Here is a 141,414-nt window from a genome sequence, read left to right as displayed (position 1 = left end):
ATGCATGGGACACGGGTTCGAGCCCTGGTCTGGGAAGATCCCATATGCCGCGGAGCAACTGGGCCCATGAGCCACAACTACTGAGCCTGCGCGTCTGGAGCCTGTGCTCCTCAACAAGAGAGGCCGCGATAGTGAGAGGCCCGTGCACCACAATGAAGAGTGGCCCCCGCTCGCCGCAACTAGAGAAAGCCCTCGCACAGAAACGAAGACCCAACACAGCCAAAAATAAATAAATAAATAAATAAATAAATTTATTTTAAAAATAATAATAATAATACTACCTCATGGAGTCTTGAGGAGATTTTAGTTTCATTTACTCAGTTCATATATGTGCTACGCTTAACACAGTGCTTGGAACAAAATGAGCACTGGGTAAAGGATGATTGCTTGTGGTTCATCCGGTTTGGCTTGAGTTGTGCAACTCTCTTGGGTTTTGAAAGAATAGATGGACAGTTGCATGGATATATGGATGGATACATAAACGGATGGATGATGGCTAGATGGATCGTTACACAAATGGATGATTATAGCGATGCACGGATGCATGGATGGATGGATGATGTCTGCTTGTTGGATGGATGGATGGATGGATGGATAGGTGTTGGATAGATAGGTGGGGGATGGATGGATGGTTGGATGCCTGTTTGCTTATTGGATGGATGGATAGGTAGTTGGATGAGATACTGAAGTGTGTAATACATATTTTCTGTCCTCACTGAGCTCATAGTTCAGTGGAAAACAAAGACACAGAAATAGATTATTACAACAGAGAGAGGCAGAAAATCCAGCTAGGGGAGGGCAAGGGTTGGGGGAAACCAGGAGTTAGCCTGTCAGGAGAGGAGAGATAATGGGGGTAGTTTCTGCCCTTAAGATACAATCTTATTAAATAATCTGCCCCTTCAGATTCTTTTTCAAACTGAGCCAGGTATAAATAAATCTGTAAACAGGACAGTTAAAGGTGTTCTTTAAAAGGCAGTGAGCTCAAATGTATAATAACTCCCAATTCAAAACATCATTTTCTCCCGGGAACAACCTCAGAGTTAATTCCCCAAATTTGCCAGAACACACACATTTCTTTGTCCCTGCTGCTCGGCCTCACCTCCTCCCTGGGCCACCTGGGCCACCATGATAGGAAAGTAAATACACGAAGCCACCTCCACCGTGCACGCCCGCAGCTGCGTGTTACAAGGTGAAGCAGGCCCAATCATCGCAGTGAGAGGTCCGCCCAGCACCCACCCCTCCCGAACAGGCAATCAGAAACAGCGGCCAAATGTCCACAAGTCTGTGCGGTGTGTGCCTTCCTATTAGTGGTTTAGGTTTTAGGCTTAAAAGAGAAATAATTTATGGCAGGAAATTTGAAAAATACCCAACTAAGGGTCATCGAACTAGCCCCAGACTCGGTCCTGGCTGAAGCTCTGCCACTGGTCGCTGTGCAACCCGGGGGGTGGAGGGACACCTCGGGTCCCCATCTGTCAAACAAAAGGATCTGACGGGATGACTTCTAAGCTCTCAGGTCTCACGTTAGGCAACATATATTTCATTTATTTGTAGGTTAAAAATGAGAGAATATCAAGAAATTTCAAAAGATCAAATGGCCTGAGGCAAGTCGCTGCCCCTCTCTGAGCCCCTGTTTATCATCTGACAAGAGAAGGCCGTCATCCAGCCTCTCAGCGGTGCTGTGAGGTTCCAGTGTGACCGTTTCTGTGAAGGTGTTGAACCGTAAAGCTCTACACCGGTGAATAAGGAGATGGCTTTCTAGTCATTCAGAGGGAGGGAGGGAGGAAGAGGCAGAAGTCGTGGGGCATCCACGTGGAGGACCGTTGCGTCACACCAGTTCACTTGGAGGTCCACTGCCCATCTTGGAGGTCCCACTGCCCATCTTGGAGGTCCACTGCCCATCTTGGAGGTCCACTGTCCATCTTGGAGGTCCACTGCCCAGCTTGGAGGTCCACTGTCCATCTTGGAGGTCTACTGCCCATCTTGGGCATCCACTGTCCATCTCTGGGTGGGGAACCAAGGCCCAAAAAGCACAAGGACCCCTCCTGAGTCAGTGGGGGTCCAGGGACTAGAGCCAGGTCTCCGCCCGACCAGTATACTGCTCATCACAGGTCCATGCGCGGTCAGTCCTCTGGGGTCTCAGATCTCGGGGTAAGGCAAGATCAGGTTCCACATCTCTCCTCCCAGCAGCTTCCCCAGAGGCATGAACCACATGTGAGGCGGCGCAGGCAAAGACACCCACCCTGGTGGTGGTAACAACGGTGTTATATCGGCAGCTAGGGAGTGGGTGGCCGAGGGAGGTGGTGTTTTCGACCGTGATACAGGCACGCAGGCAGGCTCATGAAGGCTGCTGCTGCTACTATCTGGGCTGTGGGCAAAATGGGGAGGGGAGAGGGGCTGGGGGGCGGTCCTTAAAGCAAGTGCCAAAGGTCCAGAGCCAACCCCACGGAAACGGGTGTTAACCACTTACTGCCCTTTGCTGGCCGCCTGTGATGGGCAAGCCTCCAGAGGATGGTTAGAAGCCGTGCTGAGGGGTCAGGTACCCTGTGTTCAAGTCCAAGTTCTGCCACTCACTATCTGTGCGGCTGCAAGCAGAGATTTCATCTCTTTACTCCAGTTTCCTTCTTTGTTCGAATAGTTTAATCGTGGTATCTCCTGCAAAGGGCTATTGAGAGGATGACATGAGACAGTACAGGCAAAGGGCTGTCCCACATCTGACTCCTGAGAAACTGTCTCTAAGATGAAGATTTGGATGCAGGAGATTTGTCAGGGAAGGCTCTTGGGAAAGCAACTGTGAGGGGGTGCGGGAAGCAGGACTGGGCAGAGGGAGAAGACGACACGCTCTGCAGTTGCCGCAATCTGGAGCTCTGGGGCAGGGATCACCCTTTGAGTTCTCGCACACTGAGGCCAGGGCACCGTGCTCCGGGAACAGGTGTGACCTTGACTTGGGCTGAGGGCAGTTCCAAGGAGGCACTCAGCAGTGAGCTTTCGGCCGGCAACACTCCTGGAAACTGGGAGATGAGTATCTTGGTCCTGAAGGGGAAACCTCAACTGTGCATTGCAACATCCACTAAAAGATTTTAGGACTCAATACACATCACCCGTTAATATCATTGTCATCATCGTCAATGTCATTATGACCGCCACCACCACCATCATCATCTTGTTTAACCCTCCAAACCACCCTGGGAAGTGGATGCTATTAATATCATTTTACAAATAAGGAAACTGAGGCTCAGAGAAGTACAGTGACTTACTCAAGGATGCACAGCTTGTGCATGCAGAGCCAATATTGGGAAACCAGATTTGTCTGTGCTCATTCCAGGGCTCATGGCTCTTTACTCCAAGATGAAGTCTGTCCATCCCAATCACCCTTCCCTCCAGAGCTGGACAGATAGCCACCTACCTGCGCCATGGGCTGCCAGATCCAGCACTGAGAGACTCCGTGATGGAGCCGAAGTCCGTCTCTCCAAAGCCTTTACCCACTGAAGCGCTATATCCATGCTAAAGAAGTCTGGTTGGGGATTCTGGTGGCGCAGTGGTTACGAATCCACCTGCCAATGCAGGGGACACGGGTTCCAGCCCTGGCCAGGGAGGATCCCACATGCCGCGGAGCAACTAAGCCCGTGCGCCACAACTACTGAGCCTGCGCTCTAGAGCCTGCGAGCCACAACTACTGAAGCCCGCGTGCCTAGAGCCCGTGCTCCACAACAAGAGAAGCCACCGCAATGAGAAGCCTGCGCACTGCAATGAAGAGTAGCCCCCCCCGCTCGCCGCAACTAGAGAAAGCCCGCGCGCAGCAACGAAGACCCGATGCAGCAAAAAAAACAAATAAATAAAATTTTTTTAAAATTAAAAAAAAAAAAAAGTCTGGTTCCCTCTCACGTGTGTTTCAACCATAACTGTCCACTTCCAGGGTGAGAGAAGGGAGCCCCAGAGGGTGGGGCTTTGAAAGACCCGAGAGTCATAAATCCACCCCCATGTCTTCTCATGCGCACATGAAATGTGCTTGGCCGGATGCCTTCCTGGAGACATGCTGCTGAGAGCCCCCCACGGCCCCCAAGGCCCCAGAGTGAAATCTGAACCCATGCCTGCCCCACCCCCGCCCCCCTTCCTGTCACACCAGCCTGTTTCTATCACCCCATTTACCCTGCTTGTTCTCACCCTGTGCCTCTGCTACCCCTTCCCTCTTCCTGGTGCTCCCCTTACCCAGCTCTTCTCCTGCCTTCCTCCCATTCCCTCTTTGGGTCCCAGCTTAGATGTCAGCTTCCCCAGGAAGCCTGTGACCTCCAAAGCCCAGGTCAGGGGACTTTCCTCAGTGTCCCCAGCACCTTGTGCTTACCCTTCCCCCACTATATGGACAGCCTTGTGAGGTCGGGGACTGTGTCTTGTTAACCGCATGTAGCACAACATCGAGCATGTAGCCTGTGGTGAATAAATGGTGAATGGATGAATGAATGAATGAATGATGGAGGAAGGAGAGTCACTTGGTAAGATTTACCTAGTTCCTTAGAGACGACCCAAAAAAGGAGAGAGCCCTCGCCCCAAAGCCTCAATACTCCAGACTTGTCCTGGCCCCTCCTCCCTGCCCCATATCACTCCCCAATCTGTCATCTAGGGAACCTCCCTGGACCCAACCCAGTGAGAACCAAACTGGCTCCCAGACAGGCATGTTGCAATTGTCCTAAAATCATAGCCACTAAGGCCCTTAAGAACTTGTTGAAAACAGATTAGGAAACTGAGACCAGAGAGGGTGTTTGAGCTCCCCAAGATCACACAGCAAGCTAGTAGCCCAGCCTGACTGGCTGCTCCAGTCAACCATCCCTCCCTGGACCCCAGGAAGGCCAAGTGGCTCTTTTTCACAGTCTTATTAGACCAGCAGCCCCGTTGGCCACTCTCTCTACAGGCAGCAAGTGGAGGACACCTCGCCTCTCCCTGTCCCGGGAAGTTCTCCAGAGCCAAGAGATTCTTCCCCGCTCTCCCTTCTCCTTCCTTGCCTTGTTTCTCTGGCCGCCAAGCTCTGCAGGGGAGGGGAGTGTGGGAGGTTGGCACCAGGGAGGCTGCAGGTTGGAAATAAATTCTAATCAAACACAGAATCATTCCATCTTCTCCCTCTGCTTCGAGGGCAGCGTTTTTGCCGGGTATTACTCATGTTCCGAGAGAAATCTTTTGAGTCTTCTCAGAGCCAGAGGGGAACTTGCAGGGTTGGGAGGATAAAAATCTTTTCTTCCCCCCCCCCGCCCCGCCAGGCTAGTTCTTGCTTCTATTATCTTCTCTCTCTGCCTCTCATTAAGGCAGGACTTTGATGAGATAGATTTCAGCTGGCCCTTCTCTCCCCATCTTAAAGGCACAGGAGGCTGCGGTGCTGACAGCAGTCTGGAGCCCAAAGGCAGAGACCCGCCAAGGGGGGGGAGGATGAGATGCGGGCGGGGGCAGCCCTGCACGTTGCGGGAAGGAGAGAGGAGGGGAAACAGGGGATGGATTCTCATGGCCATTGAGGGCAGGGGCCACGAGCAATGAAGCCACTAGCGAAAAGACAGCCTTTCTCAGAGGCAAAGACGAAAGGAGCTCAGGATAATGACTGTTATTCTTGAGGACCTTAATGCCTCCCTACCCTTCATCAAAAACCCACTTCCATCCTACCTCCATCCCCAAATTAGACCCAGAATCTAACTACCTCTCTCTCTTCTCACAGCCAGCACCCCGGTTTCAGCTGTCATCATCTTTCTTTCTTTCTTTCGCAGTTTGTGTAAATATTTTCTTCTTAAATATTTCTTTTTTTATTAATTTTTATTGGAGTATAGTTGCTTTACAATGTTGTGTTAGTTTCTGCTGTACAGCAAAGTGAATCAACTATATGTATACATATAACCCCTCTTTTTGGGATTTCCTTCCCATTTAGGTCACCACAGAGCATTGAGTAGAGCTCCCCGTGCTATACAGTAGGTTCTCATTAGTTATCTATTTTATATATAGTAGTGTGCATATGCACCATCTCCTCTTTAGAGCACTGTAGTATCAGCCCCCCATCTGCCCCCCACTCCCAGTATTTCCCACCCCACCCCCCAAAGCCCCTCTTCCATCCAGCAGCATGAGTGAGCGTTCAAAAGCTGAAACCATGCCACGTTGCTGCCCTGCTTAAACCTCTTCCCACAGAGCCCAGAATCAGATCCACCATGGCCTGCAAGGCTCTGCCCACTATGGCAGCTCTCGGCTCATCTCAGACTCTCCCCTCATCTCCAGCCCCAGCTGCCCTGTCCTTCTCCCTGTCCCTGGAACGTGCCAAGCTCTCTCCCCCAGGTCTTGTCACAAATGCCACCTCCTCAGAGGGGCTTTCCCCACCCACTGGTGTAAAGAAACCCCGCCCCTGTCGTCTCTACCACATCGTCCCCCTTCATCTCTGGGCTAGCTTTGCGCTGTGTCCGTGGAACTCAGCGCGACTGAGTTGACATGACCTCTCCCAAAATTCCCTCCCCTGGATGGTGCTGGGGTGATGTGGGGAGCAAGAGACATCCTGCACGGGATTTGGAAGGCAAGAGCGAAGCGCCAGCAGCTGTATGTTTATATCACCGTCTGAAGGTCGGGGCCGGGTACACCCTTGTCGCTGATCTACAGCTCACCTTGTTGGCAAAGAGAGGCCCTTGATCCTGCGGCCCCTCTGGCTCCCCCGATCGCTGCCTTCAACTTCCCCGAGTCCTGGAACAAGTATGTGTGCAGCTCCATGGTGAAGGGGGCCACCTCATCCGGGAGGTCTCCCCGGCATCAAGGTGGGAGGTGGGGGAGACAGATGTGGGTTCCAGTCTGTCCTTGTTCTCCTTCCCGACCGCCAGCCTGGCCGACCCCCAGGCGGGACCCCAGAAGCAGAGGAGCAGCCCACACAGATGGCCCCGCATGTTCCCACTGGGCTAAGGTCTAACCCCTATTATAAAGCCTTATTCTGTACCATTAGTAACATGCTGCTGCTCTGATTTAAGCCCGATGGCTATTATCTCCATTTTATCTCATCAGCGCTGAAAGCTAGTTGAGTGATAATAGGGTCACTGTCTTTCTCACCACCCTAGAGGGGAAGAGCCTTGAAGGCTAGGATCCTGTCCACTTTCTCACAGCTGTCCTCCATTATGTGGAACAGAATCTGGCACATAACAGGTGCTTAGTAGTTACTGAGGGACAGACTAGCTGCCGTTAGCTGGCAGGACTTGGTGAATGAGACAAAGGCACCGTTGACATAAAAAGGTGACCGGCCAACACTGTGTCCACACCGAGTATATGCACAGCACTAAGGAGACCCCTCCCTCTACCTCCAACTGCATCCCAACAAAAGTTGTCCCCCACCCCAAGAGCACTCCCTCCCTCTCACTGCCCACCTCCTCCAAAGAATGGCCCAGGTGCCCCACGGCCCCGCCCCCTCTCTTATAGCTCCCAACTTCCTACGTCCTGCTTCCTGCCTCAGGGTCATAGAGGTGACCATACGCAAGGCCATTAATGCCCAGGTACCACCAGGCGCTGGATCTCCTCTGAGAGGAGATCACTATCACCAGCACTCTTTCCTCAAGCTCTCATCCCATCTCTCAGAACAGGCCTCTTTTGGCCTCCCAGTCTTTTCAAGGGACTACTCCCAGGGCTCTCTCCTCTGTCCCCTCCTCTCTTCTCCTCTTCCCCCACGCTTCTCCCTATACATCCCCCAGCACCCAGCCCAGTAACACCCACCCCCATCATCTGACCCATTGCCTCCAAGATCATAATCTCAAATCTGTAGTATCTCCCATTTGCAACGACTCTCCCGATCACCCCATTTCCAATGGTCTGCCAAAGGTCTGACATTTTGACACAGTATTCGAACCCAGAAGCATCAGGTGGGTGTGTCCAAGTGCAAATTTATGCTTTTTATTGTATTATCAAGTATCAGTCCCAAGCCACACCATTGACCCTAACCCTACTGAGTCTTGGGAACAGACCCTTAGGAAGGGGGGAGGAATGTCTAAAACCACTCATCAGATGCATCCAAGCTCAGGGCCATCCCTGTCACCCATGACACCCTATCTCATGCACAGGGCTCAGCACATGGTAGGACTTAATAGACATGCACTGAATGAACGTATAGATGGATTAGCACATGAGGGGCAAGGCCTCTCCAAGGGATCTCACTCCAAGAGGACTGTCTTTTTTGCTGATGCAAAACCCGAGGAAAGGGGACTTCCCTGGTGGCGCAGTGGTTAAGAATCCGCCTGCCTCGGGACTTCCCTGGTGGTCAGTGGTTAAGAATCTGCCTGCCAATGCAGGGTACGCGGGTTCGAGCCCTGGTCCGGGAAGATCCCACAGGCCACGGAGCAACTAAGCCCATGCACCACAACTATGAGCCTGCGCTCTAGAGCCCGCATGCCACAACTACTGAGCCCATGCACCACAGATACTGAAGCCCACGCACCAAGAGCCAGTGCTCAGCAGCAAGAGAAGCCACCGCAATAAGAAGCCCACTGCACTGCAATGAAGAGTAGCCTCCTCTCGCCGCAACTAGAGAAAGCCCACGCGCAGCAATGAAGACCCAATGCAGCCAAAAATAAAGAAAGAAATTTATTTAAAAAAAAAACAAAACCCAAGGAAAAGGAAGTTACTCAGTTTTCCTGGGTATCTCCCATGTATACAGGAGGTATACATGTTATTAAACTCTTGTTTGTTTTCCTCTGTTTTAAAAAAAAATAAGGAATGGGCTTGGACTACTTTGTGGGAGGCCAAAGTAAGAAATACAGAGATGCAGGGATGGATGACATGAATCCCCCAGGGAGAGAGTAAGGGAGGGCACCCAGCAGTGGTGACTGAGGCCCTGGGGATACTGAGTGGGTGAAATCTTCACCCTCAGCTTGTAAAACTTCCTGCAAGGCCTCGTGTAATTAGACCCAGGGGAGGATGACAAGATACCAACCAGCCTTAGTCCACTCTGGTGATACCGCCCCCCTGGACACCACGTCACAGCCAGCCCAGGACGCAGCCCCCGAGATCCTGGTCCACTCGGAATGCTCCCTGCATGTCCAGCCCCTCTGCAGGGGGACACGTGCACGGCACTAAAAGCTCCTGGGTGACTCTCACACTAAGAGGTGCTTGACGGTTTGCAACACCCGATCGTCCAGGTAGGTATTACTGTCTCCATTTAACAGATAAGGAAACTGAGGCTCAGAGATATCAAATGACTTACCCAAGAGCTAGCAAGAGGTTTTATGAGATTTGAACTCAGGTCTGTCTGACTAGGACCTCCTCCTCCTTACTCCAACATGCTATTTTTTGAAGAAAGCTGAAATCTAAACCCAGTCGAAATTCACAATAAAGGCCCACATGAGATGTTCAATCATGGAGTCAATGCTCACATTCAGTGCTCAAAATACATGATAATTACACACAGTTGGTGCTGAAAAATGCACAATGTTCACCATAGGTGTTTCATAGTGCACAGCAAACGCACATACTAGATCACGATGGTGATGACAAATGGTTCCAGGGAGGGTGTCGCTGGAACATGGTAACACCCATTGGCCCATTTACACAAGCTTAGCAACCTAATTAGTTGTCATCCAGCAAGATTCAGGGCTCTGGGGACAGGTGCATTTGACAGGTAGTGGGTAGGGATAGAGGAGTCAGGGGAGAGTGGAGAACAGGGCCAGGAAAGGCAGCAGAGTAGGTAATAGGGGCCAGGGGGTGGGGCAAGGGTCAGGGTGCCAGGGAGGAGGAGGCATGCCAGGGACCATGCCGAGGTTTACAGGTCACCTTTGCCAATGATTCCACCACTGGTCAGAGGAATCCCAGTGGTGATGGCAACTGCAACAATGGTGCCCAACACACAGTCTCCCCCCGAGGCTCCAGTTGGGTGTCAGAATTCTCCTCTCTGCACTCACAGAACCTTGAACTTGCCCTGTCACCTCAGGGTCTGGTCATCTCTCTGCCTCCCAGACCACAAGCAGATTTAAAACCCTGACGCTAGGATCTAATTATTCATCCACCATTAGATAGCTTCACAATGGATGCATGGATGGTTGGATGGTTGGATGGTTGGATGGATAGCTAGATGGACATATGGACGGTTGGATAGATGCATATTGGATAGATGGATGGATGGATGAATGAAAAATAGGGGGATGGGGATGTGAGAGCTGGCAAGATGTTGCAATGATGGTTATCATGGTCACATAAACCCTTATCCCAAGAAGGCTCAGGAGAAAAATTAAATCAAGGTCTAGCATAGACCCTCTAGGTCAGGGACCACCATCCCAAAAGCCTAGAACTCATGCAATTCTTAGTAGAAGAAACTAAAAGGACCTATGTGCCTTTACTCCTTAAAGGTGAAGACCATCCTTATGCACCCCTCTCCCCACCAGGACACATGACAGTGCCTAGGATAGAGTCACGCACATCAGCCAGACCTAACAAAATTCCAATTGAATTTGATGAGGAGTAATTATTATTTTTTTTTAATAAATTTATTTATTTTATTTTTGGCCGCGTTGGGTCTTCATTGCTGCACGTGGGCTTTCTCTAGTTGCGGCGAGCAGGGGCTACTCTTCGCTGCGATGCGCGGGCTTCTTATTGCGGTGGTTTCTCTTGTTGTGGAGCATGGGCTCTAGGTGCACGGGCTTCAGTAGTTGTGGCTTGTGGGCTCAGTAGTTGTGGCTCACGGGCTCTAGAGCACAGACTCAGTAGTTGTGGTACACGGGCGTAGTTGCTCCGCGGCATGTGGGATCTTCCCGGACCAGGGCTCGAACCCGTGTCCCCTGCATTGGTAGGCTGATTCTTAACCACTGCGCCACCTGGGAAGCCCCAAGAGGAGTAATTATTGAACACCTACTGTGTGCTCAGCAGAGTCATTTGCTGACCAGCTGGCCGTCCTCCCCCTGGCAGGCTGCCGGCCTGGCTAGCCAACTGACAGAGCCGGGATCAGCTTACACAGCAGTTGGCGTTTCCTTCACTGTGAATGCCCTTGTCTCGCTGGATAGAGGGAGAGTGTGATGATGACAGGGGTGGTCAGAATGATTTAATTTCGTCTCTGATGCACCCTGCCCGGGGAATTCTCATTGTCATCAGGTGGTGACAGCTTATGGTTATGGGTATTTAAAGAGCTCAGCTCTTTGTTTCAATGGGCATCATATAAAATTATTAAACAAGCAGATGAGAGACAAAAGGGTCAGCCTAATCTGTTTGGGGAAAGATTACCTGGGAGCTGCTGACCCAAGCAGAAGAAAAATGTTGACATGTGTGTGTTCTCAGGGCACCCCAAGTGTTAGTTATGGAGGTGACTCCCTGTGGTCCCCCCTCCCGAGTCCAAAAGGAAAGTATTACTGAGTCTGTCTCCCCACTATTGTGGTTTGGGGGAAAATAGCTTATCCTCTCATGATAATAAAAGTAATACATCCCCACTGTAAATATTTAGAGAATACATTTTAGGGAATATTTAGGGAAGTGGAAAAAAAGAAAGTAAAAATCATCCAGTAACCTCATCCCTGCAAAAAACACCATTGACCTTTTCTTCCATCTTTTTATGTTTTCTTGTATATATTTTCCATAGCTGAGATGATAATAATAATTAATAAGAATAACTAAATCTTCACAGGGAACTCTATTCAATACTCTGTTTTGGCCTATACGGGAAAAGAATCTAAAAAAAAAAAAAAAAAGAGTGGATATATGTATATGTAAAACTGATTCACTTTGCTGTACACCTGAAACTAACACAACATTGTAAATCAACTATACTCCAATAAAAATTTAAAAGGAGACTAACAAAATCTTAACACAATATATGCTAGGCATTGTTTTAAGTGCTTTACATCTATTAACTCATTTAATCCTCCCAACAGCTCTACCAGGTTGGACTATTATTATGCCTATTTTACAGATGAGGAAACTGAGGCACAGAGAGGTTAGGTTGCCTGAGTTTGCAGGACTAAGGGGCAGAGCTGGAATTCAAAGCATTCCTCAACACTGTTCTCCTACCATAGGTCCAATTTATGTTCTCCTTTTTGCCTTGAGCATTATGACATACGTGCTTTCCCATGTCAAGGCACGAACCACAGAAATATTATTTTTAATAGTTGCTAAATATTCCAAGTTGATGGACTCCAGTTTACTTAGTCATTCCCGTATTTTGGATACCTTTTTCCCGAATTTTCAGGGCTCTATACCATCCCCAGCACAGTGGTGAACGAACCTTTGCAAAAGAAAGCCACTGCCTCCTACTCTCTCCCTTCCAGAGAATAAGTTTACACCCACCCAGCCCATCACCACCACACAAAGCTGGCCCCAGCTCCTCACCAGGACTTGAAAGCAACAACTTCTAGCCCCCAACTCTCCACCCCCTCCCCTGAGGCGGAAAGCTTGGAATCAGAACTCTGAGCCAAATATATTACACCCTGGACCAAATATATTACATTTCCACACTTGCCTTGGGCAAGACAGTGTGGGCAGCGCACCTGTCCCACCAGCCACCTGTGTAACACACCTAATCTCTTCCAGCCTCGCTTTCCTCCTTGTAAACCGGAAATTCCGGGGCGAACCCTGCCTACCGCAAATGACAAGTTCTCTGTGAAGATCAGATGACATAATTGCCATAAAAAGGCTTTTGAAACTGAAAAAGAGCTCTACATATGCAAGAGATTGTTATTATTACAACATTAATTCGACAATGTTCCCTGAGGAGCTGCTACGTGCCAGGAATTTGTGTGAAGCCCTGGGGATATGGAGACCAACCAGACAGCCCCAGTGCCACCCAAGAGGGAAACACAGTCCGATGGCGGAGGACTGACCAGCTGTGACACTCAGAGGGGTGAGTGCTTGGACAGACAGAAAGCATCAGGGCTGCAGGAGCCTAAGTCAGGGAACTAATTCAGGTGGAAGGGCCTCAGGGAAGGCTTCCTGGAAGAGGTAACAACTCAGCTGAAACCTGGAGGATGAGTAGGATTTGGCAAGACGAAAAGGGGTGGGAGGCTGAGAGAACAGCATATGCAAAAGTGCGGAGACATAAAAAGTATGACATTCTGGAAAGAACAGCGTGGCCAGGGAGTAGCGGGTTTATGGAGAAGTGGAAGGACAGGAGGGTTGCAGGGTAGACCACACCCCCGTCTGCTCTTTTAACAGCCATTGATCCATTAACTGTTTAGGGAATGAGGAGGGGGCTGCACAACCCACTCCCAGAAAGCAGCATCACCCACTTTACAGCCTAAGGGCAGCACAGAATCAGGGGACGGGACCCAGGGAGACGGTTGGGAGGGGCCGTTCTTCATCGAGCAGTACAGGGCAGTGTTTAGAGGCCTCCTCCCAAGACTCTTGCCCACCCTTGGCCCCCGCTTCCTCGACTACTGGCTCCACTCCACCCCCCAGGGCTACCCCAAAGCTCAAACTTGATGGATCCCCAGGAAGTTCAGAGAAAGAACCTACTAGGCGCTGGGTATTCACTGTTATCGCCTTTACATCTTTCCAGCAATCCTCTGAGACCTGGATTCATGGTCCCATTTCACAGATGAAGGTCAGAAAAGTAAAGTAATAAACCCGAGGCCCCTTGTGGAATGAATGTGTGTTTAGGCTTCAAGTTGATATAGGCATCAGAGAGGCGGAGCTTAAAGCCTCTCCGCTGTCGCCTCTGGACAAGTAAGTTAGCACTTCTCTACACCTGTCCGCGGGTGAGGATAGTGCGGCTACCTCTGCGGGCTGCTCTGAGGCCTGGCTGAGATGTGCACCTTGAGCAAGGAGCCTGCAGACGGCACAGCCACTCGGAGATTATCTAGCACCATGTCTGACTCTCCCAGAGCCCTGCAGGTACTCACCCTCCTGAGGTCGGAACTAGGGTCAGATTAAACTGGAAATCTCTCCACGTTCACCAGGAGAGCAGACAAATCCAATCCCAGGCACTAGACACATTCTCATGCAGACCGAGCTCCAGGTTTGGTCAAAGTCCAAGATGCCAGTCCTTTCTGGCTCAGCTGGGACTCTAGGGAGACCCCGATGCTCTTGCCCTCTGGGTGTCTCAGAAATGCCCCACACAAGCTCCCTTCCTGGCAGCGGAAGAGCCAGGCTCCAGTGGAAGAGCCAGCCACCAGTGGCCCAGAGAAGAAGCTTCCCAGCGGCTTTCTTGAGGCCTCGGCCGGAAGGCAAGGGAGTAAAGATCCTGCTGTGTTTCTCCAAACAAGACCCTCAACCTTTCTGTGCCCCAGTTTCTTCACAATTGCAGGAGGTTCGTGAAGCGTTTATGTATTTCCTGCTCAACATTTATTTAGACTCTGTTCTAGATCTTGGAGAGATAGCAGAAAACAAGACAGACATTGTCCTCAGAATGTCCTTCCATCCTCTGGTGCCTCTGTTTCCCCAGCTGTTCAATGGAGGTTATAATAGTGCCTACCTCGTGGAGGTGTTGCGAGGATTAAATAAATGAATATCTGTAAAGAGCTTAGTACAGGGCCTGGCACTTAAGAAGTGGCCCTGGAAAAGTTTATTGTTAGTAGTAGTATTACTCATCACTGGGTTATAAGGATTGAATGATGTTATTATGGTATTGTTATATCTGTAATGTGCTTAGGGTGTGACCAGCACACAGTACGCATAAGATGACAGCTATTACCTCAAACGTTACCCAATATACTCAGCCCATTTTAGGGAGGAGGAAACTGAAGCATGAGAAGATAAGTGTCCTGCACAAAATCTTACTTTGGTTCGTCGTAAAGGCTCTTAAACACGTTCTAAACCAGGATTTCTCAACTTCGGCACGTTTGGGGCTGGATAAATCTGGCACCATAAGATGTTTAGCAGCGTCCCTTTCCCCTACCGACGAGATGCCACTAGCTCTACCCTCCTCCCCATGTTGTCACCACCACAAAGGTCTCCAGACGTTGCCAAATGTCCCCTGGAGGGCAAAATTGCTCCCCTACCCCGTGAGAAGCACTGCTCTAAACAGACCCTTGAGCTCGCATTTCAAGAACCCCCAGGATGTGACCCAAAGCCCCCTCGTCCTCCAACCCTGGCACCAACACGAATGCCCTGTTCCAACCACCCTCCCCGAGGACCTGCCCTTTCTCAAGCAAACCCCAAACCTGCCAGCCTCCGTCCCTCTGCTCCTGGTCTTCCCCACACCAAGAGCTCCCAACCCCACCCCGACCCCCATCCAAGGCCCAACCGAAGTCCCACCTGCTCACTGAAGGGTCTCTCACCGCCCCAGAACTCGCTGTTTTGTGCCCAGCCCTCCAACTCCTCCCACATAAGTAGTCATGAACGTGTCTGTCCTTGCCTGCTATCTGTCCCCTACCCCCACCCGACTCCAGACAGAAGCAGCTGGAGGGCAGGGGCTGTGCCTGACTCATCTGTGTGTCCCCAGAACCCCAGCACAGGGCCAGGCACACGGGGCTGGCTCATTGCTCCGTGCATAGGGCACGTCACAGATGTGACTGGCGCGCAAGACTGGCCCTCAGGCTGAGGAGGCACCACGGCATCCCGCTTAGGAGTGGGTAAGAGTTAAGAGCTGTTTCCACTTCTGGCTCCTTCCTGATTGTGGACAGGTTATTCAAATCCTATAGGCCTCAGCTTCTTCATATGTGAAATGGGTATAATATATGGTGTTCCTGATTGGCAGGATTGCTGGGAGAATTAAACAAATACTCCTGACCCAATCCAGTGTTCCCTCTGGTTCACAGACAAGGACGTCCAGGTGAGGCCTTGCGAAGGTGGGAAGCTCCTGCCCCAAGTTCCCCTGAGGCCTGACAGTCGAGCTCCTTGGATCGGGAGGAAGAGGGGCTGCTGCAAACCAGGATGTGAAAAAGCCGCGGGGGCAGGGAGGGCGGAGGCAGGCGGGCGGCTGCCCGACACAGTAAATAATTCACGCAGATGAACTGGAGATAAGTGCGGCTTCGTGGGGGATTGAGTTCAGGTCGGAGGAGGCTCAGACGGCTGCAGGGGGCTTGTGGCCTCCCCTGCCTGAGAGGGGAGAATTACTGTGGCTCCGTCTGCCAGGAAAACGCGGCCCCAAGTGCTAGCTCGGGCCACTCCCTGCCAGTGGGGGAGCTCCCCGGAACTGCCCCTCGGGGCAACCAGCCTCGGCTGGCCGCCTCCGCCCAGCCGTCCCCATGGCAACCGCCTGGCCTGGTCCAGGGTTCACCGCCAACCGGATCCTCAGCCTCCCCTCCCCCACGGGAGGATGGCCGGTTTAGGCTCAGAACCCTGAGCTCTCGGGGCTGCCAGAAGCGGTAGAAAGTCATGTTGCCCGACCCTCTCCTTATGCTGGCGCAGTTGAAACCAGGAACTCTTGGGATCATTCCCCCTGGGGTCAGTCCCAGCTCCATGACTTTCTAGCTGTGCCACCTTAGGCAGGTGACTTCACTGCTCTGTGCCTCGGTTTCTCTTATCTGGAAAATGGGAACAATAATAACAGTAACTACCTCCTAGTTACTGTGAAAATTAGTTGTGAAAGTTAAGTGAATAAAATGCAAAGAGTGTAGAACAGTTACTGGCCTCCAGCGAGCACCTTGTAAATATTACTTTTCAAATTGGGAAAAGGAACCCCAGAGGGGCAAAATACCTGCGCACAGCGACCGTCCCACAGTGTGTTACTGGCACATTGGGGATTGGAAAGCAGCCACCAGTCTTTTCCAAGACACCCTCTGTGGATGCTGGCAGCATGCTGTTGGGGTTCCCCAAGTGTTTCCTAAGCTTCCTGTGGGTCCACCCCTGCCTTCTCAACCTCTTGAAGCTTCACTGTCATCAAATGGTCTTTGACCTGGCAGTGAGGCCTCTGAAGGCCAGAGGAGGCCTTACTTTCCCCAGCCCTGTCTCCCCAGTGCCAAACATAATACCCGGCCCACCCCCATGCAGGGCTGTTGAATCCTTGAATGAATAGGGATTTAATTAGTTAATTTCCTCTACCCAAACAGCCTCGCAGCCCACCCTCTTTAAGCCCTTAACCACTGGCCCTCTATCTTACTAGACATCCCTTTCCCTGACAACTTTGTGTCATCACTGCCTGACCCCACCTGCCCAGCCCCCATCGCTACTCTGTTAGGATTTCCCATGGCCCATTTCCCAGGTCCTCCTCCTCCCTCCAGCCTGGCCTCCCCAACCTCCTTTCCCCTCTAGTGACCCTTTGTCCTCAAGCAGCTGTTTCTGGGTCAAGGACCTTCCTCCGAGTGGGTGTGTGCTGCCCGGGGTTAAGGGTGAACCTTCCAGTGTGAAGGGTAACAAGATCAACCAAGTCCTCATCTCAGAGGGGGTGGGTGGGATGGGGATGGGGGCCCAGGGCCGGCAAGGTGGGGCTGTCTTTCTGGGACTCTTGGTTTCTTTGGAGAAGCGAGCGGGGCCCGTGGACACAGGCTCTCCATCCCCCCGGGGCCACCCCACAAGCTCCAGCCCAGCTGCCAGGTTTCCCTGGATACAGCCCGGTCGCGGAGGATTTATTTTTGCATATGGTTTGGGAGAATCTCTGTTTCTGGAATAATGACAACCTTTTTTTTCCCCTCCTCCTTTCCTCCAATAGGCAGATTTTATAAACCAGAGCAGCTGCCTGAAGGTTTCCAAGAGCAAATTCTGCACAGTTTCTAATCAGGGTGACAGTTCCCCCTCCACAGGAAGTTGCTTTTATTAATTTTGTTTAATCTTTTTTTTTTTTTTGTAAGGCTCCATCTATCGGTCATCAGGCAGCACCCTGTGCCTTGTGGGCATTTTTGTTTTTCCCTGGTTTGCCTCGAACTCATGATTACATCTAAACCACCGTGGGCTTACCCAACAGAGGGGCAAAGTTGACTGGCTGAAAAGTGGGTCACCCACATCGCCTGGGCAGAAAAATCCCAATAATTTATGGAGATACTCCCACCTCAAGGAAGGGGAATATATCTTCCCACCCCTTAAGTGGGCTGTAATGAGTTCCTTCCAAGGAGGACAGTATGGAAACCAGAAGGAAACGAATAACTTTGCCCTGGAGAAACCTGACAAATGCTACCTCAACCAAGTGATCAAGGTCAACATCAACAGTGATCAGTCATGTTGATAGTGAGTACTCTTGATAGGATGTCATGAGAATGGCACTTTATTTACCTCCATGGTCTTCCTCCCAAACCCATAACCCCAGCTGAAGCATGAGAAAAACATCAGACAAACCCCAGTTGAGGGATAGCCTGCAAAATACCTGACCAGGACTCCATCAAAAACAGGAAAAATCTGAGAAATGATCACAGCAAAGAGGAGCTTAAGGAGACAGGATGACTAAATGTAATCTGGGGCTTCACTTGTGGCGCAGTGGTTAAGAATCCGCCTGCCAATGCAGGGGACATGGGTTCAAGCCCTGGTCCGGGAAGATCCCATCTGCCGCGGAGCAACTACACCCGTGCGCCACAACTACTGAGCCTGCGTGCCACAACTACTAGAGCCCGTGCTCCGCAAGCTCGCCGCAACTAGAGAAAGCCCGCGTGCAGCAACGAAGACCCAGGGTAGCCAAAAATAAATAAATTAAATAAATAAATTTTAAAAATAAATAAATAAATGTAACGTGGTATCCTGGATGGAATCCTAGAACAGAAAAAGGACATTAGGTATAAACTAAAGAAACCCGAAGGAACCGGTGGAGTTTAGTTAATAGTACTGTACCTGTGTTGTTTCCTTAGTTATGAAAAGCATATTGTGGAAATGTCAGATGTGAACAATAGGAGAAACTGGGTCAGGGGTACATGGCAACTCTGTAATACCTTCACAACCTCTCTGTAAATCTAAAACTATTCTAAAGTAAAAGTTTATATTTTTTAAAAGAGGGTCATGTGTTTGGGTTTCAGGCAGTCCCCAAGACCCAGTTTTCTTTGGTTCCCTCTTTTTGCCAGCATGAAGGATCTGAGCTGCTGACTTTGGGGATCTCCAAGCTCCTAGCTCCCAACCTCATTGCCATGGCAACTATCATTTTCAAGCTCAAGGAGAACTCCCATTTCTTCATCATTGGATATTCAGTTAGCCTAGCACAGGACCTGGCCCAAAGTGGGTGCTAAGTTGATATTTGTCACATGAATGAAAATCATGGAGGACCTGTTGACAGAGGGGATCCAAGCAGAAAGCCAAGCTTTTTTCCTTCCCAGGGCAAGAAGTCAGGATTTGTTAGTCTCCATCCAGAGAAGGAAGGCTTGTGGCAGTCTGGTTGGAAGGGGATAGGAGACTCCTCTCAACTGCCTTCGGAGAGCAAGCACACAGGTTTACTTAGGATTGTACTGATTGGGGTGCTTTGGGGAACTGATGGGGATAATGAGACGTGAGCTGATTCCTCTACCCCACCCCACCCCCGCGGGGATGCCTTCACTGCTCCTCTGTTCCCTCAGGGTGTCAGCTCTGGGCTGCCAAAAACCATCTGCAAAGAAGCTTCACACACCTCGAACTGTTTGCTAGGTCTTGAAAGTCCATTGCTTGGCACACAGTAGGCACTTCATGTATGATGACTGACATTTATAACGCACCAGGCCCTGCACTTGGGAGGAGTGGGAGCTCCTATTTAATCCTTTGTGCCATTGGCATTGTCACCATCCCCATTTTCCAGAAGAAGAAACAGAGGCCCAAAGAGCTTGAGAAACTGGCCCCAAGTCCAAACTAGAAAGTATATGAGAGGTTTCAAATCCAAGTCACCGAAGTCCCAAACTCACGCCCTCTATATGCTCAGTAGCCACCCTAAAATCTACCCCCTCTGCTGGGCCCTGAGGGCCGAGAACCAGCTGCCTGCTGTCTGCACAGGCCTCCCGTGCTGACTCCTTCACCTGTGGCCTCCAGACAGCAGTAATTTACAAGTCACTTTCTTTCAAAACTTAATTTGCCAATTTCCCCCTTAGAGGTGCTTTTTGATATTCCTTCAGGCGGTCAGCCTGGACAGGCCAAGGAAGCAGAATCCAGGGAGATGGATGCTTATTACAAGCATTCGATTAATGAAGTTTGAATAATGCAGCCCTGGATGCTCGATTGATGCCTTGAGGCTTCGAGACACCCTCCCCCAGATCGGACTTTGAGTGGCCTTTTCCATATTTACTGCTACCTAACCAGATACTTCAAACGTATCCTGTACTTGGTATAATTTGATATCTGCCCAGTCCCCAAAGTGCCTTCTCAACAAATGTTTACCCCGATGTTCGAGTATATTTAAAAGATTTATATTCTTCTGTTGCTGATCGGAATCCGTGGGAAAGGCAGATTCTGCCTTCCCAGACAGAGAATCCTGCCTTGGCTGATGGGGTGGCTTCCAGCAGGAACCTTTTAATACATCACTTATTAAAATGGACCCGAGCCTTACCAAGAACTCCCGTGCTCCCCCCTTCCCAGCAGAGGGCAGCTCCAGGTCTTAGATGACCACATCCAAGTGGTCAGCTAAGATGTTCTGCCTCCCTCTGACCCCTGATGCAGTTGTCTGTTGGCAGAATAGCGGGAGAGCCCAGGCTGAGAACAATAAACCAACAAAAGGATATTTAAGGCTGAAGGACAATGGCTGCAGCTGGGACTGAGCCTGGGTCTGGGGTCAGGTGACTCTGCATCCCCATCCTGGAGCCCGGACTCTGGGTTCAAGTGTGCTTCACGACTTACCAGCTGAGTGACCTCATACAAGTTACCTAATGCCTCCGAGCCCTGGTTTCTCCTGTATCATCAGGACACAGGTAACATCTGCTTCCTAGAGCTGTTTCGAGCCCGGCCTACAGTAAGAGCTCAGTGAGTATGGATGTTGTGCCCGTCCTTTTAGCCCCTCTGGGGTGTCGATTTCCTGTGGGTTTCCAGGGTTGTTGGGCCGATTATGTGAGGCTTGGAAGGGAAAGCGCTTTGTAATTGCACAGCGCTTTGATCAGGTAAGTGGTAGTTACTCCTGGGTGCGGACAGACACCTGCCTTCTGAAAGAATCTTTTCATTTGGCTCCTACTCCTCTTGGCGAATTGGTGTTGCACAGAGGGTGGGCCCGGCCCCTAGCTCTGCCAGGCGCCCCCTCAACCTTCATGCGGTCAGAGCACAGGGGAAAGCTGGGCTCCGTGGTACCTAAAGGCCAATCGGCTCCGAGCACTGGGACTCTCTGGGGTCAGCCGGGAGGAGAGCCAGGTTTGGGAACAGGGTCACACGCCTGGGAAAATCAAGCTGGCCCCCACCCCACCCCCATCATCCTGCAGGCACCGCCAGCTCCAGCTTGCCTGCCATTCCTGATGATGACTGATAGGGACTCCACTGGGTCCCCCTGAGGTTCTGGGCCTCCACCCCTGAGAAGGGGGTTGAGACATCACCCCCTTCCCCACAGGCCCTCTGGAGCCCCCCTTCCTCCTCCCCACCCAGGCCTGTCTTACCTGATGTCTGAGTCACACTCAGGCTCCTGTCACTGTGAGCTGTGTTGTGACTCCCCGACTGACAGTTTTACAACAAACACAGTAAAAGCTCCCGGCACCGGGACTCCTGGATGCCAAGCAGCCCAGGAGAAAAAAAACTCTCCCGGCCTTTCTTCAGCCAAAATCCTTCTCCCAACCCCTCCTCCCCCAGGGGCCTGCTCCACGGTCATTAACTGTCCTGAGCCCAACAAGGGGCTGAGAATTTTTTTTCATAACAAGACTATTTAAGCGGTGATTGGAGGAGGGCTGCTGAGTTGGGGAAGCCTGAGACAAATCAAATCGGGCTGTGGGCCCCAGAGGACCAGGCTCATCCCTCCAGGAAGGACCTGTGAACTCCGGAAGGCAAAGGTGCAGGGCAAAGAGCATAGGTCCTCCTCAGCCCTGCCCTTGAGGACGGGTGGCCCATGATGAAGGATTACCTGGGCATCTGATGCTGAGTGCTACTATGTGCTGGGAGCTGTGTGAATCTTCCCTACAACCTTCGAGGTAGGAGCTGCATTAACCCCACTTCACAGATTTGGAAACTGAGGCCTGAAGAAGTGAAGGGACTTGCTCAAATCCATAGAGCTAAGAAGTGAAGGAGCTGGGATTTGAATCCAAGCCTGCCAGCCTCCAAACTTTGCCCTTCACGAGGCTGACTCCCTGCCAACCAGCAAACCAGCCCTCCTTCTCCCCACACCCCACCAGGGATGGCAGAAACCCCACGGAAGCAGGGAGAGCCCAACGCAAATTCAAACTGGACGCACTTGCCCTCCAGGGATGGCCTTGCCACTCCAGCTTCTTTCCGATCACCTGAGCCCAACCCACGGTGGCCTCCACACCACCTTTTTGCCTCACAGACCAAAGCTACCGTTCCCGCCTTCCCGTCTGCAACCAGCAGACAAAAAGCAAGCTCCCCGGAACCAAGGCCGAGAAAAGAGAGGAGTGAGACACAGGAACAGTTCTTTTATTGTACATTGAAGAAATAGCCCTGTGTGCTGGTTAAAGGTGCAACATACAGAATATCGAATTAAGAAAAGAGGCAACAGGGTAGGGAAAGGAAGAAACCTCTTGAGGTCCAAAGTTGCAAACAAAAACTGGTAAAAGATTCCTCACGCAAGAGGCATTTTTGCAAATACCATGCAAAACAGGCAGCTGGTGTGCCCTAAGAGAACCCCTATAAATAACAGAAAAAGACACTCCAAGCATTCCTTTACGTGGACTCAGAGCACAGGGAAAAGAAAAGAAACCAAAATGCCTTTTGGCATTTCAAGATATTTGGCACTCTTGTGATTACATTTTTTTACAGTCCGTTAAAGAGAATAAACTGACACAATATTAGAGAAAAAAAAGGCTGCTCACACAACAGACTGCAGGGAGGGGTTAGAAAAAGCTCAAGCATTTTTTTTTCTTTGTTTTTTGTGTGGTTTTTTTTTTTTCCTGACATATAAAATGTGTTCATTTGCATTAACTTGGGCAAATAGCTCGCAGCAACAAAGAAACACAAGCTTTACAATTCATTTTAAAATAAAGCGACGATTTTTTTCTATGTATGATTCCTTAGAAAAGTTCCCGTCTTGTTTTAAACACATTCTTGATAACTTCAAAAGATGACCAAAATAGAATGCAATATCTATAGAGATCATTTTCTGATTTTCTTTGTACATCCAAGGATAACATAAAAAAATAAAACTGGACAGCATTTCACATCCAAGTGCACAGAATCATTTTTGCAAGATTAAATAATGTAAACATTGGGAACAGCCAAATCAGCGAAGAATGCCAACACCTCAAAACACCCGGTGTTGCTGCTTCATTATTTAAGTGGTTCAAAATCCAGATCTATAATTGCGCAATATTCACTGTATATAAAAAGAAATGGATATTAATTTTGACAAATAGCTGCAACTGAGACTTCTCTTTTTATTTCTTTATGTGTATATCTATATAGTGATTTTTTTTTAATTTTTTAAAAATTTTTTTAAATTTTTATCTTTGCAAAGGAGCCCAGAGCCTTCTCCTTCTCACGCCTCATCTGTCTCCCGGCCTGACACGAGATACAGGTTGTTGATTTCATCGTGGGTAGCAAGCTAGTAATAAATTTCAAAGTGCTTTCTCTTTTCATGCTTTTTGCCAATAACTGATATCGCCGTTCTCATTCTTATTCTCTCCCTTAACTCATTGTCTTTAGGGGAGTTAGACACCAGGAGGTGCCTTGTCTGTCATATTTTTCAGCACGTCATCAATCCTATCATCTTCAATAACAACTGCAAAAAAAAGGGGAGAAAAGGAGAGGTGAGCGCTCTTGGGCCTAGCCAGGGGTCCCTAAGTTTCGCTTTACGCCCGGGTCGGAGGGGCGGGTAGACTGAGGAAAGGAGAGGGAAGGGGTCTCCACGCGTGCTAACACAGCCCCCATCCTCTTCTGCTCAGCCGGGGGTCCCTCTGCTGCTTTCCTCTGAACCACTCCCCCACCCCCAGGCCGCGTCCCAGCATGGTCCTGAGAAGAGGAAGCCAAGAGGGCACAAACCCCGCAGCCCTGGCGGCAGCCTGGGCGCGCACCGGCCTGGTCCTCACCCCGCCCCCCACCCACCCTGGAAGAAGCATTTATTTAGAAAAAAGGCTCCTGGGCGGGAGAGGGAGGGGAGGAGGAGCCACGGGCTCCGGGTCTGGGATCCTCCCGGGTGCCCCGAGCGCAGCGCCGGTAGCCGAGGCGGGGTGCTGAGGTGCGCAGAGCGAGGAGGGACGCCAGGGGCCGGTTGCATAGCGCGCAGCCCGTCGGGGATTCTGGTCTCGCCTGGGCCGGGAGCCCCCCGTCCGCGCTGCCAGCGGGCTGACTTGGCCTCTCCGCACTCGCCGCTACAGAGGTCGGAGCCTCCCTTCGCTGCCCGCCGGTGGCTCGCCCGCCTCTCCGCATCTGCCTCTCTGTGTCCTTCGCCTCTCTCACTATCTCTACCTAGCCTCGCCTTCCTCGGTCCCTCCATCAGTCTCCCGGCGCGACGGTCACCTGTCGAGGTCTCTAGGCCTCCCTCTGTGTCCGGGGTGTCGGTCGCCCTCATTGTTTCAGCTGCTTCTCTGTCCTCCCCAGACTTGCGTCCCTGGCTCGCTGTCTTTCCGGCTCTGACTCTCTCTCTCCTTAGCTTTGTCTCGGTCTCTGCCCATCTCGGCCTCCCCGCTACTTCCCCCCTCCGCCTTCCTGCCTATCTCTGCGTCTCAGTCTCTCACGGCAGCTATCGGTCTTTCTCATTGTCCCCGCGCCTCTGGAGCTCCTCTTAGAGCCCCTGCGCGTCCCAATCTCTCCGGGGCTTTTCCAGCTCCTGCGCCGAGCGCCCAGGCTCGGCAAACCCCCTCCCCCTGCCAAGGAACAATGAAAAGCCGGTGTGATCCGAAAGCCCCTCGCCTTCCCCGCCGGAACCGGCTCTGCCCCCCCGCAGTTCCCCACGCCGTTCCCTGGGGAGCCCTAGGACACCCCCCCCCCCGGCTTGTAGATCGAGTGCAGCTGCTACTACACTGCGCAAAAGGGGCGGGGGCAGGGTATAAATCAAAAATCAAACTTTGGGGACCGGGGTATAACCTTTCAGCTCCTGCTGCAGCGAGATGCAGCCACGCCCCCTGGGTGACCCCAACGAGGATCTGGCTGAGGGGGAGGGGTTCCCGAGGCCAGCCGGAGCTGAACCCGCAGTGCGGGATCCCCCCCCCCTCCAATTCTGCGCGATGAGATGTTAGTGGGTCGGAACGGGCTCCCGGGTGCGGGAAAACCCCGCAAACCTCCGCCAGGCCTGGGTGCCCGGGATATGGGTGTCGGGGGAGGCGGCCGCGAACTCACCCCGCTTGCTCCGGCCGATCTGGCCCAGCTTGGGCGGCCGCTTGTTCTGCCCGGCACCGAAGAAGTTGTTGGTGTCCTGCAGGCGGCAAGAGAAGATCTGGCCCACGTCGCCGCCGTCGCCGTAGGGGCTCAGCTTCTCGTCGCCGTAGGGCAGCACCTCCGACATGGTCGCGTCCGGGGGCTCCGCGGCGGCACCTCCTCCGCCCGCGTCCCCGCCCGCGGCGGACAGGGTCAGCGGCGCTGGGGCCGGGGACGGCCGGCCGGGGACGGCCCGCGGGCTGCGGCGGCGCTGGCGCCGGCGAGAGGCCGGAGGGCGCCGCTGGGGCAGGAGCGCGCAGCCGGCCCGAGCGACCCCGCGAGCGCCCGAGGCTGCGCTGCGCTGCGCTCCGGCTCGGCGGCGCGCGAGTGGCTGCTGCTCCGGCAGAGGCGAGAAGGACTCACATCCTCGGCGCGCTCGGGCGCTGGACTGGGGCCGGGCCGGGCGGGGCCGTGAGCCGGGGGAGGAGGCTGTGCCAGCGAGCCCCGAGGGCGCGGGGCCGAGGAGGGCGCACCCCGGGAAGCCGGGCGGTTCGGTCCTGCGGCGAGTGCGGGCGGCGGCGGCGCTGGTTCGGGGAGGCTGACTGGGGAGCTGCGAGCGGCTGGGCTGCGAGGGGTGGAGGAGGAGGGGAGCGAGGGTGGAGGGAGGGCACGGGTGGGGGGGGGGAGAGAAGCCCGGAGGGAGGGAGGGGGAAGAGAGAAACCGAGAGGGAAACGGGGAGAGAAGCAGAGACACAGAGAGAATGAGAGACAGGGGAATCGACCGAAAGAGAGAGAGGAAGGCAAGAGGGAGGAGAAGAAAGGGCGGAGGGAACGACTAGATCAGGGTCGGAGAGGCAGAGGGGAGAGAGAGAAAGAGGGTCGGAGAGGGAAGGAGGAGAGTCAGAGGGAGGAGAAGGAGGCCGGGACCGAGAGCCAGCCCGCGGGCGAGCTGCGAGCGAGAAATGCCGGCCGCGGCGCGGAGGCGAGGCCCGGGGGGGGAGGGCAGGAGGAGGGCGGGGCGGAGGGGACCCGGGCCGCGGGGACAGATCCCTGGAAGCCGAGCGACGTCATGGGGCAGCGCAGGCCGGCCCGGGCCGCGGCTAGCTTCCTGCCCCCGCCCCCAGCACCCGCGTCCCGCCCGCGCTGAGGGGCCCCCCCCGTGAGCCCCGCCCCGGCCCGGCGGCCTCCGGGCGCCTCCTCCTCCCGCACCCCCTCCCGCGGGGTGTTTACCGGGTCCCGAGCCGGTGCGCGGCGGCTCCGCGCGGGACCTGCCGCCGGCTCTGCCTCCCGCGGGGAGCTGGGGGGGAGTGGGGATTCCGGGAGTGGGAAGGGGGACCTACGACGCACACGCGGGGAAGGACAGATGGATGCAGGTTTCCCCGGAGGCCAGATGCTGGGGTAGAGGTCGGAGGGCACCCGGCGACCTTCGGACACGGTCTCCCCCGCCGGCGCCAACCGGGGAACCCCTTGCCCCCATCACACTTGCGCCCCACTCTAGACTCTCAGGGCCCGGCCCCTTGGGCCTCACACTCTCCCTCTCCCACTCGGTTCGCCCTGGAAGGCCCTGCTCCCAGCCAGGGCTCTCGACTCGGGCTACCGCGGGGCCTCGGGGTGGAGGCGGATGGGGGGAGGGGAGAGGCAGCCCAGCCTCCCCGAAGAGCGGGGAGCGCCTTCTTACGCCGGGCTCGCCAGGGATGCCCGGCTCTTGGCGTCCACTGCCTCTGCCGGGGACGTCCCGGGCCTGCAGCTCTCTGCCCTCGGGGACCTCCCTTCCAGCAACTGCCACGAGGCCTGGGGAGAGACTGAGGCTTCTGAGCCGAGGAGAGGGCTCTGGATCGCGGGAGGGAGCCTGGGGCAGCCCCAGGGTCCTGGGAGGCGCGTCTGCCGAGCAGATGGTAACTCCGAAGGGGCAAGGTGCGCGAGGAGGGCTCGTTATCCTCGCCCAGAGCCGACAGCACCTGCTCTCCCCCTGGAGACCGCCTTCACGCGGCAGGACCAGTCTGACCGCAGAAAGAGGCAGCCATCCCAAGGTCATGCAGTTTGCTGAAGGCAGGGCAAGGAAACACATCTTGGTCCCCTGGTGAGTCTCAACTGGCTCCACCAGCTGCCCTGCAAGGGGTCCCACCAATAGCGAAAGAGCATCCTCAGGTTCACTCGCACCATAAATGTAGGACTCTGGGTGAGTGGTGGGCTGGAGGGAAGTGGAGGAGGTGTTTTTTAGTGACAAAACATCTGGTAGAGAGGCTGCCTAAGAGGAGCCAGCCCAGCCCCTCCCCCAAACTGTGTAAAGGGGATCCCTGGCCTCCAGAGGCCAGGCACCTTGGGGAGAGGGGAGGAAGGGGCTGAGAAACCGGGATGCAGATGGACTAGGCATGACCTTTGGATTCAGGCCTGGGTTTGAATCTCAGCCTTGTCATTTGGTAGCTGTGTGACTTTGGGCAAGTCACATCCCCTCTCTGAACTTCCATGATCTCAGCTGTAAAATGGGGCATGTGGCTAGCTAGCATCAGGCTCTCGGGGCCTGGCTGAGCATGGAGGTACACTAAACATTTGCGAAATGACATAATGAGGAAGAAAGAACAGTAGCACTTCATTCATTCCCATTTCAGAGCCGTCAGAGTTGGGAGGATCCTTAAGGAGGACCCAGTCCAACCTCCTTCATTTAGAAATGGGGAAACTGAAGCCCAGAGAGGGTCAGGGGCTTCCTCCAAATCCCACAGCTTGTCAGTGGCAGTAGCAGCAGGTCTCCGGCCTCCTTTGCTCCACTCCACAAGCAGCCTGTCTCCATTCATTAAGGTTTTATAGAGTGTTTGCTTCGAGGTTAACACCAGGCCAAGTGCTGGAAGAGAAAACAAAAGCATAACAAGCAGGATGATAGTTACAAGAAGCTCTTACATTTGTATCAGTCTTTCTGTTCCTCCCCACCACACCCCAAAGCATCTTCACATCCATTATTGACCTTGCTTCTCAAAATAAACACCTTTTGAGGTAGAAAGAGGAGACAATGCATCCCTGTTTAACCCTTAGCGGAAAGGGTATGTGACTTGCCGAGGTCACAGGCTAGTGATGGAACCAGGAGAAGCCACTTTTCCCAGCTGTGATTCCAGGCCCCTATAGGGGACACCCAGCAGTGGTGACAGCGTGCAGGGCTGAGACCACCCCACTCATCTCACACTCCTCTGGCTCCTTCTTTACTGCTGAGTAACAAAGCAGTGTTCACGCTGAGTAGCTACCACAGTCCTGCTGTACTGAAGGTCTGCAGAAAGGCACAGAGAGGGCTGACGAATCCCTGCACACACAGCAAGTGAGAGCAAAAAGAGAAGCTGGGTTTTACACCCCATCTGTTTGTATGTTTACCTTTCCTTGTTCCAAATAAGGTTAAAGGTGGCAGCACCACACCTTCCTAACTCAATACCCACCCCCTTACCCACACATTCCTCTCAGGCACATGGCACTTTACTGTTAGAGAGGCATTTCCATGACTGTTCCCTTCCTAGAGGCTCCCTTTAGCCTCCAGAAGTGGCAGGACTGGGACAGTCAGACCCATTTTACAGACAAGGTTCCTGAAGGTTAAGTGATGCCTCCAAGGGCACACAGAAGCTCTGCAGGGGAAAGTGTGAGTCAGTATGGTATTCCTTCCATCTCTACTGCTCCCAACTGTCTCCATTTCAGAGGCCTCACTCAGTCCTCCATTTGTTCATCCTTCAGTGGGCCATTGCTTTATTCTGGAGCCCTAGACCTGGATGCACACAGGTACCCTGGGGCTCCATCCCTGCCTTACCCCACAAGCCAAGAGGGTGGCTGTGAGCCAGATGCCCAGGGCTGTGTTGAAGATGCCAGGTCCAGATGGAGGAACGGACCAAGTAAGGCAGGAGTGGAGACCACTTTCCCCACGACCCATCAAGGAAACCTGGCAGTACACAGTCTAGTGAAGTAGGCCGGGGTGAAGGGGGTGGCCTTCACTGGGACAGCCAAGATCAAATTCCTACTCTGTCATTTCCTAACTCTGTGGTTATTTCGCCTCATCGTGCCTCAGTTTCCTCATCTGTCAAATGGGGGTAATAATGATCTCTACTCGGTGGTTTGTTCTGGGGAAGGAGATTATACATGTATCGTATGCCTGGCACACAGTAAGTCCTCAGTAAACGTAGTTATTATTATTACCTATTGACTTTCTTTGTGACCTTGAATAAGCTGATTCTCTCCTCTAAGCCTCTGACTCTACATCACAAAATGGGAAACTTGGAGAAAAATCACATTTTTTTCAGCTGCAAAATCAACCAGGTCTCTCAAATCTAAAGTAGATAAAACCTGCTTGAGGCAAAGGTGGGGGGTTTCTCCTTCAAACCTCACCTGAAATCTCCTTTACCAAACCCTGGGGCTCTGCAGAATTGAGAACCACAGGACAGGACCATCTCTGTGAGCCCTTTCAGCACAGATGTTCCAGGGTTAAAAATACATATTTGCAAGGCCCTGCTGTGCCCTGAGCCCTGCACTCATGTCGATGGGATAGAAAAAGGGAAAGTCAGCCCCAGATGGGCCTCCGCATAAAACAGATGCTCCGCATGCATTTGCTCCCCTTATTCCCTTCCCCTCTCTCCTACCCAGATAGGGAAACTGAGTCACGGGCCATGGCATCAGAGAGTAATGGTGAGACTTAGAGAAGATGGTGGTGTCTCAGCCCTGGGTGCAGGGCATCTGCTGGCAGCTCAGGCCCAGTAACCCATGGGGCGGAGCGTTGGGAATGCTGAGCCTGGCCAGGACTGGCTCAGACCCTCGATGGCCCAGCAGCGGAGGCCAGGATGCGGTGCTGTGTCAACGGCCACCTGGTCACCTCCAGAGAGTCTAAGTGGCCTCCAGAAAGGAACTACCACTCTGAGTCAGGCCAGATAAAAACCCACATCACCCCCACGCCTCTCACCTCGGGGACTGGAACCTGGGTGCAGCCCATTCCCCACCCACCTTGAAAGGCAGGGCCTCTGCAGCCCACCTCCGCACCACACCTGCGCGCGCGCGCACACACACGGGCACAAACACACACAGTGAGAGAAAAGCATGTTAGCCGACTGGGGGTGGCTCAGACCTAGAATCAAGAAACAACCCAAGAATAGTTCACTCACCTTCCCTACATTCAGCAAACAGTTGTGCAGGACTTTTGTGGCAGGCAGAGCCCTTCCCCCCAAAAGTTTGCTTTGTTTATTTAATTACCAAGACCCTTTCTTCAAATAAAATCTTACAAGGAACCTCCAGAGATACAAAGTAGATAAAGGGCAAGCTGCTGGGGAGATAGGGGCTCAGGACACCCCCCTTTGGGCCCCTCATGCTCCCCGGAGGGTCTCCAAAGAATGCCCAGAGTTCTAGAAGCCTCCGCATGAAACCAGCCCTAGAGTTCATCTAGCCCCACCTCCTCCCATCACAGGTGGGGAAAGGGGTGCCCATGGGGTGGGCTGCAGCCAGGTCTCCTGCTCAGGGTCTCACACCCCTGCTTCTCACTGTAGCTCGGGGCTGTATCTGGAGGGAAGCTCCAGCCACACACACAATCAGTCACAAAATAAAAGGGCTTTTTTCAACGATGTAGTCTGCTGGGTTCCTTTAAAATAAAGAGATCAGAGGGTAATTTTTTAAAAGATTTTATTATACCAATAACCCACAAAGTGAGAGTCCCATGAGCTCTTTAGGAAAACTTCAGAAATAGTGAGGACACCTGGGGGGCACTGAGGAACTTAATCTCACCAGGACGTGAGAGGGGGTCACCGGTGTCCCGACTGCACTCTCCTCCCCCCACCCCAGTCACTGCACACCCTCACACAGAGGACAGCGGTGGGGTGTGGTCCTAGGACCTCTGAGAGACCAGCCCAGAACAAGCAGGTGGGAGGTGCTGGGGCTCCACGTCACCCTGGGAAACAGTTGCCTCACTCAGGCCCAGGCCGGGAGGAGAGGAGAGCCGAGAGGCGGGGCACCATGGCCGTGTCGGCACAACCCCGGCGGGGCAGGGGTGCAGACAAGGGCAGGTACCATGCTAGCCTCATGGACAAATGGTGGAGGCTCAGGAGGCTGGGGACCGTGGTCTGGCTGCAGAGCCTGGGCTCTGGATGCCAGGTTTCTCCCACCCAGGCCCCCGAGAGGCCTGAAGTCCCCTGACTGAAGAGCCCCTGACCTCACCAGAAAATGAGCTAAGCAAATCGTGACCGCTCATGGGGACTAAGGAGGAGCTAGTCCATCAAGCTCAGAAAAGGTAGCCCTCTGACTGCCACTCTCCCACCCAATTTCTATGAAGAGCTTCCCACGCCCTGGGAATACATATCCACACTTGATAACCACAGAAGGTGGCTGTGATTGTCATCTCTCTCTAGGTCATCCTTAGGGGCTCTGAGGCCAGAGAAGTTGAGTGACGAACCCAAAGCAGCACAGCCCAGGAGAGGCAGCAGGTCTGACTCCAGGCCGAGCTCTCAACTGTTGGGTGACACCACTTCCCTGAGGACACCTGGGAGTCGGGTGACCAGGGACAAGCCTCTTCTAGTCTCTGCACCTCCACCTACCCACAAACTGAGGAGGTGTACATCACTGCCCAAGCCTCTTGCAGGCTGAGGACCTCTCTGGGAATCTAATGAAAGAGATGGATTCTCTTTCCCAGATACAGAAAATTGTGTGTATGCAATTTCCAGGGGATCTCTGAACCCCAAAGTCCCTTCAGATAAAGAACGCAGGACTGGATCCCATACATGACACTCCCCACCAGTATCCTGTGACAACAGAAGAGATTTTTACACCTTAAACCCAGGGGCCCTCACCCTGACTCTCCCTCAAACCTGGGGTCAGACCTGTGTGGGCTCACCCCTGGACAGAACGACGTGGCCATTGACCTCTGAGCTCAGGTTCCCAGCGAGGGGACTGGGCATGCTCTGGACCCTTGGGTTCCCACACGATGTTATTCAAGCACGTCCCCACCCCACGGATGCAATATCATTTGATATCCGTGATAACCTGTAAGGTTGGCAGAGCAGAGAGGGGTATTTTCCCACTGCGTGGTGGGGAGAAGTCAACCCCAAACGAGAAAGATGAGCTGCCCAATTGGAAACAGAGCCAGGACCGAAACCCCAGGTCTCCCAAGAACCAGCTCAGAGCTCTGTCCACTGGACCTGGTGACAGCAAGTGAGATGAGGGTAAATCAGAAGTTCAATCCCAGCTCCACCCCTTCTTACCTGTGTGACCTCCAGGCAGTCACTTCACTGTCTGAGCCAGAATTCCTCTCAGCTGTAAAGTGGGGGTAACCAGATCAGCCTCAAGGGGAGATTGGGAGGATCAGATGAGATGCTGATTGGGTCACTAGGATAACAGGAAGGGACAGCTTCATGCAGTGAGTCCCACTGCCCAAAGCCCTCCAGGGCCTGCAGGGGTGGAGAGAAGGGCTTTCTCTTCCTAGAAGAGGAACTTCCTGTGTAGTAGGAAGGGTAGAAGCTGGAAGAGCGGCCACTGCATGGGCACAGAGGCCCTCCGCACCCTGCCCTGCCAGAACCTGGGCTGAGCAGGGGATCCGGAAGAGGAGAGACCCGTCTGGGAGGGGAGGAGCCAGGTGCAGGTGAGAAAGATGGGAGGAGAGACAGACTCACAGACAGAATCCAACAGAAGGAGAGAAGCTAAAAAAGCCTCAGAGAGGAAGACAGATCCACACGCGGAGGAAGAAACTTTCGCACACTCAAAGACAAGAGGCAAGCAGCGGCAGATGAGAGGCAGAACTGCCAAGTAAAGCAGTTCCCGGTTCTCTTTCCTTGCAGAGAAGGGGACAGAGAAACTTGACACATAGGAGGGAGGGCGGAAGGCAAAGACAGGGCAGAGGAGAGGACAGCAAGGGAAGCAGGCCAGGCTGGGAGAAGCAGGATTTCTCCACTAAGAGAAAGCTTCTGGGGAGAAAATCAAAATCTATGCCATTCAATTTTTTTAAACCTCCTTTACCAGTGTGAAGTCATCTGGGTATTTTAAGAACATGTGATGCATTATGCATGTCTCATTTTTTGTTGAAAGAAATCATGGTTAGTATATTTAAAGATGTGAATGCCTGGAAAATTATAGGGAGAGAAATGCGGGATTTTTTTCCCCTGAGTTTTCTGGGTTTCTCGGAATTTTCACATCTGCACCTGGCTTCCTGGTGTGTTGGTTAGAGACAGGAAGGAACTAGAGAGAACATTCCTGCTTCTCCCCTTCCCAGCCTGTGCGCGGGACCTGGGATCAGCAGCTCAGGGTCCTTCTCAGGCTCTTCTCTCAGGCCTGTGCCCCATGCCTCAGGAGAGAGAAAATTGCACCGGCTCTCGGAAGCGCCACCTCAGTTTCTCCCGCAAGGCCTCCAGCGGCCTCAACCATAGGAGCACAGCGCCACCTGGAGGTCATGGTAGAGATTGCAGCATTAGAGGGCTCCCATCACAAGCCCTGGGGTGGGGAAGGGCAGGAAGAAATGCAGACTATGAGCCAACTTACTGCAAGCATGAATGAAGCCCCATCCTATGAAGCACCTTAAACACCAGGGAAGACCATGAGGGGGTGGGAGGGATGAAGTTATGGCAATTTGGACATTAATATTAGTATGACTTCATATGTGCCCCGCTCTCCCCGGCCTAGAGACCCTTCAGGTTCAAGACACAAGGTGCTGGTGCACTAGGTACTTAATAAGTGCTTGTTGAGTTCAGCTGTGGTCCTCCAGGGTCATAGCCCAATCCCAGAGGAATCTGGATTTGAGGCACCTAATGTGAGGCAGTGGCTCTGGCAGGGACACAGGGTAAAGGTCAAGAGCTGAGGGCCCTCCCCCGGGCCTGGGCAGCCCCTCTGACCAGTGCCAGTGTCCCTGGCTTGGCCTCACGTGCCCCATTCTCGGGGAAGGGAAATGCCAGGTCCCTCGGCTGGCATCTGAAAAACAATAAGGCAGCAGCTGCAAGAGAAATGACTAATGAGCACTCCGGGGAGCGATTCAGGACATCGTACATGGAAACTTAGCTCATTCAAAATTGATAAGTTAACACTATCTAATTAGAGAGAAAATGTGCTGATCTCCCTGGCTTTCTGGGAACGTGGGTCTGCGTCTGCGGCAGGCAGCTCGCCTGAAGAGGGTCTTCATCTCAGGGCTTCGAAACTGCCCTCCCTCCATACTCATCCACTCGCTGTGTCACAGACATGCAAAATGGCAGAGCTGAGTGGAGCCTTGGGGAGCGTCTAATCCAATCTGCTCCTTTTACAGACAGAACTGAAGCCCAGAGTGGTTACATCACTCCATTAAGTTCACACAGCAACAGAGCCAGGACCTGAGAGAAAGGCAGCCTCTGGGCTCCCAGTCCAGACCATTTACCACCACGCAATGATGTTGTCCTGACTTGCCTGTGTGGAGCCCTCAAAGCTCTGGGCAGGTCATTGGACATGATGTTTCTCTTACACAATCCATCTTGGATCCAGGCCCTCAGAGAGGCCCTTCCCTTGTTCCTTACAACCAGGCCATGACCCTCATCTCTGGTCCAAAAAACAACTCCCACAGGCAGCCTCCCAGGATTGCTGGCCCCACATCCACTATCTCATTCGCTGGTTTTCTCATTCATTCCATGTACTTTCAGTGGTTAAGAGCTCGGGCTCTGGAGTCAGACTGCCTGGACTTAAATCCTGTCTTTCTTGGGTGCTTGAGCAACTTGACCTCTCTGGGCCTTGACTTCTTTTTCTTTAAAGTAAGAATAATACAAACACATAGCTCACAGTGAGGATTAAATGACATTGATCACGTCCAGTCTTCCGCCGGTACCTAGCAAAGAGCAAGCCCAAATGTTAGCTCTAAGGACTATAGAGTGATGACCTAAAAAAATTGTGCTGGAGCAGAAATAAGATACAGTTGCTGCCCAAGACATGGGTTCAGAGCAGGAATAGGACTGGATTATGTAATCTCAGGGGAGGGGCACCTAACCCCGCCTGGCTGGGGAAAGTCAGGGAAGGGTTTTCTGGAGAGGACACCTAAAGCTGAGTTTTGAAGGGTGAGGAGATGTTAGCAAGGTGAAGAAAGGACCAGAATGCCAGGGGCAGGACTCGGCAATAGCAAAGGCTAGGAGGCAGGAGCAGCGACGTGTTTAAGGAAGCTCATCGGCTCGGTGTGGCTGGAGCCACAAGTGTGAGAGAGACGGATATGGAGAGGCTTGGAGAGGTGGCCAAGGGCTGGGTCACATGCCTTCATATGCCTTGGAGGAACCAGGGCTGGACCCTGAGGGGACAGGGAGCCTGGGGAAGGACTTCAAGCAGAAGAGGGACGTGGTCAGATTGGTGTTTTAAATAGATCATTCTAGGATCTGTGGGGTAGGTGTTCTCTGTTTGGCTCCCCTTCGGCAGTGATACCCTGCCCTTGGTTGCTTTATTTTGAATGGTCAGGGAATCTGCTCTAACCAGGCTAATCTCAAAGGCCATCCCAGCTGCGATATTCTGTGAACCACAAACACTCCAACAGTCGAGTCACCCATCTGTCCCAAAGGGACTGCATCACATTTGTTTCTGCATCCCCAGGCACAGAATACACATTTAGAAAATGTCTCTGAGATGAATAAATGCCCAGCAAGGATACCAAACCTGACAGCCTCTTCCTCTGAGCATTCGCGAGGCCCTGCGGGACCATCTGCATCAGATCTGTCCACACCCAGCCTAGGACCAGGGTTGCAAAGGGTGTCAGAGATTGGCCTAGTTTGTCATGTTGTTTGCTTTTTGAATTTTCCATCACCATTCTGAATGAATTAGGATTCCAAAGACCTGCCTTCTGGCTCCTGCTCCACCAGGATAAGCCTCAACCTGCGGTCTATAAAACCAGGGGATGTGACTGGTGATTGTCAAGGTGCTGACTGGCTTCGAAAACGCTGTGTGTCTATAATACTCAGTTGTCACTTGAACAATTTCCCCTCTTAGCCTCTCAGCTTCGATGTGACTAAAGGCAAAGGGCTTTATAGTCAGACCCTGATAGCCTTGAGCAAATCACATAAGCTGTGAAAAGGGGTAATATAGGGCTTCCCCGGTGGCGCAGTGGTTGAGAATCTGCCTGCCGATGCAGGGGACACGGGTTCGAGCCCTGGTCTGGGAAGATCCCACATGCCGCGGAGCAGCTAGGCCCGTGAGCCACAATTACTGAGCCTGCGCGTCTGGAGCCTGTGCTCCACAACAAGAGAGGCCGCGATAGTGAGAGGCCCGTGCACCGCGATGAAGGGTGGCCCCCGCTTGCCGCAACTAGAGAAAGCCCTCGCACAGAAACGAAGACCCAGCACAGCCATAAATAAATAAATCCCATTTTTTTAAAAAAAGGGGTAATATAGCCTCCCCTGCTAGTTCGCCCTAAATCTTAGAAATATACCTGATACCTGGAGAGTCTAACATCGCCAGGCTCACGACTATGCGTGGCTGTAGGCAAAATGTGACCCTGCTGGACCTCGCTGTTCTCACTTGTAAAATGGGGGGAACAATACCCACTTTGCAGGACTGCAAGCATTCATGCTTATCAAGTGCCTCGCACAGAATTTCAAAACACCAGGAGCAATTACTCAAGACAATCCCTGCCTAATGCTGTCTGCCTAGGATTAGAGGCTGAGCATAAGGGTTGAGTCAAAATTCACAACAATCCCACGGTCAGTTCCTTGTCTCCAAATCACCACCAACCCCCAGCCTCAGTCCCACGGATCGGTTTAAGCCCCTTCAACCCTGCTGGTGATGAGGCTCTTTAAATGGAAGGTGGGAACTGGCACGGGCGATGGAGAGCATGGGGCAGTCTCAGCCCAGCCAGGCTAGGACCGAGCGTGGACCTCAGATCCAGAATCCGGGTACGTGTGTGTTCGTGTTCCCAACCAGCTGCCACTTCCTGAGGCAGAGACGGTGCTGCTCCTGTGTCTCCCACGACGGGTAACTCAACTCCACTTGGAGGAACACTCCACACAGAATTAGTCTGCCCAGGATTTGAGTCAGACCGGGGTAAGGGCAGGCTGCCTTTGCTGCTTTTCCATCACTTGATCAGATCTACTCATGGAATCTAATGCCAAGGGCTGAACTCTGACAGATTAGCACATAAGCCCCCCGCGTCCCCACACACAGGCAGCTCATTCATCCTCTAAAACCTGGACCCTCTTTCAAAGTGTCTGCTGAAAGGACACAGGAAAACGGCAGGTGCTTTGAGATGCTCAGGGGTCAGCCCCATCAGTCCCCCCTCTCACCCTGCCCGCTCCCTGACACCTATGTGTAAAGCCAGGGTCTTACCGCCTCCCTGGACAGGACTCACCATGGGCAGGTGGGTTCTCACGTCCGCCTCCTCCTCCTCCAGTGTGGCCTCATCCACTGACGTAGGGCACCAGCACCTTGTGGGGCATTCCCGTGAGCACTGAGGGACCCGTCAGCCCACCGCTGGTGAGCAGGAGGGTCAGGGGTCTGAAGCAGCCTGGAGTTTAAATGTGGACCCCACCCCCACCCTTACTAGCTGTGTGTCCTTGACCTAGTGAACATCCCCCCTCGGGGCCTGCTTCCTCATCTGTAGGATGAGATGCCGTGAGAGCCTGCAGGGTCTTGTGAGGATCGACTTACTACGAAAGTAAAGTCTGAAAGAGCATCCGGTACCTATGTTAGTGTCCTCCCTGCTGTCCCCAACACCCCCGGTCCCATTCTCCCAACAGGTGAAATCCCACTGCCTGTGTTCAGGATGTCAGCACAGATGTCTTCAAAGACGACTCAGCGAGGCCAGGCATGACCTGCAGGCATGTCTCCGGGGTGGCCCTCTCTCAGGCTGACCGGAGACCCCCCAGCACCCCCCGCGCTTCAGAATCACCAAGCTGCACCACCTTGCAGCCAAGGAAGGACACACAGAGGCCTCCAGGTCCCCAGCTCATTCCGCCAAAACAGGATTCAATCCCATCCCGGGGCAGCTTCAGCCTAGCCGCTGAACTCTCGTTCAAAGCAAGACGCTGACACGTGGCTATAATGTCTTTTATTTGTGCCGTCCATGCTGGACGCGCAGAGAACCGGCGCCAGGCCCCTGAGAGCGCCCCCATCTCCCCCGCACAAAGGAGGATCGGGCATGGATATTCAAAGCCAGGGAAGGGGGAGAGGAAAGTGCCATGCACGTGCCCCTGGACGCTCAGAGGTGCTGAGAGAGGCTCCCCCACTTCTCCACACTCACCAACTCAAGCGGGACAGCTGAGGGGTGAGGACTGTGAGAAGCACGGTGTGATTACACCCACGGCACGTGAACTTTTCAGTGGTGGGCAGGGGGGCCTGGAGAGGCTCTGCGCTCAGGACGCTGGCTGCTACTTTTCCGCGGTGCCAGCCTTGGAGAGAAGCTGAGAAAGCCCGAGGCTGGGGCAACAGTGTCCTTACTGCTTCCTTTGGGAAAACCAGAGCCAGCCCTTAGCCCTCTCGGGCCTCGGGAGTTCCAAGTCAGGGCGGATGCGTGCTCTGGTGGCCCTCTCGTTAGGTCCATGGTGGCCCCAGGAGGGCTGCAGCTAAGCGGCCCCATCCTCACTGCCACGGGGATCACTGAATGGGCACCGTTCCAAGTGCCCCCCCCCCGCGAATGACCTCTCTCCATTCTGACCGGAGTCCTGCCCTGTTAGGCAGAGGGCAGATGCAGGACTTCACTTCCCTTTGTCCTGACACATGTGTGCACACAGGTAGGAGGCCAGCAGGTGAGGGAAAGGGACTCGAGTGACGCGTCCAGCCTGACAACTTTTTTCCGGGCTGTAAGCAAGGGGGAGGAGGACTGCGGCAGTCTCTTCAGAAGCAGCTCCGCAAGGCAACTTTGCCTCCCCTCTGGCCGAGTCATTCAAGGCTCAAGTCCGCAGGAACCGACACCTCACCAGAAAGGACGAGAAGACACCAGAACAGAAAAGCTGGAGGCCACTGACTTTGGCACTTGAGCAGTGAGCTGTCCTCAGCCACGCGCGCTCGGGGCTCCAGGGAAGGGACGCGGCGCACAGCGCCCGCCCCAGGGTGGCGCTGTGGGGCTGTGCTCAGTGCCGGAAAAGGTCCCCTGCACGTTGGAAAGGCCGCCCTCTGCTGCTGGGGCTGTGAGATGACAGCCGCCCACCACTGCTCTGCTAAAGGCCTCGAGATAAACAGCCCTGAAGCGGGGCGGGGGTCTCACCGTGGGGCCTCGAGACCATTAGCTGTTGTACAAGGGAATCACCCGGGTGATCGCCTGCCTGCAGATGGGGCACCTCTTGGGCTCCGGCAAGGCGCGGTAGCACTCGGCGCAGGAACACACGTGCCCGCACTCCAGGAAGACGCAAGACCGGAAGCTGCTCAGGCACACGACGCAGGCGTTCTTCAGACTCTCCCGGTCCTCGGGGTTGGCTCGGCTCAGCAGCTGGGCCTCGTGCTCCTGGAACTCCTCCTCCATCTGCTGGAGGCGCAGTCGCTCTCGCCGCTGCACATACTGCTTCCGGAGGATGAAGAAGAGGGTAGCGCACGTGGCAAAGCCGAACACCAGCGTCAGGACCTTCCAGAGCCTGACGCTGGACTCCTGCCTCTGCAGCAGGCTGTCGAAGTCCTGGCTGCTCAGGTAGTACTGCATGCCCTGCTTGGGGGGCTGCAGGCGGATGGAGTTGCTGTCCAGGACCAGCTCGCCCACCCCCGTGAGGGTGGCCCCCACCTTCAGCATCTCCTCGGTCTCCTGGACGCCCTTGGGCCGCTCCCCGCTGATGTAGTGGCCGATGACGTCCGTGAAGGACTGGACGGAGGGGTGGAACTTCTCGTACACCGTCTCCAGGCCCAGCTCCAGCGAGTCCAGGGGCTTCAGGACCCGCACGGCCACATCCACGCCATCCTCGTGGGGCACCAGATCAAAGGGCACCACGTTGGTCCTCTGGTGAATGATCTTGGAACAGTCGTTCCTACAAGAGAACTCAAGATAAAACAAAGGATGGCAGATACCTCGCACCCAGGCAGGGGTGGAGAGCGCCTCAATGCCAGGAGGACAGTCTGAAGTCTGAAGCGAGTGGAAGGGTACAACAGAAATCACAGTTGTTCAGAGCCTCAGAAGAGGGAAGCTCAGTTTTTTAGGTCCTCAGGCGATCTCAGTGGGCAACAAATATTGTCACAGATCACCTCTACTGTTTATTTCCCTTTGCCCCTGCAAGACAGACTGATTTTTTTTATCTTAAATAAATGCCTCAGAAAAATGAAAAATAGAACTACCATACGACCCAGCAATCCCACTTCTAAAAGAACGAAAATCAGGATCTAGAAGAGGTATCTGTGCTCCCGTGTTCACTGCAAGGTTATTCACAACAGCCAAGAAACAGAAACAACCTAAATGTCTATCGACAAATGAATAAAGAAAATGTGGTATATACGTAACAAGGGAATACTATTCAGCCTTTATTAAAAAAAAAAAAAAAAAAAAGGAAATCCTGCCGCATGCGACAACACGCGTGAACCTGGAGGACATTAAGCAAAGCGAACTGAGGCAGACGGACAGAAGGACAGGTACTGCAGCACGATTCCATTTACATGAGGTATCTGAAGTAGCCAAACTCATAGAAACAGTAAAACAGTGGTTGCCAGGGGCTGAGGGAGAAAGAACATGGGGAGTTGCTGTTCACCGGGTATGAAGTTTCACTTCTACAAGACGAGTAAGTTCAAAGTCTCCTGTACAGCCTTGCGCCTGGAGTTAACAGGACTGTACTGTTGTACTTAAAATTTAGTTAAGAGGGGAGATCTCAGGTTAAGTGTTCTTACCACAATAAAAATTAAAATAAAATAGAAATCCAAAACAAAACCCTCCTAGGATCAGTTGGAAAAATGGAACTCCATGTAATAGCATGAAATTATCTTAACAGGTACTGAAATCATGAATCCATGCCATAAATCAGTGTTTCTCAAACCTCAGTGTGCACATCCACAGACTCCAGGTCCCCTATCCTGGAAATTCCGGCTCAGCAGGTCTGGAACGGAGCCCAGGAGTCTGCATTTGGACAGGATGCCTAGGTGACGGCAGTGGAAGAGGCGCTCAGACCGCGCACAAGACTATCAGCAGCGCTGCGAGGCCGGTCTCCGCCCTGTCTCGGGAAAAGCTTGAAGACGTGCAAACAGGGCCGGGGCACCGACATCTGAACCGACCGCCCGTGCGGCCTGGGCCCGTGGAGCAAGGCTACGCACCAGAGGTGAGTTGTCCGGTTCCACACCATCTTGTGCTCCTGAAGCGTCAGCCGCTGGATCACCCCCTTGCAATTTTCTACAAACTGGCTGTTAAGCGTTTCTTTAACAGACCGAACGGCTCCTGAACGGAAACAAATTATTTTATTTCTGAAGAACTGTTCCGCCCTTTCCTTTAAAGTAATTTAAATTTTGTTTTTAGTTTGAGTGAGTTTAATTAATCAACATGATGAAAACATTATCACCGTAAGTTATGCTTTGGGGCGCTCTGCTAAGCAGTTTACACGGATCACATCATTTCAGTTTTACAGCAACCCTGTAACATATATTTTAGAGATGGAGCAATGGCGGTTTGAAAAGGCTGCATAATTTCGCCAAGATCACACAGCAGTAACACAGGTCTTTCTGACCCCAAAGTCCAAGGTCTGAACCACTGCCCCAAGGCTACAAAAGGCCCTCAATGTCAGCCAAGAAGATCTTTACCAAACTTTTAGAAGAGGGAGTTATTTTTCACTTTACCAATAAATAAACATACCTTCGATAACAGCATAAGGCACACATTTTCCTGGAGCTTCTGAAAGAATACTCTTTAAGTCTTCACCCAAGTGGATTCTTTTAGCTCCCTAAATGGAAACAACAGATTGAATTGACTGCTGAATACTGATATGCTCAAACAAGTGAAAAGAGAAAAAAAGACTATTTACGTTTTTCACGTTGAGAGACTAAGGACATCAGGCAGGAAGGAGACTACGGAGAATCCGATTCTGAAGCTGTGTCCCAGAACTTTTACCATATAAACAGGCTTGGGGCAGCGCCTCATCTCTGCCATCTGCAGAATGGGGGTGCCACTTACAATCTTCCTCCAGTTAACCAAACATTCACTCCTTTTCATTTTAACTTTTTAAGACAAAAATATAAAAGATACTAATCAATTTGTATACCACAGATCTGAATGCAATTTGATCTCTTCCTGACAGCACAGCACCATGCAGCCAAAGGGCTTATGCGTAAACGCGCCTCAAGTAGTGACCAATACATGGCAGGGGCTCGGGCCATGGTAGGTATTATCATTACCGGGCCCTTGTCAGTTCATGCTCTGCATGAGACATTATAATAAAGGGCTGCCTTTGCATTACAGGGCAAGGCTTCGGGAACTGGTGCCAAACACTATTCTTCTACTTTTCAGTTTGCCTCTCTTCCCTCTCGTAATCAGGCGAGCACAGTTACCTCTGCTGCTACCCTCCTCTCACAATCCCCAGTTCTCCATCCCTTCCAATTCAGTTTCCAACCTGCCGTGCTTGGGAACCAACCAAGCCTGGTACTGCTGCATCAAAAGTAAGACAAAATTAATAAAACCTCTGAACATTTCCTGAGCCAGGCACTGTGCTGGGCGCTAGGGATTCAGGGATGAACGAAGGACAGTTCCTGCTTTCAGGTATTTCCATCAACAAATCTTAAGGACGCCAGATGAGTAACCTCTATAAGGTCACTCTAAGTTTAAGCTGCTGCTACACAGTAAAAAACAGGAGCAAGGTCAATAAAAATTTATTAACCATGTACACTGGGAAGATAATAAAAACAATGGCAATAACAACAACTAACCCTCAGTTTATTCACTCCTTTATTATCTGTCTCTCCCTCCACTGGACTATTGAACTTAGGAGGGCTAGGACCTCATTGGTCTTGTTCACTGCTGTCCCCCTAGTGCCGAGAGAGCGCCTGACACATAGCAGGCACTAAATACATATTTGATGAATAAATTAGCGAATAAATAAGCACTTAGATATACTACATTCCAGGCACTCTGCTAAGCACTTTAAATGCATAACCCCATTTAATGCTCATACCATCCCTATACGGCAGACATTATTATCCCCAATTACAGATAAGGAAACTGAGGCTCAGAGAAGTGAAGTAATTTGCCCAAAGTCACACAGCTAGTAAAGTATCCACCATAGGATAGTTGGTTACATTTTTTTAAAAAGCAAGGGAGGGGGAATTCAGTCAGAAAGACCTGGGATTGAATCAAGCGTCAATGCATCTACTGTGACTTTGGGCAACTTAATTTATCTGAGTCTCAGTTTCAAAACCTGTAAAAGGTGGGGGAAACAATCTCACAGGATTTTCATGTGGATTAAATGAAACTTAAGTGTGAAAGAATCCAGACCAAGGGCTGGCACATAGTAGGCATGTGATAAATATGCATTCCCATCACTATGAGAGATGCAAAAGGATAAGACACAAGCCCTACTCTGGAAGTTTTATAATCTGATCAAGAAAATAGAACCTAAAATATGAGGAGTCCCAACTGTTTTTCCAAGCAGGGGCTATTTCTTTCATCCTCATTTAGGAACTAATCAGCAAAGCTTTTAAGGTCACCCAAAGATGGGTCACTGCTTCAGAGGATCCCACCTCCCGCCAACTTGATGCCAATGTGATTTCTGATCCGGAGTCAGAAAGTAAAGTATCAGTTACAATCACAGCCACTTCAGGAGTAACTTATTTAATTAAGCAAACAAGAAGGCAGCTGGAATCTCACCAGGATGTCATTCACACCACAAATTCAATTCCTTGGTAACTAGGTGCATTCCAGGCAGATTCCAAAACTCCCTTCATGGCAGGGATCTCACACATTTGTTTCTAAGCTCTTAACGTAAACAATCTGATGATAATGAAGTTAGGTTTAGGAATCCGTCTTTCAAATAAATGTCAAATTAAGCCCTAACTGTTGTATTATGAAATTGCAGCCAAAACAAATCCACAAATATTTACTGAGCATCTACTCTTTGTTAAGCATTGGGTTAGAACCTAGAAAGAAAGAAGGGTAAATAAGATCCTGTCTCTGACCTAACGAGGTCCATCTCTCATGAGCTGCTCACACATTCACAACTGAGCAATGTGGTCAACAAGAAAAAAATCCTATACTTGGAATCAAAAGACCTAAATTTAAGTTCCAACTTAAACTGACTAGCTGTATAGACCTTTCCTGGGAGTCTTGATTTCTTTTTTTTTTTTAATTAATTAATTAATTTATTTATTTATTTATGGCTGTGTTGGGTCTTCCTTTCTGTGCAAGGGCTTTCTCTAGTGGCGGCAAGTGGGGGCCACTCTTCATCACGGTGCGCGGGCCTCTCACTATCGCAGCCTCTCCTGTTGCAGAGCACAGGCTCCAGACGCGCAGGCTCAGCAATTGTGGCTCACAGGCCTAGTTGCTCCGCGGCATGTGGGATCTTCCCAGACCAGGGCTCGAACCCTTGTCCCCTGCATTGGCAGGCAGATTCTCAACCACTGCGCCACCAGGGAAGCCCAAGTCTTGATTTCTTGATCTGCAATCCGGAGGCGTCATTTTAACTACCCCAAGAAATTATTGTGAAGAAAAACTAAAACCAAGATGGAAACGTGCTGTGTAAGTTGTAAAGTGCAGCTCAGGAAACTGAGTGACATTTTCTAAAGGGCTATTAATATAAAAAGGAAGTCTTTTAGAAGCAAGGAGCTGAGTGGTTATGTAGCGGGTAAATCTAGGGCTTCTGTATTTGCGGTTCCCTCTCTCTGAATTACTCTTCCCCAGGCACCTGCACTGCCCCCCTCAAGTCTTCCTGGGCTCTGCTCAAATGTCACCCTATTTAAATGTCACTCTATTTAAATGTCACCCTTTGTCCAGCACTCCATTTCCTCTCTTCCTTGCATTACTCTGTAGTATTTAACCCCATGTGTCACACCATCTGATTGACTTGTTTACTGTCTGGTTGGACTAGAATGGAATCTCCATGAGGTCAGGGACTTCGGTCTGTTCCACCCACGCGATACCCTCAGTGCCTGGAGCACAGCAGGTGTTCAATAAATATTTGTCGAATAAAATAATTAAGTCAAGATTCATTCTGAGTAATGAGAGGGACTTAGGAGAAAGGGGGCAGTAAAGCAGTTATCACGAGACCGGAATTCTGTTCCTCGTTCCTCCGTCTACCGGCCGGGCGACACCCTCCCAGAGCCTGTTTCCTTCTCTTGGATCTTTTCCGAGGGTGGAACGGCCCACGGCGAATCGGGGGCTCACCATTACCCCGGGCAGGATGACCGGCTGAGGTCAGGCGGGCGCTAGCACTGACCTTGAGCTCTCGGGCGACCTGGGCCTTCTGCCGGTACAAGGAGTACAGGACAGCGGTGACGACAGAGCTGGTGCCCAAGAGGATGAACTGGCCCAGCGAGGGCCGCCCTCCGCTCTCCATGGCTGCGCCGAGCCCTGGACGCGGACTGGGACGCCGCCGAGATCAGGCCCCACGACGCGCGACCCCTGCCTTCCGCCTCGCGCCACCTCCCTCCACCCGGAATCGCACCCCCAGCACTGTCCCTCCCGGAAACGCGCAACCGATCGCCCAGCGATGACGCAAGACCTGGAACTGGAAGTGGGGCAGGGCAGAGCAGACCGGAAGGCTGTGTTGCCAGGGTGATCGTCGGGCGTCAGCTGCTTCTGCTGGGGCCGGGTCTCCCATCTCGTACGTGGGGAACGGTTTTGCGAAGCTGAGCGATCGCTTGTCGCTCCATGACCCTTTCGACACTCGGTGCATCGGCCACAACTGTATCGCCCGCGTCGCCACGGTCTCAGTCCTTCTGGTTTCCTGGGGTTATCGCGTTGTTTGACGGGTCGTTTGATGACTCCGCCATTGGATTGGGAGGAAAGAAGAGAATGTCTAGTAAGCACTTGTGAGTATTACACATTTCAGCTTCACGGCAAACCTTGAGTCTTGGCTTTTATTCTTCCTTTTTACAGGTGACAAAATTGAGGCCAGAGAGGTTAGGGGTGTGCTCCAAGTCACACTGCTAATGAGTGCTGGAGAGGAATTTACCAGACAACAGAACTTATTACCTCCAAGAAGGCAGGTTATATCACCAAGGTATTGACAACTCCTTAATCTGCCGTCAAAACATATAACAACGTATTTTATTAACTAATAATTACAGCTACAGGGACTTCCCTGGCGATCCAGTGGTTAAGACGCCTCGCTTCCATTGCAAGGGGCGCGGGTTCAATCTCTGGTCCCGCATGCCGCGCCGCAGCGCAGCCAAAAAATAGGGAGAGAGGGAGGCAGCTCTTGAGTGCCTATTATGCGTCAGGCACTGTGACAAAAAGTTTTACGAACCTCATACCACTTAATCCTCACAGCACAGCTATAGAGCAGATTTCAAACTGTTTTCTGATCTCCTTCATAAAATGATCAAGAGATACCCCAAAATTTTATCCAAAACATCAACCTGCAAAGCATGTGTTCATTCAGCTATCTCCAGGTTCTGTTTTAAATTGAAAATACAGGAATGTACCCAATGGCCAAAATCAATGTACGTAAAATGCATCTAAAAGCTGTAAATTGCTCTAAAAAAGTAAAATCTCTTTATTAAAGCAGCTGGCTATCCATGACATTTTCCTACCCCATTCCTTAATTATGCTAGGAGTCAAATAAGAATTACACTCTATGAACATAGGGTTAGAATCTCCAGATTGTCAACGCCGCCACATGCCTTTGATGATTTTCACCCCAAGGGATGATCATGAATTTGTTACACACACACACACACACACACACTTATAATGAGATCTAACTTTATTTTTTTTAATAAAATTTGTCAGAAGTTTGATAACACATTGTGTTGGCAAAGGTGTGGGGACAGAGACTCCTATTCTTTATGGAGAACCATTAGGCAATGCTGATCACGATTAAAAGTGCCCACACCCATTGACTGAACAATTCCACTTCTAGAAATTCTTCCTGTGTAAATACTCACACATGTGAACATAATAAATATACAGTATAAATTGCAGCATTGTTTTTAATAACAACAGAATGAAAACAAACTAAATGTTTTCAGTAGTCAGTTAAACAAAATTTTAATACATGTGTATATGAGCATAGCAAAGTGAAATAGCAAACTGTAAACTGTTTGAGTGTGATCTCATTGATTCCAGAAAGGAAGGAGAATATATACGTTTGAATAAAATAATATTGGTTGTTTCCATAAGAAGGAATTAGGTGGCTAGAGAACAGAGTGACTCTTCACTCTTTTGTACTTTTTTAATGTGAATGTATGGCATGTTTCAAATTAATAAAACTTGAATTTTAAAAAGAGGAAGATGAACACACCAGTCACTCCACAACCAACGACCTCCTGCATCCAAGGCTCTGGGCTGGACACTAGGAGGCACAACCGTATACAGCCAGGCTCTGCCCTCTGGCTGTTTAGGGTCTGTGGAGAAACAGACCCAGGCAGAGTCATCTATTATCCCAGGTCCAATGGAATTAGGGCAACAAAGGCCTCTGGTAGAGGGATGCAGCTTACTCTCCTCATGAGGGAAGGAATTTGAGTTCTGTAAACAGGATGGTGGGTAGAGTGCCAGGATGGGAGTGGGAAAGACTTTTCATGCAGAGGGAACAAGATGAGCAAAGTGCAAAGCTATCAGGAATTAGCTGGTACAGCCTGAGCCAAGGGCATATGACAGAGAGCAGGGAGCAAGTAATTGAAAAGGAAGGTTGGGACCACATCCTGTAGGTTGCTAATTGCCAAACCAAACATTTTAACTTCATCATTTTGAGGATGGGATCTAGTAAAGCTGTTTGAGAACCCGCAGGGCATGATCTAACCTGTTTGTATGTTTGTTTGTTTTTTAATCATCAAAATTCTTTTTTTTTATACAGCAGGTTCTTATTGGTTATCCATTTTATACATATTAGTGTACATATGTCAATCCCAATCTTCAAAATTCTTGTATTCTTAGATCACAGCAAAGGAAAGCACAAAAAAAAAAAGGCTGTAAAATTGAAAACCAATGGAGAGTCTCCACTGCCAGGGATCCTTGTTTATAGGTTTCTGACTATTTGGGAACTTTTGTTATATTCTCCAGGGGGTTCCTTGGGAGCTCATTTTTAAAAAGTCATTCTTAAATGAAACATTGTTTCTTTTTTTTAATAATTGAAGTGTGGTTGATTTACAATATTATGTTAGTTTCAGGTGTACAGCATAGTGATTCAGTATTTTTGCAGATTTTACTCCATTATAGGTTATTGCAAGATAATGGTTATAATTCCCTGTACTTACAGTATATCCTTGTTGCTTTTCTATTTCATACATAGTGGTTTGTGTCAGTAAATCACATACCCCTATTTTGTCCCTCCCGACTTCCCTCTCCCCTTTGGTAACCACAAGTTTATTTTGTACATCTGTGAGTCTGTTTCTGTTTTGTACGTACATTAATTTGTATTTGCTTTGTATGTACATTAATTTGTATTATTTTTTAGATTCCACATATAAATGATATCATACAGTATTTTTCTTTCTCTGACTTATTTCACTAAGAGTAATATTCTCTAGGTCCATCCACATTGCTGCAAATGGCAGTATTACATTCTTTTCTATGGCTGCATAATATTCATGTGTATATATATATATATATATATATATATATATATATATATATCCCAGCTTCTTAATCCAATCGTCTGTTGATAGGCACTTGGATTGCTTCCATGTCTTGGCCATTGTAAATAGTGCTGCTATGAACACTGAGGTACATGTATCTTTTCAAATTAGTGTTTTTGTTTTTCTGGATATATACCCAGGAGTGGAATTGCTGGATCATATGGTAGGTTTATTTTTAGTTTTCTGAGGAACTTCCATATTGTTTTTCACAGTGGCTGCACCAATTTACATTCCCACCAACAGTGTACAAGAGTTCCCTTTTCTCCACACCCTCTCCAACATTTGTTATTTGTAGACTTTTTAATGATAGTCATTCTGACAGGTGTGAGGTGATATCTAATTGTTGTTTTGATTTGCATTTCTCTAATAATTAGTGACATTAAGCATCTTTTCATGTGCCTGTTAGCCATCTGTATGTCTTCTTCGGAAAAATGCCTATGCAGGTCTTCTGCTCATTTTTTTGATTGGGTTATTTGTTGTTTTGATATTGTTGTATGAGCTGTTTGTATATTTTGGATATTAGCCCCTTGTCAGTCACATCATCTGAAAATATTTTCTCCTATTCCATAGTTTGTCCTTTCGTTTTGTCAGTGATTTTCTTTGTTGTGCAAAAGCTTTTAAGTTTAATTAGGTCCCATCTGTTAATTTTTGCTTTTATTTCTGTTGCCTTAGGAGACTGATGCAAGAAAATATTGCCACAATTTATGTCATAGAGTGTTCTGCCTTTGTTCTCTTCTAAGGGTTTTATGGTTCTTGTTCTTATATTTAGGTCTTTAAACCATTTTGAGTTTATTTTTGTATATGGTGTTGGGGAATGTTCTAATGTGATTGTTTTATATGTGGCTGTCCAGTTTTCCCACTTGTTGAAGAGACCATCTATTCTCCATTGTATATTCTTGCCTCCTTTGTTGTAGATTAATTGACCATAGGTGCATGGGTTTATTTCTGGGCTCTCTATTCTGTTCCAGTGGTCTATGTGTCTGTTTTTGTGCCAATGCCACACTGTTTTGATTACTGTAGCTTTGTAGTATAGTCTGAAGCCTATAAGGGCTATAACTCCAACTTTGTTTTTTTTTCTAAAGATTGCTTTGGCAATTTGGGGTCTTTTGTGGTTCTATATGAATTTTAGGATTATATGTTCTGTGAAAAATGTCACGGGTATTTTGATAGGGATTGCATTAAATCTATAGATTGTTTTGAGTAGTATGACCATTTTAACAATATTAATTCTTTCAATCCAAGAGCACAGATATCTTTTCATGTCTGTATCATCTTCAATTTCCTTCATCAGTGTTTTATAGTTTCCAGAGTGTAGGTCTTTCACCTCCTCCGTTAAGTTTATTCCTAGGTATTTTATTCTTTTCCATGTGATTTTAAACAGAATTTTTTTTTTTACTTTCTCCTTCTGATTTTCATTATTTATTAGTGTGTAGAAATGAAACATATTTCTGTATGTTAATCTTGTATCCTGAACCTTGCTTCATTTATTAGTTCTAATAGCTTTTGGGTGAAGGCTTTAGACTTATCTATATAAAGTATCATGTCATCTGCAAATAGTGACAGTTTTACCTCTTCCCCTCCAGTTTGGATACCTTTAATTTCTTTTTCTTCTCTGATTGCTGTGGCTAGGACTTCCAATACTGTGTTTAATAGAAGTGGCAAGAGTAGGCATCCTTGTCTTGTTCCTGAATTTAGCAGGAAAGCTTTTAGCTTTTCACCATTGAGTATTGCGTTGGCTGTGGGTTTGTCATAAATGGCTTTTATTATGTTGAGATATGTTCCCTCTGTACCCACTTTGATGAGAGTTTTTATCATGAATGAACGTTGAATTTTGTCAGATGCTTTTTCTGTGTCTATTGAGATGATCATGTGATTTTTATCCTTCCTTTTGTTAATGTGGTGTATCACATTGATTGATTTGCGAATGTTGAACCATCCTTGTGACCCTAGAATAAATCCAGCTTGATCATGGTGTATGATCCTTTTTAAGTATTGTTGGATTTGTTTTGCTAAGATTCTGTTGAGGATTTCTGCATCGATATTCATCGAAGTTATTGGCCTGTAATTTTCTTTTTTGGTAGTGTCTGTGTCTGGTTTTGGTATCAGGGTGATTGTGGCCTTGTAGAATGAATTTGAGAGTGTTCCCTTCTCTTCAGTTTTTTGGAATAGTTTGAAAAGGATAGGTGTTAGTTCTTTATATGTTTGGTAGAATTCCCCTGTGAAGCCATCTGGTCCTGGACTTTTGTTTGCTGGGAGTTTTTAAAATTACAAATTCAATTTCACTTCTAGTGATCAGTCTGTCCAGTTGTCTATTTCTTCTTGACTCAGTCTTGGCACGTTGTATGTTTCTAGAAATTTGTCCATTTCTTCTAGGTTGTCCAATTTGTTGCCATATAACTGTTCATAGTACTCTCTTATGATTTTTTGTATATCTGTAGTATCAGTGGTATTTCTTCTTTTATTCTTCAGACCCTTTTACAAGTTCCTTGGGAGCTCATTAAAAGACCATCATTCTGATATGGGGATATATGTATACATATAGCTGATTCACTTTGTTATACAGCAGAAACCAACACAACGTTGTAAAGCAATTATACCCCAATAAAGATGTTTAAAAAAAAAAAAAAACCATCATTCTTTTTGGCGGGAGGGGTTTCCAACATCAGATTTTTTAAATTATTTTTTTAAATTGAATTATAGTTGGTTTACAATGTTTCAGGTGTACAGCAAAGTAATTCAGTTATACATATATATCTATTCTTATATCTATTCAGTTACACATGTATCGATACTTTTTCAGATTCGTTGCCATTATAGGTTATTACAAGATATTGAATGTAGTTCCCTGTGCTATGCAGTGGGTCCTCGTTGTTTATCTATTTTATATATAGTAGTGTGTATCTGTTAATACCAAATTCCTAAGTTATCCCTCCCCCGCCTTTCCCCTTTGCTAACCATAAGTTTGTTTTCCATAAAAGATTGTCATTCTTAAAGCAGTTTGGTTTTAAATAACCCTGCCTTTTTTTTTTTTTTTCCGGCCAAAGGCTGAAATCTTTCATCAGCCAGGCTGAGCTTGATCCTATTGGGATATTTTGAAATTTACATCATGTGGACCTTGGTAGGAGTGATGAAAGATGGGCAATTTCGGCCACAGCCAGATATCCCTAGGGAACCATTCCCAGCTCAGAATGGCTCTCCTCACTGAATCACAAGTTAAGCCTCTGACTTAGAGAAAGTGAGGTAAGTTCCTAAGGTACCAGGCAGAGAATCTAGGGGGAGCAAACCTGGGAGAGATGGGGTTACTAAGGACAACATCACCACTGGAAGCACTGAGTTCCAAACTTAGGCTGTTGGTTTCCCTATGAGTCTCTGGGTAAATGCCCTCATAGGCTGTCCATTCCAGTGAGACACTTGGCAGGGTCCAGGCACCTGATAGACTTGAAAGCAGGCTGGGACTTCCCTGGTGATCCAGTGGTAAAGAATCCGCCTTCAAATGCAGGGGATGCGGGTTTGATCCCTGGTCGCGGAACTAAGATCCCACATGCTGGGGGCAACTAAGCCTGTGCGCTGCAACTACTGAGCTCACGTGCCTCAACGAGAGAGCCCCCATGCTGCAATGAAAGATCCCGCATGCCTCAATGAAGACCCCGTGTGCCGCAACTAAGACTCAACACAGCCAAAAATAAATAAATAAAATGAATAAATATGAAAGCAGGCATCCTGTGCTGATGTTGCCACACAGGTGTGCCAAAGGAAATAGAAAATAGAAAAAGTGTTGACAATCACATCAGGTTATCACTCACTTTCCTTACAGAGCTTTCCCTTGGGAGAGCCCCTAACATAATAATTATTAGGAGTTATTGAATGTCAACATATTTTTAATGAGCATTCAACCCATCCAATGTACTCTCCCAGGTATGGTAGGACCCAGGGATACTATGCTGGACATGCCCCCTGACCTCATGCAGGGTATCAGGGAGACCTTTTTCTTTTTATAATGATTTAAACCCCACCTCATCCCCAGGCGACCACAAATCTGCTTTCTATCACTGTAAGTTAGTTTGCATTTTCTAAAAGTTCGTATAAATAGAATCACATGGTATGTACTCTCTCTTCTCTGGCTTCTTTCTTCAGAATAATTATTTTGACATTTATCCATATCATTGTATATATCACTAATAGTTCATTCCTTTTTTATTGCTGAATAATGTTCCATTGTATGAATACATCACAATTTGTTTATTCATTGACCTGTTAATGGACATTTGGGTTGTTTCCAGGTTTTAACTATTACAAATAAAGCTGCTTTGAACACGCATGTTTAAGTCTTTGTATGGACAAATGCTTTCATTTCTCTTGGGTAAATTCCTAGGACAGGAATGGCTGGGTCATATGGCAGATATATGTTTAACTTTTTAAGAAACTGCCCAGAAGTTCCCAAAAATGGTTGTACTATTTTACATTCCCACCAGTGTATGAGAATCCCAAGTCCTTCACATCCTCAGCAACATTTGGTATAATCAGTCTTTTGATTTTAAACATTCTTAGGTATGTAATGGCATCTCATTGTGGTTTTAATTTGCATTTCTCTAATGACTAATGATGTCAAACATCTTTTATGTGCTTACTTGCCACCCACATATCTTTGTGAGTGAAGTATCTGCTTAAATCTTTTCCCCACTTTTTAATTGAGTTGTTTTCTAATTATTGAGGGTTCTTTGTATATTTTGGATACAAGTCCTTTACAAAATATGTGATTTGCAAATATTTTCTTCAATATCGTGGCTTGACTTCTCATTCTCTTTAATTGTCTTTTGAATAGCAGAGGTTCTTGATTTTTATGAAGTCCAATTTATCGGTTTTTTTCTTTTATGGATCAAGCTTTTGGTGTTGCATTTAAGAAATCTTTGCTTAACCTAAAATCACAATGATTTTTCTCCTATGTTTTCTCCTAAAAGTTTGATAGTTTTAGGTTTTATATTTAGGTCTGTGATCCATTTTGAGTTAATTTTTTTCAGTTTTATTGAGAAATAATTGACATCCATCACTGTGTAAGTTTAAGGTGTACAGCATGATAATTTGATTTACATATATTGTGAAATGATTACCACAATACGTTTAGTTAACATCCATCATCTCATATAGATAATAAAAATAAAAGAAAAAAATTCTCCATGTGATGAGATCTCTTAGGATCTGGTATCTTCACCACTGCCCTATATATCACACAAGTTAATTTTTGTATATGGTGTTCCAGGCACTGCTTTCCATGCCATTCTCCCATCTCCCTACAAAGTAGTTAGGTATTATTTTTATCCCCATTTTACAGATGCGGAAACTGAGGTTCAGTGAGGTGAAGTGGCAGAGTTTACCCAGCTTCATCTTTCTCCAGAGCTACATGCTTACGCACTAAACTATACCGACTTCTATCTCGTTCAGGTTGTTTGGCGCTACAAACAACTTGGTGATTGATGGGAGTCATTTCCTACCCTGAACCACACACGTTATTCCTATTCAGAGAGTTAGTCAATAACAATGCATTTGGGAAACTAGTCTGGAAGACAGGATTCCACCAAGAAAAATGGAAACAATTTGTAAAATTATCTCTAAGGGTCCTTCATCTCCACATTCCATGATCTCTGGGATTTTCCCGGGAACAGGTGCAGTCAATGCGGCAGTGGATACTTTTAGCCACAAGGGGGCGCCAAGAGCACAGGATGTAGAAGGCAAACAGCGAGGGAGAAGGGCCCAGGGCCCAGGGAAGGGAGATGAAGGAATGGCGGGGGCTGGAGATGCAAGCGGAGCCCTGAGGCTGACTGTGGCTCCACACTGAGCTGTATCAGGGACCCAGGTAAGCCTCAAGCCCTGTGACTACCTTTACCTCCAGCCTCACCTGGGAAATGCGGGATCCCCCTCCCTACCCCTCCCCTCACTCCCACCCCTCTCCCCACCCCCATCCCCCATCCCCCCACCCACCCTTAATTATTAACAGCACCTGTTGGTCAGTGGGAAGGACCAGCACCCTGTGTATTAGGAAAGGGTGAATTAGGACAGGCTTGGCAGTCAGGTGTCCTGAGTCCTACATCAGCTCTGCCATTTACTAGCCACGTGATGACTGTCAAGTCCCAGCACCTTCCTGAGTCTCAGTTTCTCATCTGTAAAGTGGGAAGAGAGAAGTAGATGATTCCCCAGGTGTCTTCTAGCAGGGGTTCTATTCAAGCCGCTTGAGAAGTGGAAGAAGAAGCACTCTCCTCCCCAGGTACTGGAAAACTGATATTCTAAACCTTAGTTTTCTCAGCTGGAAAGGGGGGATAATATTCCTGCTCTCTGCACAGGATTGCTGTCGGCCCAGATAAGCTGATGTGTGGGAAAGTGCTGTAGATATATTAGGAATTCTTCTCCTTTTAATTATTATTTGTGTTCTTGGCTTGCAAAAGATAGGCAAGGAAGTGGATGAATGTGAACAATTCTTGTTTTTTAACCAGTTGAATCTGTTCAGCATCATTTGGTAGGTTAATATTATAGTTTCTGGGGGAAAAAAATGTTTACTGTAGTCACCAGATAAACAAATTCAAAGTTTAATAATAAAAGTATGTCTGAATGGCAAATGAGTACCACTCAGACATAAATAATACAGAGGTTCGGAGGAGGGAAACATTGCTATAGGCTCCAAGGTTAGGGAATACGTATAGTAGTTAACACTTACTGAACACCTACTATGTGCCAGGCACTGAGCTAAGCATTATATGTAAAAATCATAAATCTTTGGTTCGAAGGAATTTTGAGGGTCATTCTACAATACCTGTAACTATATTTTTATGTGTATAGTTATTCACTTAAGGTCCATCTCCCCTGCTAACCCCTAAGCTGAGTGACCCCAGGAGCGTTTCTGTCTTGTTAACTGCTGCATCCTCAGTATTTAGCCCAGTACCTGGCATACAGTAGGTGCTCAATAAATATTTGTTGAATAAATAAATAATGAATGAATAGACTCAATCCAAACTCACTCCCAATAGGAGAAGCTCTCTACATTGACCCAGAGAGGGTCATCCAGCCTTTGCTTGAATAGTTCCCCTGGTGGAGAAGTCATCACCTCACAAGGAGTCTACTGCCATCTTGTATCTCTGACACTTCACCTCCTCGGCCCTGGCTCTACCTTCTTGAGCCTCTGTCCATTTTGAGGAAGATGCTGAATATAGAGCCCTTCTGCACACCTCAGTAACTTCCTTTGAGTTCTGTCAACCATGAGCCCACCTCATTCTCATGGAAGTCAGGAGAGAAACATGGTGGCTAGAAAGGGTGCAAGGTCGAATGAAGAGCTTTTCCTTAAGATGGGAGGGAGTTGTCTCTGTGTGAACACATAGGGTGGAACTCGAAAAGAAAACAGACTGTAGATGCTGGAGAGGAAGGGGTAAATGTAGGACCCGCTGTGGGACCCTGTGCTGCAGGGAGGCAGACCTTGGCCTCAGCCCCAGCCAATCATGGTGGTCCCATTGCCCTTGCCAGGGATTGGCTTGGGAATGAGCATGTGATCCAGTTCTGACCAATGAGCTGGATGGAAGGTCTGCTGAGGGGCTTCGGGGAAGTCCTCTCTTGAGAAGCAAAGACATGGTCCCTTTTCTTCCTCTGACAAATGCATCTGGAGGTAATGCAACTGTCAAAGCCATCTTGCTGCCACCAAGACCAATACATGGAGAAGGGCAAGGCTAAGAGAATCATAGAGAAGTGGAGCCAGAGCTTTAATCAAACTGTGCCTGAAGGCACTGCATCCCTGAACTTCTTGTCAACTGAGATAGTAAACCTCATTGTGTAATCCCAGTGAACTGACATTGGTAAGTACCACCACCAAGAGCATCTTAAAAACTAACAGATTTTAAAAACTAGCTGCATTAATGAGGGCTCTTTCAGAGACAAGTGCAAAAGCCCAAATCTAATACACTTAAGAAGAAATAGAATATGTTTGTTCAAATGACTGAAAAGCTCAGGGTTGGCTGGATCCAGGGACTCAAATCACTCTAAGTATATTGTTCCACTCCCTCTGGCCTGCAGAATTTCTGAAAATCAGCTGATAGTCTTATGGGAGTTTCCTTGTATGTTATTCGTTGCTTTTCCTTTGCTGCTTTTAATAGTCTCTCTTTATCTTTAACTTTTGTCATTTTGATTACAGTGTGTCTTGGTGTGTGCTCCTTTTGGGGTTAATCCTGTATGGAACTCTCTGTGCTTCCTGGACTTGGGTGACTGTTTCCTTTCCCAGGTTAGGGAAGTTTTCCACTATTATATCTTCAGATATGTTCTCAGGCCCTTTCTCTCTCTCTTCTCCTTCTGGGATCCCTATAATGCAAATATTAGTGCATGTGATGTTGTCCCAGAGGTCTCTTTTTTTTATAAATTTTTTTTTTTAAACTTTGGGTTTATTTATTTATTTATTTATTTATGGCTGTGTTGGGTCTTCGTTTCTGTGCGAGGGCTTTCTCTAGCTGCGGCAAGTGGGGGCCACTCTTCATCACGGTGCGCAGGCCTCTCATTATCGCAGCCTCTCTTGTTGCGGAGCACAGGCTCCAGACGCGCAGGCTCAGTAGTTGTGGCTCACGGGCCTAGTTGCTCTGCGGCATGTGGGATCCTCCCAGACCAGGGCTCAAACCCGTGTCCCCTGCATTGGCAGGCAGGTTCTCAACCACTGCGCCACCAGGGAAGCCCTGCCCAGAGGTCTCTTAAACTGTCCTCATTTCATTCTTTTTTCTTTTTTCTGTTCAGTGACAGTGATTTCCCCAACTCCATCTTCCAGCTCACTGATCTGTTCCTCTATATCATTTAGTCTGTTGATTCCTTCTAGTGTAATCGTCAGTTACTATATTCTTCATTTCTGGTTGTTCTGTATATTTTCTAACTCTTTGTTTAAAACTTCTAACTTCTCGCTTTGTGCATCTATTGTCCTCCCAAGTTCTTTGATCATCTTTATGATCATTACTCTGAACTCTTTCTCAGGTAGATTGCCGATCTCCACTTCACTTAGTCCTTCTTCTGGGGTTTTATCTTGTTCCTTTGTCTGGAACATATTCCTCTGTCACCTCATTTTGTCTAAGTTGCTATTTGTATTTTTATGTATGTGGTAGGTTAGTTATGTCTCTCGACTCTGGAGAAGTGGCCCTTTGTAGGAGATGTCCTATGTGTCCCTCTCATCACCCAAGCTACATGCTCTAGGGGTTCCTCCTGAGAGGGCTGCATGGGTCCTTCTTTTGTGGAGGGCTGACTGTGTGGACCGTCTGGTAGGCTTGGTTGGCCCCTAGCCCTGTTGGTTGCCAAGCCCTGCCTTGTACAGATGCTGCTGGCTGCCGGTTAGCGGGGCCTGGTCATGAGGAACCTGGCTGCAGAACCCTGGAGGACCCCAGGGCTAGTGCTGGCTCACTGGTGGGTGGAGTCAGGGTTCCAAAGACTCCGGGGCTGTTGCCCACACACTGGTGGGTGAAGCCAGGTCCCAGGGTTAGTGCTAAACTACTGGCAGGCAGAGCTGGGTCCTGGAGTCTGGCTGCAGAGCCCAGGGATCCCAGAGATTGTGTCAGATCACTGGCAGAAGGGGGACCAGTTCCTGACACAACTGGGTATGGGGTCCGGGGTGTCCCAAAGCTTGCGTTGGCCTGCTAGTGGGCAGGACTGGGGCCCAACTAGTCCCAGGGTAGGTATCACGGGCTGTGGGATCATGGTTTTCTACTGTCCAGTGTCTGCCCCCTGGTGGGTGAGGCTGGTCTAGAGGCTAGTGCAGGCTTCCTGGAGGGCAGGGCCTTTGCCTGCCCACTGGTGGGTGGAGCTGGGTCTTGGCCCTCTGGGGGGCAGAGTGTCTGGCAGGCAGACTGTCTAGGGGGCCGTGTCTAGAGGTGACTGTTGGCTCAGGAGGTCTTTAGGCAGCCTGTCTGCTGATGGGAGGGGCTGTGTCCCCGCCCAGTTAGTTGTTTGGCCTGAGGAGTCTCAGCATTGGTGCCCACAGGCTGTTGGGTGGGGTCAGGTCTTGGCACTAAAGAACTAGAGGGAGGATCCTAAGATGTGGGCAGCAGTGCCCAAAGCTCTCAAATATGGCTGCTGCCAGTGTCTGTGTCCCCAGGGTGAGCCACAGCTGCCCCCCCCCCACCCCGCAGGGACTCAAATCAATGTAATCAGTACTCACCTTTCTCTGTCTCACTCCTGTTAGTTCCATTCTTTGACAGTCATTCCCCAGGTCATAAAATGGCCACTGGGAGCCCCGGAACCACATCCTCATAGCTTTGCAACCCCAGCGGAAGAGGACTTTTCTTTTCCACTAGTTTCAAGAAAAGTCCAGGAATCTGAGTCTCATGGACTGCCTTGGGTCACATATCCATCCCTGAGCTAATCACTGAAGCCAGGGGAGGAAAAACACTGACTAGCCAAGAAGTGACATACCCGCTATTAGACGTGTATGAGGAGGGAGGTGTCCAGAGATCAGGTGCTATGCAGTTCAATCCAACAGATACCAGTCGAGTGCCTTCTATGCAACAAGCACTGTTCTAGGCACTGTTACTGGGGAAGGAGGAATGAGTTCTCAGTGTCCATTCTACCAGCCATAAGACAGGTCAGAGTGACAGGAGCTCTGAGAAGGTTACAAATGATATCTGACCAAGTTATAACCAATACAGTCATGTTTTCTAATTCATAGCTTCTGTTATAACCAAGCCAGTGGTTGGCAGTTGTGAAATGGGCTACAGTTTACCTTCTTAGCCTAGAAATCCACTGACTTTGACCCACTTGTCTGTGTTCTTCAGGATATTCTCATTAATATTTAAATGGGGCTTCCCTGGTGGCGCAGTGGTTGAGAGTCCGCCTGCCAATGCAGGGGACACGGGTTCGGGCCCTGGTCTGGGAGTATCCCACATGCCGCGGAGCAACTAGGCCCATGAGCCACAACTACTGAGCCTGCGCGTCTGGAGCTTGTGCTCCGCAACAAGAGAGGCCACGATAGTGAGAGGCCCGCGCACCACAATGAAGAGTGGCCCCCCGCTTGCCGCAACTAGAGAAAGCCCGTGCACAGCAACGAAGACCCAACACAGCCAAAAATAAATAAATAAAAATTTTTAAAAATATATATATATTTAAATGTATTTGGCTAATTTGATCAACTAATATGTTGATCAAATAGAAACTAATATGTTTCTAACTTGCAATTACAAAATATAAGCAGAGTTTTTATTAGCCAAGAATTCATTCAGTTACAAGTCATTGAAACTTAACTCAGGCCAAGACTAGGCAATGAGGAGTCTAGGGTACAAATTTAAGGACACTCATTCTCAGGAGCATACAAGCAAGCTTGCCTTGCTGTAGTCCTTGCCAGACCCAACTCAAACTAGCTTAAGTCAAAATGGAAGAATTATAGACCCAATATTCTAAGTAGGAAAAGCATAGTTGTGAAGCTGGCCTCTAGGACACATGGATCCAGGGCTCAAATTCACCAGTATTTATTCATTCTCTTCTTTTCTCCCATTCCCCTCTCCCTCCTCCCCTCCTTTGCTTTCCTCTGCCTGTTTGCTTCAGTCTCTCCTAGCACCATTAGTCTTTCTCCTTTCAATTAGATCATAGTTGCAAGAAGTATCAGGTTAAGCTCTTCATCGTGCAAAAAGAACTGGGGCAGGGTGGGGAGGGGGATGGATGACAAGGGAAAAATCTCAGGGAAGACCTCACATTGGCTGTCTTGGGTCATATGTCTTTGCCTGGACCAATCACTGTGGCCAAGAGATAGGATAATGTGGTTGCGCAATCTGGGACATGTGCTCACCCTTGTGGTCTAGAGGCTGGAGGTTGGGATTGGAAGAGAGGAGGGTCTGATGAGCAGACAAAGACAACTCTCAGTGTTTTAAAACTGAAACACTCTTGGGACTTCCCTGGTGGCACAGTGGTTAAGAATCCACCTGCCAATGCAGGGGACACTGGTTCAAGCCCTGGTCCAGGAAGATCCCACATGCCGTGGAGCAACTAAGCCCATGCACCACAACTACTGAGCCTGCGCTCTACAGCCTGTGAGCCACAGCTACTGAGCCCGCGTGCCACAACTACTGAAGCCCACGCGCCTAGAGCCCGTGCTCCACAGCAAGAGAAGCCACTGCAATGAGAAGCCTACGCACCGCAATGAAGAGTAGCCCCTGCTCACTGCAACTAGAGAAAGCCCGCACACAGCAACGAAGACCCAACGCAGCCAATAAATAAATAAATAAATTTACAAAAAAAAAACCCAAAACCGAAACACTCTAGCCTTTATTATTTTTCTATTGAAACAATTATTATTAAACAACACAGTTTGATAACCTGAGGTTCCTAAAAAATGCACCAGTTGAGTTACAGAAAAATAGATTCCACCCAGGGTCAGGGAGAGGTAGTGGAGGAAAAGGCTGAAAAGACACATTAGAGCAAGATCATGGAGGTCCTTTCAATATTTCAATAAATTTGTATCAGAAGACTTAGGTGCCAGGAACCGTGGAGTCCGGACTCTCTTCTGTTAGCAGCACGGAGCTTTTGAGCAGAGGCATGTCAGAGTAAAAGAAACTGCTGAAAAGTCACCAAACTGTGTGACCATCACCTGTCAGGACTGGAAGAGAGATAACAAAACCCATGTGCTAGAGAGGACTGCAGATGAATTTCAGGCTCAAACCTGAGAGAGACAAGGAAAAAAAGACCACTAAGGCAACCAATCAGCTGAAAAAGCCAAGTATCTTCAGCATTTACCCCCCCGAAATCCCTTAATCTGTGAGCAACTTGGAACTCATTGCTCCTGTGGCCCTGAGTTTCCAGCTCGCAGGTTGAAAGCCTTGCAGTAAACTCATCTTTCTGCTTTGTTGTATTCAGTGTACAGAGTTTGGCTTGTCCAGAATGGACAAACTGAAGGATCACCAGCCCTAACAGTATGTAGTAGTACAACCTTGCTGATGAGGATACTGAGGCTCCGAGGGGGCCACACAGCTAGAAAGTGATGGAGCCTTGATGTGACGTGAACCCAGGTAGTGTGGCTCCAGAACCCACCCTCTTAAACACTAACCAATCTGCCACCCAGTGCGGAGAAACCCCTCAAAATCCTTGTAACTTGAACCACACCCTGTCTCTAATGGGAAAGGCTGCACTTCTTCAGAGAAGAAATAGGAGGAGTCCAAGCCCAAGAAGATTCTCTGAGGTCTCAGGCTCAGTTACTAATGAATATTGGGAATGAAAAAAGGGAAATCTCATACTTCCTTGATTCTAAGACACACCATCAATTTAATTGGGACTAGGAAAAGAAACATTTCATTGAATATATACTTGATCATAAAACACATCCTGATTTCAGAAACATTATAATGGGGAAAATGTTCATCTTCAGTTGAGGCAATGGAGTATGTTGTGAAAAATGCCTTTGAGAGACTTGTCAGAGATCTTTTCTTAAATCTTCCTCAAATGTATATAGTTTGGTCAATCTTTTCTGTAAAAGAACTTAAAACAAGGCTGGGTTCTTTGTTTTCCACTCCCACCTACATCTCTGCCAGAGTTAATCACTCCCTTCCTTCCTGTGCCTTATGTACGCCTTTTTCTTTCAAGCTTCAGAGTAATTTGTGTGTTTACTTATCTCCTCTGTAAGGTTCTGGATTGGAGAATGGGGATCACATCCTGAATCACGTCCTATTTGCCTCAGAGGCCCCAGCACAGGGCCTGGCTCTTAGTGAATATTTACTGAGGGGACACATGAATGAATCAATGAGCAAATAAATGCAAGAATGAGGGAAGAGTGATACCTACACCTTTCAGATCCTCAGCCCACAGGGTTGTGCGTGTGTGTGTATGTGTGTGTGTGTGTGTTACCATGTATCTCCCTGGTAGAACCCAAGCAAGTCTCCAGAGGTTTGAACATCAAAGACAGGAGAGGCAGGAGACAGATCTCCGTTCAAGCATGGGGGGTGGGGTGGAAGGCACTGCTTATGCGACCTTATAGAAAAGAGCTGCTTTTACACTGGAGGAGGTGTCCAGCCTCTGACCCTGCTATTGCCCCAAATCGCAACGTCTCATCAATTCTGGAAGGAAACCTGGTGCTGCTAAGCTCACCTTCCCCCTCCTCAACTCAGGCAGGAAGAAGGCAAGACACATTTTCTCCCCAAAATATGCAGAATGGTGGTTGCCATGAGCACTGGGATCCGCATGTTACTTGACATCGTTTTTTTAGAAGTCCGGTTGCCATGGTAACAAAATACCATTTGCGAGACTGAAGATGAATCTCCGGCTCAAATCTGAAAGAGAGGAGGTTCTTTCTGGACATCTCCTGGAGTGGTGGGGCGGGACGAAGCCTTCCACCTCGGGACTCTGATAAACATCAAAGCATTCAATCAAATTGCACTGAAGCAGCCTGAAAAAAAAACGGCTGATGGAAGGAAAATGCAGCTCCTATCAGGCTGCCTGGATTGGGGGGCTGCCCAATGCACTCCTCAAAGTTACTCCAGGCGCTGTTGACACCGCCTGGCACATAGTGGGTACGTGCTTTCAAACAGAGTCGCTGTTGCTGGTGGTACATATCTCAAGAACAGGCAAACACAGCCATGGCCAAAACAACAGATGTTCATTCAAAAAAATATTTATTGAGCATCTACTACTAGCCATGGATGGTTCTAGGTACTGGGGATACAGACCAAAATCCTCCTTGAGGAGTCCAAATCCTCAAGGAGCTAGATGATAAACAAATAAAGAAGTAAAATATGGTTTAGCAGAAGGTGGGTAGGTGGAATAATACTGCCCTCCAAAGATGTCCACATCCTAATCTCTGTGAATTTGTGAATATGTCACCTTACGTGGCAAAAGGGATTTTGCGTATGTGATCCTGAGATGAGGGTACTATCCTGGAGTATCCAGGCGGGCCCAAGGTAATCACAAGGATGTTTATGAGAGGGAGGCAGGAGGTCAGAGGGAGAAGATGCTATGCTGCTGGCTTTAAAGGTGGAGGAGGGGCCACGAGCCTAGGAATGTCGGCAGCTCTAGAAGGTAGAAAAGGCAAAGAAATAGATTCTGCCCTAGACCTTCCAAGAGGAACACAGCTCTGTGGACCTATCTTGGGCTTCTCACCTCCAGGAGTGTAAGAGGATAAATTTGTGTTGTTTTAAGCTTGCGGTCATTTGTTACAGGGACAACAGGAAATGAACGCAGATGGTGACAAGGGTCAGTGGGGAAAAATACAGCAGAGGATGAGGGCAGAGAGTGCTGGCACAGGGTCGGGGTCAGGGGGTCACAGTTTTAAATGGAATGGTCAGCACGCTGGTCTGAGAAGGTGGCATTTGAGCAAAGATGTGAAGGCAGAGATAAGGGGATCTGTGGGTGTCTGAAGACTCCCAGGTGGAGGTGTGCCTGGCCCGTTAGAGGACCAGCAAGGAGGCCAGTGGGGAGTGATCACATCAAGGAAAAGGACAGCAGGGGACAAGTTCAGCTAGGCTGCTCATTTGAGGCCTGGTAGCCCATGGGGAGTGCTATAGACCGAATATTTGTCTCCCCCCAAAATTCATGTGTTCAAATGTGTTCTTCAATGTGATGATATTAGGAGGTGGAGCCTTTGGGAAGTGACTAGGTCATGAGAGTGGAGGCCTCATGGATGGGATCAGTGCCCCTGTGAAGGAGACCCCAGAGAGCTCCCTCAGCCCTTCCACCACGTGAGGACACAACGAGATGACCGTCTATGAACCAGAAAGTGGGCCCTCACCAGGCATCGAATCTACCTGTGCCTTGACCTTGGACTTCCCAGCCTCTGGAACTGTGAGAAATGAATTTCTGTTACTTATAAGCCACCCGATCTATGGTATTTTGTTACAGCAGCCCAAACAGACTATGACAGGGAGCCACTGAAGGGCTTTGAGCAGGGGAGGGACCTGATTGGATTTACCTTCTAGAAGGGTCCCTGTGTTGAGAATAGACTGAGTAGGGCCCAGGGCAGAGGCAGAACAGCAGCGAGGAGGCTGCTGCATCCCTCTCCAGGCAGGAGGTGAAAGTGGGTGGACCCGGGTGGGAGGAGTGGAGGTGGCAGGAAGGGGTCACATCCTGGATGTGCTCGGAGGGGACCTGACACGAACTGGTTCAGATTGGTTAAGGGTGTGAGGGAAAGACAAGAGTCAAGATCGATGCTAAAATTCTCGGCCTGAGTAACTAACTGAGAGGCTGGCATGGCCATCCCTGGTTTTGGTCATTTTAATTTTGAGAAGTTTATTTGACCTCCAAGTGGAGGGTAGGAAAGAATCTGGATTCAGGAGCGGTCCAGGCTATAGACAGAATTTGGAGGTGGTTAGCTTATAAGACGGTATTTCAAGCTAAGAGCCTGGATGAGATCACCAAGGGAGCATGGGGCACTCCAACATCTCAAGGTCAAGGAGATATGGAGAACTCAGCAGAGGAGGCTGAGACGAGTGGCCATTGAGAGCAGAGGACACCAAGTGAGGACACAAAGGCAGTACGTTCAGGAGGAAGGGGTGAGCTGTATCAAACGCCGCTGAGAGCCCAGGAAGGTCAGCACTGAGAATCCACCACTGGATTTAGCAGCTTGGCAGTTGCTGGTGACCTTGAGAAGCTCAGTGGCAGCCAAGGCTGGATGTGAGCAGATCCAAGAAAGTGAGAGGCAAGAAATTGGACCCAAGAAGCAAGAGAGCACTTTTTCTAGTTTTGCTGTAAAGAAAAGCAGAGAAATAGGCATTGGCTGGAGAGAGGATGTCAGATCGAGACGGGGTTTTATTTCGGTTTGGTTTTGTGTGATGGGAGAAATGATAGCATGCTTGTGTGCTGACGGGAAAATGATCCAAAAGAGGGGGTGTGGGTACTGATACCACAGAAGGAAGTGCAGGGGCTCTCTGGAGTGACGACCTTGAGGACATGAGCAGGGACAGGCTCCAAGCTCCAGTAGAGGGGCTGGCTTTGGGCTGTTGGTCTAAAGTGGTGAGAGGGAGGCAGGATATGAGCACAGATGCAGGTGGGCAGGTGGATGCACGGCTGAGTCTGAGGATGTTCTCTTCTTATTGCCCCAATTTTCTCGGGGAAGCAAGAGCCTCAGCTGAGAGTAAGGACAAGGAAGGAAGTGTGGGGATTTGAAGAGTGAGGAGGAGGTGTGAGATCATCATGCAGGAGAGGGAGAGTGAATGGACTAGGGAAATGTAGTAGAATTGCCTGGCGGTTTAAGAGTCTACTCAAGCCCAGTGGTCATGAATGTGGAGCGAGCTGTGGTTTCTGTCTTTCTCCAGCCAGGCTGAGCTGCGTGGGTACAGACACGGAATAAGTAGACAGTTGGATGAAACGAGATTTGGGATTTTGCTCAGGTTAGTAAAATAACCCGGAGGACGGGAAAAGCATTTGAGGGGTTTGTGGGAGGCAAATTAATGGCCCCCCCGCAAATGCCCACATCCTTATCCTTGGAATCTCTGAATATAGCAGACTACATGGCAGAAGGGAATTAGAAATAAGGCTGCAGATAGAACTAAGGTTGCCAATCAGTTGTCCATGAAATGCGGAGGTTATCCTGTGTTGTCCAGATAGGCCCAAGGTAATCGCAGGGGTCCTTATAAGCAGAAGAGGAAGGAAGGAAAGAGAGAACCAAAGAAATGGCAGCATGAGAAAGACTCAGCCCAACGTTGCTGGCTTTGAAGATGGAGGCAAGGGCAATGAGCCAAAGGATACGAGTGGCCTCTAAGAGCTGGAAAAGGCAAGGAGACAGATTCTTCGCTAGAGCCTCTAGAAGGAACGTGGCCCTAGTGACACCTTGATGTTAGCCCAGTGAGACCTACTTCAGACTTCTAACCTCTAGAACTATAAGAGAATAAAGTTCTATTGTTGTAAGCCATCAAGTTTGTGGCAGTTTGTTACAGCAGCAACAGGAAACTAATACAGGGATATGCAAGGAAGTTGTGGGATTTAAGCTGAGGGAGGAGGGAAATGAGCTATGAGAAGGATGGAAAGGTAGCAAGATCCGTGAATTGGAGGCCCAGGTGGGGTCAAAGCAGTGCTGGAGATGAGACACTAGAAGGTAAGTTCCTACACTGTGGGATGCTTTAAATTGACATTATGTAGGGGTTGCAGTTTTTGATAATGGCAAGGTCAAGGGTATGACAGTGGGGATGAGTACTGAGATGGGTGGAAGACAGGATCCTCAGAGGAGGGACCGGGAGGTGGGAATGTTAGAGGATCACTTTGTGGATATTGAAGTCACCAAGAATTAAGCAGGAGTGGCAGAGCAGAGAACACTGAGCCAGGAGCTCAGATGTTAGGAATGAAGGCCCCTCGAGCTGGTAGATGACTGTAGCAAAGAGGAGTATTGGATGGCATGGTCTAGTGACCTGGGAGATTTTAGGGAGGAAAAGGGGATTTTGATTTGGGAGCAACAAGGACATCTGTCCCACTGCTGGTCCAGTGGTTAGAGGTGTGGGACAGAAGCCACCCTTCCCTGGAGGGGGCTGCAGGAAAACATCGCATGGGAGCACCATCATTTAACCCCTATTGATGTGTCCTTCTTAACCCACCTCCAAAATGCCTCCCAATGATCCAATTTCCCAGCACTCACCCTGATGTAGTCCCCTCCCCAACTGGATCAGGGCTGGCCCTGTGTGACCAATAGACTATGGCAGAGAAACACTCTGCAGCTTCCATTTTGGCCTCCTGGCTCATTCACTCTGGGAAAAATCAGCCACCAGGCCATGAGGGCACGCAAGCAGAGCTATGAAGAGAAACTGAGGCCTCAGCCAATGGCCAACAGCATCTCGCCAGGCACACGGGTGAGCCGTGTCTGAGTGGACCCTCCAGCCCCGGTCGACCCTTCGGATGACCGCAGCCCCAGCCAACATCTGACTGAAACCTCATGAGAGACCCCAACAACTGCCCTGCTGAGCTGCTCCCAAATTCCTGAGCCACAGAAACCGGGAGAGGTAATGAAATGATTATTGCTGTTGTAAGCCACTATGTTTTGGGGTGATTTATTACCCATAGATAATGAAGACACTAATTCTTTATTACTTAATAGTCCCTCCCCCAACAACTCCTCTATGTTTCTAAAGAAATGACTTCCTCAGGTAAGTGGCCTCTGATCCCCTTGACTAAGTTAGGAGCCCCTTTCAGAGCGCTCCATCCTCTCGCCACATAATTACATAATTATTTGCATAATAGTTCATACTGTATATTCCTGTGACACACAGCCCTCTCCCAAGCAGGACTGTAAGCTCCAGAGGAGAGGGCCCACGTATTCCTTGCTCTCTTCTGTACCCTGTGCCTACATATCAAGTGGTCAGAAATCGTTTGTTGAATGGCTGATTGAGTGAATGAAGATATAACATAGATAAAAAATAACGACCTACTGTATAGCACAGGAAACTATATTCAGTATCTTGTAACAACCTCTAATGGAAAAGAGTCTGAAATATATATATATATCTGAATTACCTGAAACTAACACAACATTGTAAATCAACTATACTTCAATTTTTTTTAATTTTAAAATTAAAAAAGAGTGACTATATGTGGTTAGAAGAGGGGGTCAAGTAGAGGGATTCACAGTGAGATCAGCGTCAGTACAAAATGAAGCCGACCTCTAAATCCCCTCCTCTGACCCTGTCTTGCTCAGGGCCCGGGGGGCTGCAGGAGTCTCCTCTTGCCTGCATTCCTGAGATCCAGCTGTATCCAAATACCAGCCTTTATTTAGGCTGCTCTGTTTGTTATGCAAACATGATTTTGCTTTGCACTGGACTATGATTTGATGGATGCACAAGCTTATCTCATGAATACAGGTGCGCTGAAGGTAACATTTTCATCCATCACCTTTGCTCACCTCCTACATTCATACCACTCAGTACTGGGGTATCTGATTACAGACTAATGCTATTCTGAAGGCTCCTTTATGCTTAAAATCCTTCAGAATGAATAGTAATTTTGGTCACCTTCCTCTTTTTCTTTATTTCTTAGTACAAATACACATGTATGATCCTTCCAAAGGTTAAGAACGTGCCAAACAGATTTTAGTTACTGCTCTGTCAGTTACTAGCTATGTGGCCTTAGGGAAGTTATTTTACCTCTCTGAGCCTCTGTTCCCTCATCTGTAAAATGGGAATTATAATAGTTCCTATCTTGCAAAAGTAGTCATGAGGACTGGCTCTGATAAAGGGAAAGGTTTTGCATAATTCTGGACACATAAATAAATATTGGTTTGTTATTATTAGAAATGAATACAGCTTTGAGCAAAGTCAAACAATTACAGCTTCAAACAAATCTACAGCAGAATTTTGGATGTTCATGAGCATTCTAAGCAAATGCTTCTTTAAAAAGACATATGCACACACAAATGTTTACCAATTTAGCACCAAAAGGCATGCATACACACACACACACACACACACACACATCCTTATAACTGAAATATATCCACGTGGTAAATCATAGTGCATTTATATTCATCACTTATATAATCATTTACAACCACCTGGATATTAAGATAATTGTACTTTAAGAGCATTGAAAACCTTGCCAAAATCTCTCTAAATGAAATAGTTCCTGGCCTTCAAGAGAAGCACTGTTACCAATTGCTATCTACCTTTTTCAGAGAGGAAAGGTAAGCAGCCCAAGGTCACAAAATGAGTCATTTTCAGAAGTGAGACTTTTTTTTTTAAATAAAAGTGTATGTGCTGTCCTTTGAGAATAATGTACTGACCTGCCATCAATTAGGGATTTGCTCTAAGCTGTTTTTCTCATAGTGGAGAGAATGAAAACTGAGTCAAACTCACTCAGCTATTCAGCAACTATCTTTTGAGTACCTACTATGTTCCTGATGCCATCCAGGGCAGTGTGGGGTTAGCAGTGGAAAAGACGGATGCATTCCCTGCCCTGAGAGTACCTGGAGGCTTAGAAGTAAAGGAAGGCAGTCATTAAATAGATGATTACACAAATAATGAACTGAGGGACTTCCGGTGGCGCAGTGGTTAAGAATCCTCCTGCCAATGCAGGGGACACGGGTTTGAGCCCTGGTCGGGGAAGATCCCACGTGCCGCGGAGCAACTAAGCCCATGCGCCACAACTACTGAGCCTGCGCTCTAGAGCCTGCGAGCCACAATTACTGAAGCCCACGCGCCCCAGAGCCCACACGCCGCAACTACTGAAGCCCGCGCACTCTAGGGCTCACGTGCCACAACTACTGAGCCCGCGTGCTGCAGTTACTGAAGCCCGCACACCTAGAGCCTGTGCTCCACAACAAGAGAAGCCACCGCAATGAGAAGCCTGTGCACCGCAGCAAAGAATAGCTGCTGCTCACTGCAACTAGAGAAAGCCCGTGTGCAGCAACAAAGACCCAACACAGCCAAAAAACAACAACAAAAAGACAAATAATGAATTGATAACAATTCTGATAAATGCTTTGAAGGGTGCTTTGAGGGACACAACCAAGGAAGTCAGGACAGTTCAGGGAACTACTTCCCTAAGAGCAGTGACTTTTAAGTAATGGCTTGAAAGATGAATAGGCTGGAAGAGGAGATGAGAAAGGATGAGGACCAGAGGGAACAGCATGTGGAAAGGACCTGGGGCAAGATGGTACTCAGAGGTTAGAGCACTGGGAAGAGTCTGGTAAAGCATGGCTGAGGCACAGAGATGAAGGCAAGAGGGTCTTAGAGGGAAGCTGGGCAGCAGGGAGAGGGGGGTGCAATCAGAGCTTTGGGGGCCTGTGTGACAGACTGGGGATTATGTTCGTTATCTTTTGCTAAAAAACAAATCCAAAGCTTAGTGACTTAGGACAAGAATAACTGTTTAGGGCTTCCCTGGTGGCGCAGTGGTTGAGAATCTGCCTGCCAATGCAGGGGACACTGGTTCGAGCCCTGGTCTGGGAAGATCCCACATGCAGCGGAGCAACTGGGCCTGTGAGCCACAACTACTGAGCCTGTGCGTCTGGAGCCTGTGCTCTGCAACAAGAGGGGCCGCGACAGTGAAAGGCCCGTGCACCGCGATGGAGAGTGGCCCCCGCTTGCCACAACTAGAGAAAGCCCTTGCATAGAAACGGAGACCCAACACAGCCCAAAAAATTAAATAAATAAATAAATAAATAAGTCAGGAGCTCTTTAAAAAAAAAACAAAAAAAAAAAACCTAACCCATGAAGGATTTAAAAAAAAAAAAAAGAATAACTGTTTATTATCTCACAGTTTCTATGGGTCAGGAATTTGGGAGCTGCGTGGTTCTGGCTCAGGGTCTCTCATGAGGTTGCAGCCTAGATGTCAGCTGTGGCTACAGTCATCTGAAGGCTTGGCTGGGGCGGAGGGTCCACTTCCAAGATGGCTTCCTCACATGGGTGGTGAACTGGCAGGAGGCCTTAGTTCCTTGCCATGAGGACTTCTCCGTAGGGCTGCTTGAGTGTCCTCATGACATGGCAGCTGGTACCTTCCAGCAAGAGTGATCCAGGAGAGAACAAGGCAGTAGCCACAATGTCCTTCAAGTTCTAGCCTCAGAAATCACCTGGTGCTGGGGACTTCCCTGGTGGTCCAGGGGCTAAGACTCCACACTCCCAATACTGGGGGCCCACCGGGTTCCATCCCTGGTTGGGGAGCTAGAGCCTGCCTGCTGCAACTAAAAGATCCCGCATGCCACAACTAAGACCCGGCACAGCCAAATAAATAAATAAATATTTTTTAAAAAAAGAAAAAGAAATCACCCAGTGTCACATCCACAATATCTTTTTCATTACTCAGGTCAGCCCTATTCGGGGTGGAGGGGGTCACACACAGGCATGAATACGAGGAGGTGAGGGCTCACTGGGAGCCGTCGTGGAGGATGGCTCCAACGAGAACGTCTTACACATCTCTACCTATCTCTAGGTGCCCCCACGGTGTCCAGTTTTGAACTCAGCACCCACTTAATAAAATGATTCCTATGATGGTAGAATGTCCAAACCAGAAGGAACTGTGGCGATTAGTCCAACTTCCTCATTTGTCAGAACAAAGCTGCTGAATAAATGCATAAATAAATATGAATTAATTAATCGATTGGTATGCATTGAGGTACGTTTACATTGCCAGGAACAAATGATAATGAGACCAAGTGAATGTGATACATGAATCTTGAGCACAATAATGAACCATCAGAAAAGTACTGAGGAGAGATTTTCATTAGACACGGAGCATTGAGATAAAGTCCCCATTCATTCCCCAAGCCTCACTAAAACGACAATAAAGGAACAAAAGTGGCATAAACTGACAAAGAAAAAGAAGGAGGCGATGACAGCCGCTGAGAGGCTTTAACAACGTGTTGGAGGATGGAAGTCACGTTGACAAGGGGTAGCAAGCTCGCTGGAGCGCAAAGGATGGAAACCCAGAAACAATCAAGTCGTGTCATGCTGAGGAGCCCCAGAAACCCAGGAATCCCACGCACCAGACATCTCTGGTGACAGCAGGTCAGATGTAAAAACCGAGGATCAGTGAGAGTCTGCAGTGAGAGCCCTAGGTACCTTCCCCTCTCTGGAGCAGCATGGAGATTCCCACCCCACCCCTGCACCAGAAGACTGGAGCTTTCTTCTCTGGGGAGATGGACCCAAGGCGCCTCTGGACTGAGGACCCCAGGCGTGGCCAAGGGCAGGGAGGTACCATCCTGAACACGGATGAAGTGGCAGCCTGCCTACTGATCAGTGAGACCTCCAGGAGGCCCCATCTCTACTCCGCCCCCAGAATGCTGGCAGCTGGGTTTATACATTCCCTCCCCCCATGGCCAGGAGGCTCTAGGAGTTCTCCCTGGGGACCCTAGCCAGCCCAAAAGAAAAGACCTACAGACCTCAACATTGGAGGGCTGTTTAAAAAAAAAAAAAAAAAAAAACAGAGCTGGATGGTGGTTAAAGTGGTAAAAACAGATTTGGGGGGGAGGGGTGAAGAAAAGTGATTAAAAACAGATTTACTCAGGAACGATTGCAATACAGAAACCTCAGGATAGAACTGGGGTCAATTCCAAATACAACAAGAACAAGGGGGCATTTAGAGCCAAGAAGCAAGGAGGAGGGTCAGTGGAGGGCAAATTACTAAGAGGAAAAGTCAGAGCTAAGAAGGGATTCTGACTAAACCGACTTGCAGGATCTTTGCTGAAGGCCGACCCGGGTGATCAGCTATCAACAGAGGGGGTGATGGGAGGGTGAGGAAAGTGATCAGATATCCAGGGTGGGGGATTCTGTCTAAACTGACTTAACAAGATTCTTGCTAAAACTGGGTGATGCAGGATGGACAAGGAGGGGGCCTAGTCAAGAAAAGGATTCAGAGGAGCCTGAGCCAAGTTTGGTCAAGGAGAGAGTCTTTGCCAGGGTTTCTTTGTAACCTTGCTGAGCATGTCATCAGATAAGGAGGCCCATATATGACAAGTCCTGTTCATCCCCCTGCACCTCCCATATATAGAGTTTCCAATCAGTGTTTGTGCCTCTCAGATAGGGCTAGATGATAGTGATTACCAGACATTAGAGGAAAGCTGTAAGCATGACAGTCAGAGATGTACATCTTTTAATTTTTTTTTTTTAAACATGCAGAAAGAACTCAGGGAGAAGAGCAATGCATGAAACTGAAAAAAAAAAAGCTTTTAAAAACAACTATCATGGACTTCCCCGGTGGTGCAGTGGTTGAGAGTCCACCTGCCAATGCAGGGGACCCGGGTTCAAGCCCTGGTCCTGGAAGATCCCACGTGCCACGGAGCAAATGGACCTGTGTGCCACAGCTGCTGAGCCTACGCTCTGGAGCCCATGAGCCACAACTACTGAGCCCACATGCCAAGAGCCCATGCTCCGCAACAAGAGAGGCCACCGCAGTGAGAAGCCCATGCACCGCAGCGAAGGGTAGCCTCCGCTCGCCACAACTAAAGCCCATGCACAGCAACGAAGACCCAACGCAAAAAAAAAAACACCAAAGAAATAAAACAACAACAACAACAACAAAAAAAAAACTATCATTAGAAAACCCTAAAGATTCCACAAAAACCTTAGAATAAATAAATTCAGCAAAATGACCAGATACAAAATCAACACACAAAACTCAGTTGCATTTTATTCACTAGCCATGAACAATTTCTGAAAAGGAAATTAAGAAAAAAATTCCATTTACAATAGCATCAAAAAGAATAAAATACTTAGGAATAAACTTCACCAAGGAGGGGAAAGACTTGAACACTGAAAACTACAAAATGTTCCTGAAAAAAATTAAAGACAACACAAATAAGTGGCAAGACATTCGTGTTCATGGATTGGAAGACTTCATATTGTTAAGATGCCAATGCTACCCAAAGCAATTTACAGATTTAATGCAAACCCTATCAAAATCCCAATGGTATTTTTTTTTCAGAAAAAGAAAAATCAATCCTAAAATTCATATGGAATCTCAGAGGACCCTGAAAAAGAATAAAGTTGGAGGTCTCACACTTCCTGATTTCAAGACTTATTACAAAGCTATAGTAATCAAAACAGTGTGGTACTGGCATAAAGACAGACATATAGACGAATGGACTAGAATAGAGATGGAAACAAATGCTTGCATATATGGTCAAATGATTTTCAACAAGGGTGCCGAAACCAATCAATGGGGAAAGAACAATCGTTTCAACAAATGGCGTTAGGAAAACTAGATATCAACGTGCAAAAGAATGATGTTGGGCCCTTGCCTTACATCATATACCAAAACTAACTCAAAAATGGATCAAAGACTTAAAAATAAGACCTAAAACTATAAACTCTTAGCAGAAGACATGAGGGAAAGCTGCATGACATTGGATTTGGCAGTGATTTCTTGGATATGACACCAAAGCACGGGCAACAAAAGTAAAAACAGACAAAGTGGACTACATCAGAATTTAAAATTTCTGTGCATCAAAGAGCATGATCAACAGAATTAAAAAGCAACCTAAGGAACAGGACAAAATATTTGCAAATCATATATCTGATAAGGGGTTAATATCCAGAATCTAAAAAGACCTCCTACAATACAACAACAAAAAAATAAATTTGAATAGCCATCTCTCTAAAGAAAATATACGAATAGCCAACAAGCACATGAAGAAATACTCAACATCACTAATTAGGGAAATGCAAATCAAAACCACAATGAGAGGGACTTCCCTGGTGGCACAGTGGTTAAGAATCTGCCTGCCAATGCAGGGAACACAGGTTCGAGCCCTGGTCTGGGAAGATCCCACATGCTGCGGAGCAACTAATCCCATGCGCCACAACTACTGAGCCTGTGCTCTAGAGCCTGCAAGCCACAACTACTGAGCCCACGTGCCACAACTACTGAAGCCCGCATGCCTAGAGCCCGTGCTCCGCAACAAGAGAAGCCCCCACACCGCCACAAAGAGTAGCCCCTGCTCGTCACAGCTGGAGAAAGCCCACGCACAGCAACGAAGACCCAATGCAGACCCACCCCAAAATAAATAAATAAATAAATTTATTTTTAAAAAAATAGAATTACCATATGATCCAGCAATTCCACTTCTGGTTATACACCCAGAAGAATTGAAAGCAGGGTCTCCAAGAAATTTTTTTTTTTAATAAATTTATTTATTTATTTTTGGCTGCGTTGGGTCTTCGTTGTTGCGCGCGGGCTTTCTCTAGTTGCGGCGAGCGGGGGCTACTCTTCGTTGCAGTGCACGCAGGGGCTTCTCATCGCGGTGGCTTCTCTTGCTGCGGAGCACGGGCTCTAGGCACGCGGGCTTCAGTAGTTGTGGCACATGGGCTCAGTCATTGTGGCTCGCGGGCTCTAGAGCACAGGCTCAGTAGCTGTGGCACACAGGCTTAGTTGCTCCGCGGCATGTGGGATCTTCCCAGACCAGGGCTCGAACCCGTGTCCCCTGCATTGGCAGGTGGATTCTTAACCTCTGCGCCACCAGGGAAGTCCCTCCAAGAAATATTTATACACCCATGTCCATGGTGACATTATTCACAATAGCCAAAAGGTGGAAGCAACCCAAGTGTCCATCAGTGGATGAATGGCTAAACAAAATATGTTATATACATACAGTGGATTATTGTTCAGCCTTAAAAATGATGGAAATACTGACACATGCTACAACACGGATGAACACTGAAGACATTATGCTAAGTGAAATAAGCCAGTCACAAAAAGAGAAATACTGTGTGATTCCACTTATATAAGGTACCTAGAGTAGTCAGATTCATAGAGACAGAGGGTTGAATGATGGTTGCCAGGGGCTGGGGGTGGAGGGGCGGTGGGGACTGGAGGAGAAATGGAGAGTTGTTTTGTTAGCACAAAGTATTGATTTTGCAAGATGAAAAGTTCTAAAGATCGGTTGCCCAACAATGTGAATATACTTAACAATACTGAACTGTATGCTTAAGAATGGTTAAGATCGGGACTTCCCTGGTGGCGCAGTGGTTAAGAACCCCCCTGCCAATGCAGGGGGCACGGGTTTGAGCCCTGGTCCTGGAGGATCCCACATGCCACGAAGCAACTAAGCCCGTGTGCCACAACTACTGAGACTGCGCTCTGAGAAGCCCACGCACCGCAATGAAGAGTAGCACCCACTCTCCGCAACTAGAGAAAGCCCACATGCAGCAATGAAGACCCAACAGCCAATAAATAAATCAATAAATAATTTTTTAAAAAAAAGAATGGTTAAGATTGTAAGTGTTATGTGTATTTTACCACAATTAAAATTTTTAAAAAATTTAAAGCAACTATAATTAATATTTTGAGAGGAACAGGAGATAATATGTCCACGAACAAGAAGAGGATGCTATAAAAAAAGAACAAGAAATTGCTCTTAGAAGTGAAAAATTATGAGAAGAGACGTAAAAAAAAATCCAAATAGAAAAGTTGGAAGATAAAGTTGAGGTAACATCCCAGAAAATACAACAAACATTTTTTAAATGGAAAATTGGAAAGAACATTTTGAAAAATTAGAGGATCAATCCAAGAGGTCCAACATCCAACTAAAATAGAAAAAACAAAAACAGAAATGAAATGGAGGGAATAAGCACAAAGAAATGCCCCCAAAATTGATTTTCAGATTAAGAGATTGATTTCCAGATTGAAAGGTTCCCCAAGAAGTGCCCGTAGTAAATGCACATCATTTGAAACTTTAGACCTCTGAGAGATCCTAAATACTTTCGGAGAGAAAAATCAAGTCACACACGCACAGGATCGGGTATCAGAATGTCACTTGACTTTTCAACAGCAACCATGGATCAACTCCTCAAAATCCTGAGGGAAATTTATTTCCAATCTAGAACTCTACACCCAGCAGAACTAGCAATCAAAGCTACTGGAATACATGCTCTACCAAAACAAGGAAATAAACCCTGTTTGGGAGCGGGGGTGGGGGGGAAGGCAGAAAGCAAGGGAACCAGAAAACAGGATCCAACACAGGAAAGAATCAAAGGAAATTTCCAGGGTGGTAGTAAAACAAGGTCCCAGGACGATAGCTCTACAGGTCTGTAGGGTAAGCAGTCCAGGTTGGAGCCCAGGGAGGATGCCTCAGGAGGGGTGTCTCTAAGAAACACAGAGACCTGAAGGACCACCTGGTGTGTTCAACCAGGTAGAGAGACATTTTACGGTACTGCTGGACAGTTGGGGGATGAATTCGTGATGGGTAATTAAGAAAGTTTTTTTTGTTTTGTTTTGTTTTTGTTTTTTAATAAGATGATTAAATACCTCTAGAAAAGCAAAAATGTTTTCCAGTAAGGAAAAATGAAATCATAACACACTTCAAGGCTCAGCTATGAACAACAGTTACATAGTCATAATACTTAAACACTGAATACTGATGCCACAGCAACAAAATGATATAACTAAACTGAGAGGAAGGAAGGGAAAATAATGTGTGGGATGCGGGTAGATGAAAGGGCATTAAATCTTCACCTTCCATAGAAGAGAGGCAATAGATAAATTTCAAAAAGTGGAAAATCTGAATTAGGTGTGTTATTTAAAAATAAGGAGGCATATGACAGAAGTACCATCTAAAATGCATGAAAGAGGGGTTGTCTTTGGAAGTGAGACTTGAGACTGGGGAAAGCATGGGGTAGGGGACTGATTTTTTAATTATACGTCTACTATAAGGCAGTTATATGACTTTTTCAACTAATACCAGTATAAATATGCTAGAGCTAAAAATTAAATTGAAAAAAGAAAAAAAAATCCAACTACATGCCAGTCTGTGAAGCCGTGATGGTACTGCTCTGGTACAAAGCTGGGAGCTCCTACCATGGACGGGAGAGAAGGGAAGGAAGACTTGAGGGGGCAGCCTTGAGCTCTGCCTGGATGAATGGGACCAGGCGGGCCTCTCCAGTCTTCTGAATAGAAAGGACAGTGGGAGCTCTAGGGCAGCTGAACCCTTCCAAGGGACAAGTTTAGAGGAAGAGGAGCCGAAGGCAGGACATCAGGCCCGAGTGTGTAAGGAGGAGCCCCTGAAGGGAGGAATGGTCCCAGAGCGGGTGCCAGAGGGAGGAAATCCCTGCAACGGAAGCCAAGGTAAGTTGTCCACAAGGTAACAAAATGGCTAACAATGTCAAATGCTGCTTTGTGGTCCAGAGGACTTAACATAAACACACACTTGCAGGACTTCCCTGGTGGTCCAGTGGTTAAGACTCTGCACTTCCACTGCAGGGGCACAGGTTCCCCTTAGTCAGGGAACTAAGATCCCATATGCCGCGTGGCCAAAAATAAAAATTAAAAACAAACAAACAAACAAAACAGACCCTTGCACACTGTGATCTCAGCGCAGTCCTGGGTAACCCTCCCCACGCCCACTCCCCTGCCAGGATATTCCAAAAGCAGTGGGAACAGAACAGAAGCAGGACTAGGTGAGCGAGCCTACACTCGGCTCCGAAGTGCAGCGCCCCACCCCTTCCTGTTCTCTGAGAGGCAGGAGGCTTAGTTACCGGTCAAATGCAGGCAATGCTTGGGACACACTTATACTAAAGAAATGGTCATTTAGCTGAAATTCAAATTTAACTGGGCTTCCTGTGTCATGATACATTAACTCTAGCAACCCCAGGAGGCTACGCCTTCCCAAAAGCTTGGAGATATCTCAGCCTTGCAAGTGGAAACTTTGCTGCTGGCTGCTCCCACCAGCCTCCTGATGCTTGTGGCGAAGAGGACCCCGAGGCAGTGAGGTCCAGTGGGTGGATCCTTGTGCCTCTCAGAGCCTGTCCTCTTATGGAGAAATAAGGCCATGGCTATGGCGTGGGGACAGTAGGAGACCTCCATGTCCTTCTGGAGTGATTTTTTTTTACCACAAGCATGTATTACTTTTATAATCAGCAACAAGCCATAAAGACATTTCTACCTTAAAAATAAAATAAAATGAGGCTGCAGTGGACCAGGTAGTCTCTGAGGCCCCCACTGAAGCTAAGCTTCTGCAGTTCCAAGTAATTTCCTATTCTTTATTTGCATGTCATTTTAGGAGCATTCAGTGAGGCAGCCTTGTGAGGGGGAGGGTTGCTTTTATCCCCCCACCCCATCCCCCCAGGGATTCTGAGCCCAACCGGCTGGCCTGGGACAAATGTGGCCAGGCTGTGGGACATATCATCTTCCCACTGTCCCCACTCTGGGAGGTCACCTGGCTTGGCCTGGCCTAGCCCAAGCCTCTGGGCTCATTCCTGACCTGGAAGACTCCCCGAATGACCTGTTCTGAAGCCACCGAAAGGGCTTGGGTGTTGGCTCTGTAGGAGACTCCTGGGCCCCCATCAGAGCAGTCCTGAGATTCTAGGGAGCTTGTGATTTAACAAATCCTGAAAGGGGCAGGTGTGTCCCCATACCCAGGGACAAGTGTCTCTTTGCCAGTACACTAGGACCCCTCCCTAGTAAGAGGCCCCACTGGAAGGTCTCAGGGGAGGGTGGAAAACGCCCCATCCATATGCAGCATACGGTGGACTCATAGAAGAGTGAGGGCCCTGTGGTGGGTCACCCGAGCCTGAGTGGAGCCCCAGTTCCACCTCCTGTCAGCCTTGTGACCTTGGGCAAGTCACTTAACTGAGAGCCTGGGTAGTCCTGCGATAATGAGATAATGAATGCAAACCCCCGGAGGTGGCGGCAGGGAGGAGGAGAGGTGATCACACACAGGAGTGGTATCTGTTTAATCCCGGGAGAGTCCAGAGGCAGCCCTTTGGCCAAAGGAGCTTTTAATCTGCAATTCCCACAGACCCAGGACCACTCTGGAAGGTTCCCCACCCTCAGAGAGTACCCTCCCGGCTTTAGTCCAGGCGAGGGCCACTACTGGCCGCTGGAGCTGTGACTGGTCTCCCAGCTCAGGCGCAGGAGCCTGGCCCACGACCTTGGAAGAACCTGGGAGAAAGCTTCACCAAGCGACAGTACTTTTCCACTGCACTGCTCGGCCACCTCATCTGGCTTTCTGCTGTGCAGACAAGAGGCAAAGTGAGCCAGGCCGGCCCATCAGGAACCCACCCGAACTCACTCTCAGAGATGCGGGTAGGGATGTGAGGGGCAATGGGAATCCTAGAAAGAGGAGGGGAATACCGAACGCTCCAGGAGGAGCTTAGAGACCACCAGTGAGACCTGAGAAATTTGCGTTGGCAAAGCCCTCGGGTGGATTTCAGGAGATTCCTACTCCTTAACTTCCCCCTCCACGCCTTCCCCTCCGACGATAATGATTAAACCCGATGCACCGCGCCTGTGCCGGGTCTCGGGCGAAGAGCACTGCTAGCCTGCGCGGGGGAGGAGAGAGAGGAGGGCGAGAGGAGGGGACAAGAGAGCTAGCGGTCCCGCCCGGTGATGTAGGCAGCCCGGGGAGGTGGAGCCGCGACGCCTGAAGGAGTCCCCACCGCAGTCGCGCTCTCTCGGTCTACCCCTCCGAGCAGCCAGCCGCCAGCCCCGGCTCCGGCGACCTCCCTGCCGCCGCAATTTGGGCGGCGGGGACCGTGGGATCCCCCCTATTTGGGCCTGGGGGGGCGTCTCCTCCCCGCCCAGTCCCTGCCCCTCCTTGCTTCCCGGACGGCTGGAGCGACTCCCGGGGGACGCTGTTCCCGGACGCTCGGCCGCCGCCCGGGCATCTCGGCTGCCAGCCCGGCTGGGCACCGGGCATCTGCGAAGCTAGCTAGCCCTGCCTGGCATTGGGCATCTCTGGGAACCGACTGTCTCCGGCGCCGCCCAGCTTCTCGAAAGCCCGGGGCCTCGGGCTTCTGCGCGCCCTCCCTTCCCCCGGCCGCGGGGCAGGACGCCCGTGAGCTCGCGGCGTCCCCAGCCCCTCTGGGCGCCGCCGCGATGCTGCCCTGGAGACGTAACAAATTCGTGCTGGTGGAGGACGAGGCCAAGTGCAAGGCGAAGAGCCTGAGCCCGGGGCTCGCCTATACGTCGCTGCTCTCCAGCTTCCTGCGCTCCTGCCCGGACCTGCTGCCCGACTGGCCGCTGGAGCGCCTGGGCCGCATGTTCCGCAGCCGGCGCCAGAAAGTGGAGCTCAACAAGGAGGACCCGACCTACACCGTGTGGTACCTGGGCAACGCCGTCACCCTGCACGCCAAGGGCGACGGCTGCACCGACGACGCCGTGGGCAAGATCTGGGCGCGCTGCGGGCCGGGCGGGGGCACCAAGATGAAGCTGACGCTAGGGCCCCACGGCATCCGCATGCAGCCGTGCGAGCGCAGCGGCTCTGGGGGCTCGGGGGGCCGCAGACCGGCGCACGCCTACCTGCTGCCGCGCATCACCTACTGCACGGCGGACGGGCGCCACCCGCGCGTCTTCGCCTGGGTCTATCGCCACCAGGCGCGCCACAAGGCCGTGGTGCTGCGCTGCCACGCCGTGCTGCTGGCGCGGGCGCACAAGGCGCGCGCCCTGGCCCGCCTGCTCCGCCAGACCGCGCTGGCGGCTTTCAGCGACTTCAAGCGCCTGCAGCGCCAGAGCGACGCGCGCCACGTGCGCCAGCAGCACCTCCTCGCGGGAGGCGCCGCCGCCTCGGTGCCCCGCGCCCCGCTGCGCCGGCTGCTCAACGCCAAGTGCGCCTACCGGCCGCCGGCCGCCGAGCGCGGCCGCGGGGCGCCGCGCCTTAGCAGCATCCAGGAGGAGGACGAGGACCAGGACGAGGAGGCGGAGGAGCGCGAGGAAGGAGGCCCCCAGAGCGAGCGGCCGGAGGTGCTCAGCCTGGCCCGGGAGCTGAGGACGTGCAGCCTGCGGGGCGCCCCGGCGCCTCCGCCGCCCTCGCAGCCTCGCCGCTGGAAGGCCGGCCACCGGGAGCGGGCGGGCCAGGCGCGCTGAGAGCCGAAGGGACAGGACTTGCGGCCCCAGACCCGGCCGGCCTGACTTACAGCCCCTAACCCCGGCCCTGCCCGCTACGGCTCCCCCTGGTACCCCGGCCCTTGCCTCCCTCATGGTCTCTGTTGTCCGCTCGAGCCTCGTCTTGGCTCATGGTGACGCCTGACACGCCCTTGTATTGGGGAACCAGATGGGGGAGCCACAGGATTCAGTGCTCACCTCTCCCCCCACCTGAGTCTCCCGGAGCCCTCCATTGTGGATTTGCCCCCTACGCTTCACACCAAGTCTCCTTACCCATAGACCACGCCCTCCCTCCCCAAGCATCCTCTCAAGAGAAGGGGGGGAGACGTTTCCAGAAATCCAGGAGGGTGGCCTTGGATCTTGGCCAGGTGGAGGCAGTGGTCCTGCCCTTGACCAGGCTAGCCTTCCTCCCTGGGATGAGACCAACGCTGGCGAGGCATTCTTGTAGGGGGAAGAGTAAGTAGCCCCGGAGAATTGAGGCCAGGCCCAAAGTGGCAACTGAGTCCGCTGCCGTACACACAAGGAAGACTTCTCTATGCCTGGCCTCTCTACCCCTTGGAGGACTTCTGGGACTTCACTCCTCTGGCTCTGGAGAAGACTGGGACGTTCCTACCAACCCCAACCACAGGCTGGGCCAGGTAACAGCTCCCTGCACCAGATGGCTGTCCAAGCCTGTGCCCTGGCACCTGCCACCCGCCACAGGACTCCTCACCCACCCCATCTTTCTGCATACCGATGTGTGTGGTTCCCCCCTAGGCGCCCCACAACCAGGACCAAGACGAGGCCTCCAGAGGAGGTAAGGAGGACCTCTGGCAGTGCTTGAGGACACTGGCTACCCAGAAAATGGACACAGGAGGGATGCCCCCAAGTTGAGGCTTGTCAGAGCGCGAGGGTCCTGACAGCAGCTGGATTCTCATAGCACGATGAGGCAGGAGGATGCGGGAACCCAACAGAGAGAGCGGGCCCCTGCCCACGTGTCTCTCAGCAAGGCCACCAAAAGCCCAAAGATCTATGTGTCACCAAATGATCACTGTAAATAAAGTGTTCCTGCTTTTTCAGCCTGTCACCACTCCTGTGTTGTGTTTGATGCCAGGCCTGCTGGGGGTGAAAAGATTATCATCAGAACCTTAAAGGGCAGGAGAAGACCCCAGGAAGTATCCCCTTTAGCAGGTGGAGCCAACTCTCAGGATATGGGGGGACGAAGGGGCTGCTGCCAGGAAGCTGTTCCCTTCATGTCGGGAAAGGAGACAGTAGCAGGTGCACATCACCTGTGCCAAGCCTGGAAGGGGTGTCAGCTGTCTGTCTCGGCGTCCCAGAATGTCTCTCTGCCTGGGCACCAGACACAAGTGTCTCTGGGACATTGGGCAGGGAGGGGTCACTGGGCTGGGGCCTTCTCATCAGCCATGTATCTTTGAGAAGATTCATGTGTATGTATGTCAAAGCAGGTGGTATTTGCTGGGTCCCCTCAAGGATGTAAGGGAGAGGGGTGGGCAACCCAATTTGCTTTCAGAGGAGCTGGAGAGATCTGTCCAGACCATTATAACAGCAGGAGTCCTGAGCCTGGATATCTTCTTTACTTCTGTGCTGAGCTGGGCACTGATCCCAGAGTTGTCCAGAGCCCAGACGAGTGGCCTCTGCAATCACCAGCAATCAGGATTGTTCTGCTTCCTGGAGCTGCTGGAACAGAGGGTACCACTGCCGCGTCACCCTGGAGGAACCCAGGCAGGGTCGGGGGGTGCACTTTGAAGGGGAAAGCTGGGCTTGACTTCACATGTTTGGGGGGTGACAGGGATGGCCGGCATGTTCATTGCTTCCCTCTTACGCATTCCCAGGGGATTTGCTGGTGTTTCTCCCCATACGCAGAAGGAGAGAAGGAAGTGGGAAGATGTCAGCCCCGCGAGAGGAGGATGGGCTGCCTCTGGCGTTAGAGACACCCTCACCCAGCAACGAGGTCATAAGCACACCCTCTTTAATCAGATGCTTGCGGCAGAAATTTACTAAATGCCTGCCTTGAGACAGGCACTAAGCTAGGTCCTAGCGGTCCAGGAGTCCCTTCCCTGTGGCTCTTAGATTCTCAAGTGAAATGCATACAATTAAAGGAACACTTGCAATATAATAATTCACAAGCACGCTCCCAGCCTTAGCCTCTGCTCCTCCACGCTTCTCTGGCAGCCTCCCAAAACATAGACACACACACACACACACACACACACACACACACACACAGAGAACTGCCTTCTTCCTTTCCTTGCTCACAGTATGCTCGCTAGACCTGGAGTTAGAAGACCAGAGTGAAAGGACTGTCCCTGCCTCCTTACCAGCTGTATGATGTGGGGCAACTCACTCAGCCTCTCTGAGCCTCACCATTATCAGTGGTAAAATGGGAGGGGGCTAATATCTACCTCACAGGCTGATTATAAGAAGTAAATAGAATCATGTCTGTGAAAAAGCTTTGGCAGATAATAAAATGCCCAGCACATGTGAAGAACAACCATTTTACCCATAGGATTCTTCTCTTTAGATTAGGATTTTTAGTGTGCCTTCCCCCCAACGTCCACTCCACTCTCCCTGGTAACGGTGATTATCAGTTGTTTTCTCCCTCTCTCTCTCTCTCTCTCTCTCTCTCTTTTGGCCACGCTGTGTAGCTTGCGGGATCTCAGCTCCCTGACCAGGACCATGGCAGTGAAAGCCCGGAATCCTAACCACTAATCCTAACTTCCACATCTCCATTCTCAATGCGTGTGATGGAGGAAGGGCCTGGTCCACCTTGCCTCCCACAGTGGGTTGAGGATGAGATAAGCCACAGGGGACCCAGCACAGTGCCAACTGCCACCAGGCCACAGAGTGGGTGCTGAGGGCAGCCCCAGCCAGCAGGCCCCAAGCATCGTTGCTACCAAAGGTGGAAGATGCATCCTGGAAAACCAGATCCCCTCCACCTATGCACTGACTGCCCTTCTCCCTCGATCTTAGACACAAGCTCAAGAAGATCCCTGAAGCACTGGGCAAGCCATCTGGTGTCCCTGTGGCTCTTTTCCAGCACCAGAGTCCCCACCTGTAAAATAAAAATGGGAGAGTTCTCCCAGTCCTAGATTTCCCAGGGGTGCCCCGGGAGCTGCTGTGGGGAGTGATGGGGAGACAGAATGGGGAGGCCGCCCCCCACCTGCTTTAACTGGAGCATCTTCTCTGTTTTCCCTTTGGGGTTTATGCGATTCCAGTTGAATAATGGGACCCTACAGATTTTTCTTTTTCGAGTTTTAAACACTGGGTGAGATGCCCTTTAAACTTTCCTTCCAGCCCCCATGCTGTGTGTGTCTTAGGTCCATTGGGTCAACTAGGCCTGAGAAGTAACGCTGGAGTGTGAATGTGTCAATGGAGGGCTTTCCAAGAGCAACAGACAGCCGGGGACAACTCAGACAGTGTGTCTCAGCTGGGCCAGCCTCTTCCCGGGGCCTCTGGGGCCTTATTTCCTGCTCTCCTGATCCTGCTCCGGAGGGGCTGGGCTGTGACTGGGGTGACTGTGCCACAGCTCACAGCTTACAGGATAGAGTTGGCCCACCAATGCCATCCTGATTCCTGCTGCTTCTCTTCCACACATGGACGTGCTCCCAGGCCCCAGACGTGGCCACGTGCTCCCACCTCCAGGCTCGTGCCCCTGCTATTCTCACTACCGCAAATGTCCTTTCCTTCCGCTGCACGTGTCCAATACTACCCTCTCTTCAAGGCCCAGCACAAATCCCACCTCCTCAGAACTTTCCTTAATGCACACCCTTCCCCCACTCCTGCCAAACCTGGGGGTGATCTCTCCTCTCAAACACACAGGACGTGGCCTATACTTTTCTCGTGGTCCTCATCAGGTTACCCCTTGGATTCCTGTTTATATGGAAGTGTCTTGTCTCTCATACTGATCCATCTTCATTTCCCCACCCCCTTCAGTACCCTGACCACGGCAGGGCAGAGAGTGAGGCTCAATATTAATTTGTTGAATGAACACATGAATGAATGAGCCAGATGGAAGAGCCCACATGGAATAGGAAACCAAGTGGGTGGAGAAGTGTTCCTTCTGCCAGGCTTCCGCCTGGAGATGCTGAAAGAGAGCTATCCTCAGACGCCCTGCTCAGATGGATGGCTATTCCTGGGGAGAAAAACAGCAGCTCAAGAGATGAGGCCAGTGGAAGAAACTGAAGCCTCTGTCCCCGGGGTCTGCTCTGAGCTCCAAATCCCCAGGACTGGGCCTTCTCACTCTCTGGTCTAGCCCAGCCCCAGCAAAGGGCTGCCACTCACAATACAGAGCAGCTCCTGGAGGAGACCAACCAACTCCAGGTGCGCTGTCTGGGCAGCGGGAGGACCATCCAGACAGATGCCATCTCTAATTTAACACACAGGTGGTCAAACCTGGGCTTGAGCATCAGATAGACCTGACTGCCCTTCCCAGAGCTGCCACCTGATGGCTTTATAACTTGGAGCAGGTTTCTGAAGGCTTTAGAGCCTTGATTTTCCATCTGTGAAAACAGGGGTGGGTGAGTCTAGATTTTATACGGTTGTTGGGAGAATGAAAGCTTTGCACTTGGATAATTTATTTAGCACAGTGCCTGGCGCACATAATAAGTTGTAGCTGCTGCTATTATGTTGATTATTATCATTTTACCTGGAGCTCCCCTTACTGACAGCTCTGGGATGAGGAGATCAGGTGCCTGGTCCCTGAGACACTAAAGATGCTGCTTGTTCATGCCCTGGGGTGGCATCATCTCTAAATCACGGTAGAAGATTCAGCTTCAGCTTGTCTTATTTTCATCACCAGTTGTTCAACTGACATAAGCCTGATCGCCTTAACACTAGATTAGATCTAATATCTTAAGCTTTTGTATCTCCTTTTCGCCTTAGCACCCAGCGCAATGCCAGGCAAACAGTAAGCACTTCAGAGGTAAGTGAATGAATGAATGAATGAATGTTCAGCTGCTGCCGGCAGCAATGTTGTCACATAGTCTTCCCAGCTAAGGTCTACAGAAAGCTGAGATGCCAGTCCTTTGTGAGTGACGGATCAGCTTCCCTCAAGTCCCTGTCTGCCCTTAGCTACAGGCTATGGAGAAGAGGAGGGGGCTGCTGGCTTAAGGACCAGTAAAGGACAGCCGAAAAGGATCGCGGGGCTGACACGCAGATCTGACGAATCTCTGAGCCAAAACTGTCCTCTCTCTCCCTTTGCTCGACTGCCTCCTGTTCGTAAAGCACATATGGGTTTGTCAACTGATCCATAATAACTGAGCCTCCTCACCACTCAACTTGAGAGGGAAAGAGGTTGGGCAGGTGAGGCATTAAGGGGGAAGGTGGAGTTCAAGCCATCATAAAGGAGACCTCAGCCGGGAAGATTGGGCCGGTACTGCGGCATGCTGGGAACCCTTGACAAAGGCTAAAGGACTTGGAAAGCTCAGGTGGATCTTGTTTTTGTCTGCCCAGCATCCTTCCATCTCCCCTTTATGGTAGAGACTGCCTCCCCATTCTCCCCTGCACTGAGATGTGGTCATGTGACTGAGTTCTGCCCAATCCAATTGATGAGTGTCACTCCCAGGGCCTGGACCAAACAAAACGTAACCTTTGCTTTATTCTCCTGCTGGCCTGCTGGATGGCATCACCCAGGGTGTCCTTGGAAGCTATATGATGAAGATGACAGAGCCTCCACCAGCCTGGGTCCCTGAATGGGCATGTGAAGTAGAGCCCCAGCCCTGCCAACAATGGGAGCAAGAAATGAAATTGTACTGTGTTAGCCACTGACATGTTGGGGGGTTTATTGCAGCACGTAGCTTACCTTGACTAACGCACTCTTCTTGAGACCCACTGCCCTGATGCTCCTGGTGAAACCATCATTCTCTGCTCTTGGTCCCTGGGCTTTGGGTGGAGCTGACTTCACACACATGGGCTCCAGAGGAGAACGTGTGATCCAGACCTGAGCAATCAGAATATCCTGTATCCTTAGCCCCAGAGATTGGTTCTGGAACGGGCACGTGACATGGTCAGAGCCAGTGGAACTTAGTTCTGGGACTTTCTTTGAAACTCTTGGGAAGAGAGACGCTCACTTTCTGCTGGAGTTGCTGAGAGGTAGGGAGTATGTCTGGTGTTGCTGGCAGCTATCTTGCCACCATGAGGAGAGAGAGCCTGAGAGGCCAGCAGGGAAAAGCAGAGCAGGCCACAAGCCCCGAAGCATCACTTGAGCCCCTGGATCTCACTGGACCTGCCCAGGTCTGCCCCTGGAGTTTTCAGTGCCTTGAGCCCCTAAGCTGTACTTTTTGCTTAAGCCAGTGTGAGTTGGGCCTTCTGTCGCTTGCATCTAAGAGAGCCCTGGCCCTGCCGTCTCTGCTCTCATCAGGTCCCCAGCTCTGGAAGAGGGGGATTGTTGAAAAGCTTCAGGGTCTGCCAGGGTCGCCTGATTGTGGGACATCAGGCAGCTCAGGGGATCCAGAAGTCCCCAGGCCCTGCCCCTCTCCGAGGTCACCTGGTCTCCCATCCGGGCTGCCCCTCGCACACCTTCCCAGTTTTCCCTCTGTGGATGGAGCTCATAGTGCCCATCCCTCCACGCCTTCAATCAGCACATGGCTCTGACCCTGACTCCACGTGCCTCTTCACTCAGTTTCTGGCCTTCGTTCAAATGCTAGCACGAGGCTCTAGGTGGTCACCCCAGATGATGAGCCCACCCTGGTCCACTCCCCGGCAACTGGGGAGTCGGCTCATCAGATGTAAATTTGGCCACTGAGCCAATCTCCCAGGAGAACTTCAATGTGGAGGGGGGCACCTCTGATGATGGATTGGGACCCGAGCAGGCTGATCTCAGAGTCCAAGACCCAGAACTGCCTGTTACTCATTCTGGGACATGGACAAGTCACTTAACTGCTCTGCATCCCCATTTCTTCTGTAGTATGGAGGCAGTACTCCTAGGTATTTCTGCCTCAGAGGATTCTTGTAAGGGGCCATTCAAATGGGATGCAACATGAGAGGCTTTGAAAAGCGTCAAGCACCATATGCGGGGCAGGGTGCTTCCTTACGGACTTCCTTACGGACAAGAAAGCTGGAGTGAGGCCGCTCCACAACATCCAAGCTGAAGGGTTCCTATTTGGGGGGAGGAGCCCAGGCAAAGGAAATGAACACAGACGGCAGCAAGGGAGGTTTAAAATAGACATCTGCAGGGATTCCCTGGAGGGGAGAGTTACATGACCAAGAAGAAGCTCAAACAATAAGCTCCCCACACACACCGCCCCCCAGGGTAGCCTGGAGGGATGGCTGGTTTCATCCCATCTGCAGTCAGAGGGATGGCCAGGGAGGCCCCAGAAGACCCTTGCAGCCCAAGCTGCCTCTGAAGCCCTAAAGCAGGAGCAGGAAACAGCAGGCTGGAGCATCTGCTTCTCATGTTGTAATCGTGCCTGTGATCTTGGATCCCACAGGCCCTGGACAGCTCTGGTGCATCTCCTGCCACCAAAACCAGCCTCAGATTGTGATCATTCAGCAGCCTTTGAAATAGAGGCGCAGGTGCCAGGAGGTGAGAGGGACATTCCAAGATCAAAGTGGACACTGCCCACACCTATTCCTCTCTACCTCCCTCAGTCTCCAAAGGACACAAACTCGGAGACCGGCATCATGTACCCTCTGCCAGAATCTCATTGATAAACAGACCCAGAGGGTGGGATGGGTTCTGGGAAGTGTGCTGCTGCCTTTAGAGGAAGCATGCACACGTGTGCACGTGCACGCACACGCACACACACACACACACACACACACACACTCCTAGATAACTAATGTTGCAGACTGTTGCTTATTCTCTCCCACCTTTCTCCTGACTTGTGAGCATAAACAAACCCACATACACACACACAGAGATTGTGTCGTTTGGTTTTCACAAAAACGGAGTCTTAGAGATCTAACATCCCACAGCTAGTTTTATCACTTACATCATGCGCTTCCGTCCAGCTCAGGGGATTTTAGTGTAAGTCATTCTTCTTTTAATAGCTGCATGATATATTCGACCATCTCCTGCTAATGTCTGTGCAGGTTGTCTCGCGTTTTTAAAAGCATCTAATAAATGTGTGCAGATCCTGGAAGAAGGAGCAGATGTATCCTGAGCAGCTCCACATGTGGGCTGAAAATAAATAGGATCAAGAAGAGTTAACATGAATTCTCAGTGCTGGGATGTCTCAGCCGGAAGGGCCTTTAGAGCTTGTGGTCCAATCTCCTGGTTTAAAGATGAGAAAAGGGATTTGTCCAAGGTCACACTGCTCGCTACTGAAAACTCTGGGGCCATAATTTAGGTCTTCTGACTCTCAGACTAATAATATCCTGTCCTCTGTACAAAAGATGTTAAAATAAAAATTGGAAATAGGACCAAGAAAGGTTTGTTTAAATTTACAGATGCCCAAAATTTAGGGGTCAAATAAGGAGATAAGATGTACTCAAATCCCACAGAGATAATGACAAAGGGAAGGAGCCTCTTTTTATACTCTTCCTCTTGTCCCTCTCACCGGTCATATTTGCCCAAACACAAGCTCATTTCTGCCTCAGGGCCTTTGCACTTGCCACTTCCCAGGGAGGGACCACACCTCTCTCAGATTTTTACATGGCTGCCACCTTCTCACATACAGATCACAGCTCCAATGTCACCTCTTCAGAGAGGCCCTCCTTGTTTCCACCCTCCCCACAACTCAAACTAACCTGTTCAGCCATCATCTGTCCCATTACCCTGCTTGTTTTCATCATCTGTAATGATCTCAGGCGTGTGTTTGTCTGTTCATCAACAGTCTCCCCTATTAGAATAGAAGCCCCATGAGGCAGAGCCCTTGCCTGCTGAAGACAGTGCCTGGCAAGTAGTAGGTGCTTAGTAATGATTTGAATTGATAGAGCCCAAGTCTCCTGATTGCTTGTCCAGTGGTGCTTCCTCTGCACCAAGAGGTGTCTGTGCTACAACAGGGCTGTGGAGGCTGGTGGCCCTGGGTCCTAGAGAGAGTGCTGGTTGCCAGCTTCTGTAGAGGTTGGGAGGGGGTAAGGATCCTGCAAGGAGTCAAAATGCAACAAGTCAGGATGATGTTCTTTCTTCACCTTCAAAACCAGGACCAGAGCCTCTCTCTGAGCCCTCAGGCCACCACCCTTCTCTGCTGCCTCTACCCTCTTCTCTGCTTGGTCCCTGACCACACTGTGTGCTTCCAGGAGGAGCTCTGGGTGGTCTCTCCTCACCCCCCTACCCCACCACCCCAAGCCATCTCTTCTTGTCTCCTTGTGCCCTTCCCATCACTGGTGCCTTGCCCAGAGAAGGGAACCAGCCAGGAGGGGGACCTAGACACCTGTCCTCTGGGAGCATGCTGTGGGCACTGCCCGGGAGTTCTTGGTCACCGGAACCCTGGGCAACCTTGGTCAAGTCTCTTTACCTCTCTGGGCTTTGTCTCCTTCTCTCGAAAATGAGGCACAGGAAGGCTACGGAAGCTGGACGGCTCTATAGCTCGAATGTTCTGAAGTTGCCACCTGACCATTGTGTTTGTCCCCTAAAATTGGAAAAGAGGAACCAAGCTCCCTTCTGTGTTTTACATTTAAAAAACCAGGTTCCAGGGAATTCCCTGGCAGTCCAGTGGTTAGGACTCCACACTTTCATGGCCGAGGGTGCAGGTTCAACCCCTGGTCACGGAACTAAGATTCCACAAGCCTCCCGGTGTGGCCAAAACAATAAAAAATAAAAAAATAAAATAAAATAAATATTTTTAATAAACATAAAAAATCAGGTTCTGTCTTGGAAAATGAACTGGTATAGGCTGCCCTGTGCATGAGGACCGCACGGAGTACAGGTGACTCGGCCGCAATGGCCGCTTCCCCAGAGAGGTAAGCCTCTTGGTCTGAATGGAGTCAGGAGTCCGGGCATCCTGGGTGTGGAGCTGTGCCAGGGAAGAGGGCTGCCAACCTGCACAGGGCAAGTCACCTGGGAAGGCTCAGGCACAGTGCCCTTTCTCAGCCAGGCCCGGACACTCCCCAGACCCCACTGTGGCTTTCCCAGCAGGCAGAGGAGAGACTTACCATCTGTCTAGGGCTTACTGTGCTCTCAGGATGAGGCTGCAGGCCAGAGGGCCACATTCGCATCCATTCAACTTTCTTTTGATAAATATTGAGTGCCTTCTGCACGCCAGGCCCTGTCCTGGGTCCTGAGGAGACAGTGGTGAACAGAACACCAAAGACCTTTACCCTTGTGGAGCCCGCATCCTAGTGAGGAGAGGCCAACAATAAATAAGAAACATAGTAAATGAATACATTCTGTTAGAAGGAGACACATGTATGGAAAAGAAGAAGTAGAGTGGTGTAAGGAAAGTGGGTGCTACGAGATGGAAAATTCCAAGGTTATGAAATCTCTGGGCTAGAAATGGTCGTGGAAGAGACTGGCAAGATGATCCCCAAAGCCGTCACCTCTCCCTGCGGAGGCATGACTACACATTTCCCAGCCTCCCTTGCTGCCGGGTGCGGCCATGTGACTACGTTCTAGACAATGGCATGTGAGCCTATTCCACATTCCTGCCCTGAACGAGCCTTGTTTTTGCTTTCTTCATCTGCCAGCTGAATGGAGAGGACGCTGAGCGCTAAGGAGGGCAGAGCCAAAAAAAAGTGGGCATCCCTGAAGAGAGGCGACCCCCTTGCCCCACCTGATTAGACTTTGCATGAGGGATGAGGGGCTTCACCACAGGCTTGAAGACCAAGCAGGTGGTTTGCAAACCATTCCAGGCAGAGAAGAGAAGCCAGCGGCTTTTCAATTTTTTTTTAAGCTTTCTCAAAGCCATGGCTCTATCCTTTACTCATCTTCTCCCACCTATCCTGCTCCTAATCCCCCACTCATCCATCCATCCATTTAGTCACTCAACAAAGATTTATTGAGAAGCTACCCTATTCCAGGCACTGTTCTAGGCACTGGGGTTAGAGCAGTGAACAACACAGACAAAAATCCCAGCCCTCAGGGGGCTTCCATTCTAGCAGGGCAAGAACAGACAATAAACACAATAGTGAAAAGAGAGCTCTGTTACTAGACCCACTTTACAGATGAGCAGCCTGAGAAGCAGAAGTAACTTAAGCTGATGCGATTTTTGTTTTATAAATTTTTTTACATTTATTTTTATTTATTTTACTTATTTATTTTTGGCTGTGTTGGGTCTTCATTGTTGTGCACAGGCTTTCTCTAGTTGCAGCGAGCGGGGGCTACTCTTCATTGCAGCGTGCGGACTTCTCATTGCTGTGGCTTCTCTTGTTGTGGAGCACAGGCTCTAAGCACACGGGCTTCTGTAGTTATGGCACGCAGGCTCAGTAGTTGTGGCTCATGGGCTCTAGAGCACAGGCTCAGTAGTTGTGGCACACGGGCTTAGTTGCTCCATGGCATGTGGGATCTTCCCGGTCCAGGGCTCGAACCTGGGTCCCCTGCATTGGCAGGCAGATTCTTAACCACTGCACCACCAGGGAAGCCCTTATAAATTTATCTTATTTATTTATTTTTATTTTTGGCCGCGTTGGGTCTTCGTTGCTGCTCGCGGGCTTTCTCTAGTTGCAGCGAGCAGGGGCTAATCTTTGTTGCGGTGCGCGGGCTTCTCATTGTGGTGGCTTCTCTTATTGCGGAAGGAGCACGGGCTCTAGGCACGCCGGCTTCAGTAGTTGTGTCACATGGGCTCAGTAGTTGTGGCTCACAGGCTCTAGAGCACAGGATCAGTAGTTGTGGCACACGGGTTTAGCTACTCCAAGGCATGTGGGATCTTCCCGGACCAGGGCTTGAACATGTGTCCCCTGAATTGGCAGGTGGATTCTTTTTTTTTTTTTAAGATTTATTGATTTATTGATTGATTGATTGATTGCTATGTTGGGTTTTCGTTTCTGTGCTAGGGCTTTCTCCAGTTGCGGCAAGCGGGGGCCACTCCTCATCACGGTGCACAGGCCTCTCACTATCGTGGCCTCTCTTGTTGCGGAGCACAGGCTCCAGACGCGCAGGCTCAGTAGTTGTGGCTCACGGGCCTAGTTGCTCCGTGGCATGTGGGATCTTCCCAGACCAGGGCTCGAACCCGTGTCCCCTGCATTAACAGGCAGATTCTCAACCACTGAGCCACCAGGGAAGCCCGGCAGGTGGATTCTTAACCACTGAGCCACCAGGAAAGTCCCAGCTGTTGTGATTTTGACTGGATGTAATAAAAGGAGTGTATCTGAGAGCCTGGTGAAGATGAGCTTGGTATCATTTCCCTTGGTGGGAATTTGGTTCCTCACAGTGGGGACTTAATTGCCTTTGCAAAGCAGTGGAGATCCTGAGGCTTGTGAGCCAAGGATTTCTGTTCCACTCTGCCTCTTCATAGCCATGTGACCTGGAGCATGTTTCTTACCCTTTCTGATTCCCCGTTTCCTCACTTAAAAAACATGGATAATAACATACTAACTTCATGATAGATTGTTCCATAATGGCCTCTGATGAATTATCTCTCCTTGTGTAAGTCCCCTCTCACATTGACTCTGGGCTTGGCAGTGTGACTTCCTCTGGCAATGGGACATCAGCAAACGTGACTCAAGCAAAGTCTTGAAAAATGCTGCACACTGGGGCTTGCTGTCCTGGAACTCTGCCATCCCCTGGAAGAAGCCCAAGCTGGCCTGCTGGAGACACCTGACCTGGTCAACAGTCAGCACCAACCTCCAGACATGTGAGCAAAGCCATGTTAAACCTCTTGAACCCATTTGTTCCCTTGGATGATTGCACGTGAGTGACCCCAGGCATGACCGGCAAAAGAACTGCCCAGCTGAGTCCAGTTCAAATTGCTGGCCTACCGAAATGCGAGCAAGTAAAATGGTCATTCCTTTAAACCACTCCATGTTAAGGTGGTTTGTTACACAGCAGTAGATAATGAATACAACAGCCTCAAGGTGTGTCTCTGAGGATTGAATGAGAAAATGTATGGAAAGCATTATATCTTGTTTGGCATGAAATAATAGCTCAGTCAAATGTAGTCATTATCATATTATGGATCCAAGTTTCTTTGCTTTGGGAACCCTCTCTGTTGGCCCTTCTAGTTACCCCAGTGTAAGGTGAATTGATATTGGAGAATTCTGTGAGGTCACCTTAAATCTGCCTGTGGTGGCTGCAGATTAGGAGGTTAAGGGCTGCCTTGGGTGGACTTTATCCTGACTACTCTTGAATGCAGGGAGAAAGGAATTTCAGACAGAGACCAGGTGGCCCCAATGGGCAGTTATTTAAGGTTAAGTAACCAAGGTGGACAAATCTACTATGACTCTTGGGTCTTTTCTGGGGCCCCAGAGTTTGCCCTGAACTGTACTTTGGGGGGCTTCTCCCCTCCCTTTCACGTGTTTTTTGAACCTCTACAATGTGCCAGGCCATAGGTGCCCAGGAGACAACATAGACATCCATCTGCCATTCTAGACAGACAGTCAGCCCATAGCTAATGTTATCAGATAGTGAAGCGCCCTCTGAAGGAAAGTGAGTGGGGTAACAGGAGAGAGTGATAGGGAGATGCAGTCAGGAAAGGCTCTCAAAGCAGATGCCATTTGAAGGCCCCCCGGGAAGAGACATCCAGGAGAGAGAACAACCTGCACAAAGATCCTATGATGAGAACGTCCTTGGTGTGTTGAATGTGGCTAGTGGGTGATGGAGACTCACAGGACATGAGGCCAGAGAGTTGGGCAGGGCTGCATAAGCCACGGTGAAGGCTTTGGGTTCTATTCCAATTAGTGGAAACTACGGGGTTGTTTGTGTTTTCAAAAGCTCACTCAGACCCCTTTTTAAAGGATGGAATTGGGAGAGGGAGTAAGAGAGGAAGCAGGAAGACCAATTAGAGGTCTAGCTGTGAGCCGGTGGTGCCGTAGACCAGGGCTGCAGCGGTGAAGATGGGGAGGAGTGGCTGAATTCAAAATGTATTTTGAAGGTAGAGCCAGAGCCTGGTGATGGACTGAATGGGGGATGAAGGAAAGCAAGGCATAGAGGGTCACTTCTAGGTTTGCGGCCTGAGTAACTGATCTTACCTTTAACTGAGGCACAGACCAGGGCAGGGGCAGGGACAGGTCGGGGATCGGGTGAGGACAGAAGTTTTGTTTTAGATCTCCTCGAGTTATGATGCTAATAAACATCCAAACGGAGAGGCCAAGTGGGCAGCTGGATAAGCAGGACTATTTCCAAGAACGAGGCATGTAAGTTTGGAAGTGATGATTCTTGATGGCATTTCAAGCCATAATTCTGGATGAAATCACCTGGGAGAGGAGAGGAGTGAACGTGGACAGAGGCAGAGACCTCTCTGTGCTTGGTGGCTGAGCAGAGAAGAAGCCAAGGATGGAGACGGCAGAGAAGTAGGAGCAAAGCCAGGAGAATGTGGTCTCCCTGTGTAGCAAAGGGGCCCTCTGCACCCCCAGAGCCCCACCCCAGCGAGAGCAGAAGGCCCCTCTCTTTTAAGAACCAGGCTTGCTACGGGAACAGCCCAAGCTCCACTGAGCCGCCCAGGGGCAGGAGGAAAACGCAGCTGCATTTTTGCCACATGTCTTACTGAACCTGTTGTCCTCTCCCTGGATGGCATTTAGGGTCATAAAAATCTTGTGTCATATCTTGGTTCTGCCACTCTCTTGCTTGTTGAAGGACCCTGTGCAAAAGATTTCATCTCTCAGAGCCTCAGTATCCTCATCTGTACAATGGGCAGCCCTCCTCCCCTACAGGGCGGCTGTGAGGATGGCAGGTGTGTCACAGCGCCCAGCGAAAGACCTCACACTTGACAGGCACCCATCAAACTCTGATGTCCCCCATTTCACGGCTGCCCGATCCAGTCAATCATTTGGGATGTGTTTTAACTGAGACTGGCAGGGCCTAGAATACCCTCCCCCGCATCTTCCTCTGCAGGCCCCAGAACAAGCCCCCATACACGTGACGCGTTAAAGATTTTACCATTAATCACTATAGGGAAACAGAAGTGGACAGCATCTCTGAGCCATTGTTCAAGCTGTTCCCTCTTCTTGGAATGCCCTTCCCTGCTCAACTCACTGGTGAACTACTTGTCCTTCAAGATCCAGCTGCAGTATCACCTCCTCTCTGGGGCTTTTCCTGCTGCCCCCCACCCCCAGGCAGACAAACTCCTCCTCCTCCCCTGTGTCCTTGCAGCCATGACCTGTGAGGGGAGGGAAACACCGCAGACATATCCTGGCTCACCTTGGTCAGAGATGCACAGAGGGTTGCCACAGAGGGTGCACCTTTGGGTCCAGCTCTCCTGCTGCCTCCCCCACGGGCCAGAGACCCCTGGAAGGGAATAGGATCTCATGATCTCAGAGGTGGGAACTCAGCCCTTTGGACTCCCCTGGGTCATGTTAAAAATTAATCTGCAAGTGCCTGGTGCTACCCGGAGTAGGCCACTGTGCAGAGAGTTCCAGAAGAAGTTGTTTCTCCCCTACCAGCTCTGCCCTCACTCCTCTGTCCCTGGGCTCTGAGTAGGGAAAGGACTGGCCTGGGAGCTCCCCTGGGATGTTTGGAGCATGGGAACTACTGTTAGGTTAACTAAGGTGATTAGGTTGGTTTCAAACTCATTAGAAGGGCTGAGAAGCAGACTCTATTCCAGGAATAATCCCCAAACCTCATTGCAAAACTAGCCTTTCAGGGGCGCTTCTGCCACCACTGCCACCACTGCTGACTCAAGAATCTCACTGCCCTAGTCACAGTCAGGAAAGCTGCCAAGGTGGGAAGCAGCTGACACTCCTGTTAGCACCAAGAAGGTGGGAACTGGACTGGCCCTAGGGCTTCCTCCACACCTACCTCAGAAGAACTGAAATGCCTCCACTTCAGTACCTCCAGAAGAGCCATGTGTCTACCTCCTCCCAGTGCTCAATTCTACTTTCCATTTCTGGTTTGTTTGCATCTTCCTGGCAGAAGCCAGGTGACATATGGAAATCCTAGCTGCAAGAGAGCCTGGTAATGTCTTCTCTAGCCTTCCAGCCTCTACAGTAGAAGTCATTATGAAGAGATGCTGAGTAGGGTCGGTCTTCAGTATTTGCCACAGTTCACTCCTTAGTTCCTCAACATCCATTTCCACCCTACTTTCCATTCTGAAACGTCCATAAAACAACCACAACATGTTACTGCCCAAATTAATGCAAAGGTATCTCAAAAAAGAACATTCTTATCCTTTCCTTAGGAAAAAAAAAAAAATCCAAAGCCCCAGCAGTAACTGCACCCAGCTCCCACTCCGGGGAGCTTGAGTATGTTCACTTCTCTAACCTCAGTCCCAAAATATTCCATATTCTATAATCTATGCACTAAACTGTACAGTTTACCACCAACATTTGACCCTATACAAAATGGTAGAAGAAGAAAGAGAGACAATTAGCACCATCACTAAATATATGCATGGCATAGCAAGGAAGGAAGAATATATAGATAAGTGATATAATTCTCATTTCTGTTACTGGTCATGAGGCATTTATAACATCCTTCCTCTACTATCCATTCCATTTTTCCTTTGCCTTCAGCAAGCACTTCATGTGGTCAAAGGTTTTTACCTGGTGGAATCACCTGAGCTTCATTCAGGAGGAATCATCCAGGGCATGAAGAGTCTGAAACTGCCAGATGTCAGTCTCAATTTCCAAATCAATGGGACCTCGGTGGTGCTCTGGTGGAAACATTCTTCCTTTGCATACCAAGACCTCTAAACTAGCAGAGCCCAAGGCCTTGGGAAAAGGGAGCAAAAAATTTTTAAGTGATCCAGCCTAAGATTCCATGACCCATGGATTCTGGAAAAGAGAGAAACATCAACTTGCATTGGTTGCTGAATCAGAGCATATGCCAACTTGGGCCAGCACTTAAGATTTGTACAAAGTTGTCTTCTAGCCAATACTAACCAAGTACCAGTAGGCCATGTCACCAACCCATAAAGCCAGATGATTCTGATGATAAGAGTTTGTGGCAACAACTGTGAATCTCATACTCATCTGCCAATTTCTTTACTTCTTTTGCTGAAAAACGTCTCTGGTCAACAGCAATGCTATTTGGCCTACCATGATTATGAATAAGACATCAGTAAATCCACTAATGATGTTGCTGGCAGAAGCATGGCCAGCAGAGAATGCAAAACCATAGCTAGAATAAATGTCTATTCCAGTGAGGGCAAATCTATGCCACTTGCACAATGAAAGGAATCCAATGTAACCAACCTGCCACCAGATGGCAGGCCGGTCCTCTATGGATCAGGTACCATACTGAAGGTTCAGAGCCACTGCTGTTGACAGTTGGACACACCTGTGGTCGGGAGACTAAAGCAGAGACTGCTAAAGTCCACCATGCTCTTCTTCCTTAATAAAATAACCCTGATGTTATTCAGGTCATCAATGTACCCAACCAAAAAAAGCGTTTCCCAGTATCCTTTGCTACTATTAATGAGACCAGATAACTAAGTTATGGCTAATGAAGTGTAAGTGGAGGTGCACCCTTTTTATTCTTCCACCATTCTTCCTTCCTGCTGCTTGGAATGAGTTTGTGAAGGCTAAAGCTCCAGCAGCAATCTTGAATCTTAGGATAAACTTGAAGATGGAAGCTACAACTAAGAAGGTGGAAAATGGATCCCTGATGACTATGGAGTCCTAGACTAAAAGAGAGATAAAATTGTATCTTAATTAAACCATTATTATTTGGAGTTTTCTATAGTATAAGTCAAACTTCATTCTAGTTGATATTTTTAGTAACTAAGATGGCAGGGCCACTCTTATGCAACATAGTTTTGGAAGTCCTAGCCACAGCAATCAGAGAAGAAAAAGAAATAAAAAGAATACAAATGGGAAAAAAAGAAGTAAAACTGTCACTGTTTCCAGATGACATGATACTATACATAGAAAATCCTAAAGGTGCCACCAGAAAACTACTAGAACTAATCAATGAATTGGTAAGGTTGCAGGATACAAAATTAATGCACAGAAATCTCTTGCATTCCTATACACCAACAACAAAAAATCAGAAAGAGAAATGAAGGAAACACTCCCATTTACCATTTCAACAAAAAGAATAAAATACCTAGGAATAAACCTGCTTAAGGAGACGAAAGACATGTTCTCAGAAAACTATAAAATACTGATGAAAGAAATCAAAAATGACATAAACAGATGGAGAAATATACCATACTCTTGGATTGGAAGAATCAATATTGTGAAAATGACTATACTACACAAAACAATCTGCAGATTCAATGCAATCTCTATCAAACTACCAATGGCATTATTCACAGAATTAGAACAAAAAATTTTACAATTCGTACGGAAACACAAAAGGCCTCGAATAGCCAAAGCAATCTTGAGAAAGAAAAATGGAGTTGGAGGGATCAGGCTCCCCGACTTCAAACTATACCACAAAGCTACAGTAATCAAGACAGTATGGTACTGGCACAAAAACATAGATATAGATCAATGGTACAGGATAGAATGCTCAGAGATAAACCCACGCACATATGGGCACCTAATTTATGACAAAGGAGGCAAGAACATACAGTGGAGAAAAGACAGCCTCTTCAATAAGTGGTGCTGGGAAAACTGGACAGCTATGGGTAAAAGAATGAAATTAGAACACTCCCTAACACCATACACAAAAATAAACTCCAAATGGATTAAAGACTTAAATATAAGACCAGACACTATAAAACTTTTAGAGGAAAACATAGGAAAAACACTCTTTGACATAAACCACAGCAAGATCTTTTTTGACCCACCTCCTAGAGTAATGGAAATAAAAACAAAAATAAACAAATGGGACTTAATTAAACTTAAAAGCTTTTGCACACCAAAGGAAACCATAAACAAGACAAAAAGACAACCCTCAGAATGGGAGGAAATATTTGCAAATGAAACAACAGACAAAGGATTAATCTCCAAAATATACAAACAGCTCATGGAGCTCAATATCAAAAAGACAAACAATCCAGTTAAAAAATGGGCAGAAAGCCTAAACAGACATTTCACCAAGGAAGACATACAGATGAGCAAGAGGCACATGAAAAGATGTTCAACATCACTAATCATTAGAGAAATGCAAGTCAAAACTACAATGTGATATCACCTCATGCCGGTCAGAATGGCCATTATCAAGAAATCTAGGGGCTTCCCTGGTGGCGCAGTGGTTGAGAATCTGCCTGCTAATGCAGGGGACGTGGGTTTGAGCCCTGTTCTGGGAAGATCCCACATGCCGCGGAGCAACTAGGCCCGTGAGCCACAACTACTGAGCCTGCGCGTCTGGAGCCTGTGCTCCACAACAAGAGAGGCCACGGTAGTGAGAGGCCTGCGCACCGCGATGAAGAGTGGCCCCCGCTTGCCACAACTAGAGAAAGCCCTCTCATAAAAACGAAGACCCAACATAGCAATCAATCAATCAATCAATAAATCTTTAAAAAAAAAAAAGAAATCTAGAAACAATAAATGCTGGAAAGGGTGTGGTGAAAAGGGAACCCTCCTGCACTGTTGGTGGAAATGTAAATTGATACAACCACTATGGAAAACAGTTCCTTAAAGAACTATAAATAGAACTACCATATGGCCCAGCAATCCCACTACTGGGCATATACACTGAGAAAACCATAATTCAAAAAGAGATATGTACCACAATGTTCACTGCAGCACTATTTACTATAGCCAGGACATGGAACCAATCTAAATGTCCATCGACAGATGAATCGATAAAGAAGATGTGGCACATATATATGATGGGATATTCCTCAGCCATAAAAAGAAACGAAATTGAGTTATTTGTAGTGAGGTGGATGGACAAAGAGTCTGTCATACAGAGTGAAGTAAGTCAGAAAGAGAAAAACAAATACTGTATGCTAACACATATATATGGAATCAAAAAAAAAAAAATGGTACTAATAAACCTAGTTGCAGGGCAGGAATAAAGATGTAGACATAGAGGATGGACTTGAGGACACAGGGTGGGAGGGGGAAGCTGGGACGAAGTGAGAGTAGCATTGACATATATACACTACTGAATGTAAAATAGCTAGCTAGTGGGAAGCAGCAGCATAGCACAGGGAGATCAGCTCCATGCTTTGTGACCACCTAGAGGGGTGGGATAGGGAGAATGGGAGGGAGGCTCAAGAGGGAGGGGATATGGGGACATATGTATGCATGTGGCTGATTCACTTTGTTGTACAACAGAAACTAACACAGTATTGTGAAGCAATTATACTCCAATAAAGATCTATTTAAAAAAAAAAAAGATGGCAGGGAAAATCTAAAATATAACGATAATTACAGCAAGTGTAAATGGATTGAAGTATCTGACCAAAAGACAGAGACTTTTAGAAGAAATATTTTTAAAGCCAATACTACGTCATTTATAACAGACTCACAGCAAAGGAAGAAAAGATTAAAAAACGAGGCAAGGGTTCTTATTGTAGGACCCATGGACTCCCACTGAGTCATTGGATAGAATTCAGGGAGTCCATGACCTTAGAAGGAAAAAAATATGCCTTTATTTTTACTAACTTCTAACTAAAGTTTAGCCTTCCCATCATTCATAAAGGTAGACAACAAATCACAGAAATATTACAGTACCTGTGACTTTGTCACCGATGTAAATCATAAATATTTTCACATCACTTTATTGCAGTATTCCAAAATACATTTTACTCCTATCATGACTTCAAAATCACAGTAGTTATTAGGCTTACTGTTAGAGCTTGTTATTTAATGCATTAATTTAAAAGTACACAAATACTTTAACTATTCTGATAACTGTATTTCAATACAACTGGCTTGCTTTATAATTCTAAGCATTTAAAACATTATTTTGAAAAGAGTTTTATTGGGGAGTTCCCTGGTGGCCTAATGGTTAGGATTCTGGGCTCTCACTACAGTGGCCCTAACCCTTTAAAAAAACACACACAACTAGTTTACTAAAACCGACTCAAGAAGCAATAGAAAACTCAAATAGCTCTATAATAGTTAAAGTAATTCAGTTGATAGTTTAATTTTTTTTTTCTTAAAAGAAAACATGAGGTTCAGGATGGTCTTACGGAAAATTCTTCCAAAAAGTCAAATAGATTACTCCAACATTTTACAAATTCCTTCAGAGGCCAGATAAGAAACTTTTCAGTGGATATTGAAAACTTGATTATAAAATGCACAGAGAAGAGCAAAGGCTCAAGTGGCAGGCGGGCATGGGGGCAGGTGAGGGTATTTGGCCTCCAGAAATCAATACTTATTATAAAGTTATAATAAAGACAGGTATGGTATGGGTGTAGGAGTGAAAAAATTCACCAGTGGAACATAATAGAGTCCAAAACAAGTCCCACTCACATACAGAATTGAAATTTGACATGGTCGTCATTGTGGATCTCTGGAGAAAGGACGGAGTATTCAGTTAGTGGTACTGGAATCACTGGATATCCATATGGGAAAAAGTTAAACTGGACCTCTACCTCACACCAGAATTAATAAAAATTTTAATTGCAGATGAATGAAAAACTTAAAAGTGAAAAGTAAAATTTTAAAACTTTTCAGACAACATCCTCGTACAAATCCCTTTATGGATATATGTAATAGTGTCTCTGTTTACCTAGGGTTGGGATCAGCGAATCTCAAGGTAAACACATACATAATTTCATTAAGTCCTGCTAGACTGCTCTCCAGAAAACTGTGCTAGTTTGAAATCCCAGCAGGAGTACAGAAGTTTCCAGTGTCCCCTCATCTTTGCCAACACTTATCCTCCTCTTACTTTTTTTTCTCTTTGCTGCTTTGATAGATATAAAGTAACATCTCATTGTCTTAATTTCATTTCTGTGACTATAAGAAGGTTGAGCAAATACTTCCTGGCCATTTGCATTTCCCCTTCTGTAAACCGCCTACTCATATCCTTTGTCCATCTTTCTACAGAATTTCCTGTCTTTTTCTTGTTAATTTGCCCTGAGTTTGTTACATAGTGACTATGTTACCCATTTGCTATTATCTAGCCATGAAAAAGATAGTTTTTTCCCCCAGTTTTTCAACCTTCTGATAGCTTTGTCTATGAAGTCCTCAATTGAACACAACTCCTTAATTTCTATGTGGCCAAGTTTGAAATCTTGAAAACTTGTAGAGTTCTTTTCACCCCATTTCTTCTGTAAAATTGTTCAAGTCTCTGCCTATTATCCTTCTGAGGTGTTTGTCTTTTTCTTACTGATTTTAGGGATTCTTGATAAATTATTGATCCTAATCCTTCTAAAGGTGTTAATTCCCTGACATTTCTGGCCTTCCTTCAGTATGGGCTGAGCCTAGGGTATGCTTTAGGTAGAAGCCAGGATCTATCCACTAAAACTAGAGGTGACCTCTGAGGTGGCTGAGGGTACAGGTAGGTGAAGCACTGACAGCATTTGCTATATCCACTTATTAGTTTCCTAGGGCCGCCATAACAAAGTACCAGGAACTAGATGGCTTAAAACAATAGAAATGTATTCTTTCACAGTTCTGGAGGCTAGAAATCTAAAATCAAGGTGTCAGCAGTGTTGGTTCCTTCTGAGGGCTAGGAGGAAGAATCTGTTCCATGCCTCCCTCCTACCTTCTGGTGATGGCCAGCAATCCTTGGCTTGTAGATGCATTACTCCAATCTCTGTCTCCATCCATACATAGTATTCTCCCTATGTCTCTGTATCTTCACATGATCATCTTCTTATAACAATACCAGTCATTTTGGATTAGGGGCCCACTCTACTCCAGTATGGCCTTATCTTAACTAATTATATCTCCAATGACTATTTCCAAACAAGGTCATATTCAGAGGTACTGAGGGTTAGGACTTCAGCATTTCTTTGCGGGGGGGCGGGGGGGACATAATTCACCCCATAACACCCACCTTGTCCACTATGAATAACCACCCATCATTTAAGACTCCTCTTAACCTCATGTCATCTGGGACTCTTTTTCCAATCCACCTACCCACCACTCCCTCCAGACAATTAGTTATTCAGTATTGCCATGGGACCCAGTACTTAATCATGTCTTAAGTGCTTTATATCTGTCTATTGGTTTGTCTGTCTCCTTCACTAGAGTGTGATATTCTCAAAGGCAGATACTAAGTCTCATTCACCTGATTCCTTAGTGTCCTGCACAGGGCTTGGCACACAGTATTCATTATAATATGAGCTAATACTTTTTGAACACTTATCATATGCCAGTAACTATGCTAAGAGCTGCACCTATATTATCTTACTTGATTTTGACAACAATCCTAGGAGGTAGTAGGTTAGTCTAGATGCCACCAGGTTGGCAAACAAAACTCAAACAAGTTTAAGAAAGAAGTGAGTTTATTGGCTCAATTAAAGGAAAGTCTAGAAGTGTGCCTTCAGGCAGGGCTGGATCCAGAAGCTCAAAGAGAAATCAGGGTTCTTTCCCTTCATCTCAGTTCTGCTTCTCTTCACCTGGCTTCACTTCACAAGCAGGCTCTCTCTACCCAGAGGGCAAAGTAGCTGTCAGCAATAGTCACATCCTCCTAGTTTAGCAATGACTGTGGGAGAAACCAGCATTCCCACTGACTCAGCAGAAAAGTGAGGTCTCTGACTGGCCATCTTGTGTCAACTGCCTCTACCTACCAGGGAGTGGGAGCGCAGTGACTGACAGCTCACCAGGAGGTCTCCCCTTAAAGAACCAAAATAAAAGAAATGGGAAAGCTTCCTGGGCAGAATCTGACTCTGGTCACCATGCTTCACCATAGGTGAGTAGCAGTGCTGTCCCACTGTGTTAACGAGGAAAGGGGGAACAGAGTAATGAGCTAACTTGCCTAGGTATACAGTTGGTAACAAGAGGCAGAGGAGGATTTAAACTGATTGGTCTGATGCCAAAACCTGCACCCCTTGCATGTCCATTAAACCAGCTCCCGATGAGTTCTGGGATGGATGAGAGCCCAGCAAATTCAGATTTGAGATCCACTTCTGATCTCCAGGAGCTCAAGTGTCCTCATCAGTAAAACATGAGCAATATTGACATTATCTACCTTGTGGTGAATATTATATGAAATAAAGCAAATCATGCATTTAGCATAGGCCCTAGCACACACATGGAAAGAGCAAAATAAGAGTTAGCTATGGGGACTTCCCTGGTGGCGCAGTGGTTAAGAATCCCCCTGCCAAAGCAGGGGACACGGGTCTAGGAAGATCCCACATGCCACGGAGCAACTAAGCCCGTGCGCCACAACTACTGAAGCCCACGCGCCTAGAGCCCGTGCTCCACAACAAGAGAAGCCACCGTAGTGAGAAGCCCGTGCACCGCTACGAAGAGTAGCCCCTGCTCGCTGCAACTAGAGGAAGCTGGCATGCAGCAATGAAGACCCAACGCAGCCAAAAATAAGTAAATAAATAAATTTATTTTTAAAAAAAGAGTTAGCTATGATCATGAGTAACTGCTTATTGAATGAATAAGTGAGTAAATGGTATTTGAGCTCTAACGTGGGGACTCTGGGTGGTTTTTCTCACTGAGCAAAGGCCTGGGGGCGGAGGTTGGAGAGGGTTTGGAGACCTTGATAATCTCCATTGCCACTCAAAACATCTTCTTCGACATTCCTATTCTTTGATCTGGGCAATTAAGTTTTCTTAATTTTATGTAAAGTGGAGATTAAAGCATGTTTAGAAAATGCCATTAATATTGTTCATCTTGGGAATTCCCTGGTGGTCCAGTGGTTGGGACTCGGAGCTTTCACTGCCGGGGCCCCAGGTTCGATCCCTGGTTGGGGAACTAAGATCCTGCAAGCCAAAAAAAAAAATGTTTTTATATACGTATTTATCTATAGTTGATCTATAACTTAGCTCTAAACAAGTTTCCAGGCCTACTCTCTCCTTCTATCCAGATGGCCACCCCAAGCCCCCTCTATAAGGAATTCCAGAGCTACCGCTGCCTCTCAAGCTCCACACAGCTGGCTTTGTAATGGTCACTGTCCCCCTTTATGACATGGGCAGGTAAAGAGCTTTGAAGGTGCCAAGGGCCATAAGTACCTGGAGGTCATCCATGTTCTCTTGGTACCGTGGAGACAAGGAGTCCAGCCCCTGGCCTGGGCAGGGCTGGGCTGAGCTGAGCTGGGGTGAGTCAAGACAGGGCAGGGGACAGATATAGGGCTGCTTAGTGAGGTCTCTTAACAGGCCTGGCAGGCCAGCAGGGCACGATAAGTCTTTTCCCAATTGTGATTCTACTTGGCTACCAAAAGCCTTAGAATTATTCCTATGTCAAGTGGGTGCACATGGTCCCAGGACATCCTTTGCTTTCTTTCCTCGAGCCTTGGGGGAAGGGCCTTTGGGGTGCCTGGGCTGTACAGGGGTAGAAGAGGCAGGAGAGCCCTCTCGCTGCTTTCTCCACCAGCCCTGCCTCAGATCCCAGAAACTGCTCTAGATACCGAAGGTATAAATCCAGGAGGAGAGTGCAGCAGAGGGGGAGGGAACCAGCTGCTTCTCTGAGGGCCAAATGTGTGGAAAGGAGGTGTGGGGAATCTGAAGGAGGGAAGGGAGGGAAGGGGAAGAGGAAACTCTACAGCTGGGTGTTTGCCTGTGTCTCCACGTGGCTGAGAGCTCCAGGCTCAGGACACAGAGATGCTACACTGCAGAACCCAGAGATGTCAGCGTGCAGGGCATGGAGATGCTGCTTCATTTCCCACCTCCCCTCCCCTTCCCTTTCCCCACACCACCCATTTAAGCCCTAAGAGAAGCTGCAGATTCACGCCTGTTTGCTGGGGGTCTGGGGACATTTGGATGCCTCTGGATGCCCTAACTGGTATTCTGCCCTTCCTATATAATCTTGGCCAGGTCACTTAATGACAAAAACCCCATTTGCATGGAATCACAAAGGATGATCACATCATGACGTCATGGAATCCTCCAACCATGCTCACTGTAACAAATTATATCTCAGTCAATCCTCATTACAAACGCTACATGATACTGTTAGTGCACCCATTTTACAGATGAGAAAACTGAGGCTTAGAGAGGTGGTGTTAACTTCCCAAAGTCATACAGCTAATAAATGGCAGAACTGGAATTCAAACTAGGGTCTACTAAACTCCAAAGCTGGAGCTGTTCTGTAATCCTAGAATGCAGGACAGAGATGGTCACTATCCCCACTGTACTGATGAGGAAACTGACTCAGAAAGGCAAGTCACGTGCCAACAGTTGTACATATGGGAAATAGTGGAGCCAGGATGCAAACTCAATTCTTTTGCCAGCAGCCCAACGTCTATTTTGCCAACAACAACAACAAAAAGTGAGGCATCCTGAGTAGATGATCTCAGAGGTTCCCTCCAGCTGAGATCACAGTGGCACCCATCCCCTGACCCTCTCGCCCATCAGCGTGTCAGCAGTGGGAGTCTCACCAAGGGAGAGTGTGAAGCACACGTGGACACAGTGGCATCCTTCCACACTGGGACACACACCACACCCTCTGTCCCCAAACCAAGGGGGGCTCCTCTCCCTCACCTGGCCCCGCCCAGCTTCCCCAGAGGCACGCACCTGGGAGACTCTCGGCAGGGACACTCCCCGGGGGAGGAGCTGCTGTCGCGGTGGGGCCCAGCCCACACTGGCTGGGAGCTCCCCTTCCGCTCCTCCGCTGGCCCCAGGGGACCGACATGGCCCAGAAGAGTCCCAGCCCCGCCCTGGAGCCCGAGCACGTCCAGCGGCTGCTGCTCTCCTGCCGGGAGGCCAAGAAGTCCGCCTACTGCCCCTACAGTCGCTTCCCCGTGGGGGCCGCCCTCCTCACCGGGGATGGGAGAGTCTTCTCGGGTAAGGGCGGCGCCTTGGGGTCCCCCTCCGTGGCAGCCTGGGTGGGAGGCCAGGGGAGGACAAGAAGGAAGGGCGGAAGGAAGGCACTCTCTCCCCTCTTTCCTGGGCCTCTCCTGTAACTCTGCCACTCACCCCTGCCCTGCTTGCTGTCCCAGACAGTGAGGATGAATATTCTGCTCAAATCCAGTGGCTTTCCATTCTTGGAGGACCGGGAAGCTGCGGAGAGATGGGGAAGGAAGTGGGAAGGGGAAGCAGGAAAGGGATGCCATAGACGCAGAGCATGGGCAGTCCCTGAGCTGGGAGGGAGAAGGTTAACACTTTCTGAGCCCTCCTCTACGTCTGGCACCCTACAAAGGCTTCCACTGCTACAAGGCAAGTCCTCACCACCCACGCACTGAGCCAGGTGTTATGCCCATTTTTCAATGAAGAAACTGAGGTCCGGAGGTGACCTGACTTGCTCAAGGTCACACAGGTTGCTGTGACCAGTGCTAGGGTCCCTCAAACCCTGCTTTCTTCCTGTCACCTACCATCCAGGGGGATGGCTGGGGGTGAAATCGAGGAATCCAGGGTTTACTCCTTAGTGGGGTGTGGGCCTTACAGAGGGTCTTAAGGGAAAGAAGGCAGTCAGGGTTTGGGTAACCAGCACTGAGCGCCGCCGGCCTGGGGAGGGAGGGAGGGACAGGAATCTGAGTTGGCACTAATCTGTTCCTAAATTCCTTTTCTTTGGTTTGTTGTTCTTATAGAAAAGCTCACTTGAACAAAAATTCAGACTTGTTTTTGCTAAGCTTAGGGACATCCTCTTTTAGGACAGTGGGGAACAGGGCGTGGAGGTGGCAGGGAAGCCGTGCCCCTCCCCCCTCCCATTCCCACCACCGCCCTGCCCGCAGGGCAGATGAGAATTGGCCCAGAGTGATAGATGGGAAGCCCCAGCCCTGCTGCCAGGAGTCCCCCTTCCGCTTGGGCAGCAGCTAAAGGACCGGAGGCTCGCTTGTGTGCCTCTCATTGGTAACCCCACCCACACCCCCAGCAGCCCCGGGCCAGGTGTGAGCCCCTCGCCTCCACCACTGCTCAGCTGCCAGTCTGGCTGGGAGCCACACCTCCCCCTCTATAGTGGCCCCTCTGGGCTGTCCTTGATGTTCATCTTATCTCTTGTCTGTTGTGGTTCTTTCTGGTTTCACGAGTCACCTGGGTCTTAAACATCTTTGAGCTGGAGAGGTGACCTTGAGTGTGTGCTACCATGTGAAAGGACCGTGACTCACGTTATCCATCTAACCTTTCCAGTCTTGCAAGGCAGTTATTATATCGGCCCTTTGCAGAGAAGGAAACTGAAGCTCAGAGAGGTTAAATGCCCAAGATCACAAGCTGAGATGGGAACCCAGAGTTCCCCTGACTCCCAAGTTTGCTTTCCTGTGGGGAATAAAGAATCTCTGAGTGTCACGTGGAAATTCAGTGCTGGCCCGGGGGCTCAGATGAGCATTAAATATTAACCACCACCTCAAACAACGTTGCAATCCACACTGCCCCGTGTCTCAGGGCCTTGAACATGCAATCAGCCATTGATTCCTTCCAGCACTTCCATGTCCCCTCCAGATGGTGTACGGAGAGGGGCCTTCCCCATCCTTGCATTGAGTTATTCATTCAACAGATATTTGCCAAGCACCAATTATGTGCTAGGTAATGTACCAGGTGCTGGAGATACCACTGTGAGCAGAAATGACAGTCCCTGCCCCCATGGAGGTCCCCTCCTCTTGCACAGGCCATGGCTCAAAGTGGGAGCCTCAACCAATGATTGCAGGAGAGAATGGATGAAGTGAGCAGAGGTGTGGCCTATATAAAGGGCGGAGAAGGACCTGATGTTGCCAGAAAAAGGGTCATGCCTTGGGCACTTATGGCGTTCTTATGGGATGGGGTACAGGCCCTGGAGGAGTTAAAGGCTCCTGGGTTTGCATCCTGGCATTGCTGTTTCTCAGCTGTGTGACCCTGGGCAAGACCCTTCACCCTCCTGAGTCTCAGCTTACACATCTGTAAACCGAAGATCACAATACCGGCCTTTCAGGATGGCTGTGAACAAAGCTGGTGTTTCTGGCCTGGCGGTCCTCCCTGATTGTTGGTGCCTGTGCTGCATTAGTCATTAAAGATGTTGAATTTCACCCCCGGTTGTGAAGCTTTAAATGAGCTAATGCCTTTAAAGGAGCTAAAGTGCTTAGCACAGTTTCTGGACCAAAATAAGAATATCACAAATGGCGGCTGCTTCTACTATTAATGGGATGGTGATGATGATTTGGAGGCAGATTGTGGAGCCCTTCTGAAGGCCAGGTAGAGACACTGAGATCTGATGAGGCAGCAAGTGGGGAGCCAGGAAGAGTGGCAGGAACGTGGGGTTTGAGGACAATGAGTCTGACAGGTACTCAGGGAAGACTGGGACAGAGGAAAGAGTGTCAGGGGGACAATGTCTGTCTTACTCACTGACAGCATGTTGCCTGGCCTATAGTTAGGGTTCGTTGAATGTGTGAATGAGTGGTTTGGCCTAGGACAGTGGCAGGTGGGATGAAGAAGAAGGAAAGATCTGAGAGGGATTGTACAGGACTAATGGACTGGGTCTAGTGTGGGCAGTATTAGAATAAAGGAAAGGAATATGGTTCTAGGATTTCCAGCCCCGGAGACCAGGGAAAGGATGAGACAGAACTGGATTGTGCTGGCGACATGGTGGGCAGGGACCAACAGCCATATTAATAACTACAATGGATTAAGCATTCTCTAAGCACTTCCATGAAAGATCTTTTGTAATCTCACAGCCACCACATGAGAGGAGACAATGAGTGTCACATGCATTAGTCAGAGCACTTTGAGTTGCAAATGCCAGAAACCAAACAGAACCACAATGGTCAAGGGTAGATCTTGCCTCAGGGACAGCTGGATCCAGGAACTGCCACCATGCTCTTCTTTAGCCTTCTGGATGCTGGTTTCTTTCTCTTATCCTAAAGGTGGGCTTTCTCCAGGCATCAGGGAACATGAGTGCAGGCATTCCTAGTTCACATTCTTACAACCTTAAAAGCAGAGAGGAAAGAACTCTTTCCCACTAGCTCGAGATGGAAAAATTCCAGGGAAGGGCTCTGATTGGTCCATCTCCAATCTCATGCACATCCCTGGGCCAATCACTGTTGTCGTGATGGGGTAGTGTGATGGGGCCAGCTGATTCACACACATATTCCTTCTCAGTGCAGGGTGGGTGGGTCTATTACCACAAGAAGGACTTCGGAGGTGCCAAGCAGACCAAACCAAGAGCCAAACGCACATTTTATAAATGAGATAACTGAGGATCAGTTTTATCTGCTTCCAAATTCCTTGCTCCTTCTGCTGCCCCTCGCTGCATGAGGATATATGGATACACAGAAGGGGGCAGAGAGAGTTGTGCTGAGGAGGGGGGACAGATGGAGGGCATTTACCAGAATCCCTGGATCTCCTTACTTAGAAGGAAAGGGAGGGTAGATGGCAGTGAGGCAGGGCTTGGAGAGGAGGGACCTTGAACAACCAGAGGAAACCTGATAGGGCATCAGGGGGTGAATTAGAGACGATTAGGAGGCAGAGAGGGCACAGCTGAACTTAGACACTGAGTTTACAACTCATAGCGGGACAAGTCTGCCCAGTTCTGTGACTGTCTCCCGCTGAACAAAAGACCAGCCTCCGTGGAGTTTGCACCCTCAGAGGCAGCTGGTGTTCTGTCCAATTCAAAAGCAAGTCTGAGAGCTTTGCTGTCACAATCTCATAATAATGATCTTATTTCCTCTATTACCTCTGACCCCAGCCAGGGCCTTGTGCCCCTCGCAGCTGGGCCATCAGGATGGTAGTTAATAACTACAACAATTACCTTCTGTCACTGCTGTGGGGAGAGCGACAGAGAGAGGAGGAGCTCACCGGGGAAGAAACAGATGCTGGGGGAAGGGGCAGTGAGGACACAGAGAGAAGAGTTAAGATGGGACACAAGGGGGATGGGGGAGACGAAGTCAGCCCGGGGCCCCCCACGTGACGGAGCTCAGCCAGCGGTGGTGGATTGCCGGGTGGGAGGGGGTGGAGGAAACCCATGGAGGACCACCCTGCGGGCATCACCCAAGGGATGGGGGAGTTTCTCTTCTTCAGTTCATGCTCTTGGGATGGTGGTCTGTCTCCCCCTTTCCTCAGAGGGATTGCAGCACTCCATATGTTTCATTGCCATTTGGCGGGGAGGCAAGGGGAGCACTTTTCTGGATCACGTGTAATTAATTTGGGAGGAAAAAAACCATATTAAAAAACAAACAAAAAAAACGTTTAAGGACATCCTGGTTAATTGCTGAATTTGGTTTGTCTTGGCTTAACCTTTAAACCTAATCCTTCATCTGTCTTCCCCCGACCAGCCCCTGATTCCCTCCCTGGGCTCCCTTTCTTCCCCAGGACCACCCTTTGAGCTCTATATGGCCCCGCTCCACAGCGTTTGACCCAACGCAGGCTCCCCGCCCCACCCATAGCACTTCTAGGTGAGTCAAAGCAGGCTTCCCTAACCAGCGTCCTCTCCTTATAGCCCTTCCCACCCTCCACGCTCCACGCCCACCCTCCACGCCTCGCTCCCGCTGTGCCCCCCACCCCAGCTTCGTCCGCTGGTCCTCTGCACTGTCACTCGAAAGCAGCTTATTACAAAGATGAGCTTCACTAAAATCCCTCGACTCTATAGCTGAGTTGGAATAGAATCCATTCGTGAAACTGTGCATTGCATTTGCAGCAGAGGCAGGAACTTGGAGAGAGTGGAGTATTTCTTCAAGCACGCGAACGTGACAGTTCTCTAGTCCAGGGATTCTCACGTGTGGTCCCAGACCCAGAGCCTCAGCACCTCCTGGGAACTTGTTAGAAGTGCCAGTTAACGGGCTCCAACCCAGAACTACTAAAGCAGGAACTCCAGGGGTGGAGCTGAGAAATCTTTAAGAAGCCCTCCAGAAGATGCCGAGGCCCACTTGCTTGAGTGTGATGAACCCCTGCTCGAATCTTAAGATCCCTCGGAAGGCAGAGCGGACGCAGAGAGGGGGACATGCTCTCTGGCAGTGCTGTCTTCTCTGGGGGACTGGGTCCCAGTCACCTCCTTGTGAACTTCTTTCCTGGCTGATGTCTCAATGACATCGGACTCTAGCCCTGCCTTAAGCAACAAACCTCCTCAGAACATGGCCTCACTGAAATGCCACAGAGAAAGACACTTCTTTGTATCTGCCGTGCCAGGATGTGAGTTGACTCCCTGACCCCCACCTCAGATTTACCCTCTGTAAAATGGGGTTAGAATAGGATCTGCCTTACAGAGTTGTTAAAAAGATTAACAACAGAATGCAGATAAAGTGTTCCACTAGTGCCTGGCAGATAAAAGGAGAGCAATAAAAGAAAAGATTAAAAGAAAGCAATGAGTGATAATAGCACTATCATCATAGTGTTATTTCTGGTCCAATCTTATAATTATGGATTTCTAACTTGGTGCCATCCCAGCCCGTCTCTCCTGTGTGTTTCAGAGTCAGTGAAGGGAACACAGGGAATGGAGTTGGTTTGCCTGTATAGAAGATGTTTTGTGCTCTGGGCTTTAGGGAAGCAAAACAAAATTGTCTGGCCTTTCAGGATCAACAGTTTATGGCTTTCCTTCCTCCCTTCCTCCTCCTCTTTTTTTTTTTTTTAGAAGCAAGACTCGGAAATTACACTTGAACTTGCTAGAGGCCCCACATACAGTTATTCCTTTGCAGCTCAGAGATTTAGCACTAAAGTGGGGAATTCCACTCTTTCAATAACAGGCCTCACTGGCCTCAGTGTTTTAGGCCCTGGGCATACAGCGATGTACAATATAGACAAAGTCCCTGCCCTCAGGAATTTCTACTTGGGGGATAATGGGGGAATTAGATATTAAAGACATTCATTTCAGGAAAGTGTGAAGTGTTAAAACAGGATAAATGGATTAAGAGGGTGGGAGGTGAGGGGGGAGGAAACAATTTTAGATAGAGTGATCAGGGAAGGCTTCTCTGAGATGACCTGGGTAGAGTGAGCCATGTGCTTATAGGGGGAAGAGAGTTCCCGGCAGTTAGAACAGCCAGTGCAAAGGCCCTGTAGCAGGTATATACTCGGGGAACAGCTGGAAAGCAAAAGGAGTTGAGGTCCAGGAGGCAGGCAGGTTGGCACCAGATTACGAGGGCCTTGTAGTCATGGAAAGAATTTCAAAGTTGCCTGAAGGACAGAGACAGGGCCACTGTGACACCTTGTCTGGAAGGAACAGAAGCTCAGTCATACAGGCCTACCACCACCAAAGCCTTGACTTGCATGCAATTAAGAACAGCAGCTCCAGCTGCTGAACACTTACTCTGTGCCAGGCTTTGTGCTCATTGCTTTACACACGCGATCTCAACTCATTCTCACTAGAAGCCTGCGAGGAAGGTGCTGTCATCTTTATTTTACAAATGAGGACGCTGAGCCTCAAGGAGGTTCAGTCCCTTTCCCAAATTCTCAGAGCCAGGAGGGCTAAGGGTCCCAGGGCAGAACAAAACCTACCGGATCTTTCTACAAAAGTCTATTTGAACAGTAGGGTATGTGAGTGCACTCCCTTCTAGAACAAACTCTCCCTCTCCTTAACTGGCCCATTGAAGTTTTTACACACAGTAAAGGAAGAGTTCTCTATATGAGGTCATTGTGAACTTCAAAAGCAGACACAGGCAATCATCCTGAGAGCCCGGGCCCTTTGCAGTCTGGCAGTTTGCTTTAACGTCACATCAGCAAAACCCAAGATTTATGTGAATCACGTCTAATGGGAAAAGTGTCCCTGAGTCAGGGATGAGGCAGGGGTGGGAGGGTTGCTAGACGGGAAGTGGAGTGGGGAGCAACTCTTCTGCTTCTGGGAGAGGCAGAAGTCAAATGCAGCAAGGTCACAGGTCAGCAAAGGTGGGAGGGGCAGGCAGGTATGAGCAGGCAAGGGTATGTTTAAAGGAAGCCATTTCCAGCAGGCATCAGGAACCTGGCTGGGGAGACTAGGTAGGGAGCAAGAAAGACTCCTTCATTTATTCATTTAACTTTCACTGACCTAGCAGAGAGCTTGAGCATTTAGGGGCCACTTATCCAGGCTACAGTAACTCACATGTGAATATGAACAAATGTTTTGCCAAGGTAGGCAGTCGATAAATATCAACCACGCCTTTCATGGTTGCAGCTCCCTGATGGCTCCCTGTCCTGTATCCCAACTGTATTAACTGATTTCTGTAGGGTTGCAAATGATAGGAATACTGTTTTTTTTAATTAATTAATTTATTTATTTTTGGCTGTGTTGGGTCTTCGTTTCTGTGCGAGGGCTTTCTCCAGTTGCGGCAAGCGGGGGCCGCTCTTCATCGCGGTGTGCAGGCCTCTCACTGTCGTGGCCTCTCTTGTTGCGGAGCACAGGCTCCAGATGCGCAGGCTCAGTAGTTGTGGCTCACGGGCCTAGTTGCTCCGCGGCATGTGGGATCTTCCCAGACCAGGGCTCGAACCCGTGTCCCCTGCATTGGCAGGCAGATTCTCAACCACTGCGCCACCAGGGAAGCCCAGGAATACTATTTTTTAAACTATTTTAGGCAAAAGGAGGGTGCATTGGTTCCTATAACTAAATGGTGGCAGAGCTGGAGTGTTTCTGGGCTTCAGGGGCAACTGGCATCAGGAGGCCAGACTCTTTTCCCACCATCTCTCGTCTGAGTGTCCATTTCATTGCCTCCTATTGGTCTTCTCCATAAAGAAAGGAAACTAGTTGGGCCCAGGCCCAACTCCTGGTGTTAGAGAGGGACTGATGGTCCCACACAGAGGAGAACTCTGATTGGCCTAGTGTGGGTCAGGTGCTCTACTCTGATTGGCCCAGTGTGGGTCAGGTTTCACCTAACACTTCCACTCACACATCCCATTGGCTAACCCTATAGGACTACCCCAAGCTTCTAGGGAGGCTGGGAAACATCGTCTCCAGCTGGGTAGGCATGTGCCCAACTAAACTCCAAAGGATTCTGTTGAATGTGTGAACACTGGGAACAATTAGTCTTTGCCACAAGACCCCCTGTGGCCTGTAAGTATCTGTACATCTTTCTTCCCACACGTAAGACCCACTTTTGAACTTTCTGAGGGTGACAACCCGAAGTCCACCCGGTCACTGCAGCCCGCTCTAAGAGCAGGACCCCTTGCTGGGGCACAGTCCCCCTTCTCAGGTCGGGTGTGGCCTTGCTAATCCAGTGGCCTGAAAACTAAAAAATAATCATCTGCCCCCCACGTCACACCCGCTCTGGCCATATACAGCGTGGAGCAGGAAAGGCTAACAGTCATCACATCTCCCATTAGGAGAACAGAACACCTGCTGGCCACCAGTCCCTGCAGTTATCAGACCTGCTGGGCAAGAAGTGTGAAAACTCCCTGCCCCGGGGTACACCTTGCCTCCCCTTTCTGCCCTGGGGGTCACCCCCTTGTCCACTGCCCACTGGGGCCCCTGGCTTTGCCCTCTGGCAGCTTCTTCCTTGACCATTATCCTCCTCAGCCATACCTCTGAAGTGGGTGTCGGAGAGAATGCTCTCCTTGGGGGCACACGGCTCTCTCAAATTACTTCTGATGGTGGAGTCTTGGGGGCCCCAGATTTCTTTAGGAATTGAACAATCACAGGCTTTTGTAGGCCAGACTTTTGGTTTCTCTGGCTATCCAAATCTATCAAAAACTTAGAAACCTTCTGGTCTGTTTGCTTCCACTTTCATACAGGAGTAGCACACCCAAAGAATCCTTTCTGTGCAATAGTTCTTAAGCTGGCCAACTCCCTTTTTTTTTTACTAACTGGCTTCCCTGCCCAGCCCAGCCCTGCTGCCTCATTGTAACGGTGGCTACCTTGAGGCACCCGAAACAATGACTGGGTGGAAATGACAGCCTTAGTCAGATCTTTGCCACAGGGCTGACTCACATTGCTAGGTAGAAAAGTCCCAAGAGTATGTACCATGGTTTGCCTTCCAGGTTATTGCAGGGTGGGGTTTTACCGAATAATCTGCCACAGAGTAGCAAGGGCCATCAATCAGCTTTCCATCTTGCCACATCTGTATTTTCTTTCACATTGCCCAACTGCTAAGCCAAGGCCACATATTTTTGATTTTTTTTTTTTTTTTTTTGGTCAAAGCTACATCCTATTTTTAGCACAAATTTCAGTTTTAGTTAGATACAGGTTAAATTACTGTAACAAAAAGATCCCAAAATACAATGACTCATACCTGACAGAATTCTCTTTTCCTCTCACATAATGATTCAGAGTAGGCAGCTGGTCCAGGGCAAGTAGGCAACTCAACTCTGCTCCAGGAGTTGGCCAGGGTCCCAGGTTCCTTCTGAGCTGTTACTCCTCCATCCCTATGAACATAAAGCACGTGGTCAAAGCTGTCCCACCCCAACCCAGCCTATGGAGGGGGAAAGAAAGGAAGTAAAAGGCAAGCAGTCTCTTTACAAAAGATGTGATCCAGAAGTTTCCTACCTCACTTTGGGCCACATCCCGTTAGCCAAAACTTAGTCACATGGCCATACTCTGCTGCAAGGGAGGCTGGGAAATATAGTCTCTGAGTGGCCATGTGATCAGCCATATGGGAACGGGAATCACTTGTATTACTTAAAGGGAGAAGGAGAAAATGAATACTAGGGAACAATGAATATCCTGCCTCAGGGAGAAGGGCAAGCTATGAAGAGTGACATACTGAATATGACACCCTGATGGTCAGGGGAAAGCCCAGCTCCTGTGGCCATTGGTTCATGGTCTCACCTCCCTGAAAATGCAGAGTCTGTCAGTCAGCCAATCTGGCTATGCCAGTGCTTTGTCTCCTGGGAGCAGCCCTTGCCCATTGTCCCCAGGAACACTCCAGAGAGGCCCCTGGGGTGGAATCCCTTTGGGCAATCACGAACACCTTTTGCAAAGCTTGAGAGCTTTTGTTTGTTCGTTGGTTTTGACAGTTTTGTTTTGCAATACAACTCACAGAGAACCCTGGTTGAACTCTGACAGCTGGTATCCACACCAAAAATTTTGGAGACTTCCCTGGCGGTCCAGTGGTTAAGACTCCGCGCTTCCACTGCAGGGGCCACAAGTTCAATCCCTGGTTGGGGAATTATGATCCCACATGCCGCGCCACACTGCATGGCCAAAAATTATTTAAAAAAATATATATATATATTTTTTTTACTCAGGTGCAATCTTTGAATCAGGATCACCACCACACCCCACCCTGTGGCTTCTGTCTCTGAGACCCAGGGTGGGGGGCTCTGCTCACCTTCTTAAGCCTTGGCATCTCCCTTGGCCCTGACCTGACCTCTGCTGGGGAGATGAGGCTGAGCTAATCTGCCCTGTGATGCTGCCCCTGCTTCCAGGTTGTGCTTCGAAATGCAGGCATCGGATACGTGATGAGAGTGGGAGGTTCTTGGGAAGAACCCCTGCACCAGTGGGTCACAGAGTCTCCCAGTTCTGGTCAGGTTGCCCTCTCCTTGCCTGCACCTTGTTTCTAGTAGCAGTTCCCTCCCGGCACTGGAATGGGGCAAGCCTCTTACTCTACACATGCCACAGGAAGTGGCTCTGCTGCAAATAGCACTGGCCTCTCTTCTCTTCTCAGGGTGCAACATAGAAAATGCCTGCTACCCGCTGGGCGTCTGTGCTGAACGAACCGCCATCCAGAAGGCCATCTCAGAAGGGTACAAAGAGTTCAGGGCAATTGCTATCTCCAGGTGAGTGGGAAAGGCTGCTCACAGCAATATTCATTCACCTATTCAGCCAACATCCACCACACACCAGTTACTCATCCATTCATTCATCTAACATGTGTTTATACTGCGCTTCCTATGGTGTGGGGCACTCTAGGGCTGGGCTGAGTGCTGAGGGTAGAAGATAAATAAGAAAGGGACTCTGCCCTTGGTGAGCCTGAAGAGCAGGTAAACAAGCAAGACAACTCTAAGACAAAAGCAGGCGCGCTCTTGTTCTAATAATAGCGCAAAACACAACAGAATCCCTATAAGATACAATAGAAAGGCAGCATAGAAACTTAAAACTAGAGGGACCTAAAAATCACCTGGTATAGACTTGCCTGGCCACTATACCCATTTTACAGTTGAAGAAACTGAGACCCAGAGACGATGGACAACTTTCCTAGGAATTAGTGGAGAAGCCGGGACAGATACATATCTAGAGTCTGACTCCAGGGCTCATTCCACTGTGCCATGCTGTGCCAGGAAAGGAAACCTTCTTCCCTGCTCTCCTTGAGCTGATACTGAGATCCGTCCTTCACTGTGCCAGCTCCTTCACTTGGCATCAATCACCTCTAGGTGCAAGAACCAGGATAAAAGGACAAGCTGGTGGGGTGACACCCAGGCAAACCCAGGCTATGGTCTAAACTGATCAGATTCCAGCCCAGGTTCTGGCTGAACAAGAGCACTTGTTAACTCTCTCTACAGGCCGCAGGCATAATTATCCAAGTTCCCACGTGTGTGCCCTCAAAGGGAATTCGTTGAGTTCTTACTGGCCCTGGACCCAGACTCAGTGTCTTCAGGATTCAAAGCATATGAATGGGCTCTTTTATTAATTTGGACCCCATTATGCTTCTGATTTAATGACGAATTGTTTCTGTGTGTACCGTTGCATTGTCTATGAGAGAGAGTTCTCGTAGCAAGATAACGGTGCAGGGAAAATAACTTTGGAAATTTTGAATCCACCCAGGAAGAGACTGCAAGGCTGACCAAGTGTTGGTCTTTAGGGACATCCGGGTGCATGGGTCATGGACTAGGTGTGAATGATCTCTTCATTGTGGTGGAGATGCAGGACCTTTCTGGTAGAAATGTAGGGGCTGAGAGCAAGGCCTATGACGTCTGTGTGACAGAAACAAGTCCCCATTTCTTTTTTTCTTTTTTTTAGTATTTATTTATTTATTTATTTTTATTTGGTTGAGCCGGGTCTTAGTTGCGGCAGGTGGGCTCCTTAGTTGCGGCATGCGAACTCTTAGTTGTGGCATGCATGTGGGATCTAGTTCCCTGACCAGGGATCGAACCCAGGCCCCCTGCATTGGGAGAACGGAGTCTGAACCATTGTGACACCAGGGAAGTCCCTCTGTTTCTTTTATAAGATCCTAAATTTGGCCTCAGTCTGGCCCGCAAGGTGGTCCACATTATTGAAGGTTTTCTTCCCTGAGTAACGGAAGCCAAGGATGCACTTCTGGAGAAGGGCCCCAGCTTCCGAGAGCTCTCCCTGTGACCAAGGCCTGTCCCGGCTTCCCTCTGGCTTTGGGAGGAATAAATGAGGCCGCCCTGGGAACATTTTGTGCGGACGAGCAGAGATCAGGATGTGAATTACACTTTATAAAACAGGGGTGGGGGTAACTCAGTTTCAAAGCTGATCCAAGAAAATAATGATATTCTGGGGAAAAGGAGGCCAAAGTCAACAAAAGGATAATGGTAAGGTGGCCCTGCTCTGTTTAGAATGTTCCAGATGAAAGGCTTTTTCTCTTGGTCATTATCTACTCTTAAAAAACATGACTGAGTTTTGCTAGTGATGATTAGCAAATGTCCTTGTTTACACAAAAACCGCATTTTTCCAGCACCCAACTGCTCCTCTCCGGGTACTCAGGCTGTGCCAGCATTCCCGAGCCAGAAAAGCAGTCATTACTGCACTAATGATTTGTTAAATTGAGAGTGTGGATTTAGAGGGTGAATGGGAGGTGCCAGCTCCCTTGTTAACACTGATGAGTGTGAACAGTCTCAGAGAGCCCCCTCGAGATCTGTAAAGTAGAAAGTGCACAGCTCAGGTGGGATTTTGCTGACAGGGAGATAAGCTTGCCCCACTGGGGTCCCAGCTGTCATCATCAAAGTCGATAGGTTTCCAGCCTGTCAAGTCTGATAAGCTGGCCTCAGTGTGTGACTAAGGTCAGCACAAACCACAGGAAACTGTCAACACCCGGCACAAGGCGGAAGAGGCAAAGGGCAGCGGAGAGGGAGAAAGGGAAAGGAAGGAGAAAAGGTCCCCATGCACCCAGGACCTTCTGGGATGCTTCTTTTCCCAAGCTTTTCATTCTTTCTCTTGGCTGGAATGTTGAGTAATGCTTAAGAGCCCAGGTTCCCGGGTTAGTGAGACCTGGTTTCAAATCCTGCTGCACTACTGACCTTGGGCACATTGCTTCAACAATCTGAGCCCAGCTCTTCTTCTGTAAAGTGGAGGAGAGTAATGCCTACCCATTGGGCTGTTGGGAGGACTGGGGGTATGCAATAAATTAAAACTATTGTTTTAACATTATCATTATTACTTCTACAAGCTGCAGAACTACCAAAGGCAGAGTAGACAGATCCTGGGTTCAAATCCTGGTTACCAGCTCTGTGACCTTGGGCAGGTCACTTCACCTTTCATGACCTTTAACATGTAGATGGTAAGAGTACCTACATAGTTCCTGTCTTATAAGGTTATAAGGGGTTAAATGAGTTAATACATATATGGCCCTTAGCACAGTACCTGGCCCAGAGAAGTGCAATGTAAGTGTAAGCCATTATTATCGGGCTGTCTCCCAGTTCTCAGAGCTCTGCTGCCAGGATGTACCATCTTGTGACTTTTGGTGGTTGAACCTGAGACCAAATCCAACATTCCAGTGGAATGCATGTTCATACCCCACCTTGAAAACCCCAATGCAGGTCACCCTCTCCAAGGGGCTGTCCCTTGGGCAGTTAGCCATGCATGTCACAAGATTGGGAAAGGAAGTGGTGAGCTTGGTAGGGGCCAGATCATACAGGGCCTTCTAGGCCATGGAAGGGAGGCTGAATTTCACTTAGAACACCTCTCCCGTGACCCTAACCACAGTCTGCCTGTAGTTATGACATTGGCACGCAGATTTTATCTCCCTTCCAGACGGCAAGGTCCCTGCAGTCAGGGATTCTCTGATTGGTCTTTGTTGTTCCCTCCCATGCTTGCCTATCACAGAGCAAACTCTGAGCCAACATGTGTGCAATGAAATAAAAAATAACAGAGTCCAGCCTCCAAAGAGCTTAAGAGAGGCTCTGGCTGCAACATCGGTCACCTGGTAACCAGATGGGTTAATTTGGCTCAGGGTGCCTCCTGGGCAGGGGTCCCCACCCTCTCACGTTCCCATGGGATCACTCTGAAGCTGAGAGTGTGTTCAGAGAGGACCCACCTTTCCATGAGCAGAAGCTTTCTTTGACTGGACCTCCACATGTAAAAGGGAATTGTCATGAGGATTAAATAAATAGCACCCCTCCACTCTCTCTCCCCTCAGCTGCTTTATTCAATGCATAGCATCTGTCTCTGTCTCCACTCGATCATGGTTGACTGGTTGGTTGATTGGTTGGTTGGTTATCTGGCTTATCTCACTAGTCAAAAACTCCTGAGAACAGTGAATTTTACCTGGTTTGTTCACTGCTGTATCCCCAGCACTGACAGTGCCTGGCACAGAGTAGGTGCTCAGTAAATAAATGTTTGTTGATTAACATGCGATAATGACTATAAAGTACTTCGGAGGATGCCTGGCACATTCTAGGCACCTATTAAACAATATGATAATTATTGTTAATACACAATAAGGTAAATTAATTATATAATAGTACATAAAGCACACAGTATGTAATAAAACTGTATATGACAAGGTACTAAAATTATGACAGAGCTTATATATGTGAAGGAAGAGTGCCCGTGATTAGCAGAGGTGATAACAATGTGTGTATAGCATTCTAAAGTTTACCAAGGCCTTTGCACACCTGATCTTGTTTTATCTTCTAAGCATTCCTACAAAGTGGATGACATTATTCCCCACATTTTTTAGGCAAAGAAATGACCCTTGCATGGGTTAAAATGACTTGGTCATAGTCACACGTAGTTAGCAAAAGGTAGAACTGATCAAGAACCAAATTTTAAATCCTGTAATCGTCCAGAGGTATCACAGAGCTTTGGGTCTCAGAAGAGCAAGGATGATGGTGGCCACTGGCTTAACGTCTGGTGCTTCATCAGGCTTGGAGGCTCTTACAGTTTACTCTTTCTTTAAACACCATCCTTTGTCCTGCTCAGGGCTGGAGGACTGCCTTCAGGTGCCTTCACTCTCAGAGGTAACCCCTGGGCTGTAAGCTTCTCTTCTCTGACTTTCTACAATGCAGGGAGCCCAGTTTTCTCATTGACTCACATATGTCTCAGGGCCTTTGCACATACTACATCCCTTGCCTGCAACACAGAAAACCCCAGAGCTTCAGAATAGCACTCTGTTACTTCATCTCACTGAATACATGTTTTTTTTTTTTAACATCTTTATTGGAGTATAATTGCTTTACAATGGTGTGTTAGTTTCTGCTTTATAACAAAGTTGAATATATGTTCTTGAAGGTAAAATGGTCATTCTGACACTCAGGTCATACTGAGAATTAAATGAAATAATGTCTATCAAGGAGCTTGGGGCAGAGCAGGTGCTCACTAATGGTGACATATGAACTCTACACTTCCTCCAAGGACCGGGCCAAATGCCACCTACACCATAAAATATTCTCTCTCCCTCCCTAGTCAGGGAGGGTCTCCTAGTTACCATGCATTCTTACTGCATTTTGTTTGAAATGATAACTCATCTAGTTTTCTATGTCACCCACTGGGCTAAGCAATCTCCTGAAGGCCAGAGACAAATTCTCCTTAACCTTTGTGTCCCTGGGGCGTTGGTGAGAGTAAGTGCTCACTAAACGTTTACTGAACTCACTGATGAAAGTAATGGTCCTGCACATGGCCTTGCCTCTTGCAAGTGCGGAAAGCTCTGTGCGCTTCTTCTCAGCCTCTAGGACGCAGCACACCTGTGAACCAGGAACTGCCTGGTGGGATTTGACTTAATCTGGAGGCGGGCAGGACTTGGGGCCTGAATTTTAGCAATTGTCCTCTGGCCTCCGAAGAGACTGATCCGTGTTTGATTCTCTGTTTCCGCAGTAACTTGCAAGATGATTTTATCTCCCCATGTGGGGCCTGCCGGCAGGTCATGAGAGAGGTAAGCAGCTTCCCTTTCTTTCTGGAACGGATGCCTCCCTGCTCTTCCCCAGGCCTTGGGAGCTGAGCCAAGCTGCCAGCGAGGAGACACAGCAACTGTCCTGTTTGCTGGGTTGGCTGACTCCTAAGGCCTTCCCAAGCTTGCATGAATCACTGGAAATTATTCTTTCATTCGACAAATACTTACTGAGTGTCTGCTCTGTGCTGGGCATTGACCTTGCTCTGGGGAGACAGCAGTGAAAAGACAGGCCAGGCCCTGCACTCACAGACTTTATAGTCTAGTGCAGGAGACAGACGAACAGGAGGAAAATAAATCAACAGTAGAGTTCCTGAGAGGGGTGAGGGCTACAGAGAAAAGAATGCAGAAAAAAGGAGTTGAGAGTGACAGAAGGGGCAGCTGACTCTAGATCAGTGTCAGAGGTCAGCAAACAACATCCCAGGGGCAAATCCTGACTGCTGCTTGTTATTGTAAATAAAGTTTTATTGGCACACAGGCATGCCCACTCACTCACACGTTGTCTCTGGCTGCTTTGGTCCTACCACATGAGGGATGAGGAGTTACAACCTGGACCTTATGGCCTGCAAGCCCTAAACTGCTGACTCCCTGGCCCTTTATGGAAAAAAGTTTGCCAACACCCTGCTTTAGATGGCCAGGAAGGGCCTCCCTCGGAAGACGGCATTTGAGCAGAGATACAAATAATGAGAAAAGATGAGGCAGACCAAGGTCTAGAGATTTCCAGGCAGAGGAAGCAGCAAGTTTAATGCCCATATACTTGGTGAGTTGGATGAGTCGTATGAAGGACAAAGAGGCTAGGACACGGGGGCAGGGGTTGGGGGTGGTGGTGATAGGAGGGGAAGTCAGAGGGGTGGGCAGGGGTCAGACCACACAGTAGGCCATGAATGGCGGGTATGTTTTATTCCAAGAATAAAGATTGATTGCCCATTAGCAACTGAATCGTACACTTAAAAATGGTTAAAATGATTTTACGACATTAAAACAAAAGTTGGGGGAAGAAAAGAATAAAGGGAATTCACTGGATGTTTTTAAGAGGGGACTTAAAGGATCTGATGTACTTTTTACAAAGATCTTCTTGGTGGAAGACTTCAGTTTCTTCAATCCTAAAAACAAAGGGGTGGATTTGGTCGTGGCTTCTGAATCTGGGCTCAGTGAAGTTTTTGATGTGTAAACGTACATTGGGGGAGGGGGGATGTCCGTGGCTGTGGTGGACTCGCAAAGGGGCCTGTGTCCTCCAGAGTCCCCAGAGGCTAAAGCCACCAGTTTAAAGAATCCCCAGGCCCTTGGGCTCTGATGTGACGTCATTGGCCCCTGTAAATAGAGTGTCTCATTTAATCTCCACCCCCCACCTGGAGGGAAGTGTGGGTCATTATCCCCATTTCTCAGAGAAGTGAAATGACCTGCTGAAGGGCACGCAGCCGGTCAGTGGCGAGCTGGCGTTCACGGCAGTTCAGGCTGACTGAAAAGCCCACGCTCCCCCCGGATGCCTCCCTGCCTTTACGGTCCTATAAATGGAACAAATTATTTTCAGCCCCAGTAGAGACATAATGATGCTTTGCAGAATAGGACCTGCTTGCTCCATGGGGGCTTCTGCTCTGGGAGCTGTCTGAAATGGGGGGAAGTGGGGCTTGCTTCAGTTTTGCTTTTGTGCCTTGGGGGTTTCAAAGCATCTCTCGAACATGCAAACATCTCCGTCTTCCTTCTGTTTCTTGCCAGGACTGCAAATCAGGCACAATTAGCAGAACCCATGTCCCAAATCCAGATGAAAAATGCCACCACGAAGGCACTGAATTCACAATAGGCACTTCACCTCCCGTTAGAGGGGCACGAATGGCTGCCCAGCACCGTGGCATGTCCAAGGCCACATAAGGAAAGCACATCAGAATGCCAACTCCCTGCCTCCCGAGGCCCTGCCTCAGTCTAATTGCTCATTGCTGTTTTCTCCAAACAGATTAGATGCTGGCAGATGAGAGAAGGGGAATGGAAAAGTTGAAGGAGGGAGAGGCAAAACTGAAACCAAAATGCAAATAATAAGAGCTGAAGCTTGGGGGCCAGGGGCCTGGCGCTTAAACTCGCCTCCACTCGACTCTCACCCATACCGTCAGGCAGAGCCCGCCAAGCAGAAAAATTTCCATCCTTAAAACATTAATTTTAAAAAACCAGAAAAAGGAACGAAATTGGATCATTTGTAGAGACACGGATGGATCTAGAGACTGTCATAGAGTGAAGTAAGTCAGAAAGAGAAAAACAAATATCGTATATTAACGCATATATGTGGAACCTAGAAAAATGGTACAGATGAACCGGTTTGCAGGGCAGAAATAGAGACACAGATGTAGAGAACAAACGTATGGACACCAAGGGGGGAAAGTGGCGGGGTGGGGTGGGGGTGGGGTCGGGGATGAATTGGGAGATTGGGATTGACATGTATACACTAATATCTATATAATGGATAACTAATAAGAACCTGCTGTATAAAAAAATAAATAAAATTAAATTTTAAAAAGATAATAATAAAGTAAAATAAAATAAAAAGCCAGAGACGGATTGTGCCTGGTAATAACTTGGTGATTCAGACTGAGGCGTGAACAGCAGGCGGCAAAGCTGAGCGGTCACTAGGAAACGCAAGTCATCAGTAGGAATGGCTTCCATTGATGGAGTATTTACTACGTGCCAGACACTGCGTGCAGGCACCTCCAGGACTCAGCACTGGCCAGGCAGAGCCTCGGGCTGTTGACTCCAACTCCAGGACTCTCTCCATTACACCACAGCTGATTTAACTCTCCACCTAGGACACCTATCTTCCTTCCTAATAAGTCTTTTGTCTCTAAAACCACTTCACAGATCAAGACACACACAGAGACCCAAAGAGTTTAATCATTTGCCCCACATCACACAGCCAGCAAGTGGTAGCTCCTGTTATGTAAGAGAAAGATGGGGACACAGATTTGGGCTAAAACTCTGCTTTCCTGACGTTACCCTGCAAAACCTCAGTTTCCTCATCAGTAAAATGGGGAGAATATCCCCCTCCCTCAAAGGGTAGATGGCGAAGTCCTGCATGTTCAATGTTGGGTGTGTGATGAGGCAGGCGTGCCACCTCTCCTGGTTGTCAGAGGCTCTAAGGGAAGCAGATATTAGTTGTTCTTTGTCACAGCAGGAGGGGATCTGGCCCCAGGGGTTAGATATTGTTCTTGGAAAGCCCTGGGTGAGTCCTTAATCAGAGACTGGAGCATTGAGTGCCCATTAGCAATGTGCAAGCACTGTGCTAACTGCTTAACGTGCCATCTTTCATGGGCTCCTCCCTCAAGCTCTATGCACCAGGTATGATTATTGTCATTCCCATTTTACAGGTGAGAAAACTGAGGTACAGAGAGGCATGTTAGACAGTAAGAGGTAGAGCCAGATTCAAACCCAGGTCAGCCCTCAGCCCTCACCCCTTGGCCACACTGCTTCCCTCACACTGGCTTTGTCTCTTTTCCAGTTTGGCACTGACTGGGCTGTCTACATGACCAAGCCAGATGGCACGTACGTTGTCAGGACAGTCCAGGAGCTGCTGCCTGCCTCCTTTGGGCCCGAGGACCTGCAGAAGATCCAGTGAGGGATGGGGAACACCCACCGCCTGGGAGACCCTGGGTTCCCACACGTGCTTAAGGGGACAGCCACCCAGAGAACTTCATGAAGACGGACTCACAGACCTGGGGACGCCTGCCTAGTGGTCCCCAACCCCACAGGCGCTGGGCAGAGATGACTTTTCCAAATTACACTCAAGCACTGGGGTTTCTACTGAAGTGATACAGGGTTTCACTCCAGCCTGGGCCACAGCCCCTCCTTGCAACCCTCCTTGTCCTCCCTAGGACTCAGAGCACCCCGACCCTCTCTTCCTTCCTGTGGGCCCTCTTTCAAATTCCAGCCAAGTCTGTGCTATCCTGCTTGGTTCTATCCTATCTAAGGTTCTATCCTGCTTGGTTCTATCCTATCTAAGGTTCTATCCTGCTCTGAGCGACTTTTCTAATTCTAACATTACAGAACATACTGATTCAGGAGAGCACGTTTTGCTCTGTCTCAATCCTTGCTGTAGCTCTTAGGAGGGGCAGGGTGATTTGTCTTTATAGAAAGACCTGGATTCTTTCTTCCAGGAGAGGAAACAGGCACCTTGGACCTGTGTAGCTGGTGTGGAGAGCTGAGTTTTTAGGCTTCTTGCCCCTGCCTTCTCCAGATGGGAGGCCACTGGGCTGGATCTTACTGCCAACGGCCATTTCTAGAGTCGTTCTGGGCTCGGTTAGACCGGGGCACTGGGTGCTGTCACCCCCAACTATAAAGGGGGAGGCGTGAGTTTGTCTAGACAGCATAGCAAATGTCTCTATGAGGACCTACTCTGTGTCAAGTACTTTTGCGTGGATTATTTTGTATTTAAAGTACTTGACAACTTGGCGAAGTAGCTATCTCCCCCTTCTTACAGATGAGGGCCCTGGTTGAGTAACTTGCTTTAGGACTGCAGCAAAATTCAAACCAGAATCCAGGTCCTGTAACTCCCACTGTGGTCTAGAAACAGTGCCTGCTCTTTGCCATGCGCTGTGATGTGGCAGATCTGGAATTTGAACCAGGTCTGTCTGACTCTGAGTGTTTTTTCCATTCTCCCACAGCTGATGTCTGGCTGCCTTTATTTACTGAGTCTCTTTTATATGCCAAATACTGCAGAGAGAAAGATGTATAAGAAACAGTCTCTGCCCTTGAGAAACTTGCAGCCTGACGGGGAGAGAGAGGTGCAAACAGGACTAATGCACAGAAATACACACTGTGGTCCAGGCAGGTACCAAGTGCAGGGTGGGCATGGTTACGGGGGGCATGCTGCCTTTTGGGGAGTGAGGAGGCTCAGGAAGGGGACTGTCTGTTGGTACAATTAGGGAGGTGAGGACTAAATAAGGGAAGGAGCTAGGCTGGCCCTGTAAAGGGGGCTGACAGCTCTGGGGGTCCTCCCTGGAGGAGTTGGCCTTGGGGTGAGCTTTGGTGGCTGGGGTACGAATAGGGTGTAGATTTCCTCTTTCCCAGGCAAGCAAGTTGCTGAGGGCACAGGAGGTGGACAGGTAATTCACCCCTTCCCTGGGAGTCCTTTCTACTGAGATCAGAGCATCTGCAGGGGTTACTGTCTGGTAAGACTGGCTTTTTCATTACACACCCAGACCTACCTGCTGCCAACCTGGGAGCAGTAACCAGGAAATACAGGAAAGTATTTCCAACATTGCTGCATGATGCAAAACTCCACCCTGCCTTTCTTTAGAAATGGCTGCTGTGGCCTCCAGCACACTCTTCTGAATGTTCTCAATAAAGAGGAGTGGAGAAAGAAAAAGAAGAAAGGAAGGTGAAAGAAAATAGGCCAAGATGTTAACATCAGTTAAACTTCTGCTTGATGGGGATCTAGATTAGTGGGGTTTTTCCTTTGTACATGTCTGTATTTTTTAAGTTTCCAAAACATTTTTTTTCTAGTTAACAAGAAAAAAATGGTATAGCACAATGGTTAAAAGTTTGAACTTCAGAGTTGAACAGCCTCCAAACTGTGTGGCTTTGGGCAAGCGATTTCATTGCTCTGAGTCTCAATTTCCTCATCTGTAAATCAGGGATGACAGTTCCCAGCGTACAGCATTGTCGTATGGATCAAAGGAAATAATGCCCTATTGAGAGCCCAGTGCTGGGTCCTCAGCAAACTCTTGATACATGCCACCTGTTCCTTTTATTAAGGGTGACAAATTTGGGTCCTTTGATGATGGATTTGATTTTTGCAAACAGGCTTTTACATTCATTTAACAATTGTTTATTGAGTGCCTACTGTGTTGCAGGGCTGGGACCTGACCCTGGGGATACAATAGTAAATAAGACAGATAAAATCCCTGCCCTCACAGGGTTCTGTCTACCTGTGGCAAATGACATCTAAATGATTCTAGTACTTCATGACAAGGGTCACCCAAGGGGAAGAAAGTGCTCCAGGGGCAGGTCGCAGGAGGAGTGGAGCTTGCCTGAGAATGGGCAGAGCAGCCCTGAGGAGGGGATATTTCAGCCAGGGCACAAGAAGGGTCAGCCCTTTAGGGAATGGGGTTTGGGGAGGGTCAAAGAATGAGGACTGTCTGGAGGACAAAGCCCAGTGTTCTTATACTTCATGGAAACAGACTGGGGAAGGCAATTTGCAAAGAAGGATTCCAGAAATTATTTGAACAATGTCCCCTCGGAAGAATGACACTCATTTGGCTGCAGAGAAGCTGGGATGTTTGTTTAAAATAAAAGCACTTTCATTTTGCAGTCCTGCTGTTCTGAGGGCTGTGATTTCAGAGCAGCACGTGCTCTATTGTTCAGGGCTGTCTGTGTTTTTTAGGACTCTAAAGCTGAGTCCCAGATTCCCATGGACATGTTCCAATAGAAGCATGTATATTTCTGTGGCTCTTGCCAGCTGCTGCTAATTGCTTATGTAAACTACAAGATTCTTTAGGATTTCCTTTTGGGAGGGAGAAGGGCACAACTATGATTGACGGATGCCAGGGGTACTTTGGGTGCCTGTGTCAGAAATGAAGCCAGAAAATGCTGTTCAAGAATAAATAATGGAATGGCCTAATAAGTCTCACACACACAGTATTTTTTATACAATTATATGAGCACAGAAACAGGCGTGGAAGGAACACCTAGTCTGTAAATCGTTTTTGAGGGGGTATGGGAAGGGGAAGTTAAGGGAGGGGAAATTAAATACCTGTTTCCTGTTCTATGACTGAAAAGGAAAAAAAATGGCATAATGATTGTGTTAGTTACCTATTGCTATATAACAAATTATGCCAAAATTTAGCAGCTTGAGACAACAAAAATTTATTATCACACAGTTCCTGCAGGTCAGGACTCTGGGCTAATCTAGGTCATCTCAAGGTTTCATACAAGGCTGTAGTTAAGGTGTCAGCTGGGGCCGCAGGCTCATCCAAAGGCTCGACTGGGGAAGGATCCACTTCAGAGCTCACAGGTGTGGTTGTTGGCAGGATTCCTAGGGGCTGTTGCTGTTACCATTTAGTTCCTTGTCACGTGGACCTCTCTACAGGGCAGTTTACAACACAGCAGCTGGCTTCCCTCAGAAGAAGCAAGCAAGAGAGCAAAAGGGAGCAAGACAGATGCCAGAGTCTTTTGGTAACCTAACCATGAAGGTGACATCCCATCACTTTTGCCAAATTCTATTCCTTAGAAGAAGTAACTAAAGTCCAGCCCACAGTCAAGGGGAGGGGATTCCACAAAGCCATGGATATGGGGTGCGGGGGGTGGGGTGGGGTGTCACTCTAAAGATGTAAAAATTGAAAATGCACATAGACAGGAAAAAAGAAAACAGAAAAGTGGGTAAGGGCGGCAGGAGGACCAGAAGAAGCAGGCCTGGTTGGCCCTGTTAAGGAGTTGACCTTATTCCAAAGGGCAGCTATCAGTTTCAGACGGGGTGGGGTGGGGTGACATGGTCAGCTTTGTGCCTTAAATAGCTCAGTCTGCCAAATCAGGAGATAGTAGAGAACTGATGGAAATCATAGAAGAAATAGCCAAAGGAGTAAAATAGCATGCCTCTGGGTTTAGAGGGAGTTGGAACAGGAGACCGTTTGCTTTTCATGATGAACCCATCTCTATATACTGTTAGTGTTTTTTTAAACCAAGGATGCATATTACTTTTATTTAAAAGACTTTTTAATTTTTAAAAAACCAGAAAGAATAAAAGAAAGAAGCTTGTAGAAAGGAGGTTCATTTAGCAATAATGTAGTGTAAATTCTAGAGAGCAAACACAGCAGTTGATTCTGTTGGGGTTGGGGAGTGAGCTATTTGACATTCCTGTTATTTCCTTCTGACTTCTCCTCTGGCTCACCCCTGGGAAGGTGGAGTGAGTCATGTGATTGCGAGTTTGAAAGATAGCCCAGCCCCTTCCTCTCTCCACCCCCTTGGGAGGGCTGGAGATCCAGCAGGCCCCATGCTGGGTGCTAGGGGATCTAAGGTTTAAAAATCACAATCCCTGTCCTTACAGAACTGACTGTTTAGAAGGGGAGACAGAGAAGGGGCATCTAGCCCAGTCTAGGAAAGGTCAAAGAAGGCTTCCTGGAGGAGGTGACCTCAAATGTGAATGGGGATTCTTTCAAAGAGGTAAATTAAGACAAGAGGGATCAGCATGATGCTTGGGACAACTGCAAGTAATTCGGTATTGCTGGACCACAAAGGGCAGGGAAGGGGGACAGCAAGAAAGATGCTAGGGCCAAAGAGTGAAGCACCTTCTCTGCCAGGCTAAGGAGCTTAGGCTTTATCCTGAGAGCAATAGGCAAGGGCAAAGAGCCTGTGAAGGATTTTAAGCAGCAGGTGACATAGCCATATTTGTACTTTGAATAATCACCGCAGGGCAGCAAACTTATTGGACTGCATAAACCACAGACTGTCTGAATGTCTCAACAACACCACACCTCCACAATCCATCACCACCACATTTGCATCCATCTTGCCCAGGAAAAACAGAGACACTTCTTCCCAATGAAATCTCACTCTCTGCCCACCGTTGTCGGATTCTAACCTCCAAAAACTACAGCCCAGGAGTTCCAAGTAGCTGGATTTTGATCTGGCAGCAGCTTTGCTCTGTCAACAGTTTTAGCAAAAAACCCCTTCCACCTCTGCTGGCAATTTACAGATAACATTTCTGAAATGGTCTGTGGATAAAGGATGTTGCTGCCCTGGGAAAACGTGTCTGTCTCCTGCCAGGAGGAGACAAAGAGCATTGAAATGGTGCCAAAGGACATGGTCCACGAGGGAAGGTCAAACAGCCCTCAACAGTTCTCTTTTTTAAGTCTTGTCTTTTTCCATTTTTCCATTAGCATCAGCCTTTTTCACCCCCATGTCCTTTGGGGGAAGGTTAAATGATGCTTCTTAGGAATATTATGCACTTTATCAAAACTATACAGTCTTGCTGCCTGGAGGGAAAAGGGTACAATGAAGACACAGGATGCCACAGAGCAGAGAGTATACCAGAAAAGAATCCTGTGGCCTCTCCAGCAACCCCTTCCATTCTCCTCTAATTCTTGTGGCTGAGCATAGTAAAGGCTGCCTTGGATGTTTAATAAATATTCTCTGAATGAATGAGACTCTCAGACAGAATATTAAATCTGCAGTATAAACAGATATTTTAGCAGAAAAGCATATGCCATATCCCTGACTTCACCTGCGTGGGATACCATTATGGGAGAAACTCAGGGTGATTCCCCTGAGACCTGAGACATGGTACCACCATGGAAGACTTCCTTCTCAGGAGGACAGATGAGGACAGTGGAATCAGGGCCATGATCCCTACGAAAGGCAGCCCCTGGGCCCCACATGATAAAGCTGTATCTCTACCCTGAGAAGGGAGAACATGGAACCCTGTGATCCCTGTTGGAAGCTTCTCTGTGTAGAAATCCACCTGCTTGCCCTTTCTTTTGTTTTGTTTTTTCTGTTTTGTTTTGCTTGCCCTTTCTATACAGAGGTCTGCTGAAGAGTTGAGCTTCACTCTGTGCTTGGTTTAGACATGTCACAAGCACCTTAGATTTTTCTACAGAAGGAGAAATGAATGAGTCCAGTGCTCTCTGTTGAACAAGAAACTGCACTGTCTACAATGGACGGTTAATTAATATGAGCCTGGAGATTTCATTTCTACAGGTGGGTAGATTAAGCATCACAGGTTCAGCAGGTTTATTTGCAGCTTAGGGGAACAAACCCAAAGGCCAGTAACAACTGCACTCTTTAACTCAAAAACATCGATGCAATGTCCCTTTAGTGAATGTCTTACAAGCTGCACGGTCATTACAAGCATTATGGTAAAAGGTTACATTCCTAGGAGGGTAAAGAAAATCTTTTTCGTTAAAATATTAAATATCTCGGAGACCTTCTTGTTCCTTCTCAGTAAACATTAAAGAGCTGTAATGATAATGACACACAGCAGATGGGTAGATTTAAACTTTAAAGGAGATCTTTGCCCCAACTGACTAAGTTTCCATAGTTGAGCCTGTGGTCACTGGAGTGTGAAGTTTCTCCAACCTTCTCTTCCTAACCTTTCTCCAAAGGACAATTTCAATGGAACATTTTAAAATTGTAATTTAAAATTCTCTGAGATCGATCAAAAAATTAAAGATAATATCTGATCTCCATGTGCCTCTATAAATAAATTGGAAGGAAATTCATCTACTTATTTATTTATGTCTCTCCCAAATAAATATGATTGCATATGACAAGGGGCCTGCTATTTCTCCCCATAGGAGAGATCAGAACACACAAACTGCTGAAACAGTTGGCCACCTGTCTCTAACCAGGGGTCCACACCATGGCCAAGCAAGCCTGGGACCAGAACTCTTCAGATAATTGAAGATCCCTCCAGCAACAGCTGCTATTTACATGTCCCTTAATTTCACATTTAAGCAGGAAGGAAGGAGTGTGAAGCCTTTTGCTTGCTCTCTCTTGGTGTCCCGCCTTTTCTATCACACCATCATCAGAAGAATCAAAGTGAAGATGCTCCCTAATGTTGGCTGGCCTTAAACAGTGGAAAGTCCCATCCTCTGTTCATTCAGGAGGAGGCTGACTGAGATGTGTGCTACAACAGAGCAAAGTTCAACTCAAGGTCTATGACACAACAAAGCTCATTATTAAAATGTATTTGTTGTTTGAAACCACTGAGTGCAAAGACAATTAAGTAAATTCTGTGAACTTTATCACACTATTCAAACTAAGTTCATTTTTCAAAAAAATTTGAGACCATGAATGAGTTAGACTGAACTTTTTTTTTTTTGGCCATGCCGCGCCGTGTGGCTTGCGGGATCTTAGTTCCCCGACCAGGGATTGAATACGGACCCTCGGCAGTGAAATCTCAGAGTGCTAACCGCTGGACTGCCAGGGAATTCCCTCAAAATGCTTTATTTTATTTTATTTTTTAAATTTGCTTCCACCTTTTCTTTTTTGTGTCTATTTTTAAAATTTTTTATTGCAGTATAGTTGATGCACAACATTATGTAAGTTGTACAACATAGTGAGTCACAATTTTTAAAGGTTATATTCAGTTTATAGTTATTACGGAATATTGTCTATATTCCCTGTGTTGTACAATATACCCTTTTTGCTTATTTATTTTATACATAATAGTTTGTACCTCTTAATCCCCTACCCCTAAGTGTCCATCAACAGATGAGTGGATAAAGAATATGTGGTATGTATATACAATGGAATACTACTCTACCATAAAAAAAGAATGAAATGTTGCCATTTGCAGCAACACGGATGGACTTGGAAGGTATTATGCTTAGTGAAATAAGTCACACAGAGAAAGACAAATACTGTATGATATCACTTATATGTGGAATCTAAAAAAATAAAACAAACTAGTGAATATAACAAGAAAGAAACAGACTTGCAGATTTAGAGAACAAACTAGTGGTTACCAGTGGGAAGAGGGAAGGGGGGAGAGACAAGATAGACTGAATTTTTCAAAAAAGCTTTCATTATGTTAAAAAGCTTTATGTAAAATGTTTACAGAAATATTACACACAGAAAAATTGCACAAATCAAAGTGTACATCTAGGTAAATTTTCATGACATGAACATACCCGGATTAGGAAAGAAAACATCACCACACTCCAAAAGCCTCTTCAAGTCTCCTTCTAGTAACTACCCTTCCAAGGGCAACCACTATACTGGCCTCTAACACTGTAGATTAATTTTGTCGGCCTTTGAGCTTTATATAAATGGAATCACATAGTATTTATTGCTTTTTATGTCTGCCTTCTTTAACTGATCAGTATATTTATAAAATATATCCATGTTGTTGTCTACAGTTGTAGACACTTGTATGGCTGTTTAGTATTCCATTGGGTGAATATACCACAATTTATCCAGTCTACTGTAGATGGCCATTTGAGTTGTTTCTAGTTTTACACTATGTGGAATAGTGTTGCTATAAACATTCTTGGGGAAACTATGTATGCATTTCTATAGGTAAATGCATACATAAAATAAAAAGTAAAATTACCAGCTCCCCACTATATATATATATATATATTTCAATATGTTTAAATTCACCAATTCAAAGATGGATCTTTTTGCAGTTGCCTTATTTTTATTCGTATTTACTCCTATCCCTACTTACTATACAGCACAGAACCAGAGCTGTGCTGAACGTTGCAAATGAGCCCAAAAATAAATGGATTAGGCTGTGCCTTTCTACCCAAGCAATGCTGAGGTGGGTCTCAGGCCAGACAAATGTCTCCTTGCCCTGAAGCTCACCTGTCACACACAGAGATACAGGGCTACGCCTACAAAAACATTCTACATCTCTTCCAGGGCCTCTTACCCACAACTATCCTTAGGGGTAAAGAGAATAGAGGTACCCATGATTACAGCAACGTTTTTTAAATGGCAGCACCACAAAATATACCTCCTTAGCCTGGGGAAGGCATAGTCCCTTGTTAAAGAATAACCCACTGACCAAATAAATCATGTAGACCTTGTCTGGATCCCAATTTGAATAACTGTAAAATAAGACAAAACAACAGGGAAATCTGAATATTGACTGGATAGTAAATGATATTATGGAACTAATGTTAATATTTTCAGAGGTGATAATAATATTGTTTATGTTTTCTTTAAAAGAGTTATCACTTAGCAATAGATATTTAGGTATTTATAATATAAAGTCATTACAATACGATGTCTGGGATTTGCTTTAAAGTTGGAGGAATGGGGCATAGGAAGGTATGCACAGATGAATAAAATAACGGCCAGTTGTTGAGAATTGTTGAAGCTGGGTAATGGGTACATGGGGTTCACTATACTATTCCAATATTGTGTGTTTGAAAATTCCCATTTAAAAAAAGGCAAGAAAAAAGAAATCAGTACGAATCCCTTTATCGGCCATTTCTAACAGCAGCTTTGGGTAACAGGGCTCTGCCACTAACAAGCTGTGCGACATTGGGCAAGTCGCTCCACGTCTCGGGGACTCAGTTCACTAATCTGAAAAATGTGGCCTTTGGGTGCGATTTCTCTTGGGGTCCTAAGAAGCGAGCAGGGACCGTGGGCTTGTTGAGAGGAGCCTAAGGGCACTGGGAGACAAGGACCCAACAATCAGGGCAACGTGAACTTTAACCTCAGCTCTGACACATACGACCTGGGACCCTCACTGCCCTCTCCATGCCTGTTTTCGTATCTATAAAAATGACATTCCTATCTCATTGGTGGGAAAATTAACAAATGTAAAGAGTCTGGCACGGTGGATGATAATAAATATAAGTTTCCTTTCTTAATTATTCGCTTTTGCCCAGAACCAGCGATGTTCACACTGAGGACCACCCTGACACGCGACTCCTAGACCCTGGGTACAAAAGCGCAAGAAACTACCCGCCGCGCAAGTGCGCGCACAGCGCCCTCGCGCGCCCAGCCAGGAAACCGCCAGAGTGGCGGCCCCGCCCATTAGCGACCGCGCCTGCGCAGAGGCACCGCCCCCGAGGTTTGTTGTTTTGCCTGGCGTCACCGACGCCTGGGGCTCCGGGGAGACCATGGCGGTGCGGCAGGCGCTGGGTCGGGGCCTGCAGCTGGGCCGAGCGCTGCTACTGCGCTTCACGGCCAAGCCTGGCCCGACCTACGGCTGGGGGCGACCGGAGCGGCCGGGCCCCGCGGCGGGCTGGGGTCGCGGGGAGCGCCCGGGCCAGGCCGCGGGACCCGGCGCGGAGCCGCGCAGGCTCGGGCTCGGGCTCCCCGGCCGCTACCGCTTCTTCCGCCAGTCGGTGGCCGGGCTGGCGGCGCGGCTCCAGAGGCAGTTCGTGGGGCGGCCCCGGGGCGGCGCGGGCCCTTGCGGCCGGGCCGTCTTTCTGGCCTTCGGGCTGGGGCTGGGTCTCATCGAGGAGAAGCAAGCGGAGGGCCGGCGGGCGGCCTCGGCCTGTGATGAGATCCAGGTGAGCGCTGGTTGCGGGCGGGGGCTGGAGCGGAGGCGGGCCGGAGTCAGGCGGGGGGGGCGGGACTAAGCGCGTGGGCGGGCCCCGAGTTGGGTGAGGGGCGGGGCCAGCTGTGGGTGTGGTGAGGGGCGGGGCTGGGAGGCATGTACTGATTTGGGGCCCTGGGTCAAGGTTTATCTTGTCGGAGCTGGAATTTCTTGGCAGTCATCGGTTAAGGCTCATTTTCTTTGTTACTGATCTCCTCATACCCGGCCAGGACCTCACTTTTGTTTTACTGTCTTCCCTTCCTCAGCATGTTTTGAAAGATATGTTAATTATAGCTCCTCTTGCACCGAGGCCAGTGACTTTCCATAAATTTTCTAAAATTTAAGGACAACTAAATCATAATAACACTTCTATTCCTGAGGTAGCTGTCATCCACAATTTATGGATGAGGAAACATACTCAGAGAGGTGAGAGGTGAAAGGTGAAGTAACTTGCTGAAGTCACACAGCTAATAAAGGGCAGTGCCCCATGTCTGACTTTCCAGAGCCTGTGCCCTTAAACCACTGTGCCAGCCAGGCTGCATCCAGTTTAGCCAATTAGTGACATAACTGAAGCCACAGTAAAAAGCAAGAACAGCAGGAGAAAACAGCAGACCTAATGGGTTTTAGTTAACCTGGATAGAGTTATCAGAGGTGACTAGATACATAGGGGTTCTTAGGCTTTTTAAATGTTTAAAATAGCTCAGAGAATTCTGTTTCTGCTCAACCAAAATCTGTATTTCTTCAGAGAAACAGAGCCAATAGGATGTGTTTATAAAAAGGGAGATTTATTTGAAGGAATTGGCTCTGCCGTTCTGGAGGCTGGCAAGTCCAAAATCTGCAGGGTCGGTGGGCAGGCTGGACACCCAAGGAAGAACCATTGTTGAGTTCAAGTCTGAAGGCCATCTGCTGGCAGGATTCCCTCCTCTTCCAGGGAGGCCATTCTTCCTGGGGTTTGGAAACACTCACTGAGTTAGTACAGCCCCTGCGTTTCACAGCTTAGCGCTGAGGTGGTGGAAGGTGGGGTGACTTGCCCAAGGACACAGCTGGTTGAAAACCAAGCAGTGTCTCCCATGTTTCCTGGTTTTCAGCCCAGTTCGTGTTACTCATCACCAGAGTGTCTCACGTTTGCGCTCTGTCCCCTTTGGGGCAACAGGTGACACCTGACCTAGTCCCCAGCCTCTGTACTTGTCTTTTGCTACAGCTCAACTGGCAGAAGCCAAGGGCGGCCAACTTGACAAATCCTACTTAAAATTAGGGAGGCTGTTTTTAAACTGAGGAGCTTGACCCCCTAAGCTTACCATTCTCCATGTCCTTTCCTCACACTTCACCTTTCTGTGACTTAAAATTTTTAATTAGTTGCCAATTTAAAAAATTCGGGCATTTGACTTCTTTTGAAAGAAAATCACCAGATCTGGCAACTCTAGTGCTAAAATTCTGTATGGTGTCATACTGGGGTAGAACACTGACCAGTGCCTTTAGATGCATTTGGAAAGCATTTGGGGGGGTGGGGGAAACCTATATAAAATAGGCAAAAGACATGAATATATATTTCACCAAGAGGAGATACAGATGCCAAATAAGCATATGAAAAGATGTTCAACGTCACTAGCCATTAGGGAAATGCAAGTTAAAATACAATGTGATATCTCTGCATACTTATTAGAACAGCTAAAATTTTTAAATTAGTGATAGTAGCAAATGCCTGTGAGGATGCAGAGAAACCGGACCAATGGTGAGAATATAAAATGGTGCAGCCACTCTGGAAAATAGTCGGCAGTTTCTTAACAAAGCTAAACATGTATTTGTTGTATGACCCAGCCATTGCAGTCTTGGGCATTTACCCAGAGAAATGAAAACTTATGTTCACACAAAAACCTGTACATGAGTAGCTGCTATGGAAAACAGTATGGCAGTTCCCCCCAAAAATTAAAAATAGAATTATCATATCTCAGCAATTCCACTTCTGAGTATATATTCAAAAGAATTGAAAGCAGGAACTTGAACAGATACTTGTACACCTATGTTCATAGCATCATTCAGAGTAGTCAAAAGGTGGAAGCAACCCGAGTGTCCGTCAGTGGGTGAAAAATAAGCAAAATGTGCTATATACGTACAATGGAGTATTATTCAGCCTTAAAAAGAAAGGAAATTCTGACACATGCTACAACATGGAGGAACTTGAGGATATTATGCTAAGTGATATAAGCTAGTCACAAAAAGACAAATACTGTATGATTCCACTTATATGAGGTATTTAGTCAAATTCATAGAGATGGAAAGTGGAGAGGGGCTGGGGAGTCACTGTTTATTGGTATAGAATTTCAGTTTTGCAAGATGGAAAGAGTTCTGGAGATGGATGGTGGTGATGGTTACACAACAGTGTGAATGTACTTAATGCCACTGAACTGTACAATTAAAATGGTTAAAATGGCCAATTTTGTTACGTGTATTTTACCACAATTCTTAAGAATAATTTTTAAACCCTGTACACAGATGTTCACGGCAGCATCATTCATAATAGCAAAATATTAAAAACCCAAACATCCTTCAGCAGGTGAATTGTTAAACAAACCCTGGTACAGCCATACAGTGGAATACTAAGCAATAAGAAGGAGTCAACCATTGATAGGTAACAACCTAAATGAACCTCAAGGGCATTATGCTTAGTGAAAAAAAGTCAGTTCCAAAAGGTTACATCCTGTGCGATTCTATTTATATAACAGTCTTGAAATGACAAAACTGTGGAGATGGAGAACAGATCACT

At 48.7% G+C, this 141,414-nt stretch overlaps 5 protein-coding genes and 1 long non-coding RNA gene across 10 annotated transcripts in view; 3 read left to right on the top strand and 3 right to left on the bottom strand.

Annotated features, from left to right (window-relative positions):
• Positions 1–22,259: 22,259 nt before the first annotated feature.
• Positions 22,260–25,976, bottom strand: CAMK2N1 (calcium/calmodulin dependent protein kinase II inhibitor 1). Its single transcript, XM_082354425.1, has 2 exons — positions 25,132–25,976; positions 22,260–23,575 (listed from the first exon to the last, which is right to left on the bottom strand). Exons 1-2 carry the CDS (start codon positions 25,295–25,297, stop codon positions 23,505–23,507), a joined length of 237 nt encoding a protein of 78 aa, XP_082210551.1. The 5' UTR covers positions 25,298–25,976; the 3' UTR covers positions 22,260–23,504.
• A 12,125-nt stretch (positions 25,977–38,101) lies between these two features.
• MUL1 (mitochondrial E3 ubiquitin protein ligase 1) lies at positions 38,102–45,638 on the bottom strand. Its single transcript, XM_082354174.1, has 4 exons — positions 45,387–45,638; positions 41,819–41,906; positions 41,287–41,407; positions 38,102–40,019 (listed from the first exon to the last, which is right to left on the bottom strand). The coding sequence occupies exons 1-4, from the start codon at positions 45,504–45,506 to the stop codon at positions 39,290–39,292; spliced, it is 1,059 nt and encodes a 352-aa protein (XP_082210300.1). The 5' UTR covers positions 45,507–45,638; the 3' UTR covers positions 38,102–39,289.
• Positions 45,639–45,751: 113 nt separating this feature from the next.
• Positions 45,752–83,003, top strand: FAM43B (family with sequence similarity 43 member B). Of its 3 annotated transcripts, XM_082354185.1 has the most exons (5): positions 45,752–54,598; positions 54,852–55,006; positions 55,764–57,118; positions 57,454–67,646; positions 73,248–83,003. In XM_082354185.1, the coding sequence occupies exon 5, from the start codon at positions 80,941–80,943 to the stop codon at positions 81,925–81,927; it is 987 nt and encodes a 328-aa protein (XP_082210311.1). In that variant the 5' UTR covers positions 45,752–54,598; positions 54,852–55,006; positions 55,764–57,118; positions 57,454–67,646; positions 73,248–80,940; the 3' UTR covers positions 81,928–83,003. The 3 variants fall into 3 exon arrangements, with proteins under 3 accessions (XP_082210311.1, XP_082210312.1, XP_082210313.1); XM_082354186.1 differs by lacking the exons at positions 54,852–55,006; positions 55,764–57,118 and having other exon boundaries at positions 45,752–45,981; positions 64,292–67,646; XM_082354187.1 differs by lacking the exons at positions 45,752–54,598; positions 54,852–55,006; positions 55,764–57,118; positions 57,454–67,646 and adding an exon at positions 68,205–70,517 and having other exon boundaries at positions 70,894–83,003.
• Positions 83,004–89,092: 6,089 nt separating this feature from the next.
• LOC309610915 lies at positions 89,093–108,195 on the bottom strand. Its single transcript, XR_014234231.1, has 4 exons — positions 106,893–108,195; positions 91,981–106,643; positions 89,877–90,064; positions 89,093–89,438 (listed from the first exon to the last, which is right to left on the bottom strand). It is a non-coding gene; the product is annotated as an uncharacterized lncRNA (long non-coding RNA).
• Positions 108,196–108,369: 174 nt separating this feature from the next.
• Positions 108,370–130,972, top strand: CDA (cytidine deaminase). Of its 2 annotated transcripts, XR_014234191.1 has the most exons (5): positions 108,370–108,662; positions 119,279–119,390; positions 124,606–124,663; positions 126,630–126,906; positions 128,160–128,273. XR_014234191.1 is itself a non-coding variant. In XM_082354418.1 (4 exons), exons 1-4 carry the CDS (start codon positions 108,509–108,511, stop codon positions 128,274–128,276), a joined length of 441 nt encoding a protein of 146 aa, XP_082210544.1. In that variant the 5' UTR covers positions 108,370–108,508; the 3' UTR covers positions 128,277–130,972. The 2 variants fall into 2 exon arrangements, 1 of the variants encoding a protein (XP_082210544.1); XM_082354418.1 differs by lacking the exon at positions 126,630–126,906 and having other exon boundaries at positions 128,160–130,972.
• Positions 130,973–138,181: 7,209 nt separating this feature from the next.
• Positions 138,182–141,414, top strand: part of PINK1 (PTEN induced kinase 1) — a 28,872-nt gene continuing 25,639 nt past the window's right edge. For both annotated transcript variants that reach the window (XM_082353857.1, XM_082353856.1), the window contains exon 1: positions 138,182–138,624. In XM_082353857.1, coding sequence (XP_082209983.1) covers positions 138,229–138,624 — 396 coding nt within the window. In that variant the 5' untranslated portion in view covers positions 138,182–138,228. The remainder of the gene's footprint in view (positions 138,625–141,414) is intronic.

This window comes from Balaenoptera borealis, assembly GCF_965194805.1.
Source record: "Balaenoptera borealis genome assembly, chromosome: 1".
Taxonomy (NCBI): Eukaryota; Metazoa; Chordata; class Mammalia; order Artiodactyla; family Balaenopteridae; genus Balaenoptera; species Balaenoptera borealis.
The sequence above is the reverse complement of the archived record's forward strand: the minus strand, read 5'-3'. Positions and strand labels throughout refer to the sequence as shown.

What these genes read in the sequence shown, in the direction of transcription:
- CAMK2N1 (XM_082354425.1), bottom strand. Translation starts at nt 25,297, where the DNA reads ATGTCGGAGGTGCTGCCCTACGGCGACGAGAAGCTGAGCCCCTACGGC. An exon ending in GATCGGCCGGAGCAAGCGGG is followed by an intron (nt 23,576 to 25,131) that starts GTGAGTTCGCGG and finishes TTTTTTTTGCAG; the next exon opens with TTGTTATTGAAGATGATAGG.
- MUL1 (XM_082354174.1), bottom strand. Translation starts at nt 45,506, where the DNA reads ATGGAGAGCGGAGGGCGGCCCTCGCTGGGCCAGTTCATCCTCTTGGGC. An exon ending in GCCTTATGCTGTTATCGAAG is followed by an intron (nt 41,408 to 41,818) that starts GTATGTTTATTT and finishes GTTTCCGTTCAG; the next exon opens with GAGCCGTTCGGTCTGTTAAA. An exon ending in AACCGGACAACTCACCTCTG is followed by an intron (nt 40,020 to 41,286) that starts GTGCGTAGCCTT and finishes GTTCTCTTGTAG; the next exon opens with GAACGACTGTTCCAAGATCA.
- FAM43B (XM_082354186.1), top strand. Translation starts at nt 80,941, where the DNA reads ATGCTGCCCTGGAGACGTAACAAATTCGTGCTGGTGGAGGACGAGGCC.
- CDA (XM_082354418.1), top strand. Translation starts at nt 108,509, where the DNA reads ATGGCCCAGAAGAGTCCCAGCCCCGCCCTGGAGCCCGAGCACGTCCAG. An exon ending in AGGGCAATTGCTATCTCCAG is followed by an intron (nt 119,391 to 124,605) that starts GTGAGTGGGAAA and finishes CTGTTTCCGCAG; the next exon opens with TAACTTGCAAGATGATTTTA. An exon ending in GCCGGCAGGTCATGAGAGAG is followed by an intron (nt 124,664 to 128,159) that starts GTAAGCAGCTTC and finishes TCTCTTTTCCAG; the next exon opens with TTTGGCACTGACTGGGCTGT.